Source organism: Watersipora subatra, chromosome 6, assembly GCF_963576615.1.
Source record: "Watersipora subatra chromosome 6, tzWatSuba1.1, whole genome shotgun sequence".
NCBI lineage: Eukaryota > Metazoa > Bryozoa > Gymnolaemata > Cheilostomatida > Watersiporidae > Watersipora > Watersipora subatra.
Window position 1 is genome coordinate 24,201,899 of NC_088713.1, and position 144,179 is coordinate 24,346,077.

Genomic DNA, 144,179 nt, shown 5'->3' on the forward strand with positions numbered 1-144,179 from the left:
ATATGTTGGATGAAATGTGGTGTACTCTTGCATGTGTGACACAATAGTTATGATATAGTTAACCAAAAAATTCACAGACGTCTAAAACCATCACTTTTTGTGAGATTTACAATGTAGCTCTCTGTTTCAAAGTTCAATGTATTACACGAGCTAATTATATTTATCAAAGCATTTTCATAAAAAGATTAAAATGTTGATATCATCGAAAATGTTGCAACTCTTACTCACTATTTATTGAGTAGGACGTACAACTAATATTGATGTCATTATTTGGCAAATACTTCCTATAAACCTTTTAAAACCAATATTTTAAAATTGTCTATTGCATAAAGTTTTAAAAATCGTTGTAATTATAATCGTTATATTTTCCTTCTTTTGACTTTCTGCATGTTGTTTTATGTGATTTGGCTGCAGGGATGTTTCAAAATTAAAATTGAGAATTTTTGATTGCATTGATAAAGTTCAGAAGAAAATGTTTACTCCAAAAAGATGTCAATCGTTGCACTTCCTGTTCTTCATCCAGTGATGTCATCGGCTATTGCAGCCAAGTTGCGGTGTTATGCATATTTATTGACGTACATATTATTTGTGTTTGCTTATGAGTGTTTAGATGCAAATTAGAATGTAAGCCTATCCTTAGATACACCGCTATAGCCAGTTTCAAATATTATAAAGATAGTTTGATTAGAATTAGTCCCACTGGTTTCCTTTAAATACTGTATGAACACGTGAGTATCCATTGATAACCTGACAGTATGTCTATTTTTATAAACAACTAGCATGACTATGGATGTAATTTTTGGAGAGGTCTGAGCACTTTTTTTTGTGTGAGCATTGTAACTGGAATTGAGTTTTGCTAATTTTAATCTTAAAACATCCTGTCTGTCAGAACACCAAAAACAACCAACAAAATTTCAAATGATGGAAAAACTTCAATACTTTTTGACCAACTATTTTTGAATTTGACAGAAAAAGAGGCCGTTAAGACATCGAAGCAAATGAACTATGTATTAAAATTGAGACTAAAATGTCACAAGCATCTTAATTACTGTTTAAACCGTATAATAATTGCTGACATTTCCAGAAGCACAGCAAGCGTTATATTAAAGTGTAACAGACAGCAAGGAGAACCACACGTTTTTAAAAAGCTTGTGAAAAATCATGGCAGCTTTGACTATCCATCATCAGTGGCCTCTAAGCACAAGTTGTCTTATCCTGCATATATGCACAGCTACAAGCAAGGTGCCTGGATGATTGTATTGGTAGTTCATTAGTACAGCCTTTTCATTAGCCTGTTCTCCATCAAATACAAACTCCAAGCAGTTCTACTTGTAAATGTATGAGAGTGTAAACTGATCAGTTCTTTTAAATATTTTTTACAAATGTTTGTTTGCATCTCCTTGCTGATTTTCTACCCATAGTACAAGATTGCTGGGACTGTTCTTGATCAGTGTGAAAACCTAATTTTCTCAGCTTTCGCTATCCTTGTGCTTTTCCTCTAGCTGTCTCTGGCAGTGATGTTTCATGAATGGGCTGAATTCTAAAAACTTTACCTCGGGAAATTATCAAAGCAGCAATTTATTTGTAAAAAATAATTTTTTCGTTGCAACTTTTCAATATTTACCCAGTATGAAACCTTACCTATTACGCAACGCTTTTCCCAAACCTCCAGCCATGGCTTAGAGCAGAAAGAGGCCCAGAATTCTTATTACAGAAAAACTGGTACCCTGTCAGTCTGGCAAGCTGAATTTGTAAAATTATTACACATAGGCTATGGGTCGAGCAGGCAAAACAGTTCTAGAAATGATGTTCCTTTGGCACCCCATTTTGGTGGCATTTTCTGCAGTGATTTAGACTAATTTTGGTATGGAGAGCTCAAAACTGAAGAGTTGCCGCAGCTGCCATTCCCACTTCTATGATAAATTTGATAAAAAGAATATATTAGGATTTATCTCCCTTGTAAATTAAATTATTTCCATAGAAGCGTCAGATTTGCAACTTTTTATCATAATTATTTTGCTGTAATTTAGGATGTCATTGGTGAAGTCGAAATTTATCTTCTATCTATTTTCGAACATTCCATATCGTACTATTGTTACACCCACATGTAAACTATATACATGTATATATGAATATGTACATACATGTATGTAAATAATTGTATGGTTTAATAGCTTTATTTTACAAAAACTATTCAAAACACTATAATTATGTTTTATAACCTGACACAGATTAGTTATGTTTTATTACCTGACACAGATGAATAATAGAAAATAATAAGATACAAGATAAGTGCATTCATTGTTTGAGCTTTGACATGATTTGTGTAGCTCACATACAGGACTCTCAAAAAATTAACTTAATAAACATTGACTAGTCACTTTCTAGAAAGCTGGAAAACACTTTTAAAGAGCCTGAATGGTCTGTTTCAAATAGTGTATGCTTCAAGTTGTCTGCAATCGCTACTAGATTCACAGAACATATGCCATCAGAGACAAATAACAGCAAAATTGAGCTTGTTATGAGAAAACACTGTGAGGTGAGTGAGTATTTCAGAAGTCGACCTTCAGCAGGTAATGAAAGGACTCTGGGAATCATTTAAGTTTCAAAGCGATTTTATTCTCTCTGTGAAACCTACACACGCAGACTCTATGGCCAAGGAGATAGCACCCAGGAAAATGGTACAGACTTCAACTGACTAACAGACCGGCTGTTTGTGTCTAGGTCTAAACCAGTCAGTCCCTCCCTTCAATCGCTGAAAACCATGTGCATTGTGTCAATTATGTAGCAGCTATACATACATGTATATGGAAAGGGTCAACAACACAACTTGCCAAAGCACAATTTCCTTCTTTACATCGGTGGATACTGGGTAAGGAAAATGATGAGTATGCAGTAAAGTGTCATACCAGAATTATCGCCCCACCTGAAACTCTACAAGCTGTTCTATGGGAGTGTCAAAATCCAGGTTCCGAGGGAACTGATGTGCCAGTATCATGGCAGAGCTGCCTTACACAGAGCTTTACACATGCATGCACTGAAACAAAACTGTAGCAGGAGTAGCAGAAGATGCCGATAGTGAGGAAAATGATCAAGAACTAAACATATTGAACAAATAGTTAGGATATGCGATATTTTGAAACATCCCAGCTCATTTTGTAAGACTGCTGATATTAGCTGTCAATAATACCACTAATAATAATGCTAATAATAATCACCAATTATTATATTCTATGATTCATCAGTTTCAGGTTATAAAACATAATTAAAGAGGTTTTGAATTTTTTGTGTAAAATAAAGCTAATAACCCATACAACTATACACACATTTACATTTACATATACGTATATAGATGTATATAGTTTACATGTGGTTGTAACAATCGTAAGATATAGAAAGTTAGAAAGTAGATAGAAGATGAATTTTGACTTCACCAATGACATCCTAAATTGCAGCAAAATAAATATTATAAAAAGTTGCAAATCTGATGGTTCTATGGAAAGAATCTTATTTACAGGGGTGATAAATCCTAAAATAAAATTTTATCAAATTTCTTTCAGAATTGGGAATGACAGCTGTGGCAACTGTTCAGTTTTGAATTATCCATACCAAAATTAGTCTGAATCACTGCAGAAATTGCCACTGAAAGGGGGTGCCAACGGAGATGCAAGAATAAACTGCCTTGGCCCACTGCCCAACATAGCTGCAAGGTGGTTAAGCTGAGCCGTTTTTAGTGTTAGTTGTTCGTGTGCGCAGCTGCTCAGCCAAAGATTTGAGTTCAATTTCCCATGCAATGTTTTTCCTAACCTCTATATCTAGCTTTAGACATATGGACAGACACTGCTATTATTTATATTATTAGTGTCATTCTAAAAACTGTCTTCACAACCGGGTGGCTGGTAGGAGGTGAGCCAAGGCCTTAGCCTGATGATTTTGACTTTAACGAGTCATTTTACTGAATAGTCGTCCTTAAAATCTGACCAGCTCCTAGCAGCACTGTTTTCTGAGTTGTTTGAAAGACTGTTGAGCACTGACCTCAATGAGATATGACACAAGCTGGCTGAATAATGTATCAATCACTCCAATCACTACATACATTATATTACTTTCGGTTGAAAATTCTACAGCCTTCGATGCTCAAATCTTGCACTTTGTACATATCCTTTATATATTTCCTTCTTCTTTTTACTCTGGCATCACATATGATGGTTATACAACTAATCTGACAATCTGTTGTTTCTTTTTTGATCAGTACTAAACCTTTCACTTTGTCATTCTCAGACACTGGCTCTACCCTATGGTTATACTATTATGCTGTGTGTGGTATGTTATGCTTCTTACAGATACTCCAGTAATCTGCTGAGGCCACTTGATCAAGTCAGAGGTTGTATTCAGTTTGTGCAATCTTTGAGCACTTGTTTACAATATGGCTGTTTCACCCTTTGTCTTACACAACCTGCACTTAGTTACCATTCCTGGAATTGGTTTGCAGTGCTTAGTCTTGCGCTGCTGTTATTAGACACCCTGCCTCTTTCTTAAGGCCTCTTTTTGTCATCTACTTTTGTGTCCCCTACTGTCTGATTGCTTGTTTTCATTTGTTATAGTTCATTCATCAGTCTTGGTGTTCATTATCTAGCATAGCACCTTCTAGTTTTTTTTTCTAAAATCTATCTTACATGTCTTATTCATTGTTAGTTATCAGTTTATTTAAAATATGTATATGTATGTAATATGTATTTTTTCAGACTGCGGCTTTCATACTTGACAATTATCATTGTATTGTTATTACTAGTACCCATGGCAGTCCGCTGTACTTTGAGGGATGGTCATGCGTGTTGATAAAGTGCAGAGAATAATTACATCCACAATTATTCTACCCTTAAAGAAGACAGCTCATTATTGCATGTGTTAGGGTAGTCGACTCTTAAGCTGTATGCCACCAGTAGCCAAACCAATAAAAATAGTTTTTTTTAATCTCTGCCCCTAGCTTCAGAGGCACAGACAAAATTGTTGCGTACTATAGAAATTATTGACTACTGTCTGCTCTGTTTGATGTTTGCCTATTAAAACCGGTAAAAAAGGAAAGCCTGAACCTGTTCTTCATTAGATGAAGTAATTCGCTTAACCACTCTCCGCTTGGTGAGGTAGCATTTTATTGACAAACAGCAATGTTTTATTCAATACAAATATATAAATATAAAGTGCTAGTAGAAGCAAAAAAATGTTCTTTGTAACTATTGATGCATTGTTGTAATGATAGCCAATGAACTAAGATAAAATAACTGAATTTTTGCTGCCTTCATCAGAAAACTAGCTGCAAGCGATTCTTACAGTATGTTTGTAATAATGTAGCCAGAACAGTGTAAGCTTTTTAATTAGTGGCTTGCCTAATGGCCTGTTCATGGTTTTCCAAACACTTGTTATGAAGTCAATTAACACTTTGATGCCGTATAGGCCGTGGGCCAAGACAGTTTATCTTGCGTTTCCATTGACACCGTTTTTCAGTGGAAATTTCTGCAGTGATTTAGACTAATTATTGTATGGATAATTCAAAGCTGAAGAAGTGCCGTAGCTGTCATTTCCACTTCTATGAGAGATCTGGCAAAAAATGACATTTTAGGATTTATCTCCCCTGTAAATACGATTTCTTCCATAGAAGCATCAAATTTGCTATTTTTATCTAAATTATCTTGCAGTTATTTAGAATACCAGGGGAGAAGTCAAAATTAACATTCTATCTATTGTTGAACATTCCATATCCTACGATTGTTACATGTGCACTAAAACTATATACATGTACATATGTATATGTACATGGATATATAACTGTATAGCTTAATAGTGTCATTTTACAATACGAAATAAAACATTATAATAATATTATGTTTTATAAACTGACACTGATGAATCATAGAAAATAATAAAAACACATTGTGAATACTTTGTATGTGTTTGAATAATAATGTCTCTACTTTTGTAGAATATATCTTTTAAATTTATTTGGTATTATATCGTTTTTGTAATTAAGTAGCAATATGTTGTTGATTTCTTAACATTAATATCAAGAGATGATTTTTTTAGCGTAGTTCTGCATGATCATACTATGTTTGCATAAATTTGTTGCTGTTTGCTATTTATTTTTAGCACTGTTGTGAAGTAATAAAATACAAACTATTTTAATTGGTTTTAATGCATTTACAACTTTTTGGATAAAAATGTTAGGTAAACCAGCTGTTTTAGTACCTACCATTCAGTCCCTTCTTGCCATGACAATAACCAGTCAGCCAACATCCACATTTGCAAACTATAATTGTTGTACAATAAATAAAATGCTATGAGTTTTTTATATTGAGGAAAAGTAGCCAATTTACACATAAGTTCAAAAGATAGACCACAATCATCGAAATCAAACCATCAGTTTTAAAGGTTTATATTCAAAAAATAACTTCTTGCTAATTCAATTCATAATTGGTTTGTTTATTATTCACATCACATAACACTTTGATTTCATGCCTGATAAAAACCTGCCTATAAAAGCTCAGCTGGCAGCCATCAGTTGTGCATTTTATTGCAAAATTTGGGGTAAGGAGACTTAACTCTTAAGTGTGTACAAATTTTACCTATGAATTCATTAATTTTGGACACATATCCTTGAGGAGACAACTCCAAGTTCAAAACTACCTCTAACGAATTAAAAAATATATCATCGATAGGAGGCAAAAATGTTCCGCCTCCTATTATCAATTTGCTATACACATTTTAGATAATTTTTATATATACGAAGGCCTCTTATTAGGGGGCCTCCCATCCTACATATTTTGAGTATATATACATATATATATATATATATATATATATAGTATATGTGGTTTACACTGTAAAGTAAAGTGCTCAATAATTGAGTCAATTAGAGCATGATGATGATGCAACCACAAATGGAGAGTGAATTTCCACCCGAACACAAATTACACAACAACAAAGCTGTTAACACCATGATCGGTAAACAATTTTTCCAGATCCTGGAGAGAGAATTTCCACCAGAACACAAATTACACAAAATCTTCAACAAAAACTCCGTAAAACTAAGTTATAGCTGTGCTTCTAATATCAACCACATAATTAGCGGGCACAATAAACAAGCACTATCACAACCAACCAACACCGACAGAAAATGCAATTGCAAAAATCGGGAAAATTGCCCTCTAAATGGAGAATGCCTTTCAAAATGCATAGTATATCAGGCAACCGTAGAGTCTGAAGAACGCGATGGGCAAGAGAAACAAACGTATGTAGGCCTAACCGAAACAACTTTTAAAACAAGACTAGCCAACCACAATACATCCTTTAAATATCCTACTAAAAGGCTACAAACAGAATTGAGTAAATACATATGGGACTTAAAAGACAAGAACATTCGCTATAATATAACCTGGAAGATCATCAAAAGAGCGCGATCTTACAACACATCAACAAAATCTTGCCAGTTATGTCTATGGGAAAAGTACTTCATCATATTCGAACCGAAGTTAGCCAGCCTTAACACTAGAAGTGAGCTAATATCCACATGCCGGCATGCCAGAAAACATCTAATTAGCTCAATAACATAATTTGACTACATAATTTGCTGTATACTATAATATATATATATCACACAATAGTATTAAGCCCTCAGCTTTATTAAGTAATTTTATAGCTTGTACATTATACATTTTAGTCATTCTACCTGAAGATTGCAACACGATTGCATGAAACTAATAGTAGTAATGATTTTAACCTGTAGTTTTTAATAAACTTTATATATATATATATATATATATATATATATATATGTATATATGTATGTATATATATATATGTATATATATATACATACATAAATAGATATATAAATAGATACATACATAGATATATAAATATCTCCCTTTCTGGAGAAGAAATTGAAAAATGCTGGAATGTAAGAACAACTGTAATCCCAGTAGTCATTGGGGCACTGGGCGCAATAACACCGGCGCATAAAATGTGGCTTGCCCAAATACCAACAGCAATCAACTCAGGTGAGTTGCAGAAAAGTGCGCTATTGGGAACAGCTAAGATCTTGAGGCGAGTGCTCAAACTCCCAGGTCTCTGGTAGGAGACCCGAGTTAGAGCAGAATTTACCACTCATACGGGTATCCGGGGGTGAGGAAACAATTTTTTATATATATATATATATATTGTGGAGGACTAGACAAATGTATTAACTATGCTCTTATCCTTAGATATCAATGTTCTGTATTACAACCTTATGTGTGCTTTTCTATTATACCCTATTATGTAACACTGCATATCTAGGCCTGCCTCACAGGCTTGCCGCAACGTAATTAGGTGTTATGTAATCATTATGTAAGTGGGCGACGCTGTGCAACATGTATTCATGATTATATATAATAAATAGGCTAAATTCACTCACACCGACTGATCACGTTTATGCCTGCCTGGGTGGCTTAGTCAGGACCATTCTACCAAAACTGATCTAGCTTCAAGTAAGGACTGCTTGGGAGATACCTAAGGAAGGCTAAGGGTTGGCTACGCTACAACAGGACCTGATCAGAAATGCCATAGCATTAGAGATCAGGCCCTACAGTAAGCTAGCCCGGAACCTAGACTAGCCTAGATAGGGTCTCAGAGAGCAGGCTGTGTTAGGGTTCCAAGTGAGCCTGAGATTGGGGAAACCAGCCGTGGCCTGATCAGACCACTAGGTGTGTCAGGCAGGCCGACGAGGGGAAGGCCCAGAGTTCAGGCTGCACCGGCTTGTTAGGATAGTAAGGCTGTAAGTAAGGACAGTAAGGATATAGGACAGATAGCGCAGTTGGTAAGGTATCGGGACCGTGATCATTAGGTCCTCGGTTCAAACCCCAACAACTGCACTTTTCTGGTGGTCCTTAGACAAGACCTTTGCTTGTATAACGTCTACAACCTCTATGATGAGTGCAATAACCAAAGCCATGCCGGCTCGGACGTCGCCCGGTCAAACAAGGTCCGCGCTGCCTGTAGCTGAACCAGGACAAGGCAGTGAAAAATGGGCTACTGGTTCAAAACGGATGAAATGGACTCGGACTGATAACACGGACCTCATGCAGTGCTACTTTATGAGTGAACCTCAAAAGTGGGGCTACATGGGAAGGATGCGTCAACTGTGGATAAACATGCGCCCTGAATTGCCACTAACCGCTAAGCAACTTGTAGCTCAGAGGAGTAACATAATCAAGCGGCACCTCATATCACAACTTGAGGTAGATGAAATTAGGGAAAAGTTCACCCAAGTAACCTCAACCAACGAGGAGTGCAAATCAACACACACTGTCATGGATACACGATCATGTGTTGACTCACGGGCTGAAGAGGACATGCACTTGGACCTTGACCCAAGGGTGAAAGAGCTTGCGGAAAATATCATCAACAAGATGTCAGCTGCTAATGATTATGGAAGCAGGGTACCACTACGAAGAGTTAGCAAGGCCATACCTAAGAAGCTGTTAGAAGACATTAACATGGCACTGGAGTCGATCTCAACTGGATCAATCAGTGAGACTAATGCCTTAATCTACAGTACAGCAACCGTCATCTTGGAGGAGATGGATATTAAGCCAATGCCAACAAGGCTTCAAGCCATTCCATCCTGGCAGCTGAGGCTACAAAATAAGATCAAGGACTTGCGCAAGAAAGTTAGTAGGCTCAGTGAGAGATCTAACCACAGTTTGGAGCGTCCAAAAAGGGAAGCCACAATAGAAGCTCTAGAATCTGCCAAACAGCGGCTAGTAGCACTCTCGGCACGACTGAAGCGGTACACCAAAGAGCGAGATAACAAGAGAATGAACAAACTGTTCATCAATAATCCATCTAGAGTGTATTCCCAGTTCAAAGGTGAACTGCAGAGGCCAATGTCTGAGCCTCCCCGATCTAGCACTTCAAAGTTCTGGAAGGACATCTGGGAGAAAGAGACCACTCATAACACCACTGCAAATTGGCTGAAGAGGCTTAAAGAGAACCAACAACACACTGTGGCTCAGCAAGGACTCACCATCAGCAAAGATGACATTAAGTGCAGAGTGCAGCGTATGAAAAACTGGGCAGCACCTGGCCATGACATGATTCAAGCCTTCTGGTTAAAGAAATTGACATCACTTCACACTAGAATGGCTAAGCAGATGGAATACCTAATAGAACAAGGTGACCATCCAGAATGGCTGACCAAAGGACGAACTGTGCTTCTGATAAAAGATCCAAAGCAGGGGCCGATTCCCAAAAACTATCGACCAATAACGTGCTTGCCCACCACTTGGAAACTGCTCTCAGGAATAGTTGCAGACAAACTGGAAGAGCACATGAGTCACTATATGACCAGTGCTCAGAAAGGAATTGGGCGCAACACCCGAGGAGCTAAACATCAGTTACTGGTGGATCGGACGGTCTGTCAAGACAGCAGGAGAAGGCAAACCAATCTTGCCATGGCTTGGATTGACTACAGAAAGGCCTATGACTCAATTCCCCATAGTTGGATACTTGAGTGCCTCAGTATGTACAATGTTCACCCTGCTCTTGTGGCATTCATCAAGATGTCAATGACCAAATGGAAGACGGAACTGGAGGCTAATGGCAAAAAGCTGGCGAGTGTACAAATTAAGCGAGGCATCTATCAAGGTGACTCCTTATCACCGCTGCTCTTCTGCATATGCCTAAACCCTCTAAGCAATATGCTGGAGGAGACTCAATATGGGTACCAGTTTAAGAGTGGCACCAAGATAAACCACCTCTTCTACATGGATGACATCAAGCTGTATGCTAACAAAGAAAGGGACATTGATTCGCTCATACACCTCACTCAGGTATACAGCAAGGACATCGGAATGACCTTCGGTATTGAGAAATGTGGAAGGCTAATTCTTAAGAAAGGCCATTCTATGCTCACAGATGGCCTAAGAATGCCAAATGGTACCATCAAAGATATAGAAGAAGGATACAAGTACTTGGGGATTATGCAAAGCAACATCAACCACGAAGCCGAGGTACGTCACAAAGCCATTTCCGAATACAAGAAACGCCTTCGGCAGGTCTTACGGAGCCAGCTCAATGCCAAGAACCAAATCATGGCAATAAATACCTACGCACTGCCAGTAATAAGATATCCAGCAGGCATAATAAAGTGGACTGAGGAAGCCATCAAAGAAACAGATATAGCAACTCGTAAACTGCTGACCATGCATGGAGCACTCCACCCAAAATCTGATACTATTAGATTGTATCTTGATAGGAAAGATGGCGGTAGGGGACTCAAAAGTGTACAGCAGACAGTGAAAGAGGAGGAGCGAAGCATCAAAGCATATGCAGCCTCCATGGCCATCTCAGATAATTTGCTAGCTGAATTTCAATCGGCTGCTCTCACAACGAACCTATGCCCTGATGATGAGGAAATTGACTGGCATACGAAACCTCTTCATGGTGCTTACCACCAACAAATATCTAAGGTTGGCGATCTTCACCAGACATATATGTGGCTGAACAAAGGAAACCTAACGGCCAATACAGAGTCGCTAATCATGGCAGCCCAGGAGCAAGTGCTCCCAACAAGGCAACTCCAAACGAAAATCTATCACACTAGAGACGATCCTAGATGCAGACTGTGCAAAGATGCACCTGAGACCATCCAACACATCATCAGTGGATGCAGACAGCTAGCAGGGAACGCATACACTGAGCGGCATAATCATGTCGCAGGTATTGTGTATAGAAGTTTATGTGATGAGTATGGCCTTAATAAACCACAACACTGGTGGGAAGCTCCTGGTAAGGTCAATGAAAATGACCGCGCTAAGATCCTCTGGGACTTCTACATCCAAACTGACAAGCATGTCCTAGCAAACCAACCAGATATAGTGGTGGTAGACAAGGAGAACAAGAGGGCTACTATAATAGATATAGCAGTACCCAATGACTACAATATAGCCAGCAAAGAAAAAGAAAAGGTAGAAAAATATCTCCCTCTTGGAGAAGAAATTGAAAAATGCTGGAATGTAAGAACAACCGTAATCCCAGTAGTGATTGGGGCACTGGGCGCAATAACACCGGCGCATAAAATGTGGCTTGCCCAAATACCAACAACAATCAACTCAGGTGAGTTGCAGAAAAGTGCGCTATTGGGAACAGCTAAGATCTTGAGACGAGTGCTCAAACTCCCAGGTCTCTGGTAGGAGACCCGAGTTAGAGCAGAATTTACCACCCATACGGGGTATCCGGGGTGAGGAAACAATTTTTTTTTTTTTTTTTTTTTTTTTTTTTTATATATATATATATATATATATATAGATATATATATATGTATATATATATATATATATATGTATATGTATATATATATATTTATATATATATATATATATATATATATATTAATCTGTGTCTAAGTGTAGTCCTGTTATAGCAATGATAATAATTACCATCTAGCTTCAGGGCTCATAGCCTCACTAGCTGAATGCCTGGCATTGCAGGGGTAATAAAACAACTTATAAACAGTTGCAGATAATGTACTGTAATTGTAATGTAGTAGGTAATGTAGTGTTTATAAGCAGTTCTATTACCCTTGCAACGCAGGGCATTCACCTAGTAATAAATGAAGCGTTGTGCATGTCTTGACAATGTTCTAATGAACTGGAATGTTTTGCAGAGATAAATTATTCATATTAGCAATGAGCATATTAGTCTTATTAGCAATGAACAAGATGAATGTTTGAAATATGTGACATATTATCTGAAAACCCACCTCAAAGAAGAATAATGGCTAATTTTGTGAATACTTTTTACAGAAGCAGCGGACCATTTTAACCTTAGCTCAAGTGTTGTTTTTGTAGGCCCAAATTTATTTTGGCTTAGTTTAACTTTAACTTAAGTGACCTCATAACACCTTTCAGAGGTACATGTATATGGTTTCATTTGATACCATGCCTTCAAAGTTTGCTCCATAATCGAATTAAGGGCAAGTCAGTTAATGTCAACTCATGCATACCTCAGATGTTTAGATTTGTCACTCTGTAGCTTTTAAATGAAGTAGACGTATTAAAAGTGATTGTTAAGTATCCCTACCATAACTTTGCTAGTAGATGAACTAGGAAGCCTCATACTAAGTCATACACTGAAAAGAAGAAAAGCGATGAGACATGATCAAAGTCAACTAGCATTTGCAATGATTGGTGAAACATGTTTATTCATATAGAAGAGCAATAAAGGTGAAAAATTCAAACAGCAAGCAGTAAGCGCTGTAAAATAGTCAGCTTGTCTGAGGTTGGGTGAACAAAATCCTCCATAACATGACAAAAGCAATCACAAAGATTCTGTTATAAATTCTGCTGATGTTCCAAGCTTTAGCTGCGGGTAACAACATCTGTAAGGGCAAAAGCTTACAAAGATGTTTGATGTCAAAGATAGTCAATGAGTCCGCCCAATGCACTCGTGCAACTGCATCAAGCTTCGAAAATATAAATTCTAACTGTTTACATGTTTCAAAAAACAAATAAGTCTGGTAAATCTAAAATTTTACTGTGCAATCATCGGTGGAGTTGTAGGAAGTTGCAGCTATGTGATTGCAGCCAATTTCATGTGCAACTAAAATTGATAGTAGTTGCTGCAGTGTAAACACACTGTAAGACATTTCCACTGTAAGCCTATTGAGTGATGTCATAGCGAAGAGGCAAACTGGTAAACATGACTAAAATAGTAAACTTTTGATTGATTACTGTTCATGCAGTCATAGAGCTTACTCCATGAATAATACCTACTTTGGGACAGCCATAGCATTGCTCAATGAGCGAATGATGGAGATGCGATGCACATGAGACTGGTGGGTTTAAATATACCATAGTCATCTATTTTGGCAGCACAACTAAATGTCTGGCCAGGTGTTTAGTTGTTAAATGTTGACTTGCAACAAAATTCACATTACCGTTATTTGATATGAAAATATTCACTATGTCTTACTCTGTTGTGTTGTAGGTGCAAAAGATGTGGAAATGTGATTACAAGCTCTTAAAAGCTCAAAAACGAACATAAAATCGCAGCCCCACGAGACCGCCGTAGTTTGGATTCCCTTTCCAAAACGGCTCAAACGTGATGTAGTTGTGAGAGATGGATTTTGTTTACACTTTCATGCAATCTTATTCGTCAAAATGTTTTCACAAATATACTTCACGCATTCAATCAAACTATGTCTATTGTTCTTACGCGTCAGTTTTATCATCATTGTAATGCTGTCACTTTTAGCACTGATATCTTATAACTTATCGCAAAAGTTCATTAAATATTTTAACCTTACCCCGAAGGAGTACATATCATTGTCTGATAATCATGACGAGCCTGTTGGTCACCTTTGATGATCGAAAAGCGCTGCAAAATTTATTTGCGAAGTGTTGGGTCACATTATCAGATTATGACTTGCCAATTAGACCAGGCCGAAGCAAAACTGTAAAGTAGTGAGCATCTATATTTGATATGCGGTCTTTGGTAAAACCCAAAGTGTTTGTCATAAACTAATACTACGATAAGTTTTATATTGAGCTTTGTATTGGCCTTTCAATTCGCGTGAGAACATTCGTGACAAGACATTAACCAAACTTCGTGGTTACGTCATCGAAATAAAGTGATTCTAAGCTATGGCGGCTTTTCGTTTTTGAGCTTTTAAGAGCTTGTAATCCCTTTTCACATATTTTGCACCTACAACATAACAGAGTAAGACAAGGTGAATCTTTTAATACCAAATAACTGTAATGTGAATTTTATTGCAAGCCAACCTTTGACACAGCTGCAACTATAATGGAAGACAGCTTCAAAACAGTGCCATTATATGTTGTAGCCACAATAAGTATCAAAATGATTAATAAAAATTTGTGTGTATTTCTATTTTCAGAATGGCTGTAACATATATGCAACATTCCAAAACATTATGGTTAGGATGATGGCCCATGCGCCGCACGGTGAGATGGCATAGATAGTCAACGCAAAGATAGTCAACGGACTGAGCTCGTGTTAGCAGTCAGACATCCTCAGCCTGTGTAACAGTCTTTGACAGTGAGACCGTCTACTGTAGTGCTATTTGAAGGATGTGATTAATTCACTCTTCTCTAGAGCTCAACTAGAGAAGAGTTCAACATGCTAGAGAATTAACAGACAATAGCTGCGTTTCCATGACGCTCATAATTTGCAAACTGAGCCAATCCACAAGTTATCTGCGTCATAGAAACGGCATAAATCCGCAAGCTAAGCGAGTTTTGCGATCTACAAAACATTATCGAATCCATTGTTCTTGCCAATTATGGAAACAGCACTAGTGTTATTAATGTGCATTAGAATATCGATGACAATCACATTAAAAACATTTTCACGATTCAGTCATTTTTATTTCCATTTCAGCAGTCTCAATGTGCCAACCTTCCGAATCATTGCTGCTAAGTTAGCTGGGACAAGACTGCTTGGCTATTTATTGAGTCATTAATTAGGCTAGTATTTGACCTATGAGGTCAAGCCTGGTGTTAAATCCACATCAGCAAGTGTTTATTGAAACGCTCGATTGCAGAGTACAGTGTGTACATAGCACAATGCCTAATTATTCATATTCTCTGATTGTAACGCGCAGTCACTCGTACTAATTCCTCATTGAAGTTGAGAGCACTTTTGCAGGATTTTATTACATTCAATTTACTCTTTTCTACATTTCAAGTGAACTTAGGTACAATACACCAACATTTTACTCAATCGAGGCCTGCATTTGTTTCACCTATGTTGTCATTTAAGTTCTTTCTATTTTATTGTTTGCATTCAAAACTTTAGCACAGAATAGAAAACCATTTTAATATTTAACAATGCTCTTTAAAACACAAACAAAATTATTATTAATGAAGTATCCTTATTCAGCTTTAGTCTTGCTTCATGCAATGAAAACAACTTCTCTACAAGATATCACTGTTTTCTGCAACAATGCTTTATTCAGTTGCAGAATTAAAAAAAAACTTTAGATAGGTTATTTTAAAATCTAAGCAAAAATCTTTAGCTGTTTTATGGTTATAAAATACCTGCAAATTTTCCAAATGTATAAAAGGAAACCTTATTGCAAATATCGTTCACAATAAACGAGCTGCTCTGTTTAAAGATCGGTCTATTGTTAGGGCAATGTTAAAAGGACTATAACTATGTTTCCATGGTGCGCAGTACTGCGATGCAGCCCCCTCCGAAGTCGAAGGGATTCACACGTTACCATGCTGCGCAGCGGTTTTCAGCAAATTAGCCAGAGAAGAGACATTGTATAAATCGAATCGCCTGATGGAGAAATTGAATCGATCATGGATACCGAACATCAGAAAAGGTCTTTTTATGCTTCTGTCATCATTATACTTTTATTTACAATACACAATCACAATGTTTTACAAAACTTAACACAATTTTTGCAAAGTAATATATTTTTAATAAGAATTTTTTAAGCAATATATTATTTAAACGTTATTTAGGACGTGCCTCCTGTTTCTCGAAAGGTGTTGGCATCGATAACAAAGTCTGGGAAAGTAATCACCTCATCCTTGTGAGCGCAGACCATAATTAAATATAGGTGAAAGAAAATCAGATTAGAAAAAAACAAGATTAGCAGGATAGCTTTTGTACTATTTCATGGCCCTCGAAGAATCCGTTTTCATGGCATGGGAGATATGTGCAGCCACTGCGCAGTTGCTGTTTCCTTGTTGCAAATTTGCACAGACTTCGCACTGATCAGTGCGCAGTGATTTCAGTGCGAAGACGCCGTTTCCATGATTCGGAAAGGGCGCAACTCCGAAGCACTGCCCATCATGGGAAAATAGTGTATGTCAAAAACCCTCCTAAGAAGGTTGAACTGGCTAATTTTGAGCACCTAATATTACTGCTGCAATATTTGGGTAGCCCTTTTGCTAGATTAATTAAACGCTCATGCTCCAATATTGTTCGATTCATTTTGGTTCAGTTAATGTTTGTTCCAGCTGTGTCAAGCCATTTTTAGTCCTAATAGTCAAAATAGTCCTATAAAACCACGGGTTCGCTGTAAGCCTCATAAGGACACAACAGAGAGCATTTAAATCCAAATTGCTGATTACAGCTGATGTCTGATCAGAACTTTGTAGGATAAAAATAAACTAACTTGAATTGCATAAAATTTGCAAAGTTCTCACAATTGTATTCACATAGTTAAACAGCTGCAAAATGGCTGAAGACTGTTTTGCCATAGATATGTTGGAGATTATATTCATGACCAGGGGAGTGTCCTACTACATGACTGACCCTGACACTATATTGAACTCATAAGTGATGTTACCACTTATACCCCATACAGAGTGAAGTAGCAGGGATAGCTCAATATGTATGTGTGCCTGTGTGTGTTGGTCTGCGTACTGCTACTCATGTTTAATTCTCAGCTTGACCTTTGGTGTATTTTAAATGCCAATGCGCTGGCTGAAGCTCACTACCCTTTCTTGAAGGTGACATTTACGAGCCTATTAGCTATAGGAGACTGGGCAATGCAAAGCCGTGATGTCCTACATAAATAACCGCATGCTTTGTGACAGAAGGGCAATGCTTTGTTCACTTGCAGCTGGTCAGGCAAGTGAGTCATCATTGTTTACACTGAAAGAATCAAGAGACATTTTTGTTGCTACATGTGATTCGATATAACTACTAAAGCACACAAAATATTTGTTTCAAATTTTAGATACAACGCTTATACACTATGTATTTCCTACCCTGCAAATTTATAAACATAAAGTTGAATATTTCATATAAAAAGTGCGAGTCAAAGTGTATATTGATGCACATGTATTCCAAAAGATATTGCAAAATTATCAATGTTGCCATATGCTATGGGCTAACATGTCAGATAGCTAGGTGTACAAACTGATTTCAAATGCATACACACTGGTACATCGTACGCTGATTGCAGTCTGCCATGAATATAAATGTTGGGTCTTGGGTGTTATGCAAACAGCATCAGCAAACTCGTAGAAAACAAACGACAAATGGTACACTTTTCTAGACATACTGTGAAAGGCTACACATGACTAAAGACGACCAGTCGGCTGAGCCTTGATCTGAGATTCCCTTGTTAGCTGCTACCTTTGTAGCCTCCTGATGAATTATAATCCTGAAATATCTGGAGGTGATATTTTAACTAACGTTGCGCTGTGCAGTGGAACGAGCATGGAAATCCCTGATGCAAATTGCTTTGTAAAACCGATGAAAGAGTTTTAGTGACCACCAGCTTGTGTATGTCTGCAGTGATTCCTTGTAAGTCGACACCCTGCTGTATGCTCAGTTCTGAGCCTAGACATATCTTTGTGATGACAGGATGAGGTGTAAACAGACCACCTCTATCTTTTACACTGATTAGTATCGCATCATCCCCTGATGCGTAAACCTGGACAGGAGGCTATAAAGCTGGTGCAGTCATTGCAGTTGAGTTTTAAGCTCTGTACCTCATAACCTGCTAAATAAATATCATATGCTAATATTATTATAAAAAGCATATGTATCAACCATAAAATAAATTTAACTACATATCGCTGATCTGCTGCAGTATTATTTCAAAACACTCTGCTTTCTGTATATCTGCTTTATACACTAACAATAAGTGAAAGTAGCTAATACCAAAAGACATTTATATACCCAAATTATGCGCCACAATATGAGCAGCCATGCAGTTTAGCATATGCAGCAAGGCTGCAATGTGTGCCAGATATTTTGTTTTGTAGAAAACCTGGATATATTGGTCATATTTACCTACCGATGCACTCCACTATGTTCGAGCCAGACCTTGACAGTTCGATTTCCAGCTGTTCGCTTGATTCCAAATCATCATGGAAGTCATCGTCACCTTCTACATGACTCTTTCTTGGTTTAGATGAGAGAAGTAGAGGCAGGAGCCATCTGTGTCATTAAAATCAAGTTTTAATTGCATAACACAATTGCAAAGAATGCTATTTTTAATAAATTTCGGTAGGTCTCAGGATCTTTTCATGAGTGACATCGGAATACTGTGCCAAAATTTTCCAAACCAGCCATTGTACCTACCACTTAGATTTAATAGCAATTAATTTTAAAAATATTATTAAATTCACATAAAAGCTTTGCATCCATAAAGCTGGTTGCCGTATGACATTAAATAATACTCAGCATTTAGGTGGCTGAATGGCATGTAGTAGAGTCGCAAGTGGTGATAAGTGAGCATGCTAGTCACAGTAAATGTAATTAACATGGGCTAGTTAAGTTGAATCAAAAAGTACTAGAAACAGTATTGCTGTTTTTCTAGCAAAAAAGCCATTTTAAAGCTGATCCAAAAAATAGGTGCGAGCTTAGCAACAAGGGTAGTTACCATTTTTAGAACACATTCTCCTATTCTGTAAAATATTTGATTGTTAATGTGTTTGCTTGCAGATTTCGATGCCATCTACCAAGTCCAGCATACTAATAAGTTAAGACGAAGAATCATAGTGCTATACTTTTAGAATTATAAAATAAAACACATTTGTCTACCTTTGGGTTGTTATGTATATATTTGAGTTCCATTATAACATGTTTTATAGAGAAAACAAATAAAGCAATTGAGGATTTCAGGCCTATGCCAACAATAATAAGTCTGACAAATATACTAATGCTCAGCAAACCAAGCCAATCAATGATTAACCAGATTTTTGAGAATACAATAGAAACACTCATGAAGAGATCTGCCATCTTACAATATTCAGTTATGAGATACACAGTTTTACAAGCAACTTGTGTGGAGTATAGTATGGAAGTTAGTGATGTACTTGCGGTTATTATACAATGTATATAGTTAAAATCAATACACTCAGATTTTCAACAGTTTTGCTGGAAACAATTTGCTGTTAGAAAGTTGCTGGCAGCAAAATCACAAACTACTATCTACAACCACCACAAACATGCTGCTTCAGTAATGAACTTGTCAATTGAATAGTTGACTGATGACATAGAAATTGTAATGACCCTCTGTTTAAAGGATTATTAACTATAAGTGCTGGATTGGTGGTTCAAGTAGTTGGTTTTTGATTTGTCAATTTATAAAGGACTGTATTTTAGGTGTAGATTTAATGTCAAAAATTAGACTGGTTTGTTTTAGTTAAAAAACTTTAAAACAGAATATATTTATTAAAAATTCAAACTTTCAATTGCAAAAACATAAAATATATGAAGGCTAATCAAGTCAATGGCCGATGCTCATTGCGCAAGTCTAAAAATATAAAGAGTGATACAAGAGCAGAGTGATACGTAGAGCGTGAGTAAAATATGGAGTTCGAATTGTTTCTGATCTACACAGGCTTATATATGTTTGCCTAATCAGTCAGGCAATCGTCACATCCGTAGATCACAGACGATTGGGCGCTGCAAAGCTTCCTAGGCAGTAAGGCTAGCAAGTAGCCTGGGCATGGCTCTCGTGGGGATTGGGAGAGAGAGCCTGGGACACATCGCAACACGCGGAGAAGACAACTCTAAAAGCCGACTTCTGAAGTCGCTAATATCACAATCGTTATTTCCGAAGGAGTATCATGTGACGGTCTTATTTATGATCTACGCGAGTAATATGTATTATTTTTAATCTGAATTGGCAGCAAACAAATGCTGGTTAGTAAGTATGAAATGTTGGTTGCATAATAAATCAATAACGACAGTTATATTATTTCATATGTTCAATTCATTATGTTTTGATTTAATTATAATAAAAAATTGAATCAATTGAATAAAAAAATTCACAATAACAACACAAACATAGCAAACGAATAGCAATAGAACAACAAAAATGAATTGCACGCTGCTAGTAAAGAAAAGTTTATCTAGTAAAAAGTAATCTCAGTTTTATTTTACTCACGAGTATTATTATTCGCGACAGTTATTATGAACAACTCGGATCTACCACTGCAAAACGGTGCCATCTGAAAGCAAATACTCTTTCCGAAGCCAGTAGGAAGAACTACAAATTGGTCAAGACCTGCGATAATATGTTGTAAAGCTTGAGACTGTTTTGGTCTCAGTGTGACTATGCCTAGCTTTGATAGTAACTTTTGAATCGCTTCATTTTTATCAGTATAGGAAATGAAACTGCTAACGTGAAAACGCAAGAAAATAGTGGCCTATGGTTCCTATCGTTTTATTATCAAACGAGGTATTTCGTAACCACCCAGCCTATCAAAAAAATAGCGCTTTTTACTAGATCAAGTCACGTTACCGTGACAATAGGCTTTTAAACGCGCCACATCTAATACATCGTGAGATACGAATCTAACGACACGCTTCCATTAGTATCAGTCTGAGTGTGATATGTAACATATGTCGCTCGTTTTGCAGAAGTTATCTTACCTTTTTTTCGCTATGTGTCCCAGGCTCTCTCTCCATATCCACCACGAGAGCCATGCCCCGGCTAGCTAGCAAGAGTCCAGAAAGCTGTTTCCTAATCACATCAGAAATGGGTAAATAAAAGGGGATGAGTGGTTATGTAAGAGGTGTATAATACTCTTAAGACAGGATGCATAAATACTAATATAGAAGTTGAATAACATGATGAGTTCCTTTGTTTCACAATGACAAGTATTCATGGGGTGTGTAACTAGAGATTACAAATGCTGGTCGCTTCACAAAATGGCACCACAATGCACGATTATATTAGCTCAAAATTCAAAGGCAGACACTACCACTGAAGCTGCAATAAATTGTGATTACAAGCTCTTGAAAGCTCAAAAACGAAAAGCCGCCGTAAATTGGAATCTGTTTATTTCTCTGACGTAGTTCTGACAGTTTGGTTATTGTCTTGTTACGTGATGTTCTCATGTGAATTGAAAGGCCAATAAAAAGCTCCATATAAAACCTATCGTAGCACTAGTTTATGACAAACACTTCGGGTTTTACCGAAGACCCCATATCAAATATAGATGCTCGCTACTTTCAATTTTGTTTTGGCTAGATCTAATCGTCAAGTCGTAATCTGATCATGTGACCCAATACTTCGCAAATAATTTTTGCAGCAATTTTCGAATATCACATGTGACCAACAGGCTCGTCATGATTATCAGACCATGATATGTACGCCTTCGAACTAAGGATAGAAAGTTTAACGACTTTTTACGGTAAGTTATAATATATCAGAGCTAAAAGTGACTGCTTTACAATGACGATAAAATAGACGCGTAAGAACAATAGACCTAGTTTTATTGAATGTATGAAATATATTTGTGAAAATATTTCGACGAATGAGGTTGCATGAAAGTGTAAACAGAAACCATCCTGTAACAACTACGTCCCATTTGAGCCGCTTTGGAAAGAGAATTCAAACTACGGTGGTCTCATGTGGCTGCGATTAACTGTTGGTTTTTTAGCTTTTAAAAGCTTTTAATCACATTCCCATATAATTTGCACCTACAACACAACAGAATAAGACATGGTGAATCTTTTGATATCGAATAACTGTAATGTGGATTTCGTTGCAAGTCAACCTTTAACAATAGGTCATATATAACAATCTTATTTTTTGTTCATGAAATGACGAGAACACCTATTGTAGGTTTTCGTAAACAGTGTTAAATAATACAGTGTGATATTCACTGTTCTTTTGAAACCTTTGGCTCAGTTTTTGTCGTTGCTTGTCACAGTAGATATTACAAATAATTAACAAAACAATGAAGTGTTCAGTTATTGTTATTAGCTTGCTTATATGACATTGTCAATTTACTAAACAAATCTTCCTTTTGCAATTACAAAATAGTTTGCGCCCATCTGGGGCATTGGTCAGTAATGACACAAGAAACAACCATCGTAACCGAGCCTGTCAACTTGCAGAAAATTCTCACATAGATGATTTATACAGCTTGAAGGCAATTACACGGCTATATCAAACAGTTAGTTCACATACCCGTTGAAATGATTGTTGTATTGTCAGATTTGCTCTTTACAAAATAAGAAAAAGGGGGATGCACCTTCAAAAAAATTTCCAAACCTTTATGCAATCTTGTTGTTGAATTTAACTCGAAGAGAGATTATCTTATTTATATCAAATTGTAAAAATCACAATTAGATAAATTACAGAAATTAAAAATTAAAGTTACTACATGGTCATGTCATAATAATTAGTCTACATGTATCTGCTAGAATAGACCATGGATCCGCATAAAGTTACTTCCCCTTGGCAATGCTTAAATAATTTTGGCAAAGGTAAATTTTCTTAGAATTGTGTAACATATTAGCAGACAAATCACTGAAAATTATGTTTTTTTGCAAGGAATGTTAGAAGTGAAAAGGTTGCTTTGCTTGTTGTCTGATGGATTATTTTTGGACTCAACAAAGTTTCATGCTGTAAATAAAAAATGTTTATTGAGTCTTGACTGACAACTTGCAACTTCGTTTTTCTTTTCAGTCAGTACAATAAATAGTTATGTAACATAAACATGATGTACTGCTCACAAAAAAATCACCTCAAAATCTCTTTCTCATAAAAGAGTCTTCAACTTATTTACTATGTAATTCATTTTAGGTTGAACATAATTAATTTGTATCAACAAAAGCCATTCAAACAGCTGCTCACAAAATGGGTCAGACCAAACAAGGCAAGTCTCCGTCAGATGCGATGAAATTCGTATGCTCTCTACGAGCGCGTTTCAGAGCTTTTGTGCTTATAGATGTTGGGAATCATCCGCAATTAACGTTTCACATGAAATGAATACAAATGCTATATATATAATACTTATAAGAATCCTTTACTGTCAGTTTCACATGAGCACACACTACAATAGTCTCCATACTAAGCATTTGAACCAAGAAAATTTGAATCCATTCACTTGTAGCTACAAAAAGAGAACCAAACCACATAATATAAAAAAGCTCCAGTGAGGGGCTTCCGTCTGATTTAAATTGTCTGTAAGCCCCACAGAAGGGCTTATAGTAGTGCATGAGTTAAATCGGTCACCACAAGGCAAATATGGTATTCATTATTCGATATCAAGTTGATTTCAACCCTTCGGGCACCATTTTTGCAGGTCTGCGAGTGTGCAGTGGCTTTGTGTAAGGCAGTTTTGTAACTAATCAACAATTTGAGGTTTCTTACCAAATAGCGTCAAATCACGTCCATTAGTAGTGAATAAATCACTCGGCAATATTTATTCAGAACTCTTTTAGCAGTTTTAACACAAAATCATGAGTATAGGCAGCGGTAACCACATCGGTAGTTTCAGAAAAAATCACCAACTTGTCTGAATCTCCAAGGTAAAAGCTAGTTCCCATCAGAAAAGTCGTGCGCCCTAGGCATGCGGTATATACGGTAGAAATATCCCATCAGAAAAGTTAGAGCGGACCGAAGACTTTTCTGATGGGATATTTCTACCGTATATACCGCATGCCTAGGGCGCACGACTTTTCTGATGGGAACTAGCAGGTATTCGGCGTTAAGTATGACTCGCTTGGTCTTCCATAACCGTGGTTTTACGACGTTTTTTCAGTTTACGTCTATTAAATCTTTACAAAGAGATTAAAAGCGTTTTTGTATTACTGTATAATGAACCAAAATATCAACCGAGATTGTTTGTGGGCATATACGTAGAATTTAGTTAAAACTTTTCGGAATTTATGAAGTTCGATGCGTGGGAAAGCTAAAAATCCGCATCGTACTCCTTCGAAAGATTTCGAAGGTATGCATTTACATAGTATTATGCCTGAAAATATCGGACAAGGCAAAACTAGGAGGAGGAAATATCCGCCATACTGATTTATTTTTCCTGTTGTTGTAGTTTAATTAATGGGTTAACGATGCTTAACTCATCTGCAATACTTGCAATAAAATTCACAATATAGTAATAAATGATATTGACGCTCTTTGCGATCGTTATTGCTGGTGAGTAAAGTTTTTTGCATTGGTACAAATTCAAGTTTTTCTCCGTAAATAAAACCGAGTGTTAAAGACTGTGTTTCTAAATAATTGCACTCCATGGTGGTAAACTGCAGTGGATTATCGTTCTTGGATGTGTTTGACGTTGGAAAACAGCTTGAAAAGCATTTGCGAGTCATAGAATGGATATAATTTGTCTTTAAAATGTCACGCTTCTGTAAACAGAAATTCATTAAAAAGAGTAGGCCTATGGCACTAAAAGGGTTACATATTGCTTTCGTTCTTTAACTGTACCTCTGTGCTTTAAGAGAAGTACAACTTTTAATATGATTTTTTTCACGTATCACAGCGATGTTATCGAATGTCTTAATAACTGATAAAAACACTTTTGCTGGTTGAGCGAGCTTTTGCTAATAGAATTGAAATGGCTTTGAAGCCATATATGCGTAGAAAAATGGGTAAAGCATGTTACTGAGTAGTAGCATATATCTTTTGATTTCATTACCTACTTCAGAGGCATTGTTGATAATAAATCTCATTGCGAGTGACTGTGTGTTGTGTACAAACGGAGTAATGGTGAATCATTAATAGTTTTTGACTGCCATAAAATAGAGAAGACAACTCTGATGTGACAAACTCTGATACAAGTTTGAACGCCATTTCCTTAATTTGAAGAATTCTTTCTTTGCCATTATTTTTGTCACCAAAATTTCATAAAGATGAAGATCTATACGCATATATCAAATGAGTAAAGACATGTTTGTTAGTCACTGAGCTACTAAACTTGTTATTCAGTTGGAAAATGTTGAGCAATATTAGTAGTGACCAACCAGCAGTTTTTAGTGGCCAGATTTAGGGTTTGCAACTACAAGGTTATCGGTTCAATCTCAGTCCAAGTCCATAATCATTAGATTCTTACCATATAGATAGTTTATCGATTTGTTGTTTGCAAGATCTCTAATGTGGTTTGTTTGCGATTTTTTAGAATGAATCTCACAAGATCTGGCCATTATCCTTGCATCTAATCGTCTAATCGCTATCTAGTCAATCACCACTACTATGGTCAATTTGCCAACCATACACCGGTTCGGCTCAACAGTAAATTCTCCATAACCAATTGAATCGGTATCAATAAATGTGGGACAGGTGAGATCTAGACATATTTCTTGCATTTTTCCATCACCATTGCAAATTTTCCATGTCTGTGTTTTTATTATACATGTTGTAGGCTTACTAATATGTTATCAATATGCTTTAAGTCAGCTACATGGAAAGTTTGTTGATTTGTGCGCTAAGCCCTTAACGTCGTGACAACCTAATCAAATTCGATAAACATACCATATAGTATTCAGTACATAAGACCAGTCCTTCTATTGCAATGTCGCCTCGCACACTGACCAGTGTGTATTTATGCTACACCTACAAGCTTCCAGCTCGCTGCGCTGGAAGATGTTACCATAGAGCATTTGTGTTTGAATCCCAACAGTGACTTCGTTTCTTTCATGAATTTAACCCTTTCAGCCCTAATTATTTTCCAGTTGAGTGCCCCCCTGGCCTAATTAATTTTTCACACTCAATATTTAATAAAGTGAGGTGTGTTAGATTGAGCATAAATAAAGCTGCGTTTAAAATAAATGAAAATAGTTTTTTGTAATTTGTTGGTAACATTCTTAGCTACATTTTGATACTAATATATACACATTAGGTTAATTTATATTGGATGTTATTGATAAGATTCAAATCGATACATTTTTTGGAAATCGAAAAGTCTAAGTTTGGCTGCTACTACCAGTCAGCTTTTTGGTTGATAACACTTCAGTAACATATTAGGATGACAAGAAAAGGTGTTATCATCAAGTTGCAAAAAAAATTTGGAGTTCTAACCAATAGAACTGAAACTATGAGCCTATACGCAATATTATGGCATAATGTAGTTTCCGTTCCATTGTTCAATCAATTGGTATATAAGGTCTATATATCATATTTACATTCTATAAGGACAACATTTATTGCAGTTATGATAATAAACACGAGATGCAAACAACTGGAGTACAAAACTAATATAATGTATCGTTTTTATCAACTAAAATTGTGAAAAGATTTGTCAAATGAAATTTTTTTCTTCGAAAAACTTAAAAGTTATAACAATTTAGTAATTTTGACGTTGTACAATTGAAACCCACTTTGTGCTACTAATAAACGGTCATAGTGTTGTTGTAGATCACTGTCACTGCTAAATTCTTCACCTGAACTAATTATTACGTTAGATTGTAGATTTAGCCGTTGTCTTTCGGCAAACGCATTCAATATGGCGACCTCCAGAGTTGAAGTTTGAAATCTATCACAGGATTTGCCTAGTAAAATGCTTTTATCCAACCACATTTCTGGTATCAAAACAATCCTCAGACTGTTATCTTTCGAAATAAAGCTATAAAAAAACGATACACACAAAAGGAGTATCAATAAAGCTACTCAGAAAGTGTCCCGAAAGTGTTGGCTTCAGGCCCAAGTGTGAACAACTTCTCCCGAAATAGTTGGCATCAGGGGTGAGAGGGTTAAATAGTATTGCTGCGGTATCTGCACAAAAATATGACGGTAACGTAATTCATGGCACGATTTCTAGTAAAATTCAACTTCAAAAAACCGTTGCAAATCAAAATTACATGATATCACATATAGGAATTTATTTATAAAATAGTGAAATACCAGTAATCCTACTCAATGTGAGCTGATTGGAACACCAGGTCCCCATTATTCACAATTCGAAATGTCATCACTAGGATTCTCTTCTGGAATTACGTGATATGTTTTGAATTTGATGTTGGTTTTTGTAGTATCTGCCTACAAGGCCACACCTCAGTAATCCATTTGACACATCCACTATTGGGCATTCACATCTTTTTCTTGTACATGAATCACGATTTCTGACAGAAATCTGTCTTGCGGCATTGCTACTCTGTTGAATACCTATTATCCGAGGTAGCGGTTTTGTTCTTGTATTGAGGTGAACCAGTACGTTGGTTAAGTGCTTGTTTTTTGTTCTCTGTGATCTTCACTATAACATGTTACTCTCAGGCTTTTGTTAATTGTAGTATTCCCGACGGCGCCAAAAAAGGCGTCCTTACTGATGGTGTTTTGAATGCCATTTCTTCAGCTACGCATTGCCCGCCTCTGATCCCGATTGAACTATTAGCGAATAAAAGATTTGGGCCATGGAAGAGGTCACGGTATGTACATGTCAAAACCAGGATTTTCGAACCAAACTTCAGATCTCGACTTGTACTCTTGAATTTACGATAGATCTATAGTTACTCTCCCTTTAACTGTGATTTTTGTTATTGAAAGTTGGAAAAATTAGTTTCAAATTTAGAAATGCTGTAGTACAAAACGTAGATTTTTTTGGCAGATTGGAAGCACATTTCAACACTAACTACCTAGCACATCAGAATTTTAAGCAGAGAAAATATGGAAATCTAAGAGTTGTGTGCACGTGTACATAATTAAGAAAGCAACTCTTGAAAGTTTGCATTGTGTTAGATTATGTATAACTTGTGATAAGCATGTTAGGTTGAGAATCGTGCTGCCTTTTACCAAAATGTCAACTTAGAGCGAGTAGTGCGATGTAATTTCTTTTTCTCTTTTTATGACATGATTTTCAGCTATTTGATTGTGATATAAGATAGGTATGATTGAAGAATTTGACAATATGTAAGAGGCAACAATAGCCGATTGACTATGTATTTTTAAAAGAGTGTACGCGCTAATTCAAACAAGCTTATAAAGGAAATTGAAAAGGCAGGCTGCTCGCATACTTCTAGATCAACTAAAACTTACAAAATCTTATCGTTTAATTTTTCATTAAATATCAGCACGGCGTTTCTTAAAGCTTTGGAACAATCTGCAATAGCATTAGCAGTGCTTCTCATTTACCTGCGTATATAGCTGTTTGCACATATAGCGTCTCATCAGAAAGGTTAACCTCCAAGTAAATAACTCGACTAATGCGGAGTTGTTAGCTTACAGTTTGTTATTATTTTTTAATGGATATGTCCAAGTTCGTGTTTTTTGCTACATGAGATTTACTAATTAATTTACCGCATTGCTATTCTACAACAACTCTTTTTTAAATTTCAAATTATTAAAATGATAATTCAGCATAAGAACAATGCGACTAGGACATTCGTTGCTTCTGAAGAAACTTACTATTTGCGCAACCCTAAATATGATATGCTTGTGCATTTTTCATAATATGCCAATATGAAGTTGCAGCCTTATAGGAAGCTCAGTTATGAAGCCATTAAATAAAAAGCTGATTAGGATGATTTTGAAAATATGGTGGTTGTGCACTCTTGTATCCACCTGTGCCTATTATGAGGAATCGCGATTCCAAAAACTTGAATGAGTGGACAATATTACCTTATTATAGAGTGCCCACAAATAGTGAAAAGAAAAGTATTGCTGGTACTATTTCATGTATCTAGCAAGTGACACTGTGATGTGGCAGATCAACCTCGATGTTCATTATTACTTTGTTAACAGGTTGTTGCCATATTTAGTTTATACTCATATTTGCTTTGTTTGTATTCTGTACTTTTTAGCAGTTCTCATCTGCTAATATAAATGCTTCTTCACATTTCAGGGCTTAAAGGATTGTACTGTAATCTGAATTGTTGGATGAAAGAACAGCCTTCGCCACCACAATCCAAGGACGGACGAGCTGGAAAAACTTTAGTCTAATGTGGTAAAGCATTTGATGGACTGTAGCGTTATTCACAAATATGATCATAGCTTTGCTTGTTTGTCTCTGTGTATCATTGATATATAATTTATTCTGGTGTAAAGGTTGTGGTATTTTTCTGCCATGTTTTGATGATGACAATATATATATAGAGTTTAGTCATTTTATAGCTATATTTTTATTGTGTTTCATATTATTTTTTGTTATTATATCATGCAACTGTTTGTACCAAAATATACAGCTTCGGAACCATGCCCTAACTATTGAGATGCTCACAAAGATTATTTTAAGAATAATCTAGTAAAAGTCTTCGTATATATCTAAGGTGCAATATTTGTTGAATGGCCGTCAGCCTTGAGAAGAGATGTTGTGTGAAGGTTAAGCATGGCACATTATAGAAAAATTAGGTTGCTTCGGAGACGTAATGTTGGTGGAATGTTGTATAGCTTAAGTAAAGAATATTGTCGACGGTTATGCTCGGTACATTATAGTAACATTGTACGCAATTCATTAGAGGAACATTCTGTGAAACATCAAAATGTTAGAAATTGTCTACACAGTTACACCCCACTAATGTTCTGCACGGAAACGTTCCTGGAATGTTAGCTAATATCTTTGAGGCAACATCATGAAAGGCATGCTTGTGGAATGTTCTGTAACATTCTCCCCATGTCGCAGGAATTTTGCACCAGATCATCTGCTGAATGTTCCATAATGGTGAAATGCCATACTGTTCCGAATATATTAGAAGACAATATTATGTGAATGCTTATACCCAGACATTTCAAAGTAGCAATCCTGTAACATTGCTGGGACATTCGATAACAATGTTTTGTAACAACGTTATAATAACGTTAGCAAACCTTTTCCTCGTTCTAACGTTCTAGCTAGAATGGTACAATAATGCATGATTCATTTTTTAGAAGTTGTCCCCCTTTCATAACAAAAAATTATTTAAAATGAAACAAATTAAAAATGTTATAGATTTTTCATTACAGATATAAAAACAAACAAAACAATGAAAAGAAAATAATGATAAATTTGAATGATTTATGTAAATGAAATAAAAAGTCACTATAAATTTCTATTTTCGCACTTCATTAGACATATCGCAAAAATGACTAGGGTCCATTAGCTCTGTCCATCCGCTAAACGGGTCAATGTAAAACGCGAGAAAATGAACTCTTCGCAACTGACCAAGTCGCCACATATACATGATGTGTCAGATATTTGGTGATAGTCTATGTACCGATTGATTAACGCTACGTGTCGTCTGACAAGCCGACGCGTATGTGAATCAATTCGTTAGTAGAGCGAAGCCATTGCCCATCAACTTGCATGCCCTTATAATTATATTTCGTTTTAGCTCAACGAGGTTACCGCGGCATTGAAAGCCATGCTCAGTAGCTAGGAATATTGTATAATAAAGATGGAAATCCCTACGCATCAATGTCCCACCAATGTTCTATGCGTAACCTTCCTGGGATGTTAACTAATAGCCTTGAGACAATATTATGTAAGAAATGTTCGTGGAATATTACGCAATGTTCTCCCAATATTGTGGGAATGTTATGCAGGATCATTTGCTAACATTCCAGCAACGTAATTCCCACAACGTTGCTGGGACGTTGTGGGAAATACGTCCCAGCAACGTATTTCCCACAACGTTGTAGGGACATTATGGGAAATATGTTCCAGCAAAGTAATTCCCACAACATTGATGGAACGTTTTGAGAGTTACGTTACAGCAATGTTTTTCCCACAACGTTGCTGGAACGTTGAAAATGTGTCTACAAATAATCTTGTGACAACGTTACGATGTAACGTTTCTGGGACTTTTCGGAACCTCCCTGGAACGTTCTGGGAACGTAAAATTGTTAGTTGGGGAGTAACAATGAGAAGTAGGTCTCACACCTTTCAGGTTTTCATCATTATTGATTTGTGTGTAGTTAACAACTATTATTTCATTGTGTGTTAATTTCATTTTACTAGTACTCTAGCAGTCTGCTGAGCTGTGAGAAATTGTAATAAGTGAGTGTACAATTAATCTAAATGACAGCAAGGGGATCGTTGGCTGCAGGTGGTAGTGTCAGTCTGCCATGATGGAAATTATGAGTTGGAACCCATTTGAAATTATTCCTTTTTCTTTGCCTCAAAGGGTAGTTTCAGACAGAAGGAAAAAACATATCTTATTATGGTAAAGGTTTTAAATTAATTTGTTTAGTATGTATCTAAAATTATTTATAATTATTACAAAAAATTGAGATTAGGAGTCCGCTGCTCTCTTAATATAAGGAATGACGAGCAAACAAGGAGTTGTCTACCCATCATTACATAGTCTTTGGAAGCCGTATCAAAATCCTCAGCTTTTAAACAGTCTATGCTATAATATGAAGAGTCTAGAACTCGGAAGCAATGCTAAGAATTTTAAGAAAAAAATAATGCACCACACGGGATTCGAACACAGATACTCTGAAAAGTACCAACATTGTTGTTGACATCTGAGGTGACCTAACCTAAAATCGACAAAAACTATGGCCACGAAAATACTCAGATCATGCTCAAGTTTGATCTTGATGTTTATAAAGTAGTTGCAAAAAGACCGACAGGATAGTAACGCATAATGCAGTAATTTGAACCCAACAGCTGACATCAACTGTAGCAGTGACAGCAACTAGTGATGTCATTTTGTATACCTTTATATTCCTAACATTATAACTGGGATCATGTTTTGTTGATTCACATCTTGAAACTTTCTCGCAATCAGATCAGAAAAAAACATAAAATAAACAATTACAAATGTTAGAAAATACTGTAAATTTCTGATAAAACTTAATAAAATCCAGTGTAAGTTCCTCCGTAAGAGCAATTGAACCTGATTGGCTAAAAATGCATTAGTTCAGTAGCAAGAAAACATCCAATAATAGAGACATGCCCAGTAAATTTACCATTTCTGATATCAGCAGTGGCTTTCTGACATCACAATTTGTTGTTTGTGTGTCAAATGTGATAGACCAGAAAGCCACGGGCATTCACTATTGGCCATGTTTAATTTGGCAAATTAGCCTGTGGTTTTATGGTTGTATTTGGGTTTGGCAAACTACAGAAATAACGAGCTAACCAAAGTTATAGCTATTGGAACCAGCTTCCTACAAAATAAAAAACTGTGTCTACCAAACTGCCTTTTACCACCATGTACTGGTAGATCTTTTTTACAGCTACGGCGAGATGTGATAGGATGTATTTCCTACCACATTTCTGAGGTCAAAAGGTCCTCCGACTTTGAATTAGTAACACCGAACTACAACCTGTTTTTCACAGGTCAGATACTCTTGACTGTAAAAATTTAGTTTTTGAGTAAACAATCTGTTGTTTGTAGGTCAAGTATGCTAGACCACAGGAGCTCTCTATTTGCCATATATCCTTAATTTAGTTGTTTAGCTTGTGATCTCGAACTGCAAACTGTTGTTCACAGACCAGACACTCTTGACCAATGAGCCAATACGGCTCTCGAATTAATGGACTGCTAATCCATTTCTCTCTGGGAGGGTGGGTTCGAATCCCATCCCTGTCGATAATTTTGAATGCCAACCTTTTATTTTTGTATTAATAATAACTCACATTAGAGTAATATAAAAAAACAATTTTTAATATCAGCAGATAAGGTGGCCGAGTGGTTAAGGCGATGGACTGCTAATCCATTTCCCTCTGGGAGCGTGGGTTCGAATCCCATCCTTGTCGATACTTTTGAAAGCCAACATTAATGTAGTATTAATAATAGCTGACTTTAAAAATGATATAAAACACATGTTTGACTATCATCAGATAAGGTGGTCGAGTGGTTAAGGCGATGGACCTAATCCATATCCTTCTGGGAGGGTGGGTTCGAATCCAATCCCTGTTGATAATTTTGAACGCCAACCTTTTATTTTTGTATTAATAATAACTCACATTAGAATAATATAAAAAAACAATTTTTAATATCATCAGATAAGGTGGTCGAGTGGTTAAGGCGATGGACTGCTAATCCATTTCCCTCTGGGAGCGTGGGTTCGAATCCCATCCTTGTTGATACTTTTGAAAGCCAACCTTTTGTTGTATTAATAATAGCTGACATTAAAAATGGTATAAAAAACATGTGTGACTATCAGAAGATAAGGTGGCCAAGTGGTAAAGGCGGTGGAGTGCTAATCCAGTTCTCTCTGGGAATTATCTAAAACTCTAAAACCTCTGATCCTCAAAGATGTGATCATATCAAACTAGTAGATTACATCAGAAAGTAAAGATATTCTTCAATCCTGTGAGATTTTGTTTGTTCTTCTAGTTGGTCTGAGTGCCAGGATGTTTTGACAAATCGACAAAACCTGATAGCAGTTAAAACACTCAGAAGAGAAAGAACTGCCCTGGACTTCTACCAAAATCAAGTATATAACTGTGCTTCCTATTAAAGTGATAAATATACAATATATTTTTAGCATCATCAGCATTGACTACTCATATGTTTACACAGCCTTAAAAGAAAAATAATGTCACAAATTCTACCCAACTTATCTTTAAATCATTTGAGACTGATATAGTAATGCATCTGAGGCTATACTAGTTTTATTCTAAAAATCATAAGCTAATACAAAATAAAATAGAAGCCAATAGAAACGCATAACACTGCAAACTTGAACACGACAATAGCTGATGTTAATACTAAAAGGAATAAAAGAGTAACAGCCCTCTCAACACAATAGTGACAAGAAACTGGATTACAGACATCAGTGGTACGCACCGAAGACTTAATCACAGAGGCAAAACAAGAGCTGAGTCCATCTGTTTCTAGCCACACTAAGAGCATTATTAAAAAACATTTTCCAGCCTTCAACAAGACAAGTTACGGTATTGGTCAACCAGACAGGATGTCACAAGTTCAAACCCCACATGAAGCTATATTTTATCTAAACTTCCTAATCGTAGTTACTCTCAAATATATAGTCTGTTCTTCCATTCTCAATGCATAAACCAGTCTAAACAAATAACAAGGTAAGTAATATATACAAGACAAATGCATACTGGAAGGGCGAATAAATATAAATCATAATTTTCTTGAGAACTGGCTGCCAAATCAGAAACAGGTATGAAGTGATGATCACAATCTAGTACTCCAGCAGTCATGTGCAATATGAGAGGTTGTCACGTGTAATAAGTATGTGTACAATTATTCTAGAATGCAACCAAGTGGTCGAGTGGCACATACGGTAGTAAGCTTAGTTGAGAAGCTGAATATCTGGTTTTGAATGGCGTGTGAGAAATTTTGTTCTTCTATTGTTCTTAGCGTGGCTTCGAACAGACAGACATAGACAACTCCTATTACAGTAAAGGTTGGATTGTTTACAATACTAAACAGTTCTCATCTCAATCACTTTTTGCACTGGAATCTATTCTCATTCCTTTCACAACCTCAGTATATAAATACTACATATAACGTGTCTATATTGCCCATGATCTCCAGTTATCTCTGCACGACCCTGCCAACGCCGACAGCTGACAAGTGTCAACAGGTACATAGGCTGTAGTAATCACTGAAAGTGCACCGGCCTTCTCACATGCGGCTCTGGTCTACAAACAAAAGAACATGTGAAAATTCTAACAAGGTTTGATTCAGCAGAAGTTGTCAACTCATGACACAGCTCTAGAAGACAACTCCTTTCCATCAGTGTTAAAAATCTGCGATGAACTTGCACAAAATTTTCTCAGATTTTATTAGAAAGTGTTTGCAGAGATTGATCCTGTCGAATGTAATTGAATACTGAGAATGTCGCATCTGATCCCGGATACTCCGGGAAGTAGTTATGCTCCCTTTACCCTGATCCGGGAATATTCGGGATTCCATGTGGGTGTGGTTTGGACATAGTCTATTGGCTGTCCAGTAACTTCATAGGAAACAAAGAAGATTTATTTGATGTGTAGACATTTTAGGAATAGATTGCCTTAGATTCTAAATGTCTGTTGGGCACTATGCCATTTTATTCTCATTTTAAAAAAACAACTACGCCGTGAGCAATTTGCGGCCATTTTGTTTGCTATCGGTAATTATGAAAAGTCGTTTTTTAAATGCTTATAGCATTGCTATTAGCTCTGGTGATGAAACTTACTTAGATGATGATAAATATAAAGATCCCTACACCTTTGATGAGCATTTACAAGAACAAGGTGAGTAAAAGTCCAAGTAGTTAGTAAAAATACGATAATTCAGCCGACCAAAATAAATTTATATCATCGTTTCCATGACGATGCAACAGCTAATCAATCAAGTGAAAGTGATCGTAAAACTTATTGTCAGTTTCAGTTTGGTTAATGATTTATTTTGTGTATATGAATATTCCGCCATCAAATGACTCCGGTATTTGTTTTCATGAGGTAGGAATAACAACCCTGCTCATGGAACTGGGAGTAGTAATTGTAAAGGTATTATTAAACAAGTTGCATACAGGAAACACTAAATACAATGATTCCTTACATTTATCAACGCATTCAGGGAAGATGTAGCTAGTTTGGTACTAACTGACCATGGACCAAAAGACTCAACACCACAAGAAGATCATGATAGTAATCATGACATGGAAGTGGACATAGCGCAGACATAGTACCCAGGCATACTGAGTGTGATTTGTGATGAATGTCTTTGCCTAAATGTATTTCATTGTCAATCTGAGAATAGGTTCAAGTGAAATTTACTATTTTTAATCTTGTAGTGTCAATAAGGTCTGGTAAGATGTGATAACTCTGATAATTGTGCTGTCAATAATGTCTGGTAAGATGTGAAAACTCTGATGATTGTGCTGTCAATACTGTCTGGTAAGATGTGATAACTCTGATAATTGTCCGAATGAAGTTTCTGTACTGATTTTGCTGTATCCCTCGATCTAATAAATATTTTGAAACATATTTATGCAGTGTCTAGCAAAGTTTCATTGTGATATAACCTATTTTAAAGCATATCACTTTTCTCAAACTTGACATACATGAAGTTCTGTACGGAGTTTCATGTCATGTCTTTGATTTTGACAGTGCACTGAAGAGATGATAGCTAAGAAAACATTACAGTCAAATAGGAAAATACGTCAGCTTTTTAATGCAAAAAACTATAACAAAATCTGAACATTCTATTCTAATAAATCACAATTTTAATGCAGACTTGTATTGATATCGAAACTGCATAAAAAATTAACTAGTCATAGCAGGATAGTTGACACATTCATAATTAGATTGGAAAGCGTTATAGTAAAAATTGCCGTCCCATTGAGTTGAAATTCTAAACAAACTGAATACAGTAGACGCTCCAAGACAATCAACAAAGGCAAAGCAACAAAATCTTTTCACTGTAAAAAGCAGTTCTACCTGTTCGTCGTCCATCACTGTTCAGGCGTCATAGGATAAAGAAAACTTTTGACGATACACCAACTCGTGACATTAGGACTGGTAGACTGACGTTGTAACACTTTTACCAATCGTTCGACTTTGTATATATGAACAATAGCGCAGCTATCCTATTAGACTTTTTGTCGACACATTTAACGATCTATTACGACAAACTAAAAACTGCAAAAGTCATATATCATGGAAATAACGCTAAACAATGCGATAAGAAAGCCCGCTTGTTACAAAATCGTGCTTTTTTGAGCCTATTTTTCTCAGCGTTCAGCCAATTAAACATCATGTAACAAGCTACGAGCAATGTTAAATAGCTAATTCCTTTTTCATAAAATACTGAGATTATTTTGAAGGCTTAATTTAGATAATAATGGGTTTTAAGACACCCATCTCTATCATTCTAGATCGGACTAAACATCTCCAACTTCAGTTCCTAAAAAGCCATGATACCATCACATGTTTATGGACGGAGCTTGTTGTGTCGATTAAAAGTTGACTTGCAACAAAATTCACATTACAGTTGTTTGGTATCAACAGATTCACCATGTCTTACTCTGCTGTGTTGTGGGTGCAAATTAGATTGAAATGTGATTAAAAGCTCCTAAATGCTCAAAAACGAACTGTTAATAGCCGCCATCACTAAACTGCCGTAGATTCGAATCCCTCTCCATAACAGCTCAAATGGGACGTAATTGAACGATATGATTTCTGTTTACACTTTCATTCAACCTCATTCGTCAAAATATTTTCACAAATTTACTTCACATGTTTAATAAAACCATGTCTATTGTCCTTTTGGGTCTGTTTTATCACCATTGTAATGCTCTCATTTTAGGCACAGATATCTCAAATCCCACTATAAAATTCATTTAACTTTTTAACCTAGGTTCGAAGGAGTGCATATCATCCTCTGATAAACACGAGCCTGTTGGCCACCTGTGAAGGTCACAAAATGCTACAGTGATTATTCGCGCTGTTTGGCAAGAAGTATGGGTCACATGATCAGATTACGGCTAGACGATTAGACCAAGCAAAAACAAAACTTTAAAGTAGCGAGCATCTATATTTGATACAGGCTTTTCTGTAAAACTCCCAAGTCTTTATCATAAACTAGCGCTACGAGAAGTTTTATATTAAGCCTTTTATTGTCCTTTCAATTCCCATGAGAACATCACGTGTCAAAACAATAACCAAATAGATTGACTATGTCAGAAAAGAAAAACATACTGATTCCTATCTACAGCGGTCTCGTGATGGCTGCGATCAACTGTTCGTTTTTGAGCTTTTAAGAGCTTGTAATCACATTTCCACTTATTGTGCACCTACAGCACAACATAGTAAGACATGGTGAATCTGTTGATACCAAATAACTGTAATGTGAATTTTGTTGCAAGTCAACCTTTAAGTCATTTGCGAGACCGATATTGAACCGCTGTAGAAAAGCCTTCGTTGCTTTCAAAGTTAGTTGAACAATCTTTATTTTAATACAAAGTCAAGTCAGCATGTTTGATTTACCTAGTAAAACAATGAAAGCTGTACGTGAAAGTTATGTTTTAAAAGCGGGCAGACACCCACGCAACCATTCAATCACTCAGACTAACTAGCCATTACGGTACCTCAACATGCTCAAGCCACACTTTGGATCACTGATTAGAGGGGAACACACAGACATCATTCTCAAATTAAACTCACCAGAAAAAAACATATAATAAACAAGACAAAATAAACCCAGATAGTACTGAGATACTGGACAAGACAACTCCATATGAACATAACAAACAGTTTTGATTCACACTCACCAGAAGGTATGACGCCGGAAGATGTAGAATTGCCAGGAAATGCAAAAGTATGCTTTCAACTTCCAGAAATAATAATAAATCTTGATGGAGAGTATCAATACTATGATTTACCTATAATGGAAAATCAACCAATGATGACAGTAATAAATCAGGATTTAGATGAGTGGAAACCTTAAATACAATTCATGAAAGCAACAGCCAATCGCAGCCAGACCCTACCACCCATTTATAGTCAAACACGAAAAGACGAGAGCGCTTATGGACTCCGAAGAAACCCTAAACCAAAACGGATAGCAGACTTTGAATACTACGAGTAATTACAGTTCTCAGCTACACAACCGGAACAAGATTTTGGACTAAAACGGATTGTTCCTCAGGAATTACCACATCTATGACTATGATTAACCGAACAAGACTAGAAAACTTAACAACATTTCATTTTTTGCAACAGCAACAGATAACAGTGACAACGACATCAACAACCGGCCATAACATATCAGCCAAACCGCTAAGACATAATGCCACCACAAGCTTTGGATCTGAAACGAGACTAAGATAGACATCGGCAGCCTCCGTGGGTTCAAATCCATCAGAACGCGAAATATTATCTAAGATAGACATCGGCAGTCTCCGTGGGTTCAAATCCATCAGAACACGGAATATCATTTCCAAGATTTATAGCTGGACATACACACATATTATACACAAAAGTTGAGAAATGAATACATACATATAGAAGTAACTCATATTATTTTATTAGTCTAAGATGACACTTCAAGTTCTAAAGAAAAAGGAAGAAACAATACTGACAGAAAATAAATGCTTGTTGAAAAACTCATAGTAAAAATAATGTAGGATTTGAAAACATTTTAATATCAGAATGTATGACAGAAATTCAACAGCCTACATGTACCATAAATCTTCTATTTGAACGCCATGTGCTGCAGTTTTAACCCTTCCCTATAGTGACGCTTTATAAAAGGTGGCATTCAAACAACACTTTATTATTTTGATTAGCTGGTCAGAGTCTTGGAAAGATAAATAAATTCCAAATGAAAAACATGTGAAGGAATGATAATGTCACTTATATTTTGCACTCCGCTTCAGGCTGTTTTGGTGCTTTATCAAAACTGGAAGTACGTACCAAAGTACGCTAGAGTTCCCCCTTACAGCCATCATAGATGAACTCAAAGCAGCCGCCATTGCTGTCACACTAGGTCAGCTGAGCACTACCAGGTATTTTACCAGTAGAAGTTTATAGTAGTCTTCTGGGTTGGAGCAAGCAGTCTCACAATCACGTTTCTTTCTAAAACACGAAAATAACAAAATTTAAATTAAATTAAGCTTTACCATAAATGAAATAGAAACACTTGAAAAGACTTCACGGACAAAAATACATTTACGTATTTTTGGTATCAGCATTGATCTACCTCGCTAAAGGTTTCTAGTTCAAACCCCTTACAATGTAATCTTTTTTCGCACGCAACAATTGGGAAAGTTGTCAGCTGCTAGTTATACACAGTCATGCCAAGATCACTGAAGCATTGTTTGTACAATAATGCTCTTTAAAACACACACACACAGCATCTGCTTTTAGTGAGCTAAGCAGACATACTTGATTTTGAAGAATTGACTGATACACGTTCAAGTTTGTTTCAGCATTAAAACATTTTACATTTAGCACCACCATCAATATGAGTGGTTTATGTATAAATTGTGTCGGGAGATGAAACAGTCAACAGAAGATTATGCATATAGCTGAGGACACATATTTAACATTTTCACTGCCGTAGACGCATAAATGCGTTTTGGTGGGACGACTGCCGATGACGCGGTATTGCGATTTTCCCAGCAATTGCATGGTCACCTAATTTTATTATCCGTTGACAACATAACTCCCGGTCTTTAAGGCTTTATGAACTTGACCGTGTTGTCCGAAGATTTGTCGATGAAATTAGCCTAAAATAACAAAGCGATTTTAAACTTTTCTGAATTTCTAATTTAAAAACGAACATGTTTTTCATGTGAGTTCATTAATTACAGCGCACGAGTCAGAAAACAGGTAATTAGTTATGTTGATGACAATAAAGCCAATTCAGATTCAGATTTTCGTAATTATACAGATAACTAAAGTAGAAGCACTGTCTCTGATAGTGACAAAAGTAATAATTTCAAAACAACACCATAGAGCTATTCAATAACGGTTTCAGGCTAATGGTAGTTCCTTGTTTAACACGGTCTTTCTACCTTGAATTAGCCAACACATATACGAAATGCTTCAAATTTATGATGGTAGATGAACTTTGAAAGCAACGCCATAGAAATAATTACTAACCGTCTCAGGCTAATAGTAGTTCCTTGTTTAACGCGGTCTTAATACTCCAACGAATATGCATATAAAACGGTTGCACGTTTTAAGCCAAATGTTATGTTTAGCGAGCCAACTTTTACCCGTTGCATTTACGCTAAATGCAACGGGTGAAAGTTTAGCTCTGCTATGACCCTCTGGTGTAGAACTCCTCATCTTTTTTAACATAGCACCTACGTTAACCTGCATGTTCATTGAAACAGCTATCGCGAGGTAGCTTCAAGAGCACACAACTCCAAATCAGCATCATCACAATGATGGAAACGGCTAAATGGCTAATCCATTTCATTACATTCTAGTCAGGACAGCAAGACAGGACTGCTAGAAGTGCTACTAGCCACAATGACAGCAGTGACAGGACTAAAACAGTCTTATTACTGTTACGCCTGTGATTGGAACCAGTCGAAGGCTGCAAAACAAAGGTCAAACTCAACAAAAAATAATGAATGGATGACTGTACAGCACACTATGAGAGTGTGAAGCCATACAAAGAGGGCTTGGCAGTGACTCGCCGGGAGTTTGGTGGTTAAAAATGGTTCAAATTCAATTAACAAGTTGTGAAAATTATCAGTTTTAAACCAAAAGCCTAGTTAAAGACATAAACTTGAAGCACATCAATTACATAACTTTTTTATCATTAATTTTAATACATCAGTCTTGGCTTTCGAATGAGCCATTGCTTGGCATACTGAGACAGACATTGGTTGGTGTTTATAGGATTTTCCCAGAGCTCTACCACAGAAATGTTCAATGGCATGAACTCAAAAATTGTGACATCACAATTTTCATATGCGGTGTTGCGTGCTCTTACCGCTTATTTTATTGCTTACCGCTTATATTTATCAACTACGATAATGACGCTAGTGTCAGGCAAAAATAGGACAACTTCAGAGAACCGATGAAGATGACAAAGGAATCAGTGTCATTAGTTCTCCATGTACAGATTATTTTATAATGAATAACTCAGATTCCAAGCACCATACTATGTTTTCCCGATGATATTATGCACTAGCCCTCTCATTTTATTGCGTTGTTGAGGTTCGCGACTGAGACTAATTAATTTCAAGCATTGCGTGATCTCTCACGAAAGTGTGATTGACCTATAGTCCTAGGGCCTAGCAACCGCAGGTCACAATTTAATCGATTTGATTTGATTACCTTTATCAATGACAATATATTTATTGAAGCATAATTAATTAACCCAAAACTTGTATTTGTATTGGTCGGGAGTTAGCAGGATCCGCTGGCATTGTTGATTATCTAGAATCTTAGTTTATTACCAGCGCTCTTTGGGTTTAACATCACCGATTATCACAGAAAAGTGCAGCATCAATGGCAGCGAAAGGAATCGACTACCTAAGGCTAAATAATAATTGTGACACCACATTGCGGGAATCACAACCAAGTGTTTTTTTATTGCAGGACATACTTTTGGCACCCTGTTTTTGTGTATTGAATATAGGCTCGTTCGAAAACCAAGTCCCTGATTTATTGAACTATATAATAAAAATATATATGTAATTTATCTGCTTTAAAGGTAATTCACACAATGAGTTCAATTGAGTAATTATTAGAGCAAGAGTTTTGGACGTTTCTAATACAGTAATACCTTAAGACAATGTGATCAGGGACCAAGCTCATAATATGTGCTTGGTCCCTGATCACATCATCTTAAGGTATTACTGTATCAGGCGATGAGCATTTCAGTGGGATGTTCGCATGTTGTGGATGAACTCAAGCCCCTTGATAAAAAATATACAGAACTCTACACCAGAGGTCATAGCTGCACACTTCGGTCTCGTCCTTTCGAAACCGGAACGACTGATTTATGCATGACATTTGCTTGAGCACCATTCACCGGCGTCATTTCTATTTTTCGCAGGCACTAAAAAATTTAAGCGTAACAGAAATCGCTTGACTTGTGGACGTTTGCCGGTTTCATCATGTGGATGAAACAACCTTGCAAATTAACCGCTTCATGGAAACAGTGATAGAAGCTAGTTAACAAAATGACAACTTTTGATAGGATTGAGGAGTTGCCTGAAAGAAGAGGACCTGTCGACAGCCATTGGATACACAGGCAAAGAAGAATGCTGGATGATTGATGGATCTTTGCACTGCTACTGTATGGATCATAAATGTAACGGAGGGACCCAGGCAGTGGCTGACTTTACCCTGCTAACTTTGATCAGCTCAGCTGCACTCTTGTATCTCAGAGTCACATAAGGGAGTCTGAACATACGACCCCTTTTATATTCAAATTTACATAAACTGATCATGACAGCTGCATTCTAGTTCATACTGAAAACAACAAAACAAAAATTATATATTTTCACCACATATTAAAAAGGTTTCTATTATTTGTATGACAGAATTTCCACGATCTCGATCAGTTCCATTTTATGCAAGACACTTGTTTCAATGATTCATTTGTTTCACGTCAAATAAAACAGTAATCATGTTAGGGTAAGCAATCCCTCAAAGATCGAGTGTGATACCTGCTTAGCTTACTTCAAACAGAGGTTGTGCGTGCTTATAAAAGTATTATTGTACAAACAATGTCTCTGTGATCTTGACTGTACATATCTGAGTCTAGTGTCAAGGGAACCTCAATGACTAGAGACATGCCCATGGTAGAGAGTAATTTAGGGTTTGATGATATTCCTGTCACTGTCGATGGCCTTTTTAGGAATTGAACCTTGACCTGTGTTTGGTTCCAGGAGTTTTAAACCATCAGGCTGCCTCTGGAACAATACTATAGCAAAAGTAGTTTGAACAGATTTAATTTATTAAATCAGAAATTAAAATGTTTCGTAAGCAGTTCCATTTTATGCTAGTGGTTTCCGTTTATCTGATACAGTGGAAAGCATCTCTCCACAAATAATTAGTTATTTGGTATAACTCTATTGTCATCTTAATTGGAGAGACAATCTTAGGTGAAACCAATTGAATCCCAAACTGTTGTTTGAGGGACACCGATCTGTTTATCTTATGTTTACACTTTGCGTATCCCTCACAACTTTTAGAGCACTCCGGAAGTTTCAGTCTTAAACTAAGTTCACAAAGATATGTAAAAGCCGAGCCAGTTAGGGTCCGTGTATATGCGCATATGTGGTGATGCAATATTACATCTTAGAAATATTTTATTGTTTTTAAGGTACAACAGACAACGCATGCCTTATGACAAAGGCGTAGGGTGTATGCTGCAGCTTTGGATTCACACATAAGCCATTGATAGAGTAATTAAAATGCCTGTCGCATATCACTGAGAGTAGTATAGTGAGAGCAGATCTACACACACTAGGCGGAGCTTAGGGAGCAGGAAGTGACATCACATCAGGATCTGTTTGATTGACAGTTGGGGGGCGGAGCTAGGCGGTGTTGAGTCATGGTGTGAGTCATGGCGATCTGTGTGATTCGTGGTGCGAGTGAGTAATGGTGTGAGTTGGTTGGTGACGTCGCGGTGGTGGTGTCGGTGGCCGAGTGGTGAGTCGGGCCGCGAGACGATTCGCGGTTGTATTTGGGATTATCGGATTTCGTTGGCGTCCGGTAGAGGTCGCTCTTCCGTGCCGTTTCGGGGATTGACGGAGAGCTCGGTGGCGACGGGTTGACGGACGGTGGCGGATGGATTTCGAGATCGTCGGAGCTTGTATGTATTTTCTTTTTTCCGATCCCGAATGAGAATGATGTGTCTGCGAACGAATATTCATTTTGATTGTAAACTTCATCAATTCTGAAATTATCTATCGCCTCTAAGTCTTCATCAGGATTAAAACTTTTCAGAATTGACGGAGCATGCAATCTGAAGGAATTCAGAGAGAAATTAAAACAAAGATTATAAACTCTGTATATCAAGACAGTAATGAGTTAAGGAAATGATATTATGATTAAATTTTATATAGTTTATTTGATGATATATCATAGGGATTTAAACTTACTATCAATGGATATGTTATTGAATAAAAGTTTTGTATATAAAAATGCTAAAACATAATATAAAAAAGACTATTGAATTTCATTCAATCCCAATTTTCTTCTTCTTTCATTGTCGAATGAGAATGAACTGTCTACAATCAAAACATACATTATTTTTAGTGAGATATAGTAAAAGTAAGACATACAATCAGATTAGATCATTCATTCAAACTAAAAATCAAATATAATGTAATACTTACTGAAGAAGAAGAAGATCCATCCTTTTTCTGAATGGAATCTTCCTGTTGAGATACGGGAGCCTGCAATTGCAATGATTACAGTCAGGATGGTTTACTATATCCTTGCTGAGATAGTAGACTCTACATTCACAATGGACTCCAACTTAAATTGTAAATTTCAATTGCTTTAGTCATCGAATCATAGAATGATATGCAAGATGTAATGCAGACAGAATAGGATATGCAATCAGCTAGAGTAGGACATACAGACAATAAGAAAAACAAATATGTTACATCACATAGTCAGACTAGGACACACAGACAGAGGAGGATATTCAGTTAAAATAATCTGTTTTAATCTGAGTAGGGATATAACATACACTTTGCTAAGATATTGGAGTTTGCAATTGCAATGAATACAATCAGCCTAGAACACATAGTTACTACTCAGAAGAGAAGACTCATTGTATCATTCCTACATAACATCTAGATTGAATTTGTAGTACTTACTGTAAACCGTAATCTTTCGTTGAGATCTTGATAGAACTTTTCACGTAAGAGAAATCGACAAGCTTTTCGCGTCCGAACGCTTATTTCCATTCCATGAGAGCAGTAACCCCATCGCTTCACACATTTATCTACACAATGTAATCGTTCTTGAAATTTCCTTTTTCTGTTGTCTCTGGTACTCATTGTGAAGTTATGAACTGAATTGAAAAGGCATATTCGCTCGAAGGATTTATAACAAGTAGAAGTGTTGTCGCGGTTCAATAATTTTGTGATCTAATGATATATATAAACAGTTTTCGCGAAATTCAATTTCGCGAAAGTTGACTATATAATATATATGTGTAATTTCGCGAAATCCAATTTCGCGAAATTCACTTTCGCGAAATTCAATTTCGCGAAAGTTGACTATATAATATATATGTGTAATTTCGCGAAATCCAATTTCGCGAAATCCAATTTCGCGAAATTCACTTTCGCGAAATTCACTTTCGCGAAAGTTGACTATATAATATATATAATGTGTAATTTCGCGAAATTCAATTTCGCGAAATTCAATTTCGCGAAATTCAATTTCGCGAAAATCTGTATACTATTTTCGCTTCATTAATTCCTTTGGACACACCCATCATTCTTCAATTCACTATATAAGCGTTGCATAATCTGATGGAATATTCTGCCTCATTAACCATCTCTTGATACCTACTTATATTTGAGAATTTGGGTCGATCGAGTGTTGATACCATAAGGCTTGTATGCTTCAGCTAGAATTCTGTTAGCCGGCTACTCGCGATTAAGTTCGTTGAGTGTCGCTGTTTTCAGGGGCTGTTGTGTGGACAAGCGCCTTGGCATTCGACTTGATTGTTTTCCTAGGTTTACCTATGGAATTCTCCTGTTTGGTTTGGCTTAACCATTCCATAACAGTTTCTCGACCAGTAAATAGATGAAGATGATGAACTAGTAAAGGGGCATACATGGATTAATATGTGGATTATTTTGAGGATAGCTCCAACTCAGTGTGAGTATATCAATATATAAAACTTATATCAAAAAGTAAATAATATTCGGTTGTATTTGTTACCAACTTTATTTTGATATAAAGTATATATGTATATTCAATTGTAAAATATAGAAAAAAAATTTATGTCAGATCTTCTAGTAATTTAACAATTTGGGAAGTTCCTTGAATATGTACATTGTCAACACCTTCATTTTCTTCGTTATTAAGACTTTTACTAATTTTTTTTTTTCATTCCAATCATATCTATCTGGTATAGTTTTTCGAACTACATGATCTCGTGTATCTGTTTCAGAAATTTTTAGCATAACTGTTAGAAAATCTTCTATTGAACATCCTCTGCTCCAAAATATTGCAAAGAGAAGACAGTAATCTCCACATGTTGTTGAAATAATTGTTTCCAATGAAACAACCTTGTTGCCAATGACGTGCAACTAAATTTTTGGTTCAACAATTCCATTTCTAATTATTTTTTCAAAAACGGTAAAACCAGACCGTTATCGTCATGACAATAAGAAACACACCGAGTTTGTTCAACGCAAAGAAAAGCGTCAGGAAATTTGTGAGAGTAAGAGTTGCTAAACAATTTTACACCTATCTTGTGGAGAATTTTGTTCTGAATAAGATACATTTAAAAGTAAAAGGATATATGTTTTCATTTTTTGAGATATTGCTTAAATACTAACGGTATATCGGATTTTTTAGAAAATCCGTTTGAATTAACTTGGGCAGAATAATCGTTTGGTCAACAATTAACGTGGTAGCGAAAGAGTTAATATACAAGTGAGCAGTGATTATAAATGTATATATAATAATAAAATGTGAGTAAGATAAAAGCTACTGAAGATACAATAAACAAAGCTAGAATTGTGCTAGTCCATGTTGATATACAAGGGAGCAGTGATTATAAATATATATATATAATAAATCGTGAGTAAGATAAAAGCTACTGAAGATACAATAATCAAAGCAGGATTGTACTAGTCTATGTTGATGTACAAGTGGGCAATGATTATAAATGTATATATAATAATAAAATGAGAGTAAAATAAAAGCTACTGAAGATACAATAAACAAAGCTAGGACTGTACTAGTCCATGTTAATATACAAGTGAGCAGTGATTATAAATATATATATAATAATAAAATGAGAGTGAGTAATGTGAGTATATATTATAATACATTTTATTATTATATATAATTATAATCACTGCTCACTTGTATATTAACATGGACTAGCACAGTCCTAGCTTTGTTCATTGTATCTTCAGTAGCTTTTATCTTACTCACATTTTATTATTATATATACATTTATAATCATTGCTCACTTGTACACCAACATAGACTAGTACAATCCTAGTTTTTGTTTATTGTATCTTCAGTAGCTTTTACCTTACTCACATTTTATTATTATATATATTTATAATCACTGCTCCCTTGTATATCATCATGGACTAGTACAATCCTAGCTTTGATTGTATCTTCAGTAGCTTTTATCTTACTCACATTTTATTATTATATATACATTTATAATCATTGCTCACTTGTATATCAGCATGGCCTAGCACAATCCTAGTTTTGCTTATTGTATCTTTAGTAGATTTTATCTTACTCACATTTTATTATTATATATACATTTATAATCACTGCTCACTTGTATATTAACATGGCCTAGCACAATCCTAACTTTGTTTATTGTATCTTCAGTAGCTTTTATCTTACTCACATTTTATTATATATACATTTAAAATCATTGCTCACTTGTACATCAACAGGGTCTAGCACAATCCTAGCTTTGTTTTATTGTATCTTCAGTATCTTTTATCTTACTCACGTTTTATTATTATATATTCATTTATATTCGCTGCTCACTTGTATATTAACATAGACTAGCACAATCCTAGCTCTGTTTATTGTATCTTCAGTAACTTTTATCTTACTCACATTTTATTATTATATATACATTTATAATCACTGCTCACTTGTATATTAACACGGACTAGCACAATCCTAGCTTTGTTTATTCTATCTTGAGTAGCTTTTATCTTACTCACATTTTATTATTATATATACATTTATAATCACTGCTCACTTGTACATTAACATGGACTAGCACAACCCTAGCTTTTATCTTACTCACATTTTATTATTATATATACATTTATAATCATTGCTCACTTGTATATCAACATGGCCTAGCACAATCCTAGTTTTGCTTATTGTATCTTTAGTAGTTTTTATCTTACTCACATTTTAATATTATATATACATTTATAATCACTGCTCACTTGTATATCAACATGGACTAGCACAATCCTAGCTTTGTTTATTGTATCTTCAGTAGCTTTTATCAATTATTCTAAAGTGCTGTAAAAGATCATCAGGAGTGTTAATAAAGTACTGAGAATAAGTATGTGTACAATTATTATAAAGTGCTGTAAGAGAACATCAGGAGTATTAATAAAGTACAGAGAATAAGTATATGTACAATTATTATAAAGTGCTGTAGGAGATCATCAAGAGTGTTAATAAAGTACAGAGAATAAGTATATGTACAATTATTATAAAGTGCTGTCAGAGATCATCAGGATTGTTAATAAAGTACAGAGAATAAGTATATGTACAATTATTATAAAGTGTAGTAAGAGATCATCAGGAGTGTTATTAAAGTACAGATAATAAGTATATGTACAATTATTATAAAGTTCTGTAAGAGTTCATCAAGAGTGTTAATAAAGTACAGAGAATAAGTATATGTACAATTATTATAAAGTGCTGTAAGAGATCATCAAGAGTGTTAATAAAGTACTGAGAATAAGTATATGTACAATTATTATAAAGTGCTGTAAGAGATCATCAGGTGTGGTAAAAAAGTACAGATAATAAGTATGTGTACAATTATTATAAAGTGTAGTAAAAGACCATCAAGAGTGTTAATAAAATACAGAGAATAAGTATATGTACAATTATTATAAAGTGCTGTAAGAGATCATCAAGAGTGTTAATAAAGTACTGAGAATAAGTATATGTACAATTATTATAAAGTGCTGTAAGAGATCATCAGGTGTGGTAAAAAAGTACAGATAATAAGTATGTGTACAATTATTATAAAGTGTAGTAAAAGACCATCAAGAGAGTTAATAAAATACAGAGAATAAGTATGTGTACAATTATTATAAAGTGTAGTAAGAGATCATCAAGAGTGTTAATAAAGTACAGAGAATAAGTATGTGTATAATTATTCTAAAGTGCTGTAAAAGATCATCAGGAGTGTTAATAAAGTACTGAGAATAAGTATGTGTACAATTATTATAAAGTGTTGTAAGAGAACATCAGGAGTATTAATAAAGTACAGAGAATAAGTATATGTACAATTATTATAAAGTGCTGTAAGAGATCATCAAGATTGTTAATAAAGTACAGAGAATAAGTATATGTACAATTATTATAAAGTGCTGTCAGAGATCATCAGGATTGTTAATAAAGTACAGAGAATAAGTATATGTACAATTATTATAAAGTGTAGTAAGAGATCATCAGGAGTGTTATTAAAGTACAGATAATAAGTATATGTACAAATATTATAAAGTTCTGTAAGAGTTCATCAAGAGTGTTAATAAAGTACAGATATTAAGTATATGTACAATTATTATAAAGTGCTGTAAGAGATCATCAAGAGTGTTAATAAAGTACAGAGAATAAGTATATGTACAATTATTATAAAGTGTTGTAAGAGATCATCAGGTGTGTTAACAAAGTACAGATAATAAGTATATGTACAATTATTATAAAGTGCTGTAAGAGTTCATCAAGAGTGTTAATAAAGTACAGATATTAAGTATATGTACAATTATTATAAAGTGCTGTAAGAGATCATCAAGAGTGTTAATTAAGTACTGAGAATAAGTATATGTACAATTATTATAAAGTGCTGTAAGAGATCATCAGGAGTGTTAATAAAGTACTGAGAATAAGTATATGTACAATTATTATAAAGTGTAGTAAGAGATCATCAAGAGTGTTAATAAAGTACAGAGAATAAGTATATGTACAATTATTATAAAGTGTATTAAGAGATCATCAAGAGTGTTAATAAAGTACAGAGAATAAGTATATGTACAATTATTATAAAGTGCTGTAAGAGATCATCAAGAGTGTTAATAAAGTACAGAGAATAAGTATATGTACAATTATTATAAAGTGCTGTCAGAGATCATCAGGATTGTTAATAAAGTACAGAGAATAAGTATATGTACAATTATTATAAAGTGTAGTGAGAGATCATCAGGAGTGTTATTAAAGTACAGATAATAAGTATATGTACAATTATTATAAAGTTCTGTAAGAGTTCATCAAGAGTGTTAATAAAGTACAGAGAATAAGTATATGTACAATTATTATAAAGTGCTGTAAGAGATCATCAAGAGTGTTAATAAAGTACTGAGAATAAGTATATGTACAATTATTATAAAGTGCTGTAAGAGATCATCAAGTGTGGTAAAAAAGTACAGATAATAAGTATGTGTACAATTATTATAAAGTGTAGTAAAAGACCATCAAGAGTGTTAATAAAATACAGAGAATAAGTATATGTACAATTATTATAAAGTGCTGTAAGAGATCATCAAGAGTGTTAATAAAGTACTGAGAATAAGTATATGTACAATTATTATAAAGTGCTGTAAGAGATCATCAGGTGTGGTAAAAAAGTACAGATAATAAGTATGTGTACAATTATTATAAAGTGTAGTAAAAGACCATCAAGAGTGTTAATAAAATACAGAGAATAAGTATGTGTACAATTATTATAAAGTGTAGTAAGAGATCATCAAGAGTGTTAATAAAGTACAGAGAATAAGTATGTGTACAATTATTCTAAAGTGCTGTAAGAGATCATCAGGAGTATTAATAAAGTACAGAGAATAAGTATATGTACAATTATTATAAAGTGCTGTAAAAGATCATCAAGAGTGTTAATAAAGTACAGAGAATAAGTATATGTACAATTATTATAAAGTGCTGTCAGAGATCATCAGGAGTGTTAATAAAGTACAGATAATAAGTATATGTACATCTAATCTGATTGTATGTCTTACTTTTACTATATCTCACTAAAAATAATGTATGTTTTGATTGTAGACAGTTCATTCTCATTCGACAATGAAAGAAGAAGAAGAAAATTGGGATTGAATGAAATTCAATAGTCTTTTTTATATTATGTTTTAGCATTTTTATATACAAAACTTTTATTCAATAACATATCCATTGATAGTAAGTTTAAATCCCTATGATATATCATCAAATAAACTATATAAAATTTAATCATAATATCATTTCCTTAACTCATTACTGTCTTGATATACAGAGTTTATAATCTTTGTTTAATTTTTCTCTGAATTCCTTCAGATTGCATGCTCCGTCAATTCTGAAAAGTTTTAATCCTGATGAAGACTTAGAGTTCATGTAAATCTTACTTCGATCCAATATCATGAGAGCTGGTGTCAACCATTGAAATGATGAGGGAATGTTATACTTTTGAGGTTCGATGATCGAACATAATACCACACGCTCTCCCTTACGTTCAACGAAGAATTGCAACGCAATCTCACAATTGTCATTTTCTTCAGACTTATTTGCTTGTATTACTTCTAACGAAGCTGGAATATCCAAAACTTTTAGATCAATCCATTTCCATGGTTCTTGCATTTCCTCGGTTTTAAAAACTGTTGCAATAGGTGACGTAATTTTCTCATCTCCTTCCATATAATTTTCCTTGGATTCGAATAACCGCTTTACTACCGAACTTTTTCTTGATGATCTTCGTAATGACGTAGTTCTGTTCAATCTAGACTTGGTTGGTCTTCTATACTCTCTTTGTTTCATATTCAATTGGGAAGTTCTTTCAGAAATAATGTCGATATTCATGCTATTGGAAGTTGACTCCTCAGAAGCTCCAGTAACAATCAACACTAACTAATAATACTTCATCAATTTATACATTATCTTTAAAAAAGTAGTGGAACCATAACAGCGATGGATAATTTCAGAATTTATGAAGTTTACAATCAAAATGAATATTCGTTCGCAGACACATCATTCTCATTCGGGATCGGAAAAAAGAAAATACATACAAGCTCCGACGATCTCGAAATCCATCCGCCACCGTCCATCAACCCGTCGCCTCCGAGCTCTCCGTCAATCCCCGAAACGGCACGGAAGAGCGACCTCTACCGGACGCCAACGAAATCCGATAATCCCAAATACAACCGCGAATCGTCTCGCGGCCCGACTCACCACTCGGCCACCGACACCACCACCGCGACGTCACCAACCAACTCACACCATTACTCACTCGCACCACGAATCACACAGATCGCCATGACTCACACCATGACTCAACACCGCCTAGCTCCGCCCCCCAACTGTCAATCAAACAGATCCTGATGTGATGTCACTTCCTGCTCCCTAAGCTCCGCCTAGTGTGTGTAGATCTGCTCTCACTATACTACTACTGAGATATCACTAAGATAGGGTCCCTGTATATGCGCTAGTGTGGTGATGCAGTATATAATCTTAAAAATATTTTATGGTCTTTAAAAGTTGACTTGCAAAAAATTTCACATTACTGTTATTTGGTATCATAAGATTCACCATATCTTACTATGTTGTGTTGTAAGGGCAAAATATATAGGAATGGGATTACAAGCTCTTAAAAGCTCAGAAACGAACAGTTAATCGCAGCAACACGAGACCGCCGCAGTTTGGATTCTCCTTCCAAAACGGCTCAAATGTGACATAGCTGTGTTAGATCTTATGTTTACACTTTCATGCAACCTTATTCATCGAAATATTTCAAAAATATACTTCACGCATTCAATAAAACCATGTCTATTGTTCTTACGTGTCTGTTTTATCATCATTGTAATGCTGTCACTTTTAGCAGTGATATCTTATAACTTGCCACAAAAATTTGTTTAATTTTTTAGCCTTAGCTTGAAGGAGTACATATCATTGTCTAATAATCAAGACAAGCCTGTTGGTCGATTGTGATATTCAAAATGTGCTGCAGAAATTATTTGCGAAGTATTGGGTCACATGATCAGATTACGACTTGACGATTAGACCAAACCGAAACAAAACTGTAGAGTAGCGAGCATCTATACAATGTATATTTGATACGGGGTCTTCGGTTAAACCCGAAGTAATTGTCATAAACTAGTGCTACGATAAGTTTTATACTGAGCTTTTTATTGGCCTTTCAATTCACGAGAGAACATCACGTGACAAGACAATAACCAAATTTCATGGCTACGTCAGATAAATAAAGAGATTCCAATCTACGGCGGCTTTTCGTTTTTGGGCTTTTAAGAGCTTGTAGTCACATTTTTACATATGCGGCACCGACAACACCACAGAGTAAGACATGGTGAACTTTCTTATACCAAATAACTGTAATGTGAATTTTGTTGCAAGCCATCCTTTAAAGTACAACAGTCAACACATGCCTTATGACAAAAGCGTAGGGTGTATGCTGCAACGTTGGATTCACGCATAAACCATTGATAGAGTAATTAAAATGCCTGTCGCACATCACTAAGATATGGCAAGAGGAGGACAACTCCAAATATATGGATATGCTACCCCATTCCACAATAGAGAGTTTTTGAAACAGTCAACCCTGTATGATAAACATAGCGACTTGAATGTAGCCTTATAGAATCGCCAGAACAGATCAGCAGCCCGACTCCGCTGCCAGTGACAGCAAGTCTAGTAAAGTAGTTCCAGTTATAGAAAATTTAACTCTAAAGAGAGCATCTCATGAGGTCTACTGTGGAATGGAACCGAATTCCCTAAGATCTGTTTCATCAGTGGCAGCACTTTCAACCCTCTTCCTAACGAAGATAAAATCCTCTGGCAAACAGAGGAAAGACAACTTACAGCATCCTTTGAAGATTTCCCACTCGCCTTCAATTATCTCAGTCTTTTCTCCTGCTATTCATAATCCTTTATCTGTTCTTTCCGCTTCTGTTTGAACATTTTCTTGAATGACGCTACACAATGAAAAATATCCTAATAATAATGCTCAACAGCCACATATATCCTAATAATAATGCTACACAACCACATATATCCTAATAATAATGCTGAACAACCACATATATCCTAATAATAATGCTACACAACCACATATATCCCAATAATAATGCTAAACAACCAAATATATCCTAGTACCAATGCTAAACAACCACATATATACTAATAATAATGCTAAACAACCACATATATACTAATAAAAATGCTACACAACCAAATACATCATAATGACGCTAAAAACCACATATATCCTAATAATTATGCTACACAACCACAACTATCCTAATAATAATGCTAAACAACCACATACATCCTAATAATAGTGCTAGACAACCAAATATATACTAATAATAATGCTACACAACCAAATATATCCTAATAATAATGCTACACAACCAAATATATCCTAATAATAATGCTAAACAACCAAATATATACTAATAATAATGCTAAACAACCACATATATCCTAATAATAATGCTAAACAACCAAATATATACTAATAATAATGCTACACAACCAAATATATACTAATAATAATGCTACACAACCAAATATATCCTAATAATAATGCTACACAACCAAATATATCCTAATTGTAAAACTACACAATCACATATATCCTAATATTAACACTACGCAACCACATAAATACTAATAGCCAAATATATCCTAATAATATTGCTAGAAAACCAAATACAGTGAAACTCGGATAATTCACCCTCGGATATCTTGAACACATGGTTAACTCGAACAGATTTGTTTGGTCTGTTCCCACGCAATGATATATTGCTTTAGATAACTCGACCTTAATTTTGTTAACTCGAACAGTTTTTTTGCCAAACGGCTACGAAACGGTTGTTATCGCTTTAGAATATCACTTTATTACAAGCCATAGAGATATACAATTACTTTTAGCAGTTCTTAGGCGTCATTATTACCACTACCGGCAATACATTTTCGTTAACGACTTTTCTAAATGTTTGCAAAAAATCAAATTTTACCAAACATCCGCTTGGGATAGCATGGAGAAACCAGGTAACCTTCAGATAAACTTTAAGAAAAATCGGCAAAACTGGTTTTGTTAAAATGCTCAAAAGAAAAATGTATTTTTTTCTGAGTTTCAACCGCGATCAGGTTTTGCCTATTTTAATCTGAAAACGTCCTGGCAGTCGCATCACCTAAAACAAACAAACGAATCCCAAGTAATAAAAGGAAAATATTTATACTTTCTGATAAAAATTGATAAAACATTACATGAGAGGTCCCGTAACTTGCAACAAGCAATCAATGCTTTTGATTAATATATAGTTTGTATATGTACTGATAAATACAATAATACATGCACTTATGACAGTGTTCTCATAACTTGAACGCTCTGATAACTCGAACGATTTCTCTCGGTCCCGTGAAGGTCGAGTTAGACGAGTTTCACTGTATATACTAATAATAACGCTAAGCAACCACATATATACTAATAATAATGCTAAACAACCAAATATATACTAAAAATAATGCTAAACAACCAAATATATCCTAATAATAGTGCTACAAAACCACATATATCCCAATAATAGTGCTAAACAACCAAATATATCCTAAAAATAATGCTACACAACCAAATATATCCTAATAATAACACTAAACAACCAAATATATCCTAATAATAATGCGACACAACCACATATATCCTAATAATAATGCTAAACAACCAATTATATCCTATTGATAATACTAAACAACCAAATATATCCTAATAATAGTGCTAAACAACCACATATATCCTAATAATAATGCTAAACAACCACATATATCCTAATAATAATGCTAAACAACCAAATATATCCTAATAATAATGCTACACAACCACATATCTCCTAATAATAATGCTAAACAACCAAATATACACTAATAATGGTAATGCTAAACAACCAAATATATACTAATACTAGCTGTGCCACCCGGCGTTGCCCGTGTAATAGAAGAGTCTTTGGACAGAAAACTTATTTGTATTTAACATATAACAACATTTGCCATTATAACTTTCAAACTACATATCATGAGAGAAGTGTGTCGTGTAGTTGAAATAAATTAAGAGAAAAATAAAAACAACTGTAAATGTTTTAAAACTTTGTCAAACAACTGTAACTTTCAAGCTAGTGGCCTGGCATATTGCCAATGGAAAAACCAATGAAGCGAACTACACCAATCACACTGCATCAATTAAGCAAATTCTACCAACCATAAGCACTGTTTCACAAAAATTGCCCCTGAGAAACATGAATATAGCCTAAGTTTCTAGTATAATGCAGGTACCCACCATAGATGTCCTTATAGGAAAAGAGCTTTTGCATGTCCAGGTGAATAATGTCAGTGCAGACGTTGTCAAGGAAAGACCGGTCGTGGGAAACGATCAGGAGGGTCTTTTTCCAATTCTGCAGGTAATTGTCTAGCCATATGACAGCATTCAGATCGAGGTGATTGGTCGGTTCATCGAGTAGCAAGAGGGTTGGCTCAAGGAACAAGGCTCTGATAAATGTGTAAATTTTGTTCTATACAACATTGTAATGCGGATTTCAAACTATTTTATCTTGCATCCCTGCATGTAATAATTGTTGGTGATACAATCTATGCCAAGTATTTTGTCTTTTTCTAAAGACAAATCATTTTTAGTTGCTTAATGGCTGTGTATTACATAGCTCTGTGTTTTTGTCCAAACCATCATCAAAGAGGGTATTCTAGTGAGTTCTATATTTTATCATGGTGGCAGTTCCGCAATAACTAATCGCAGCAGTTCGGAAATTACGCTGAAATGTTGTCATGTTTGTTATTCTTCGATCAGCAGCTTTAACAATCTTCTACCTAATATCTGTTCTCTTAGCAGAAAAAGACATTTTAAACACGATTGTCACATAAACACGATTGTCAAACTGTTTATTCGATTTTAGTAGCTGACTGTTGCCCTTTTTTTCTTATATTATTGTATGGGATAATTTGAAAATAACACTTCATTTCTATTTGAAATAAAATTATTACTAATAAATTAACACACACATATATATATGTAAATATTACTCTCATAGCCATAAGTCCAAAGAAAAGTAAAAAAAATATATATAAATAACATGAATATGTAACGTTTGCAAAGTAGTTTTTTAGTAAAAAGGAAATTTTAAAAGCCGTGTCCATCTATTCGTCCAAAGCTACACGTCGAGGTTAGAAAAAAGATCGCTTTAAATAGGATTCAAACTCACAGCTTTTAAGTTCATGAATTGTCACTCCTCCACCTGTGCCAATTGATTGCGTTCCACACTATGGAGTAATTGTGCAATTAGTTATTACACCTTAAAATTTCTCACAGCCTCCCGAATTGCCATGGTATTAGTAATTGTAAAAGTATAAATGAACAAACAGTCATCTTACAATATAATAACGAGATGATAACCTTCCCAAGCATGCACCACAATAGACCAATATTCTGACTTCTATAGTCCTAGGGGACGGACCTGGCAAGAGAAACTCTCATCCTCCAGCCACCAGAGAAATGTTTGGTTGGTCTCTCCTGCATCTCCTTGGTGAAACCGAGACCGGCTAAGGTACGCCTAGCCTTGGGTTCCACTGAATCTACTCCGATAGCTTTCATTTCCTTGTAAACCTAACAAATATAATCAGATGTAGTTGTGGTCTCTATTTTAATTCACAATATTTTAACACAATCATATAACACCTCATAGTACACACAAGGAGAAATACTTTGTTAACGTCAATTTTTTTAATGAACTCGAGATAAAACCAAAAGATAGAACATTTATTTACATATATAGTTATAGATATATATTTATCTATAAATATATTTATATATTTAAATATAAATTTAAATTGATAAATACATATATATTTATACATAAATACATTTATATACAAATAAATATTTAAAGACAAATATATCTTTATATATAAATATAATTATACATTTTAAACAAAATTAAATATATCTTTATATAAATATTTCTACATAAATTATAGCAGTTTTTATCAAATATTATCAGTGTTCTATCATTTGCGATTTTTTTGACATTTGAAGAAATTTGACTACCACGATGTTTAAAGATTAAAATGAAGTAAAGATCATGGTTAAAATGTCAAGGAGGAAAATACATGCTGAAATAACATCACTAGTTGCTCAGCTGACCGTCTCTCTCTTTATTAATATCAGCTATTATGTTAAAGTTGCCTCTATTCTGTCTCTTAGCAACTATAGATGCCATAATCACACTTTCTTGAATCTGAGTGTTTTAATTGTGATCAATTTATGAAGATTTTAATCTTGAAATATCCTGGGAGTCAGATCACCTTCAACATCATAAACTATCACAAATGATAGAAGATACTGATATTCTCTGTTAAGGACTACTAGAATTTAGTGTAAGTTTATCTTTAACCGTAATGAAACAAGCCCAAGTTTTAAAGAGAAAGCAACTCCACATTGAACAGGAGATAAAATACATGCTGTCGGGAGGTAGGAGATTCCCAGATAAGCTCAGATAAGCAACAAAACGCAAAAAGCCAATCAGGTTAACGATGATATTTGGTTACGACAGTCTAATTATCTTCTATGAAAACTAGCGCTGTTGATCTATGCCGTCAGATCTATTAGTAAGCAAAGATGTATCTATACATATTTTATGCCTATGATTTTACACATATATATTAAAACGCTTCCAAAAGTGCTTATAGCATTTATTCTCCCAGCCTCAGGAACAGTTGAGGGATATTCCGCACCTCCTTAAGACGGGTGCCCGCGTCAGCCTGTCCGTTTTCAAAGTCAGCGGACAACTTCTTCTCTAGCTCTAGCAACTCCATACGCTTCTTGTCAGCATTTAGGACAGCGAGTATAGGGGGTGTATTGTCTGCCTTCACCTCTAAGAACAGTATAGGGATGGTGTGAGACAAAATTGTTGCGACGCGCAACCATCAAATAAATTAAGAAACAAAATAAAACAACTAGGAATGTGTTTAAATGTAAATGTGAAATACTTAGTAAGTAATAGTTAAATTAAGTCTGTTTTGCTATGATTACAATAAAAAAAACTTGGTAATGATACAATTAATTAATACAAACTGAAAAAACAAAATAAAAATCCCGAATAATAGAACATAGTTGAATTAATAATAATAATTCGTGCATATAAGTGCGCGTATAAACAATGTTAGTGTTCCAGCAGAATCTATCCATCAAAACTTTGAATATGACGATACTGGTACCTCTCGATGCTGGTAAAATGTAAAAATGAGATATCGGACTGTCTTTGTCTGACTGAACGGAGAGAGAATGTAGAGGCTATTCCTACTCGAGATAATTCCTTTACTGATTTAGAAATTGAACCTTACAAGAAGCGGAAATAGAAGTTCACGAAAACGCATCGTGTTTCATAGAGTTAAAAGAGTTTCAATTAATACAATATTTAGCATGTGAAATTGGAACAAGTATGTATAAAGTATATAGTAAAAGCTGTCAATAGTAAAAGCTGTCAATAGTAAAAGCTGTCAATAGTAAAAGCTGTCAATAGTAAAAGATGTCAATAGTAAAAGCTGTCAATAGTAAAAGCTGTCAATAGTAAAAGCTGTCAATAGTAAAAGCTGTCAATAGTAAAAGCTGTCAATAGTAAACGCTGTTAATAGTAAAAGCCTTCCGTAGACTCATGGTTAGACAACTGGATTACACACCGCGGTTGTAATCTTTGTGAGTTCAAATCCCAAACGATGCGAGATTTAATTCTAAGATTTTAATAGCCATAGTTGGACATACTGAAAGACATAGACTTAAATTTCTCTCTGCAACTGGGCATGTCTCCAGTGATTCCCTTGCCATTTGACTCAGACCAACCAAGATCACAGAGCCGTAGTTTGTGCAACAATCTTTTTAAATCCAAACACATTTAAACTTTATAAAAAGTGACAAAATTATGAGCTTGTGATGAAGCCCAGTTTATTCTTACGATTTGCTGTTCTGAAGAAAAACAATTAACAAAAGCTCACCTTGTTCACAGAGCAAGATATCAATGTTAGGTGAAATATTCAGTTTACGCTGGGCCATGTGGTTGAGTAGAGTTGTCTTCCCCTGCCCATTGGGCCCAACGAGACCATACCTTCGTTGGTTGGCTATGGTGAGAGACGCATTCACAAACAAGTCTTCTCCACGTGAACTTATTGAAAAGTTCTCTACCTGCAACATTCCTGTCTGTCATAGAATCATGTGAGGAGCACGCAGCCACCACTTTCACTTGACACATCTTATAGCTATCGCCAATCCAATACGCCATTGGTGAATCATTTAGCAGACATTAACAACAGTCTGAAAGGCTTTTACTATCACTTGCCAGCTATTGACAACCACCTGGCAGCCAATGCCAATCACTGTCGCCAGGCAATAATCGACAACCACTTAAAATCATGAACAAAAGCGTCACATCTTCATCCAACGTAGTTAAAAGTTTACTGAAAGGGTTGTCACTGCATACCAAGAACTTGTAAACTTTTAACAATAACATAGAAAATTCTGATTAGCTTTTTCTTAATTATAATTGTGATGAAAAAACAGAGTGAACCATTATTCATGTTATAAAAGTGATAAAACTTAATAGTTAGCCAAAATATTATTAATATATATTAATTATATTATTGTTAATTATATTAATCAAAATAATGAAACTTGTTTGGTTTGAGCGCTGATAAATTTATACTAGTTTTGCCACAGTTGTATAATAAAGTACTAGTGATAAATGAATTAGCGAAACTGAACTCTGATTGGCTACTGCCGTGTCACCACCTTTCTACAAACTCGAACTGAGCACATGCTTTGATTGAAGGCTTGCAGCCGGGCATACAGTGGTGATCATAACTACAGGGCTATACCTGTAGTTATGATCACCACTTAGACTTAGACTAGTATTTTTCATTCCTACTATCGTAATAACTTTCTTTATTATCTCGAACCATACATACTACTCCACTGGCAGTCGAGTGTGCCGTGAGAGATCATCATGTGTAATAAATATGCACACAATTATTCTAACTTGGTGCAAGTGTATGGAGCAGTGCAGTTAGTAATGTGCCTCCCTACAGAGTCAAATATTCGAGTTAAATTTCAGTTGTGACACTTTTAACCCTAAAGCCTGGTTCCCATATCGAAAGCGAGACCCCGCAGTAATCTCGTGCAGCCAGACACTTGCAGTGCTAGGCTCAGTGGCTTCTGTTCACATAAAGCTGCATCGCAAACAATTGCATAAATATGTTCAGTCGCCATGCCGATTCAAAAATGCTGACCTTAACATTTGCAGTGCATTTCGTGAAGGTTTTGCCTGCGACTCTTAGCGAAAGTTGAACAGCGCGCAGGTTCACATTTCACAGCCGATAGCCTGGCAGCGATGTCGCCGACGTTTGTAGCGTACACAGGAACCAGGCTTTACCTCTTAGCTATGCTTTAGACAGAAGGATGGACACAGTTTGTACTATAGTAAAGATTTGAAAAGTAAGTTTTGCAGCCACTCTGTATGCCACTGAATATTCTAAAAAAATGTAATATATTTATTGGGCACACATTTTATCCTTTCCATTGATTAACAATAAAGGCTTAACAACTAAGACACTACTCCTACCCAGAGGCCACTAGTTTACTCTTATATAGCTGTGTATTTATGCATGCTCAACAACCATGTTAACATTTGGCCAATTTTTTGGATAAATATTAACTTATTTTTAATGAATTTGTAGTAATGCGCAGATACTGCCAAGTTACACCAAAACCAGGCTAAGGAGGCAAATATCAGTTGATATTTAATAAGAGACTACAACTCTGGTGGTCTCGTGAGCTGTGAGAGATTGGCATGTGTAATATCTATGTGCACAAGTATTCTTAAATGCTGCAAGGGTGTTGATTGGTGCGAGTGGCAGCGTAGTCGGCTGTTAATTTGAATGTCTTACTGTGAATCTTGTGCGATAGAATGTTTTTTCAACATCCAACCATGTCTTCGAACAATCATACACGAGTCTTATTATAGCAAATATTCATGTGTAGAACCTCCTTAAATTTCCATTTATGCACATAATGACATAATTCATCAAATAAATATTTAACAAACTATTAATTAATAAGAAATAACATGTTTACTATAAGAGGTTCCAGAATGACGATCACCACTGTGGTTAAATGTGACTGAGGAGCGATGAGTCTAACCTTAATGTCAAGGGCGTTGTCGAGGAGATTAGATGACTTGCTCGACTTATCAGCCTGTAAGAGGGTGAACTGTTCCTCAGCCTTCAGAGCATCCAACTGCTCCTCAAATAGCTTCTGTTTCTTCATTATCTTTAGCTTTTTTCGGGTGAGCTTAGCTGTTGGCTCCGCCTCCTCCTTCTGTAACAGAAGGAATCAAAACTACCATATAACAGCCTGAACAGTGCCAAGTAAAAACCATCTTTATAGTAAAGTCAAACCTCTACGAACTTTCAAACATACGACAGAGAATTTCAGCAAACATTTGACATGAAACTCAAATTTATAACTTTGAAGGTTTAAGATCTATAGAAAAAAATTGTTGCTGAAAATTAAAAATTAAAGACAAAAACCAATAAAGAGTATGTAAGCTAAGTTAGTTTAAACGTTCCCTAATAAAAGTGAGACTATAGGGGTGCGATTTTAGCTTGCTGCTGTCCAATACATCGACAGCAAGCTTCTGGTCGATTGTAAGACATGATCTAGTCGACCACAGAGCCATTCGCTCCATATCCATTGAACCCATCATCAAATGCTGTAATTACCCATCCCCTTTTAAAATCTCTGAGGCCGTGATAAAACTGACGCATCTGTGATTGGCTGAAATAGGCAAGCATGACAACCTCAGTCAAATTTTATTAATTTTCAACGCAAGTTATTTGCGACTAAGTTTGACTTTTGAGTGACAAAGACTACAAATCTTATACATACATATATACTTATAAATATTGAAAAATATAATCTCACTAGCAACATAAGGATAAAAGGCATGAGGATAAAGAGAAATGGTTCATCAAGCGTTTCAGATGATTTTTTTAATACGTAAGAAGACAAGATAAGGTCAGGTTGGCACACTTTGACCTTTGATACAAAGGTGATACTTTGATGACCTTTGACCATCTACCTACTTGTGCTTTGATGCCTATCGACTTTTTAGCCCTCTCAAATTAGCAATACGAGGTCAAGCTATTTTAGAGAAAAACCTTTATCGTCTTGTACAATAACTGATTGAAAACGAACCATTTCAACAACGCTGTCATTGGTCGCCTCTCTCTCCTCAGGGTCGAGATACGGGTTATAATCATCATTCACTTCTTCCTCATCATACTCCACCTTAGGAGCTTTCTTTAGTGACTCAAGATCTAGAGAAAGTGGGTGTGATACAAAATGAAATAAGCATATGGAATAATACAACAATTGAACACAGTTACTACTATATACGGCATAGAAAAAGAGACAGGAGCAGGTGAGCAGAGATGGTCTGATAGGCAACCTTGTCTTGAAGACTAGTGTCCTGCCACTCACGCTGCTGGACATTAGTGAGAACCATGAATTACTATATTATAATAGAGCTTTCAATACTACTATAACGCAATTTTTACTATTACTATTGCCAAGCGCCTCGACTAGCTGCAGTGCTACTGCGAATGCGGGCTTCATAATGCCTTAAAGATGTGGTTTTGTCAAAAAGGTCGACTTAAAGAAATTAAGACCAATAAAAGACTAAAATATCAGCTACAATTTGATGTCATTTTTGTCTTTGTAGACCGATCCTGTCCAGAAATACAAGCGTTTGAATGAGGACATCTTTTAAAAAGCTCAGATTCCAGCAGGTGCTTCATACATGACGTAACGAGTGATACATGTGAAAAGAGTCCAAGAGCTTTAAATATAAGATCTCTTCTTTAGCCACTCATCAGAACGAAATTTTTATGTAGGTCATAATAAAGTTATCGCTCGTAAAACGGTTCGTCTATGATTTCGAAGATTCTCGTTGTTAGGGAGATTACTCTATTACTAGTTATAACTAGCGTAACTATAGCTACACGCATCGACTACTAGTAGATTCTAGTAGCTACATGCATCAACAAATATATGTTACATTAATCGTCAGACAGGTTATGGGTAGAGCTGACAGACGTCAGCAGCGTTATGCTGCAGAGGAAGATAGGAGAACGAAGGTAAATTTATTTTCAACCTTGTGTATCCTATACGTATATTCTAAGCTAACGGTAATAATTATAGTACTCATGAATACATCTAATAAGTAAAATTATCACTTCTTGCTATCACGAATCTTCGTTGCATAACTTTTTAATCGTTTCCTAATTACTGATCATTTCGCCTAGCTATAGCTTTTTCTTTGGCATTTTTAGCTAGTAAAATAGATTTATGATTAGAATTTATGTTCAGTATGTAATTCGAATTGTTGGCTTTGCATATTTATGCTTTTGTTAAAGGTTGACTTGCAATAGATTGTAAAGTCAAGGTGGCCTCCGGGCTGAAAAATGTGCAAAATTCAATGGATTATTATATACCTACAAATTTCCAGATTTATGACATACCATTACATAACACGATGGTCATTATCTAAACTGAGCTAGCTGTGAATGAAGGATCAAGGTACGACTACACAAGTCAATTTTCTCGTTAGTTCTGACTGAGATCACGAAATGAACGCAAATCATGAAATTATTTGACCGAAATTTATAGAATTGTCACAGCTGTGCATGCACACCGGAATTGTTGACAAACCACTATTAATTGATGGACCAGATTAGCAGCGAGTGCGATTTTAGCAGCTTTCCCGATTGGTATAGTCTAAGACACATATTACGACACAATAAAAGTACCAGCGCAATACAACATAGTAAATAAGATGCAACTGCCTAGATTGTGTTATTGTTGGTTCTTAATCGTTTGGACACCATGGCTATGAATCGTTACTATTCTAATAATAATTGTTTTACCCGCAAAATTTCCGCTGTGAAAATATTTGCCATCTCTAGCGCAATCGAGCCAGTTGCTTCGTAATTACTTTTAATATTGCGTTATTATCTTTCTTGTGTGTTGCGTTATGCGTCTTGATCTATGTAAATAGCGAAAGGTGCTAGAATTGTGCTCGCTAATAAACTGTTTAGCTAATTAAAAACGTTTAGTCGTCGATTTCGGTGTGTTATATACAGCTCTGATAATTCTGAGAATTTCGATTGAATTATTTTGTGTTTTTCATTCATTTTGTGTTTTCTATTGAAACCAGTGAAAAGATCGGCACATATGATCATACCTGTATAGTTCTTCTATTGCACCTAAACAGCCATATTTTGCTACAAATGTCGCAAAATCAAAAATATGTGCAAAGAGCTTTCATACAACATTTTAAATATATTAAATATCCTTTTCTATTTGTTTGATATGAGCCAATAACCGATACAGTTTTTTATGTATATCGTATCTTGTGCTGACCTGGCCCACCTGTCAAATTTTAAAAGTCGATGTGACCCCCGGGGAGAAAAGTGCGCCCATCAGTGCCCTAGACTCTAAACGCTGCCCTAGATGATCCTATTTTTAAGGCAGAAGCGACTCATTCCTGCTGGTAAAATATATCTACATGAATGTTTATTTGATAATATTTAATATAATACGAGTAATTTTACACAAAAAATGCTTTCAACAGGAACTCGCAACTTTCAGATTGGTTGCCCAGCACACTATTACCTGCACCAACTGACTACCTTAGCATAACTAGTTATTAATAGAATTAGCAGTGATGAACCCGTATGACAGCCACTAGTTACATTGCTATCAGGGTGCCAATTTTCTAGTACCAACCGGCCTGGTGGTAAAAGTTTGTTAGTAAAAGGAGTTGCCTTCTGTCGCAGGTTTTAAACTGATTTACATAGATGTGCGCACTGTAGAAGTAATAGTAAACAGCCAACCCTTGGACAGTTTGTTAAAGTAGAAATTGCCTTTTCATTGAGTTGAAAATTTAAATTAAATATAATAATGATAAATAACAAAGAGCTTAAATAACTTAGTACTCGATTAAATTTTTAAATAAACTTTATGGCACATTTGTGATAACAAAACTCCGATTGGAATAAGAATAATTACTATAACTTTACACAATTATTAAAATGAAAAAAATTAAACGCTTGCTCATAGTTTGGAATCTAAAATCAGCACTGGAAACTAATTTGCAATAACAAAATGAACAAAAGTCTCAGCTGCTATGATAACTGCTATGATAGAAATACTCTGTAAGTGACTAATTTTATTAGACTAAATAATGGGAGATTAACATAAAGTGCAGATTGGAACATGATGGTGGTTATTTACAGACATAAGGTAAGTGAGAACTTACATTATCCTCATGCGTCTTCAGTTTGCCAAGTGAAAGGGATGACAACTCTAGACTTTTCATGAGAAATGCCTAAAATTCCTTTGTTCTCTAGAGTTTGTGTTGTCTGGCAGTCATCCAAACTCCATTCTCAAAGTTGGTTAGCAATGGTTGCCATAAGGAGGAAGTAGTGCTGCCTGTAAGAACAGAATTTCTAAACTATTATTACTACAAACAATTATCTATTATTATCTAAACAATATTGTGTAAAATTAACTTTATAAAACAATGAACAAAAATGTTTTTTTATCATTGCTATACAGTAGATGCTCCTATAACATATACCTCCTATAATTTAAAATTCAGATAGCGTAAAAAGTTTCTGTAAAGTTTTTGCTTCTTACTACACAAAATATTCCATATAATGTAAAGTGTCAAGTCGGGTGAGTCTTCAAAATTGATTTGAATGTTAGTTTATTTCGTCACAGTTGCGAAAGTGTGTTCACACAACAGAGAATAGGATAACTGTGCAATTGTTCATAATTACTTAAAAACGATCAATCGGTGCAGGTGTTACAGCAAAATTTGTTATTACTTTTACTTTGCAGAATAGACTTGAAAAAATGCTGCTTTGAAAAAATAAGCAAATGGTTGTGAATCAATGCAGTAAATTGTAAATCAGCCAACAAATTAACAGAATTACGTCAAGCTTCAGCTTTTGGCATAGCCAAAGGGGTGAGTTTGGAGAGATCTTGGAACGAATTAGGCGATTAACATGTACTTTACTCTTCCTATAACATAAACGTTTCTAAAACGAATTATTTACGTTGTAGGAGCACCTGGTGTACTTCAAAAAAATTCGAAAATAACTGAATGTTTGGCAATGAGCTGGTTGAGTGTAAAGTGAGTGATATTCAGAATTTTTATTTTGTTTTCTCAGCTTTTATAAATTGTATCATTACCGAATCATCTCTTATTGTAATCGTAGCAAAACAGACTCAATTTAGCTATTAATTGCTAATTATTTCACATTTACCTCCAAACCCTTTTATAGTCGTTTTATTATTTTTAATTTATTTGACCTGCGGGAAACATTTTTCTCATGATATGAAGTTTAAAAGTTAGAGTTGTTTGACAAAATTTGAAAAACTGTACAGTTGTTTTTATTTTCTCTCAAATTATTCCAAATACACAAAACACTTTTCTCATGATATGTAGTTTGAAATTTATAATGGCAAATGTTGTTATATGTTAAATACTAATCAATTTTCTGTGCAAAGACTTTTTTTATTACCCGGGCAACACCCGGTTACAAGTACAGCTTATGGTGTAAATTGTGGACAAAATACATAACCAAAGTTTTTTTCTCGCCTTGAAACGTATTGAAATTTGCATGATTTTATTTTAATGGGAAAAATTGTTTCGGATCTCAAACAACGCGGTTTCCGAACAACTTTCGAACAGATTATGTTCGAGAACCGAGGTTCTACTGTCCGTTATTAAAAGATATAGGTCGCTGAAAGTTATGAACTTTTACATTTACATTGGTTTGAAAACCTTTACACTTGTTTTATTTTTTCTCCTTATTTATTTCAACTACACAAAACACTTCTCTCATGATATATAGTTTGAAAGTTAGAATGACAAATGCTGTTATATGGTAAATACAAATCAATTTTTTGTTCAAAATACTTTTTCATTAACCGGGCAACGCCGAGTAGCACAGCTAGTCTATCCTAGATTAGGAGTCATGTCCACTTTGGTGTCTGTATGTCCGAAGCAAGGCTTAAATGTTACCGAAAAGAAATGCTTTCAGCAGGATTTGAACTCCCAACTTTCAGCATGGCTGCCCAGCACACTATTACCTGCACCAATTGACTGCCTTAGACAAACTAGTTATTAATAAAATTAGCCTTAATGATCCCATGTGACAGCCACTTGTCACATTGTTATGATGGTTTACTGTTCTAGTACCAACAAACCCGACGGTAAAAGTTGATTAGTAAAAGAGTTGCCTTCTGCGGCTGATTTTAAAATGATTTGCATAGATGTGCATACTGTAGAAGTCACAATGAACAGCCAAACCCTTCAGCAGTCTGTTCAATTACAAATTGCTTTTTCATTGAACTGAAAATTTAAATCAAATAATGAACAAATGACAAAATGAACAAAAGCCTAAAGCTGCTTTAATAATTACTATGATAGAAATGCTATGTAAATTATTAGACTAAATAATGAGAGTTCTACACAAAGTCCAAATTGGAACATGACAGTGGCTATTTACAGACATATGGTATATGAGAACCTACATCATCATGTCTTCAGTTTGTCAAGTGAAAGGGATGACAACTCTAAGCTTAGGGGGAGAAATGTCTAAAATCCCTTTGTTCTCCAGAGTTTGTGTTGCCTGCTAGTCTTCCAAACTCCATTCTCAAAGTTGGTTAGCAATGGTTGCCATAAGGAGGAAGTAGTGCTGCCTGTAAGAACAGAATCTCTAAACTAAATAATGCGTAAAATTAACTTAATGAAAAGAAACAACAAAAATATTATCATTGCTGTACAACAGACACCCCTATACAGCAGACACCCCTACACAGTAGACACTCCTATACAATAGACACTCCTATACAGTAGACACTCATATACAGTAGACACTCCTATACAGTAGACACCCCTATACAGTAGACACTCCTATACAGTAGACGCCCCTATACAATAGACACTCCTACACAATAGACACTCATGTACAGTAGACACTCATATACAGTAGACACTCCTATACAGTAGACACTCCTATACAGTAGACACTCCTATACAGTAGACACCCCTATACAATAGACACTCCTACACAATAGACACTCATGTACAGTAGACACTCATATACAGTAGACACTCCTATACAGTAGACACTCCTATACAGTAGACACTCCTATACAGTAGACACTCCTATACAATAGACACTCATATACAGTAGACACTCCTATACAGTAGAAACTCATATACAGTAGACACTCATATACAGTAGACACTCCTATACAGTAGACACTCATATAATGTATATATCAGATACAGTAGACACTCCTATACAGTAGACACTCCTATACAATAGACACTCCTATACAGTAAACACTCCTATACAGTAGACACTCCTATACAGTAGAAACTCCTATACAGTAGACACCCATATACAGTAGACACTCCTATACAGTAAACACTCATATAATGTATATATCAGATACAGTAGACTCTCCTATAATGTATATCTCCTATAACATAAATTCCGGATAACGTGGAAATTTTATTTAGTTTCCACTTCATACTATTTAAATGTGTTCGTATAACGTAAAGTGTCAAGTCGGTCGAGTTTTCATATTCAATTAGAATGTTAGTTTATCTCACCGCATTTGCGGAGGAAAAACGACATGCATATAGCGTAATATTGTTATATACGTGCGTGTAGCGTGATATTTATTATATACATATCTTTCGCGACATACTATTTTGTTGGGATAGATCGTCAAATGTGTCGACAAAACAGAGAATAGGACAGCTGTGCAAAATGCTCATAAATACTTAAAGGCAGTTGATTGGTGCAGGTGTTAAAGTGATCTACTAATCTGAATGTCAAGAGTTGAAGTATCGTCAAAAGTTATCTTTTATTATAACCTTGACCCCTCTATGCAAGGGTCTAGCTTGTAATAAACATCAAGATTTTGTCGTTTTGCCTTATTGTAGAACCAATAACAAAATGTTTCATTAGTTTTACTTGGCAGAATAGAGCATACTGATTGGAACAAATAAACAAAACGTTGTAAATCAATGCAGAAAATGTGTAGTTCTCATCACCTTGTCGTAAAATTACTACAATCATGGTCCATATAACCAGTGAGATTGATCATAAAAAGGAGAAAATTTGTTGATGCAAACCGCTTATATGGCAGTTACTATACAGCCCACAAAATAAAAAAGTTGAGTTAAGTTTTTCCTTTTCGCATGGCTAAAGAGGAGTTTGGAAAGATCTTGGACCGAATCAGGCAATTAACACGTACTTCACTGTTCTTACAGGAACGTAAGAATTTTCTGTTGTAGGAATGCTTAATGCACTTTAGAAAAAAAGAAAAGTGAAGATTTGGCAATGAGCAGGTTGAGTGTAGAGTGATTGAAACATGGCATAACTTACTCTAACTAGTAAGGAGATAGAATAGACTATAAACTAAGTACTCCTGCAAATTCTAATGTTCTACTACCAACTCGCAACACCAGTGGACTTCATCATGCCAATATTGGTTATTTCGATGCAATATTTAATTTTTGCTATGCAAATGAATAGAACAGCTTAAAAAAACTTTTACACAGTAATTAAAATAGTGCTGTAACTATAAGAGTTAATAATAGAAACTGGCAGGACTAAAGAAATAGAGCATTGAAGAGACCAAGTGGGCGCATAAAAACATGACAGATCAACCATAATAAGCTAATGACCGACAACGAATGAGGATAGCTTGGTCATGATATGGTTAGAGTGAATATAAATTTAGGAGTTATCTAACCATTTTTACGAAGCTTCTAACCAAACAAAATATACACAGATTTACTATTCACACAACGGTTCCATCATGACATCTAAATAACACAAAATAATCCACAACTTACCAATAGCTGGTCAGCTAGTGAGTAGCAGAGACCCAGACCTGACAATCAAAGGCTCTTGAAAGAATAGAACAAGAGTGAAGACATGTACAGTGTAGATGGTACTATAGAGGAATAGAAGACAATATACAGCTCAGAAGAACGAACATCTATGGAGATGGAAGGTGTACAAGTGCTTGAACTGTCAACAGGATCATATAACTATGAGAGGACTGAATGATAACCATGGAGATATACAGCATTGTCTAATCACTATTTAAGCTGTCATGTTTGTAAGTGATGAGATTGTAATCTATATATATATGAATCTCAAAAGTTTGTCATCTGTTCGGATGTCTGTCTGTCCAGCTATAGCTATCAAAACTTAGAATGAAGAATCCGTATCGCAGATGATTTGATATCATAACCTCCTATTTTCCAGCTGAAAGGCTAAACCCTTGAGTTACATAGCCGCATCTAGGAAAACAACAGAAGACCAGGAATATTGGAAAACTAATAATACTAGTATCACAGGTTGAAAGCGGCATTAAGAGGATTTGATAGGAAGGACAACTAAAGATTACCCGTAGGATAAGGTATGCCCAACAGCCATATATCTGTGAGATCTGATGATTCGCTGTATTTAAGCTCTAGAGAGCTGAGAGAATAGACAGCCTGCACTGATGGAAATCCTCCCCTCTCATGGCATCGCAAATATTGGCTGCAATGAAAATTGTGTGCATAATATTAGCAAACAGAAGTTTTGCATAACCTTTTGAATAAGTGAAGTAGAATCATAATGTGAAGGTTAACATGGTGCTTGGAACCAGATTTACGAAAAACCTTATCTTCAAAATAACAAAACAGTAACAAGAAACAAGCATCATAAAAATAAAAAGTGAGCACACTTATATATAAAGGTCTGTAATTATCATGCAAAATGATTATACAGCGGGGCATATTTATTTGTCCAATGACCAACTGCGCATGAAATTCACATTGAATTTTTATAATTCGCCAAACATGCATAAGCATTTGGCAAACAATTCACGAAACACATACCCTTAAAACCTCTAACCAATTGCTAGTTACTTTAAAAAGAACTTTGAATAAAATTAATGGTTTTATAGGTAAACTAGCGTAAGAATAAATTTTGAAAGCGAACGAAAGATACAGGTTTTGCACCAAAATGCAACGCAATGCAAGTTTTGTACGACTCCTAAAAATATTGATGCGGACCCTACAATCGTATCCAATTACGCAGCATATATAATAAATTAGTAAAACCAAACATGTATAAGCACTTGGCTAACAATTCACAAAACATGTACCCAGTAAACCTTTAACCAATTGTAAGTAAACCACAATAAATCCCTAACAGCGTGTACCCAAGAAGAAATGGTTAGCGAGTCTATGAGAATAGACCGACTTATTCTTTTATCCGTTACTCTTTCCAAATAACGATTGACATTCAATGTTAATAACGCAAACTAGCTTATTTATTTCTTTACCAAATTTAACGTGTATTAATTTGTGAGGTTCACAGCGAATTCCAAGAAGGAGAGCAGCGGTTTTTGCAAGCTGATGACCGGCCAGAGAATACCCAAGGGTTTGCGAAAGGAACTACCTAGTAACGGATTGCTAAAACAGTCGTTTTGCGGTCGTTTACGTAAAGCTAGAATACAGCTCGCCCTTTAACGTAGTCCTTGTATCATCAAACACAAATTATGGTTAAACGTCTAATAGGATTGGCTTTTGTTGACGTTTCGTTAGACAAGCCAGTATCTCAACAATCAGGACTTCCTGCGCACGCGCGACAATTTCACTTTATGGATTGTCGTAAACGGTATCGAACGCTGTAGTATTTCCGCCTTGTTGCTCGGAAACGCTTGTCCGTAGCACTATTGTTGTAGAAACGTTTGTGGAACGTCAAAATTCATTCGGATTGAAAGCTCTAGCAGTAAGTATTAGCCTTCACCGGTGTGTTCGGAACATTTCAACTAATTTACGGTTATAGAATGCAGTAAGCTGTTCAGTTGTTAACCTTAAATAAGTGTTAGCACTATGTAGCGATAGAAGATGTAGTCATCTACGTGTAATCACCTGATTCATCTCCAATGTTTTTGGTGGTTCTCTAGTACGGCGATTGACTTATTTTCTATGATTGGTTCTTTGATTTTTCAGAATTTTTAATTTTTTTTTTTACAATTGTAGTTCTTGTATATTGAAATGGAATTCGCCCTGGTTAGGAGCAGACAATTCTCACTTCGGTAATTGGGGTCCTTTTCCCAGTGATTATTTAATCTGGTTGTCTTACGAGCCTACGTTAAAGGTTCAGTAGCAATAACCAAAGAACAACACCACGATCAAGATCAATACAAGTCAAATTATTATTAAGCACCATATAGAGATATCATATAAACGTTAGCTTACCAGGGTTACCGTTACTACAAAATATCGTAAATGAAAGTCAAGCAAAATATCGTAAAGCAATTAAATCTCCGAAACACGGTATGTAATAAAAGAGTGAATAAATATACGTCTTGACACAAACAAAACAGAAACGTTTTCTAGCTCGGCCAATTCAAGAGTGTCTCTCAATCCTAACACAACAAATCCGTCCTAGCTTTTGCGAGACTTCTTAAGAAAGCTAGCCTTAGGGCAAAAGCAGACTACTGCGGCGACAGGGCAGCTAACCAGTAGTTGTGGGTCCACGGCCAGCAAGCCACAGAATCGAATCTCACTGACTCGCTGAATCCGGAAATCCATAACATTCTCCGTCCCTAGATGTTGCATAGCAGAACAAAATGGAACATCGAAAAGGATTCCGGATGCCAGTCTAAATGAGACTCGATTGTGGCCTTAGTCGTGGACACACTACCCTGAGACCACTCCAGGTCGGACAGATGTTGATGCACTTTAAACAATGTCTCTTTAAGCCAGGCATTATTGGCTTCCAGATGAGCTCATTTCAAATGAATAGCAGTGTCCTTGAAGGTAGTAGGCGCCGAGATACCGTCCACGATACTTCACCAATTTTTTTTTTTCTTCAAAGTCTCTGACCTTTTGTGTGCCAATACATAATCATTTTCACAAGAGTCATCATCCTCGATACTTTCATTTTTTTAGGTCATCCTCATATCATTCGCTAGTGCTTTCGGAATCTTCGGTTTTGGCATTTGACAGCTCAGTAAGCCTTGCATCCACTCTTCCATACGACATCTCGAAAATAAATACTAGATTGGCATAATCTTGGATAGATGTAAGTCCGACACCATTTATGAGGCAGTCATCAAGCTATTGTCTCCTCGCACTCAGCTTTGCCTGACTGATAGACTGATGAGGACTGGTTGCCATGCTTAGTTCAACAACAGTTCGATTGTCCAACTCATCTAGATGCTGCTTAATGTTTTCAGTTATGTCCATGTTCATCGTGATAGCCTGACTTAAATAAATTTATCACACAAAAAGAAACAACATACAATATACAAACAGACAAAAATTTCACTTGTACCATAAGCTAATTTGTGATGCATATCATAGTAATAGTTTGCAAAACTATCTATGATATACATCGGGGTACAGGAAGCTACCTGCAGTATGTCTTAAACTGATGATATCCCTCAGATCCCTTTACATTTAATAATGTTAAGGATAAGGTTAATATTCATCTAATAGTTTAAAATAAGACATAGTCGTGAAGCCTCGCAGGCCTCGTGCGAACACGCCCCATCCTACCACTGGGTAATGGAGACGTGCTAGGTGGCCGACTTCGGTCCGACGAGGCACCAGTAGATGAGCTACCATCATCAGACCAAGCATCTGCACCAGGAGAAGCAGGACAGCTTAGATCTCGTGGTCTCGTTCTGTCTACTGCAGCCTCTTGAGAAGGTAGGGTAGGCTGACCTGCTAAGGCGGAGCACGGACTAAACAGTTTCAAGCGAGAGGCATTAACTGTTCCGCGTCGATTCACCCTGCATGTCCCATTCCCAAATACCTCCTGGACTGAGAAAGGCCCTTCAAATTTTGGTTGGAGTTTAGGATTTAACCCCTTCCTCCTACGTTTACTTTGTATCAAAACAAGGTCACCAGGCTTGAACCTAGACTCTTCCTGACGATCCGCAGATCTTATTGGCAGCTGCTGGTGCTGCCGTAAAAGACTGTGGACTGACTCAAGGCGAGTTTTTAGCTCTAAAACATATTCAGTCCTTGTTGATAGTTGTTGAGAATGAGTACCATAAAGCAGTTGGTCGGGTAATCTGCATTCCCGGCCGAGCATCATGAAATTCGCAGTCTCCTCAGTGCTTGTCTGAGGAGTTGCACGGAATGCTCTCATGACCTGAGGGAGCAGGATATCCCAACTACTTTGGTCATACGCATAGCTCAACAACATGGTTCTTAAGGCATCACCCAAGGTGCGATTACCACGCTCAACTACTCCATTGGACTGCGGATGATAAGGGGTTGTACGTGTTTTAGCGACATGCCACAACTCGCACAGTTCTGTCATTAGGTCACCCTCGAATTGAGATCCACGATCACTGTGAATCTCTTCCGGTAACCCAAAATAACAAAACACCCTGCTATCAAGGACTTCCGCTACCATAGGGGCAGTTGCATCTGGTATGGGTAACGCATCTTGCCATCGCGTAAAGTGATCGGTGAGTACCAGAATCCATTTATTTCCTCTAGCAGTTAAAGGTAATGGTCCAACTAGGTCGACGGCCACTTTTTGCCAAGGGCGTCCTACCCAAAGAGGTCCATTGCTTGAGGAAGGATTGAGCCCACCTGTCTTTGCGATTTGGCAAACTTCACAACTCTTCACTACTCGTCTCACATCAGCGGTAATCCCTGGCCAGTACCAGGTCAATCGTAACCGGTGCAAAGTTCTCCAAACTCCTGTATGAGCAAGGGTGTGGGTAGACCACATAACCTGCTGTCTCATATCCTTTGGACAAACTATGGTTTCCCGTGGTCTATTACGATGAATGAGTCGAATTACTAATACACCGTCCTCTCTTATTCTCATTAGGGAGAGCATCGTGCTAAGTTTCTTCAACGCAGGACTACCCAAATTGACAATCGATTGATCAAGCTCTTGTTGATTGAGAACAGCATCATAGACTATTGCTACATCCTCCGACAACTTCTGTTTTTCCACCAGTGTGGACGCATGGTCATCACCTCCAGCAGAGTCCTGATGGCCACAACCATGGTTTCCTGGTTGGTTAGATAGTCCCTGGTCAACAGGAGGCATCAAGTCAACAGGTAAAGCTGATGGTACCTCATCGAGATGATTCTTAACAGAACTGCAGGGAGATATGCAGTCAGAACTGCTAGTCGACTCTATATTAAAAGCGTACAGCCGTTCACCAGTAATTTTAAAAGTTACCGGTTCCCCATAACACTGTTGCTGTTTGATCTCAGTACATAACGTATCCATGCTAGGCCCTCCATTCAAGCGTGTGATTCTGTCGCACTGTTTGCAGTTGTGACAGGTTTGCCTGGACAGTCCATCAGCATTTCCGTGTTTACTTCCAGCCCGATACTCTATGATAAAATTGAATTCACTTAGGATTTCCAGCCATCTGGCAATTTGGGCAGAGGGAGTGGTCCTCCTACAAAGCCAAAGCAATGAAGCATGGTCAGTCCTAATTCTGAATTCTTTACCATATAGGTAAGGCCGAAAGTGTGTCACAGCTTTCACAACGGCCAATAACTCACGCCTTGTTACACAATAGTTCCGTTCAGGTATGGACAAACTTCGACTATAGTAGCTTATGACCCTCTCTTGACCATTTTGCACCTGAGACAGAACCGCGCCTACGCCATCGAGGGACGCGTCAGTGTCGAGAGTGTATGAGAGAGAAGGATCCGGGTATCCTAACACAGGTGAAACCATGAGCGAATGCTTCAGGGATTGGAAAGCATCTTGACACTCCGTAGTCCATTTAAATTGGACATGCTTGGAGGTGAGTACATTCAAAGGTCGGGCTTTGCTGGAAAAACTTGGTATGTACTGGCGATAGTAGCCAACAGTCCCAAGAAAAGCTCGTAGCTCTGACAAATCCCGGGGGATAGGCCAGTTAGCTACTGCCGCAGTTTTATCAGGATCTGTCGCCACACCATCACAGCTTACCACGTGACCCAAATACGCAACTTTGGTTTGAAAAAGATGGCATTTGGCCGGTTTCAGCTTCAGCCCAGCTGCTCGAAGTCGACTTAATACTTTCATCAGGTTTTGATAATGATTATCAAAGCTGTTCCCTATGACGATAATGTCGTCTAGGTAAAGGAGTAGTGACTTCCAGTGCAACCCATGTAGGACTCGCTCCATCAACCGTTGAAAAGTGGCAGGTGCCGCCGTCAACCCGAAAGGCAGGACCTTCCACCTCCACAAGCCATTACGAGTGCAAAATGCAGCCTTATCCCTCGCATCTTCCTCTAATGGGACCTGCCAGTACCCACTCATCAAATCTAATGTAGTAAAGTACTGGCTACCTGCAAGTGCTTCCAGGCTTTCGTCAATCCTTGGGAGCGGATGTGCATCATGTACAGTGACAGCATTCAAGCGGCGGTAGTCGATGCAGAACCTCCAGCTGCCATCTTTCTTCTTGACTAAGACCACAGGTGAGCTCCAAGCTCCTTGTCCTGGTTCTATCAAGCCCTGATGCTGCAGCTTTTGGATCTGCCTATCAACCTCCGCCTCCTTCTCCGCCCCTAAACGACGTGGTGCCTGTTTAATAGGTTTCGTGTCACTTTTTACTGGTATTGAATGAGATACTAATTTCGTCAATCCCATATCATTATCTCCAGTAGAAAAAACATCACTGTAAGAGACTAACAACTTTCGGATATCTTGCTTTTGGTGAGGCTGAGAACATGCAACAGTGGCCTCTTGGTACAAAGATTCTATGTGCTCCGGCAGTAAACTCGCACAACCATCCTGATGAGGTAGCACGCCTGCAACACATTCGCGGACTTGAACAACTTCGCCATCTTCCACTAATTGCGCTCCCGCCACACTATTACAGCGACCAATGAGGGAACCCGATCGCAGTGAGATTGGCCAACCACAAGGATTTACACACCTAGCCAAAACTTTTCCTCCACGATCTATTGAATGAATGCTCGCAGCCAATGCTATTTCCGAAGACGCAGCAGTGCTGCAGCTTTCCACCATCCCAATGTCAGAACTAATAGGGTTCGACAATTTGCATGGAACTAGTTGTTCTGTGTAAGGGGGTATGATAACATTATGAATGACCTGCACCTTGCTAGCCAACTCAATTCCGTGCCGATCTGTACAAGGCAACTGGCGTCCATTGATGGACAGGATAGAGTCTGCAAATCGAACATGGCAGTCTTGGCTTTGCAGAAAAGGCATTCCTAATATTGCGTCTGAATCAATATCTGCTATGACAAAAGATAACTCAACAAACTCAGACCGTAAACGACCAGTCAGGTTAAGTTGGCCGAGAAATTGCAAACTTGATCCATCAGCCAGCTTTCCCACCTGATGTTGGAATGGCTCGAGCCTGTGCTTACAATCAGGCAACAACTTTTCAAACACCCTCCTAGCCAGCAAATTAAGAGTACAACCACTATCTATGAGAAATAAAACAGACAGGCGCTCCACTTTACCTGGCAAGTACAAAGATGACACGGAAGAAGCTACATTGATTTGAATGGGGTCATCAGTAGCATTGCAACGCAGTGGAGCTTCAGACTCTCGGGACTTTAAATCACGTCCATCCCCTATTCCCGTAGACCAGGAAATGGACGTCTCTAGTTTCCCTGTATTTTGTTAGTGGTAGCGGATCCATCAGCCTTTCCTGATACGCCAGATTCTGCCTTCAGGAGTGGACAACTACGCTTAAAATGACCCGGCTCTTGGCAGTAAAAACAGTTTCTCCCACTCCTCTCCTTAGGCATAGCAAGACCTTCTAATGCTTCAAGACGACGGGATATAGAATCTAATTGTGTACTTAAACGACCTAACACCTTCTCTGTGTCATTAGGCCAACTGCAATGCTGAGGCATTCTATCCTGTTCTTTTACAACGGGTGCTACTCTTGGCTGATTCAGTATCATCATAGAAGAAGGCCCAACTCGATCATACTCTTCAGCAGCTTGTATGGCATCTTCTAACTTTCCCGGCTTGACTGCAAGTAGGTGCCACCTGAGAGTTGGGTCAGCTATAGCACGATCAAAATGCTCAAGAGCCAGCTGCTTCTCTACTTTAGGACTAAGACCACCATACGCCAACTGACTTAACTGGTCAACACGATCACCAAAGGCACGATAACTTTCACTGGGTTTGCGCTCGAGACTATGGAGCTTCTCTCGAGCCTGCAAAGGGGTCAAACCAAACATCGCCAATAACCTACTAAACACCTCTTTGAGAGAATCTCCTCTGGCACAATCCATAGCTTTTCTTTCTAGGCTACTCCGCAGCTGCACAAGGGCAACTTGGTCATCCCATCCACACAGCTTAGCGACCTCTACAAACTGCTTTATAAACAGGTGTACATCGCCATGTCCATCGAATCGGGGTGGCAGTAGCTTAACCTTAGAGGTCATAGAGCTAGCATTCCGTGATTCTTGGACAGCTGTAGTGAATTGGTCTACCAGTTCCTTTAACAGCTGCTTAGAGCTTACCTCTTCGGTGTTCCAAAGGGGAGCCTGAGAAGCTGGAGCGTTAGATTTGAGGTGAAGAGATTTTGTGTTTAAAGGGCTGAAATCGATGGATGGAATGGGTGACATATCATTAATCAAAGTTCTAGGAATAGCAGTAGAGTGAGAAGGCCGGATCTTAGGAGGAACTGGAGGAGGCACGGACTTGCTAAAAGACCTACCTTGAACACAGTACTTACGGTAAGCTTTATCAATGAATACCTCTGCATCATTACTACTCTGCCTTAAATGTTCACCATCATTCCGATCATTGCTCTTCACACCACTAGTGTTAACAAATGGCTCAGTCGAATGAGTGATAAAGGGATTAGTAGAAACTTCCTGTGGTATGGGATACTCAACAAAAGGGTTAGTGAATGAATTTGGCTGGTGATTCAAATCAACAAAAGGGTTATTCGCATAAACATTGGATTGGGTTGGACTAACAAAAGTATTAGTTGAATGGGGCGAGAATTGTTCAGCCATTAAATGATTGCTACTGTTATAACCTAACGACTTTGTAAAGACAATGATTATAACACTGAGAAATAAGGAATCCCACTGCTGCCACCAATGAAATGGAATTCGCCCTGGTTAGGAGCAGACAATTCTCACTTCGGTAATTGGGGTCCTTTTCCCAGTGATTATTTAATCTGGTTGTCTTACGAGCCTACGTTAAAGGTTCAGTAGCAATAACCAAAGAACAACACCACGATCAAGATCAATACAAGTCAAATTATTATTAAGCACCATATAGAGATATCATATAAACGTTAGCTTACCAGGGTTACCGTTACTACAAAATATCGTAAATGAAAGTCAAGCAAAATATCGTAAAGCAATTAAATCTCCGAAACACGGTATGTAATAAAAGAGTGAATAAATATACGTCTTGACACAAACAAAACAGAAACGTTTTCTAGCTCGGCCAATTCAAGAGTGTCTCTCAATCCTAACACAACAAATCCGTCCTAGCTTTTGCGAGACTTCTTAAGAAAGCTAGCCTTAGGGCAAAAGCAGACTACTGCGGCGACAGGGCTGCTAACCAGTAGTTGTGGGTCCACGGCCAGCAAGCCACAGAATCGAATCTCACTGACTCGCTGAATCCGGAAATCCATAACAATATTTTGTTGATTCGGGTGTCTTGTTGTTTGTACATATTATATGCTTATCTTGTGGTCTGGCTTCCTTCACGTTTGTATCGCGTTGTGGTGATATTTCCATACCAAAAGATTACCGAAAATTATTAAAATTTAACTACGTACATAAATTTCTTTTGTTTGCTAACTACGCTGACAGTATTGCTTGCTGCCAAGCATGCATTTTATTATGAAAAAAATAAACGCTTTGCAGCAGCCTTGTTATTAAATGTGATAAGATAAACCCACCACAAATTACTTCACACTGGGAAACAATGTTTGGCTTTACTAACAAACTACTGATCCTGTGTTAGGCGTGTGTTAAAGTACTATCTAGAAAAGTGTGAAAAAGAAATTTTGAATTTGTTCATCAACATCATTCTCGAGACATGAGTGCAGCTTTTTATAGAACATTCTAGATGACACAACTTCTTTTTAAGAAGTTAGTACTTTTTGTGCAATCAATGTCATCCTGTCAAGTCAATATTTGCCAATCACCACTTTGGTAAACCAATCACCAACCTTTTCAAATATAAACTGATAAGTTATGACAGGCTCAGTTTGTATTACTAGTAGTTATCCTACTTTTACTGTGAATCTTTATGATTTTGTGCATTTCTGAGGTTTTAATGTACCTTTTTAATGTATAGCAAGTGACGAATATCTCTACGGATTCATCTCACATTCAGATGTTACCTTGTTCACCGGATTTCTATTGGAAATTTATACATCTTTGTTTCACCATAGAAGTTACCTTTTACGGTCACGGACACAAGATTGCCTTGCTAGTCTCCAAAACTGTGTTTTAGTTATAAAATATCCAGGGTTATTACTAAAAATGAAATATTTTTGTTATAAGTATAAATAGTATTCAAACGCTATCAGTTAATCATTAGGAAACCGGTAAGAACTTTTTCAATTTCTGCTCCCTTCTGTGGAAAATAGGATGGTTTTCTATAACGATAAGGAGGAGTTTTCTAATACATTTTTAGGAAATGGCATTGATGTGTGCTAATTTTTCGCTTAGGTTCAATGCTTATTTGTGTTCATATCATTTTTATAATACAACACTTAAAATTTATTTTAAGGAATTAAAATTTGCATTTTTTGAGCTTTTAAATTATCTTGTAATGTTGTTTTTTTTTTAAGCAATGGCTACCACAGCAGAGGACATCGAATGCGAGTTTTGCGGTCGAAAAAATGATAAAATAGTTGATCCGAAGAAGCTGCCATGTGGACACATAAACTGCATGCCTTGCCTTACATCACACTACAAAGAGAATGACATTTTCTGGTGTGGTTTGCAAAGTTGCGGGTAAGTAATATTCAATGATACCATCATGTTAACATTAAAAATATTTAACATGTGAGAGTAAACTGGAAAAAATAAACATTCATCTATTGACCCTGTAAACGCTTTAAATGGTTATTGTTGTTGAAGTTTTTCATCCAATCATTTTCCTCTTCGGGGATAACGACTAGTAGGACAGGTTGTTAGTTACTTTACACGTTTTAATAAGTTAGCATATACTTGATTTGAATAGGTCTGAACAACTGACAATAGAGACAAACGTGAAGAGTTGAAAATTGATAAACGCAAGCTGAAGATAGCTATCATCATGCTCTTCATTTGTACACCTTTTTATTGGACAAATGAGAAGGATTTATGAAAATTTGATGAAATTTGTTGAAATTAGTTTTTTTCATAATTCCTCTGGACAGACTACAATTTCCATTGTAACTTTATTCTGAAATTAATTGTTGAAGATTCATTTTATTTTTGTTTTATGGCTGCTTTAATTGTGCCAACATTTAGTCAATCTCAAAATTATGTAAACGCATGTTATGAGATGACTAAAATGTTGGTCAACATGGATCTTGATTACCTGACATGCTGATTATCAGGCTGACACTCTAACCAACTGAGCTAATCAGCTGCTCAAATAATTGTACTAATCAGGGAATAAATATTGCTTTGTGACAGTAATAGCCAGCAGATGGACAAAAGATGGTTAATAATATTATAGATATTTGAGATTATTTCATTAGCAAATTGATCTAAATTGAAAAGAAATGAGCTGCCCATTATAGTTTTATTATGATAGCATATCTATTGGAGCAAGCGGCTGATAAACTCATAGGATAACATAATGTATTGTTGTAACAATATTAGTAATATTATCTTATTACACTATTTTTGGAAAGTTCTGTTTCATGCCATCTCTGATTTTTAGCAAAGTGTATAAAATGTCCCCTGAAATGCTCCCAGATTTTGATGATGCACAATTCTGTGACACTTGTGTCAAGAAGGGTCAAAACAGGCGTCGGGCTGTGTCATATTGCACAGATTGCTCCAGAAAGTTTTGCATGAAGCACCTTGAGGTATGTAACATATGCACATGCAGTATATTAGGTTATTTGTCATTACCATTCATACCTTCAGATTTCAGCTGGTCACATGAAGGTCATTTTACAGAGCAGCATAATTGCTGTTGTTAGCTTTGTTATTCATTAGATAGAAATGGAATGGTCTAGTTGTTTACTTGTACTAACCAGCTGCAATATCTCTCTCTGTAAATATTTACTCTAGCCACCAGCTCATATGCAGCATAAGATTATTAGGGGGTGACCTGCTATACGCTTATTATTTAGTAGGAGAAAATTTGCACATAGGCTATGCAGTTTCAACTAAGTCATATAGTTGATCACTAGAGGTTTACTACGAAAGAGCCTTTTCTATGTGGTTATTTTATAAATCAAAGTTACTCCTAATGGTTATCCTGATAGTGGAGCGGGAGATTCACTAGTTAGCGCTTGTTCTGCTATTCCATTTAAACATGATTATAATAGGCAGTTGGTATACTAGTATACCAACTGAGTAATATGTTATATGAGTTATATGAGTAATGTTATACTAGAGATGATAACATTATGTTTGTAATTTGTGTAACTTCAGCTGCAACACAAATTATACTCGATAGTCTTTTGTATGTTTGTGTTTTTTGTATTTATATTTTTCTGTATTTTCTTCCCATTATTCATTGATACAAAAGTGGATATTATACATCTAGCTATCAAAGCTATGAATAGTGAATATGCTTTATTATAGTTTACAAATAGATATCTCGTTGTCTTATCTGAGTCGCAACTGTTTCTTTACTTTGCCCAGAGAATCCAAAATTATCCTTAAGTATCTTCAAATGTTAATTTATAATAATAAAAGCCTGTCACCAATATTTTGAATCTTTTTATTTGCCTGACAAATTACAATGATAGGAATTCTATGGCAACCACATATTTTTTTATTCTAGCAACTTGATTGGTTAATTGATGACCATCGCACCAGTGTCTATAGCCTGGTATCTTGTCATAACATGTTTGGCTTTATTTTAGCAACATGATGATGTACTTGAAGACCATCATACAATTCCTATGGCTCAGTATTTATCAAAGGAATGCCCCCATCTGCCAGACATTTGTACAAAGCATGAGAATCAGCCGCTAGTAATGGGATGTAAGGTCTGCCATACCATCAGCTGTATGAAGTGTGTAGCAGATTCAACCAGATGTGATAATGGTAAGCTTATTGAGTTAACACTGTAACCCATCAGTTAACTCATCAACTTAGGGGGATCTTGCTGCTGCTGTTATTAGTGAACACTAGTATTATTCTGGCGTAATGACGTAATGGCGTATTGACTGACAAATTTGAATTTCGAGAGAAATTTTCATTAATAACATATGGCTGAAAATATTTTGTATGTAAAAAGCAAAAAATCATTGTGTTCTACATCGTTGGGCAAAAAAGTCAAAGACCAGTGTCATTGTAAACCCTGGGCGCTCTGCAGTAGGCAAATTGGTCTGAGGCTTTGCTGTAGCTGATGCTAGTAGAGAACACTATTCTATTAGCATATGTAAAGAATGCTTCATATTTACATCTGCTGCCTTGTCATGATTGGCAGGCTGATAATCAGTTAGTGTATTTTATGAAGAAACACAAATTGCTTGAAATAAAAATAAGCTAACTTGTAACTAAACCTCGGCTGTTTTAAAATATAACTGAAATATTCCGACAAACACTTTCGTAACTAATAAAACTATTAGAAACAGTTGTTAAAATATTCACTTTATATTGCAAGTTTTTTGATGAAAATTGACTACAATGAAGGTCAAAGACAGATATCGCACACTCGCTTGACAACTTACATGTAGTAGAATTTTACTGTTACTCCTATTTGTTCTTCAGTCTGTTCCATTTCTTCTCCTCATTTAAGAAGTTTAATGTACCCACTTTTTGCAGTTATAACACTGCCAGGGAAGCACATTTGATTGAGGAGCTTTATCGGTCTTATAACATTTATTACATGGAAAATGGTTAGGTGTGTTGAACTTCCTTGAACTGTTTCAAGTGTCTGGATTAGCACAGGAAAACACCATAGTTATACATTCTTTAGCTGAACTTGTTTCAACATATATAGTCAGCAGGTACAGATCAAAGTTTGGTATAGATGATGCTACACAAACATCTGCATTCCATCTAACATCATGTGGTTTGTATCATATTCATACTTTCTGTTTGATTTGTTTCTTACTAACAGCTAAGATAATATTACACAGGTGGACCACATGACTTCCAGTTGCTGGAAGATCTGGCTGCCTCTCTCCTGAGTACTATGATAACAGTAGAGAGTACAAAGAAGGATGAGGAATATGAAAAACTTTTCAAAGAAGTGTCCAAAGTTCAGTCGGACTGTGATACTAAAACAGAAAGCATGCTTCAGCTTATTCGTAAGACAAGAGAGAGTCAGGTTTGTAAATATTATTCTAGTTACAAGGTTTCATGCTGGTAAAATCAGTACCTAAAATCTATCAGTTACTCTATTAAGGTAACTAATACGGACTCTATTGACAGATCATTTTTAGATACTTATTAATAAATATGTTAGGAAACTGCAAAAGCAGCATATATTAGGAGTAATTTATCTGGTATTCACTGAAACAAACTGGTGTTTTATGAAACCATCATTTTGAATGAGTGGTTGCAGCAAAAGCAGACACGCTGACTTTTGCGGACAGCAAGACATTGGTCGAATCTGATAATTTTTATTATAGAGTAAACATCCCACCTTATAATGTCTCTAATTGGGATTTATGGCACAATTTTCCGCCTAATCTCTTTATATTTCAGTAAAAAGCAGCCTATACTCTATTATGCACTGTATAGCTACTGAAGGATGTTATGTTTTTGTTTTAACTTATCTCCTCTTTTTCAGGTTTAACCAAGTAGTTGTTGTGATACTGAAGCAATTGTGTTAGTATGACAAGGAGGCTACAACTCCTGATTATTAGCTTTTCTATTATTTCCATTTACTATTTTATGTTACAGCTGAATGCGGTTAAAGTCAAATATGACACACTTGAGAAACAGGTGCTAGAAAACCGCCGGAAATCTCAAACTAAAATTGCTGATTTTGTCGAAGATGTGTTGCTCAAGCAGTGGAATAGCCTGAGAACCCATCAAGAGCTGCTTGAAACTGGAACCAAGAGCCATCCCCAGTAAGTTATTAAGCAGTATTGTTATTCAGGAGTTTAGTAATGTGAATGAAATATTGTGCTAACTGTATGTGAGTGTTTGTGAATATGTTGGTGAACATGTATGTATCAGTGCTTGTGTAGTAATGTACTTGAGGTGTTTGAGGTGGTTGTATTTATATACATACATATTATTGAGTATGTGTGGATAGTTGTGTTTGTACATGTATTGACATCAATTTCTGTACTTGTCAGTTTCTTGCAGTGGATCCGTGTCTTTCTGTACTTGTCAGTTTCATGCAGTGGATTCATGTCTATGTGTCAGCATATCTGCTGCATACCATATTTTGATCCACTCAGTCGGAATGATCTACTTCATAGGTCTCCTAGACTTATTGCTCATGACCTACTGACCTCATACTATCAGCTGTCTGCTCCTTTCATTCCTTCAATGTATCTGAGTCTATGAACTTGCTATTGCTAATGTACCATACATCGTGTGCTGTCTACTAGTTCTCCTTACTTGTATGTTTCCATTGCTTAGTCTACACTCTCAGCCTTACCATCCCTGCTTTACCTACCATCAGTCCAGTTTCCAGGCACCACTTGTCAGGGTTTATATTCAGTAATGGCAGTTCTCCTATAAATACACTGATTGTAAGTTTACCAATTTATACATTACATGTCTCTGTCCTGCTATCGATTCTATTAGGATAACTCTATGTTTAGGCAGCGATTGTGAGAGGATTCAAGGAGTTAAAGGCCCAGCTCGACAAAATCTCCCATGAGCATTTGCCAAAACTCCAACTCACAGACCAGCTACAGTTAAAGCAGATAGGTATGAATAACTGAAGATAGATGTATACATTTTCTATCATCATTGAAGGGTGACCACACTGTACTGCATGTACTGTATTACATGTTCGTTTTGTACATTTTTAGTATTTTGAATAAAATTTATGTCTTTTGTATTTCTTGTAAAGCTTATATTTAGAATCTGAAAATTTTGGCTAGAAAAGGGAAAATTTTCTTAGCTCTTACATCAAAATACATATCAGGTTGCTACTGGCATGGAAGCCTTGATTTTGAAGCATGTGCCCTGGTGGGTTGCTGGTGTGAAATATCAAAAATACATCCATAAGTGCATGTGATCATTAAGCCCTAATTGTATCTGTGATCATAGAGTTAACTGCCGCCTGTCACTTTCTACTGTACTAAAATAAAAAGAGGATTACTCTATTGATGACTCATAAATGAATCTAATAAACCATTATTAACAAAGCTATTAACAATTACCAAGTTTTTTGACTCAGTATAAAGATATAAAGACTATAAAACTGCAAATTTTATTGACTTTTTAATGATTTAGACTGTTCCTGAGCAGAACTGTTCGGTTCATAACCTCAGAGCTACTGTATATGATGAGCCATCCCTTCTTTATTTCTGATGTTTGAAGTTTTTTCAGCCTTCTGTCATTTTAATTTTTTGACATATCGATAGTTGAGATATTCTTAATATAAATTGCTGGATAAATTAATGTAGTTGTTAGAACTGCTCATTAGTTTCAGGTCCAGTGTTTAAAGCACATAAATTACATAATTTTTTATTGTGTTCTTCAATACATCAGAGTCTTGGCTTTCGAATGAGTTATTGTTTGTCATGGTGTGACAGACATTGGTTGGTGTTTATAGGTTTTCCCCAGAGCTCTACCGCAGAAATTTTTACTGGCATAGGCTCTGAAATTGTGATGTCACAATTTTCATATGCGGTGTTGTGTGCTCTTACCGCCTATTCTATTGCTTACCACTTATATTTATCAACTACGATAATGACGCTAGTGTTAGGCGAAAATAGGACAACTCCAGAGAACCAATGACGATGACAGAGGAATCAGTGTCCTTAGTTCTCCATGTACAGATTATTTCTACGTATAATAAATAACTCAGATTCCAAGCATCATACTATGTTTTCCCGAAGATATTATGCCGGGCTAGTCTAGCCCTCTCAATTTATTGTGATGTTGAGGGTTGCGACTGAGACTAATTAGTTTCAAGCTTTGCTCAATCTCGCGAAAGTGCGATTTGCATATAGTCCTAGGGCCTCGCAACCACAGGTCACATTTTAATTGATGTGATTTCATTACCTTTATCAACGATAGTACATTTATTGAAGCATAATTAATTAACCCAGAACATGTGTTTGTATTGGTCAGGGTTAGCACGTTGTTGATTATTTAGAATCCTAGTTAATTATTAGCGCTCTCTGAGTTTAACAGCACTGATTGTCAGAGAAAAGCGCAGCCTCAATGGCAGTGAAAAGGATCGACTACCAAAGGCTAAATAATAATTGTGACATCACATTTTGAGAACCTGAACCAAGTGTTTTCTTTTAAAAGGACATACTTTTGACACCCTGTTTTTCATAGTTATATTATTCTTTGTGTATTGAATATAGGCTCATTCGAAAGCCAAGACGCTGATGTATTGAAATATCTAATAAGAAAATTATGTAATTTATGTGCTTTAACTATTTTGGTACCACAAGCCGATGTATCGGCTTTCGCGGTAGTTGAAGTACAGACCGTGAGTCGATGAGTCGAGTTGTCAGTAGGGTTTCACTTTTCTATTCATTACGAAGCCTACAAATTAACTCGACCTATCAAGTTTTGCCTCCAACAAAGCAAACTGGTTGCCAATCACGGGTAGCCAATCAAAATATTTTGGCTGAGCAATTCCATTTCTACTTATTTTTCAACACGGAAAAACCAGATCGCCGTCGTCATGGCAGTAAGAAATTCACCACGTTTGTTTTATTCAAAGGAAGCTTAAAGGCCGGGCCACACAGACCGTGTAATTTCAACTAATCTGAGAAATTCCATTTGTACGAAATTTCTGACCTGCCACACGGAGTTTCCCCACCACGGATTCGTACGAAACTAACTTTCAACTAGTCAATCATATCGCGGTGATAAATTGAAGCCGATTCCGTTTCAATCATTTGCTTCAATACAAACACGTGGGTCAGATCTACGTGTTGATCTATATGTTGATCTAAAAGATAACGATTTGTGAGTTTCTAGTCGCAATTCCTAATTCCTAAAATCGGTTGCGGAATGTACACGTAAATTAATTTCGGGGCCTACAATATAACTGCGCGTTAATAAGGTCGTTTCTACGCAACTACAAAACTGCTAATGCTAGTTGCACTGAGTAGTTGTAGTAGGCTGTTGTTGTAAATGGTTTTTAGTATACTTTCGAATAGAGCTTGTACATTGATAATATTATTACGAACTATTACGTATGTACTACATTGCAAAATGGTTATTTTGTATGACTACAGCAGGTTTTGGCTTGCCCACAAAACCGTTTTACTTTTTCTTCTAATTACAATACAAATTTGAACTTGAATTTTCAGCAATTATTAGCCTAGCTACAAAACAGTTGTATTTCTATTAAAAAAATCCATTACGGCCATGGTACTACTGATTACATATAATCGCCAACACAGTACGCAGTTTTCAAACCAAGTTAGGAACTGTTGGCTAGAAACTCGCAAATCGCTATCTTTTTTAGATCTGACCAAACATGCGCAAAAGAAAACGACCTTCAACATTCAACTAACCTTTTCGACCGACCAATCAAACAACGATTCGTAGGAATTTCTGACGTTTCGTCCAATTCTGGATTTGTTCATCGTGCTCAACCAACGATGGATGAATTCGTCCAAATGTCAATTCGTACGAATCGTTTCGTCCAAATTTCGCCGATTTCGTGAGAATTTTGTCTCGTGTGGCCCTACCTTAAGAGATTTTGCAAGATTCACTAAATGATTTTATATTTATCTCGTAGTGAATCTTGTTTTTTGAATAAAATGCATTTTAAAATAAAACAATATCTGCATTGATTCACAAGATATTGCATGAATACTAACGGTATATCTGTTTTCGGAAAATTTGTTTGAATGAATTTGGTCAGAATAGTGATTTTGGCGTAGTAGTGAAAGATTTGAAATACGTTTTATATCACAAATATCTATAAGTCTCATAGCCTCATTGTCAGTTATGCGCAGCCTCCATATTTTTTAACCTTGCGCTGTCAAACCAACGTTTACAGGATGAGTTTCCATGACTGTACATTCACATAAAAATCATCGTTGTTACTTGTAATACTAAAGCACCTTTAATCTTACTCATAGTTAATAGTCTGGTGTTTAGGTGAGAAATAGCTAGGTAAAAAGAGCCAGGTTGGCATACCTCCAAGTAATTCATATAACAATGGTTAATATAGGATGCTACTGATAGCAGTTGATATTAGTATTATATAACTAATTGTTAGTTTATAGTTGTACAGTCTGGCAGCGCTGTCACATGGGCTGACTGTTGAGTTATTTTTAATTGGATAAAATATCCTTTCCTTACTCTACTTGTCATGCAAGGAAGAGGAAAGTTCATGAACATAATTTTATAGTTGTATAAAGAGCAATGTGGAGATGGTGATAAAACAGGAATCCTGGCTACTATGAGCTAATATCTTTCTCTCAAGTACAATATTTCTGTGTATAATATTTAATAACTGTTGCTATTCACATGTACACTCTGTATACTACAGGTGAGAGGAGAGATATTGAATTAGAAGTTGCTTCCTCTCATGATATCATCATAGAAGAACAAAAAGCTCCACCAGTTCAACTCCCTAAGTCCCTCACCAAACTGTCCACCATACAACTACCATCCCATCCCCTCTCCATCTGCCACTATAAGAGTAATACTTATATTGGACTAGATGATAAGACAGTCAGCAGAGTAGATATTGATAATAAGATCACTAACAAGTTCATCTCTACCTCCAGTCCAGTAGAGTCTGTCACTTGTTACAAGGAAATAATTTACACCTTATCCGGTACCAGACCTTATACAGTTGATGTCTACAGCATGTCAGGGGAGTTCATCACCAGCTGGAAGCATCCTTGTTATGTCTACCTCTCTGAGATGGTGATAACTGAAGACAAAGTTCATATCACAGACCCATCCAACACCAGAATCACTACCTACTCCTTAGATGGTCAAGTTCTACATCATATTCCCTGTCCTCTTCTCACTGATAGCGGTAGTGTCAGAATGTGTGCCCCTGATAACAACTCTCTCATAATATCATCCCGCAGACATTCCAAAGTCTTTAAAATAGATAGGACCACCCAGGGAGTCATGTGGACCCTCAGTGAAGTGAAGTACCCTCAAGGGATGGTTAGCTATGGAGAGTATATTCTACTGGCTGCAGACAGCAACAAGACGATCTACATCATTAATTATACTACAGGTTAGTTTTTAGCCGGCTGCAGGGCTATTATAATATATACTGTTATATTATAGGAATATATTTTAATTATGTTACATATAGGCTAGTCAGATCTATGTATCATATTATATGTTTCATGATAGAATTAGCTCCTGTTAGAGGTGACATATGTAATATTCTATGATAGACTGTGATCCTATGTTTTAAATAAAAATACTTAAAAAGATGTGTTTGGCTACAAAGAGGTGAGCCATATAATATTGTAAAATATTTAATTTAATACATGACAAGTTGAGCTTACACTGAATGTACCATATATAATACCCGTTGGTAGACTGAGCTCATATTGCAGGGTGTTATTAAAACAAAGGGGTTTCGCTATTTGTTAATGTAAGACATGGACTTGCATTTTATTATATTATAGACTGAGCTCCCAGAAGCATTGGTTATTTGGCTAGCGAAAATCTGTCCTTATACAGTATTTGCAGTATTTTAAATATGAAATGTAATCCCGCATGATAGACAGAACTCCTGCTGAAGGTAGACTGAGCTCCTATTGCTGGCTAAATAGAAAGAAATCACTTTAAAAGAATGTTTGTAAGATTTATAACAATAGAGTGATATTCTTAATAACTTTTACAAGGTATAAAAATAAAGACTAATAAATCAGTGTGTTATATTAACAACAAGAAAATGTGTATATTAGTACCTTACCAATATGTAAGATAGCAGTGATAAATATCATTATACTGTAGAAATACTGTTCTTCCTAATCAAGTATTTCTAAGTGTACCTGTGAGTGGACTGTGTTAGATAAAGCATTACCAGCTCTTATCACACCCTCTGACCATGTAGTTCATATCTGAGTAGGTGAACTATAAGTGACCTCTGATATATATTTACTCTTGGTTTAAAGTCAAACTCTATGTCATTATCTTGTAAATTTTTGCTACTGCGGAATTGTAAGAGCAATATTACATTTCCCCCTTCCCTGAACCCCCTTCCTTTAGCATTCAATGTAACAATGGCTATTATTGTGCTATGAGAGAGCTAATCATCTGCAGCTTTGAAATTTATCATGTAATTTCATGTCAAATTGTGTGCTGCCTCCATGTTTCTTCTATTTTAACTGGAATACCTGACTGACAGCAGTGTCCATGTATAGCTAATATTTATCTGTTGAATTCTGACTGTTTGTTTATTATTATATATTGTAGGGAAGATAGTCTCTCAGATGGCACATGATGATATAGCTGGAGATGCTGTGTGCTCCTTGGAGGTATATGACTCCACCCTCCTTGTTCCTAAACTCAACAGCAGGAATCTCTCTTTCCATAAAATTGTATAACTAATAACTAGAGAGAGTTGGTTATAAACATGTTGATTCCTTCTATTATTACTAGTGATTATTATATTACTAGATGTTCTTGATGACTGTCTGTAATCCTTGCTATATGTACATATGTCCGCATGCATCTGAATATGTGGGAGTATAAAATGTGTGTTTCTACTTGTATATGACTCTCTGCATGCCAAGCAATCTGAGTACATACACCATAGTGTTGGAGTGTATGAGTATATACACATGCATGTGTGTACATATCATGGTATTTGTAGCCATGTTGATAACTACATGCATCCTTGTAGTGCCTGAATATGTATGTTTGATTTTATGTGTTGGGCTGTTTGAATGCTGGTATATTTGAGGCTGGGTTCAGGTATTTGTAGACCAGAATGTCTCACTTTTATACTTGTTTGGATATTTTACTCTGCGTTTTTTAAATTTAAAGGTTTGTAATAAATTATATTGTCTTTGGGCAGAAAATGTGAGACTATCATAGCAGGGCAGTGGAATATGTCAATAGGTGAAAGGTCAGAGAGCTCTTCAAACTTTCCTTGATAAACATCCATAGAAATAAAATCCAACGAAACCTGGAAGTTTGCCAAACCTTCTAGAAGAAAGCTGGTAATAAGCAATTAGAAAAGTTATAAAGCATCAAATAGAATTGGACTGCTATACTGAATGTTGTGAATGTTTGCAGGTAGATGAGAAAAACTGCAGGTTACAGAAAACACACATAAGTGCATATGATTATTAGCACACGTAGTATGTTATAACATAGTCTTCATCATGAACAATCAGTATGAGAATAGATACACTCATTTACTGTAATCTGCTGACTGGAGACTATTATCTGTCGGTAGGAAAGGTTAAAAGGTCGGTTCACAGAGCTAGTCAATTATAAATTTTTTCCTAAATAGTAACCAAGAATGATAAAGATAACAAACTATTAATCAAGACGAAACTGTTCTTCGCAGTAAATTGAATATTTGGAAGTTTGCCAACTCTACTAAAAGAAAGCTAGTTGATTGACACACGACTGCGGTGCTTATAACAGGGAAGCTTGTATAGAGCTGAATTTATTATGGCATTGCTGTCTGGAGGCTTGCCAAGTCTACTAAAGAAAGTCAATATGTGGTGTAAAAATCCAGCAACGAGTGTAACAACCATATTTGTGCAGTGCTAAAATGTTATATTAGTAATATTAGGTAATAGAATAGTATAATCGAATAACTACTGTGTTAGCTCAACATAGATATTGACAAAGAAAAGATAACTCCGAATTGTCATCATACATTCTCATGTTAGATAGTATTAGTGGTTGACAGAGAACCCTACTTAACAAACTAGAGAGCTTACCAATAGATTATAGTAGTGGCTACTAGTAACTACATTGACTAATATACAGCCAGAACAGATATTGTTAACTGGTCAACATGTAGCCACTGTATGATTTTCATGATGGCGCTAGCATATTATCAGAGACCTTAAACAGCAACCAGCGTATCTATCCATTTATTATCGGGAGAAATGTGTTGACTAGTTAGTCGCTGGAGACAAGAGGAAAGGTACCATTACCTTTATTATATGTCAGCTGACAAACTTCTTTGATCGTGAAGTCTGCTAATCAGCTTGAAAAAACACAATACTTATATTTTACAGAAGGTAGAGTTTAACACACACATCTACTCCTGTTATATAACATCTTCATCACAAACTAGATTAGAACATAAGTAAGAGAATGGGTGAAACTTGGTTACTACTAGAAAGCAGTAGTGAAGAGATTATTTCCTTGTTAGTTCTTGATACCAGTACTAGAGTCAGTTTAAGAAATGCAGGAAATGGTCAATAGCAGTTGCCTCCCAATCAGTGCTATCAGTAAAGTGCATAACAAGGCTCATGATTATAGAGACATTCCTACATTACATAGTAACCTAAAAACTGAGAGCTAGCAATAAGGGACGAGCTAGGGACCTTCCTTAACCAGGGGTTTGGGCATCTTGCTTTTTATATAACTCGTGTATCTACTTATGAAATGACCAAAACAAACAGAAGCATATTTGATAAATTGGTTTCTACAGTCTTTGTTTGACCCTAAAATACCAAAGCAAAAAAAGTATACAATTATACATGTACATTAATAACACAAGTTAACTTTTATCAAATGTACAGAAGTGTTAATTTGTTAAATAACAACAAGCCATTTGAAGTAGTAAATAAACACATTTGATTAAACGCTAGTCAGTCACTTCTCTTTTGGGAATCAATTGTCTCATTCATCAGTTTTGACAGTTCTTTTCACATGCCTTCAGTGTCCTATAAAAGAAAGGAGTATAAAAATTAGATGTCCTCTAAGTTCTGTAAGTATGTGGGTTCAAGACCCACTCGTGGCAATAATTTTTCCCCTGTTTATTCTCCCGATGGCTAGTTACACCACATTCTGAATGTCAAGTAACTGCAATTATCTTAATCACAATGTTAGATAAATACAAATAATATAGTAACTCATTTACTAGAGTAATTATGGAATAATTATAATTTCATAACAGGTCTGCAATAGCTACAATGATTCACAATGCTTAGTTTAAATACCTCAAAGTAAAATATATATTTAGAACTACATCAACTCTAATAAAAAGTAAACTCATAATTCCCTTGATTCTAATAATTTTGACCCAACACACACAATCTTTCTATGGCCTGGATTGACTACAAAAAAGTCTATGACTCAATTCCCCAGAGTTGGATCATTGAGTGAATAAGGCTGTAGAATTTTTTCCATGCAGTTGTAAAGTTCATAAAGATGTTATTGACCCACCGAAAACAGAACTGACAGCTAAAGGTAAAAAGCTGACAAGTGTCAGAATCTAGACAGACATATATCAAGGTGACACCTTATCACCGCTGCTCTTCTGCATATACTTAAACCCTCTAAGTAATATGCTGGTGGAGACCCAATATGGCTGCCAGTTTAAAGATCAACTTGCACAAAATTTTAGTAGATTTTAACAGAAAATATCAGTGTTTTTTTTGTTATTATTTTTGACATTTGCGCTGACCTGACTTCAACGATATTTTATAATTAAAATCGATAAAACTTGATTGCAGTTAAAAGGTTCCGATCATTTGAAAGTGCCAGTATAAAGTCTATAGTAGTAAAGAGATCAACACCATAGAAACACGTAGCGCCGCAACTTCAATGTAAAAGCAGATATCAACTGTCTCAACAATAGCAATTAGTGATGTCATTTAGAATGTATTTATCTTCTGATTATTTTAACTGCGATCAAGTTTGGTAGATTATAATTTTGAAACAATTTCGAAGTCAGGACGCATCAAGCATGAAAAACAATCACAAATAATAGAAAAATACAAAAGTTTATATTACAACCTAGTAAAATTTAGTGGAAGTTCACCTTTGAGAGCATTGGTGAACAAATCTACTTGGCTGAACTTGCATGAAACCAGCGGTATGAAAGCCTCCAATACTGGAGACATGCCCAGTTGCAGTAATTTAAGGTATAATTACCATTTCTGTTACCAGCAGTGGAACTTTTAGATCACTTTTTGACATTACAATCTGTTATTTGGAGGTCAAGCGTGCTAGACAACAAGACCACAGCTGCTATCTATTGCCCATATATGCTTAATTTGGTGATTTTGCCGTGATTCTATATGGCTGTATTTGAATTTGCCAAACTACAGCAATAAAAAGTGAATCATTGTCATAGCTATTGTAACTACAAAGTTTCCTACAAAATAAATAATTGTGCCTACCAAACTACCTGTTACCACAATGTACTGGTGGATTTCTTTTTACAGTTACAACAATCTGTGATAGGATGTACTTCTTGCTACCTTTTAGTGGTTGAAAAGTCCTCCAACTCCAGATTAGTGACACCGAACTACAACCTGTTGTTCATGGATCAGGGTACTATTGACCACTAATTTTTTAATTTTGGTTTATTCTAACACCTCGAGAACTGCATTAGCTTAAGCTAATGCAGTTCTCGAGGTGTTAGAATAAACCAAAATTAAAAAATCTCTGATCCTTAAATATTTGATCACATCAAACTCTAGTAGACTATATCAGAATGTATAGATATTCTTCTATCCTTGAGATTTCGTTGTCTCTATTAGGTGGTCTGAGTACCAGGATGTTTCAAGATTAACATTGACAGAGCTTGATAGCGGTTGAAACACTCAGAAGAGAAAGACGCGCCCAAACTTCCTTCAAAATGACGTACATAACAATACTTCTTGTTTAAAAGTCTCAACGATAAATATATGATATCATCTTTATCCAATCATCAGCATTGGTTACTCATATGTTTACACAACATTTAGAGAAAAACAATGTCACAAATTCTACCCAACTTATCTTTAAATCATTTGAGACATAAATAGCAGTGTGTCAGAGACTATATTTAAAGGTTGACTTGCAACAAAATTCACATTACAGTTATTTGGTATCAAAAGATTCGCCATGTCTTACTCTGTTGAGTGGTAGGTGCCAAATATGTGGAAATGTGATTAAAAGCTCTTAAAAGCTCAAAAACAAAAAGCCGCCGTAGATTGGAATCTCTTGATTTCGATGACGTATCCGCGGAATTTGGTTATTGTCTTGTCACGTGATGTTCTCGCGTGAATTGAAAGGCCAATATAAAGCTCAATATCAAACTTATCGTAGCAATAGTTTATGACAAACACTTCGGGTTTTACCTAAGACCCCGTATCAAATATAGATGCTCGCTACTTAACAGTTTCGGCTTGGCCATTCCGTTCGACAATTCATGTCTGAGTTGCGATCATAAAAAATGTCAAATTCTGAAGAGTTAGACCCTGGCGTTTCGAGCCTGACGCTCTATCTGAAGAAGATCCTCAACAGAATCAAACCTCCCAGCAAGTAAGCACCGCCACTAGCCAGCTCTTATGTGCCAAGCTAGCTAGTAGTAATAGTTTTAGCTTGAGAGTGATAGAACGAATATTATTTTATATGATTTTAATGATGATAATTATCGCTTCAATATTGCGAAAAAATAATTACAGATTTTTCTCGAATGACAACATTAACAATTTTAATATTTAAATCTAGTGCTGCACTGATATACTGTTGGATAACATCGACCTGCTGTATTAGCTATGGTTGCATAGACATATTTGTTAATTTCTTTAGGAGCTAATACCACCGGCTACAGAGTGGTGTGTCTGCAAGCGCTGTCAAGACATGCCATCTATTCTTGAATGTTTGTGCTGCCATGATGCTGAGTTTGCGCATCGTCTCCATGACCGCGGGGAGCATGAATGCCTGTGTATGCATCCTGGTGTGGACGAACTTGTGGCGTCCACCCCTTGAGTTGGGGTGGAATAATTACCTGCGATATCATAGTGAGTTGGATTTTCATTTAATGCCAATAACACTAAAGCTATGCTAATGTGTCATGCATTATCTACAATTCTTGTGTTACACATTTAATGCATCGGTTGAACACACATATTCTGAACTAGTGGAACACAAGGAGAATTGTTATATTTGGCTTGAACACTTACTACAGTAGAGAGTGTATTAGTTTTATGATTTTATTATATAAAGATCGAGATTATTTTGATGATCAGCAATTATTGTTTTTCAATAATTGTTTTGGTAGATAATCTATTCCCATTTGGAGAGCCATCGCCAAATGCTTGGAAAAGGTTATGTGCATACTGCAATCTTGTGTTTTGGTTTATGCCGCAAATCTTGTTTGCAAGTCTGCAAACTCTTCTTCATCATCCGTTGGTGGGAAAAGAGCCCGAATCTTAGACACCAAGCAGGTGGGTAGAGGCCGTCGCTCACTGCGACGAATTTGCGGCATAAGCCAAAACACAAGCTTGCGGTATGCACACAACCTTTGTAACAACATCCGTTGTAATGGACCTCACTCTCAGGCCGTGGGAAATTAGATCGGACTGGCATCGCTTGAAGCCTTCCAGCTCCATGGCGTTAGAGCTGGTGGTCTCCGTTGACTGCAAAGTAAAAAAGTTACGACCAACAATCACTTTCACATTATTTGAATGAATTATTTAGCTAGATCAGCAACTTCATGTTTATGTATTAATAACTACTAAAAAATTTCGGTTTTTGTCAGGCTGTGAAGTAAAAACTGTCAAAGTTTTACCTTGACAAGATGGCTGCTGACTATTAAACCGCAGCTCTGATCCATCATAGTGTAGGCCCCGTATAGTGCGCATTGCCCCGGACTATCACATCTACTGTCACCTGCCAAATCAAGCTCCCAATCGATTGCTGCCATCAGTCCCTCGTTATGCAGGGTGTACTGCTCAGCAATACACTGTAAAATATTGTAAAACTTCATTATACAAGATTAATTTGTATCATTATCATTAGTCTAAGAATGTAGAATCCTCTTCCCCCTTTTTGTGTTATAATATGATGAAGAATCAGAATTTCAAATTATAATATATTTCGCTTGAAGGATGACATATTTTCATTTCAAGAAAAAAATTGTTTCTAAATGTCGTTATTCAGTTAGTGTGCCTAGCTTTTACTCACATTTTTTCAAGTTTATGGGTAAATATTAACACTCACACCATGTAAGTATTCTTTTTGTTGGTAGAGGCAACCGCTGTGGCTTGGTATCGCGATGTTCAGGAGCGACAGAAAACGGAGGTTCTGCGTAAAGCATCCGCCAGAAAAGAGTGATGCAGCTGCCAGCAGGGGGTTGATGACCTGAGCTCTGTTCACCCTGGCATTTGTTTCCCAAGTGTACGATTGGTGACAGGAGGCACATGTAACATTGAACTCTACCCATCCGCCTTCTGGCACCATCTTGAATGGGGAGGGCGCAGGCGTGACAGTAAAATAGTCGCTGGAGTGCTGTCACACTTACTATTATTTTCTCCTCTTTGAAGGATTCGGGTCTGAAATCACAACACAATAGTTGACTTGCAATGAGATTTGTACAACATCATTTCCTGTTATTATATCATATTTGCTTGATCAGAAAAAGAATAAATATATAGCCATGCAATCATGACATAGATTTTACAAAACCTTATCAGAATCCATGATATTGTAAACATAAAAATGTGAGTAATAACTATATGGATATTCTTTATATTTTGTCAAGTTTGGTTAAGTTCAGCTCTATCTTACATGTAATTGAAGAGTGTTTGACGCTGGCCAACATAGCACTCAAACTCTTCCTAGTCTTTAGTGGTTGGCACAAATTCTTCATCTAATACTAATAATAATCATCTAATAATACTAATATGCTATTAACAATGATACCAGAAAATGACAATAACTATTTTGTATAACATATCTTTAAGTGAGTGGGGTTAAGAAATTTGGCGAAATTAATCGTGAAACTTATAACATTATTTTATCAATTATAGATTAATATATTACGTTTTACAGATAGATATGCAGTATGAATTAGTTTTGTTATTATAATAAGAATAATACACGTAATTAAAAAGATAAAATACTAATAATATCATATTACAATTAAATGACATTAATATTGTAATATTAAATATAGATCAATACAGTAGTATTAGGAGAATACTAGAAAATAACCCGAGTTGCTACTACTAATACAAGTGGTTCATAAAATAAATTACTCACGTGCTTTGGTGGAATGTGGAGTATGCAAACAGGTTAGAAAACATGTCGTCTTTGAAATGGCGAAAACAAAGGTAAGAGTAAGCAGGCGAATAAATAAAGTTTGTCACATCCAGCTTCACCTAGTTGCTCCACGCCCGGTGAAGGTCTGGTCTTTTCTCTGCTCTTGGCTGAGAAAAAAGGTGCTTCTCAGCTTGCCAGCTGCACAAACATGATGTGGCGCGTTAGAGATTATGACGAATTGAAATTAACAAGTTTAATACGAGAAAGCGTATCTGTTATTTGCGATAGATCAAACTTTGAACTGAAACTAACATTATCTGATCATGTGACTTACAATTCCCGCCATATGGCGCGAACAACTTCTACAGCATTTTTCGACCATCGTAGCGGACCAAAAGGCTCATCATTTTTATCAGAGGATGATATGCAATCGTTCAAGCTAAGTTTAAAAAATTAAACATATTTTTATGCTACGTTTTGAGATATCAGTGCTCAAAGTTGCAGCATTACGATGCCGATAAAATAGACGCGTAAGAACAATAGACATGGTTTTTATGGCAAGCGTGAAGTATACTTGTGAAAATATTTCGACGAATAAGGATGCATGAAAGTGTAAACATAAACTATCTCGCACACATTTTAGCCATTTTAGCACACATACGTCACATTTTAGCCGTTTTGGAAAACGAATCCAAACTAGGGCGGTCTCGTGTGGCTGCGATTTTCTGTTCGTTTTTGAGCTTTTACGAGCTTTTAATCACATTCCCACATATTTGGCACCTATAACACAATAGATTAAGACATGGCGAATCTTTTGATACCAAATAACTGCAATGTGAATTTTGTTGCAAGTCAACCTTTAAGGTTTTTCCAACAATCATAAGCCAATAAAAAATAAATTACATGTCAATAGAAACCTGTAACACTGCAAACTTAAACACAGCAATAGCTGATGCAAATACCAAAAGGAAAAGGACAGAAAAAATCCTTTCAACACCATGACAAAAACAAAATTACAAACGTCGTTTGGTACGCAGTGAGGCCTTGTTCACAGAGACAGATCAAGAGGTGAGTCTATCTGTTTCTAGCCATGCTAAGAGCATTATTATAAAAGTTTTACAGTCTTCAACAAGACAAGTTAGAGTATTGGTCAACCAGATGCAATGTCACAAGTTCGAACCCCACATAAAGCAATATTTTATTTAAACTTTATAACCATAGTTACATTAAAATATATAGTTAACTTTTCCGTTTGTATTGCATAAACCAGCCCAAGCAATTAACAAGGTGAGTAATATATACAAGACAAATGCAACTATTGTTCATACTGGAAGGGTGAATAACTATACATCATAATTTTCTTGAGAACAGGCTATAGAATCAGAAACAGACATGGAGTGATGATCCCAAACTGGTACAACGGCAGTCCCGTGTACCATGAGATATTGTCACGTGTAATAAGTATACACACAATTATTCATAAATGCAGCTAAGTGATCGAGTGACACAGATGGTAGTGACCTCAATTGGGAACCTGAATATTTGGTTTCGAATGCCGTGTGAAGAATCTTTTTTCTAACGTTCTTAACATGCCTTCAGACAGACGGAGACAACTCCTATTATAGTAAAGATCGAATTGTTTACAATACTAAACAGTTCTTATCTCAATCAATTTAATCACTAGAATATATTTTCCTTCCCTTCACAACCTCAGTGTATCGGTATAATATTGCTGCGTATTATCTGTCTATATTTCCCCATCTCAAGTTATTCCTGCACGAGCTTGCCACCAGTGACAGCTGACAAGTAATAACTAGTACATATACTGTGGTAATAACCGTAGGTAGGCAGGCCTCTTCAGATGCGGAAAACACACAACGGACAACACGTGAAAATCTATAACGAAGTTTGATTCAACAGAAGTTGTCAGCTCATGTCTTAGCTCTGGAAGACAACTCCTTTTCATCAGTGTTAAAAACTGCACTGCTGAACTTGCACAAAATGTAGGTAGATTTTATCAGAAAGTGTTGAGAGTGTTTGATGCTGTCAAACTATCCTGATAGTGTGCCAGGCACCCACGAGACCATATGGAATGTGTACTCTTTCGGTGATGGTGATTAGACATCACAGATTGCTGGATCTACAATTATATTTAAACCCTCTAAATAACATGTTGTCGGGGACCCAATATGGCTACCAGTTTAAAGTTGAACTTGTGCAAAATTTTAGTAAATTTTATCAAAAAGTATGGGGATTTTTCTATCATTTGCGACTGATTTTGATGTTTCAAGTGATCTGACTGCCAGGATATTTCACAATTAATTTAGACAAAACAAATCATGGTTAAAATGTGCATGGCTCATCTCTCATTGGTTATTAGCAGCTGCTAGCTTGTACTGCCTCGGAATATGCAATCACACTTGATCTGCTCTGATTAGTTGTCTCAATCGTACAAGCACTTGGAATTTAATTGCAAATTGTTAATTTAACAAACTCAAACAGAATTTTACCTGTTTTCTTTAAAAAATCTCAATCAGCTGTAAAAGTTTTTTTTTATATTGATTGACCAATCAAGATTTAGGTAAATTATTGTTGATTACCAGATGGATTCAAGCAAAACAACCAATGTCTACAAGTTATTGTTAGGATGAAATATTTTGGGTCTATGCTATAATTTCAATTTACTAAAACATATCAACTAGTAATGGTTACTGGTAATAATTAGTGAGTATTAGTGAAGAACTGGTAAATTAGAATAAAGAATAAACTATTATAAAAGGAAACTAGCTGAGGTTATCTCAATGGTGAATATTGTGGGCAAAATCTTACAATGTTATCAGACACTACATGTCACTCTTTACCTCCTGTTCTTTAATAAAATAAGTACCTAATATTTTATATTATTTATTGCTAGTCCTTGTGTGTACATTCACTATGTCAACAATTTAATTCAAAGTTTTGTCTGACCTGCAAAAGTCAACCTTTCAGCGTTAGCTGAATCTTTTATAGTAAAATTATTTACCAACAACTCAAAATATAAAGTTTCTCAACAATTACCTGTAAACAACGAGTCAGGGTTCAATTCCCAAAAACGCCACTGGCATCCATCATTAAACTGTTTTCACCAACTGGGCATATCTCAAGTCATCAAGGTTTCCTTGCCACTAGACTCAGATGTGTCCAGCCAAGAACATTGAAGCATTGTTTGTACAATAATTCTCTTTAAAACACACATAGCCTCTGCTTGTAGTAAGTTAAGCAGACATCATATTCTCTGAGGGATTGCTTAAATAGATAACTTCATAATGTTGTCCTTCATGAAAAGATGATCTCTTCATGTTAATAAGTAACTCATACTATTTTATTACTCTAATATGGCCCTTCAAGTTCTAAAGGAAGAGGAGGAAAAACAAACAGAAAACAAAACTCCATTGAAAGTTACCCGCCAAATATAGGTATTCGATAAAAACATTTAATATCAGAAGATATAGCAGAAATTCAACAACTTAATAATAATAAGGCTGTCTGTCGGAAATCGACAATGACTTGCATCTTCCTGATGCATGCTTGGATCGAGCATTATGATAGAGAAGATTTGACCCAGTTCTCAGTATCTGCCACCTTTGGAGCTGTTAGATTAACCTGAAGGGATGCCAGTGCAACACGTCTAGTCTGACAGAGCCAGGTAGCCATTTAACTTGCCCAAAGAGTGAAGGACAGAGGTGGAACTTTAACGTGTCCACATAGTCAGTGTGGTATACGGGTTCTCGGAGTTATGGTCTAGATCCGAAAGACACATCAATTTAGGATTAAAAACTGAAGACTGGTTTAGGACTGAGAGCTTTTTGTCTGACTGGCATTAAGCAAATCTCGAACCACCAACCCCATAATTGACAGTCAAAGGCGCTACTCCTAGGCCACCCTGACACCCTAGCTTGCCTCCAACAACTTACATGCACCGTAAATCATCTATTTGAATGCCATGGCGCTGCATTTTTAACCCCTAAGTATAATGATGTTTTATTAGAGGTGATGAGGTTTATTCAAATGGCGCTGTACTTTTAGACTAGTTTGTCAGAAATTTGGAAAGATAAATTCTGAATGAAAAACAGGTGAAGGAATGCTAATGTTGCACTTCATATTTTGCACTCTCCTTTGGGCAAAGCGACATTAATGCTATCGGTCTTAGCATTTCTACTAAACTGGTTTTTATCGATGGCTAAATTGCGCGTTAAAAATGAACCGCTTTGAATAAACATCATTAGCCAGATACAGCTATTCGCCATCTCAAAAGTGTGGCTTTGAAAGTTTAAAGGAAAAATATAAAGCTTTTGAGTTACAATACTAACATTGATATGCCATAATAAAGAATGCTATTTTGTCATACGGGGTTCCCTTAAAATAATTCTTGGTGCCATCAAAATGCTTTAAAGTCTTCAGGTCAGTTTCCAAATCACACTATAAATTATTCTGAAAACAATAAATCAAATTTAGTAGACCTTGGTGACTTTGAATTAGAATGTAGATCTGATTATTGTAATGATCAATCTTCTGAAGTACACTGTCATTAGAATCATGAAAATCATAATGAAAAAAACAATTGTTATTGACGTAACCGACTCAGTATTAATTCATTAGTACAACTTTGTAACCTTTCCTACTGATCACTTTTTATGATGGCGTCGTAAATATCAAAAAATTTCAAAGCGGTGGGCAAATAAAAGTCTCTTTCAATTAAAGGATGGCGCTGTAATTTTCAACGCTTTTTTCATAGATAAATCCGTAGTAATGAATCTCTGTTTACAAACCCAGTGTGAGCAATAAATAGTCGATGATTTCATGATATGTTATCGGTATCTGGTATCGACCAAGTAAAGATCTCCAACCGTTTTACAATAAAACTGTTTCTACGCTTTGCTAGAAATGGGAGAAAGCCCGAGTAAAGTGTTGGTCAAACCAGGGTTTTCCCCAGCTGAGGCGGAGTTGGCAGACAGCCCCTCCATCTCAGCTGGGAAGAGCCCATAAAACATCAAACATCCATCAATGTTGGTTTTACAACATCCAATTAACTATGTAAGATCACCTACATAGTTTCATGTTGGTGATCTATCCAGGGTTCTATTCCGATGAAATAGATATGACGGAACATCAGGGTTGCCCCAATTTAGGGCAACCCTAGATTCCAGATAAACCAAAAAATAGAACTAGCGTAGGAAAGCAGTAAGAACATGACTAAAAAGTATGTGTAACCAACTTATTTTATATACAAAATAAGAGAAGAAAATACACAGATACAAATTTTAGTAATCTATCTAAGCTTGACCTAGCTCTGCCATGACCTAGCTCTGGGCATATGTTGCACTATTGACAACCTTACATTTAGCGTCAAATTCTTTTAAAGGTTGACTTGCGACAAAATTCACATTACAGTTATTTGGGATCAAAAGATTCTCCATGTCTTACTCTGTTGTGTTGTAAGTGCCAAATATGTGGAAATGTGATTACAAGCTCTTAAAAGCTCAAAAACGAACAGTTAATCGCAGCCATCGAAAAAACGTTGTGATCGGAATTCCTTTCCAAAGCGGCTTAAATGGGACGTAGCTCAACGCCATGCCTTCTGTTTAAACTTTCATGCGACCTTATTCATTGAAATTTTTGCACAAATATACTTCACGCTTTCATCAAAATAATGTCTATTGTCCTTACGCGTCTATTCCATCATCAATGTAATGCTGTAACTTTGAGCTCTGATATCTCAAAACCTAAAGTAAAAATTTGTTTAAATTTTTAGCCTTTGCTCGAAGGAGTGCATATCATCCTTCCATAAACATAAGGAGCCTGTTGCACCCCTGTAATAGTCAAAAAATGCTTTAGAAATTGTTCGCACTGTTTGGCAGGAGTTATGGGTCACTCAATCAGATTACGACTAGATGATTAGACCAAGCTGAAACGAAACTGTAAAGTAGCGAGATTCTATATTTGATATGAGCTTTCTGGTAAAACCTGAAGTGTTTGTCATGAACTAGTGCTACGAGACCTTTTATATTGAGCCTTTCATTTGCCTTTTATTTTACGTGATAACATCACGTGCCAAAACAATAACCACAATGGTTGTACATTGTACGTCATCGAAATAAAGAGATTCTAACCTACAGCACTTTTGTGATGGCTGCAATTAGCTGTTTGTTTTTGAGCTTTTAAGAGCTTGTAATCACATTTTCATATATTTTTCTCCTACACGTGTACAACACAGCAGAGTGAGATTTGGCGAATCTTTTGATACCAAATAACTGTAATGTGAATTTTGTTGCAATTCAATCTTTAACATTCATAGCATTGTTTCGGAGGCTCGGACAATCCTCATATTATGGAAAAGGCAGTAAAGATTGTCTGGAAGCTGATAATTTGGAAACAACTGCCAAAAAGTAAGTGGCGATAGGAAAACAACTTTTTGTTTGCTCATCATTCCTCATGTTTTGGTGCAGAGAAATCCTAATCTCAATATTTTTGTAATAAATATAAATTACTCTAGCCCTCTGAGGCCCATATATACACAGAAGCTTTGCTCTAAAAATTTTCAAACTTATTGGATAGTCTCCAGATGTATATATGAGTGTTTTTCTAATTCTTTTATTTTCCACAACGACCCTGACCTGAGATATTAAATGTTGCACTCACGCAACATTAATGCTTTAATGCTACCTATATACATTACGCATTAGACAATAGTGTTCTGAAGTATTTGAGCCAGTAAAATAACTTTATTTGAATGAACAAATGGTAAATGTACTTATATACATATAATACATACATATATATACATGTATATCCATATATACATGTATAAATATATATATCCATATATACATGTATATCTGTATATATATTGTATATATATATATTTATATACATGTATATATTGTATATATATATACATGTATATATATTTATACTGATTTGAAAGTAGCCAAAGTTTGTCGATTTTTACTCAGTCAATGCCAGATACTGACATCAATTCAACAATACATCGACTGTTTGTCGCTCAGACTGGTTTTGTAAACAGACATTCATTACTGTTAAGTTATCTCCCTACAGTGTACTCCCTGCCTATGTATTGATAATACTTTTATTGCTATCGTTCAGCTATGTTGGAATTTCCTGCTAAGTTTTGCAAAATTCTTAATTCAATCCTGATCTGATGCAGTCAAAACTTGCATTTTACTAACTACTGTAAAACCTCCATTTGGTTGCCATTATAGAAAAAGGGTTGAAAGAAACAGAGCCACCATTTAATTGAAAGTCACTTTTATTCGATCACCACTTCTAACTTCTTTGATCTTTATGAACCCATAATGAAAGGTGGTCGGTAGAAAAGTGTCCACAAACTGGTACTAATAGAATAATACTGACTCATTAACATCAATTATAATTAATTCTTTCATTGTTTCCATGGTTTTAGTGACAGTGTACTTGAGTAGATCGTTCATTACAATGATCAGAATCGCACTCTGATTCAACCATAATAAATTTCAACGTAACTAAGAACTAAATCTGATCCCTTGTTTTCAGAAACATATGTATTGTAGTTCGGAAACTGACCTGAAAACTTTAAAGAGTTTTTATGAACGATGGGAATTCTTTTGCGGAACCCCATATTATGTAATAGCAGCCATTGCTATGACGTATCAAAGTCTGTATTGTAGCTCAAAAGCATTTACTGCTTTTCTTATACTTTTAAAGCGACGCTCTTGAAATAATTAATAATTGTATCCCGCTAATATATTTTTATTTAAAGTGTTTGGTTTTTCAGCTCAATCTGTTATTTAGAGAGCCTGGGAAAGACGATGTGGCAGAAGGCCTGAGAACTAGTGTCCATTAATTAGTATCTCTTCACTTTTTTTTCATTCTGAACTCATCTTTCCAAAATTCCGACCAGCTGATCTAAAAATACAGCGTCATTTGAACATCACCTTTAATAAAGCATCACTTTAAAAGAAGGGTTATAAAGTGCGTAGCTATATGGTGTTCAAATACAGAATTTACGGTTAATGTGTGTCATTTAATTTCTACTATATATTCTGATATTAATATGATGTTCTCCAATCCTTATGTTTGATGTGTATCTTTCAACAAGCTTTAGTTTTCTGTCTGTCTTTTTTCTCTAGAACTTGAAGGGCCATCTTACAGTAATAAAATAGTATGAGTGATGCTCGATGCTTTGATATTTTTTTGGGAATTTAACCCTCATCTGTTCTTTCTTTCAGATCAGGCTTTCTAACCACAAAACCAGGACTGCTTTCTTGAAATCACTAGTAACTACATAAAGGTGTTTACAGAACGCAGTCTACCTGAACAAGAAATTATGATGGTGTGAGTAGCTGATGTTATCTCATTGATAGTGCATGGCTTATAGAGTTGTTTTGCACATATCTTTTAAAAACCTTTCTTCTCTCCGTCTTTATTTCTTTGCTGGCTGAGAACTCTTGTAGAGCTTAAGTTGTCACCTTAGTGTATTTAGACACAAGGAGTAACTTGGAGTAAGGAGTAACAAGGAGTAAATCTTTGGCTTACTAAAAACTTGTTGAAGAAAATAGGTAAAACACAGTTTGAATTTGTTCAATTTGCAAATGGTTGTACGATTGAGGCAACCAAACAGGACAAATTGAGTGCAGTTGCACTTTTAAGGCATTACGCCTACAAGCTAGCAGCTGCAATACAACCAATGAGAGATGAGCACTGCGCATTTTAAGTTTTTAACTTTGATGAAGTGCTGTAAATTTTAATTATGAAATATCTTAGCTGTCAGATTACCTAAAACATCAAAAGCAATCGCAAATAATAGAAGATTATCAATACTTTTTGATAAATTATATTAAAATGTTGTGCAAGTTTTTTTCTGATTTTTAATACAAATGGAAATATCTCTGTTTGCTAGACACAAATCATGAGCTGACAACTTCTGTTGAATCAAGCTTCGTTAGAACTTTTCCAGTGTTCTTTTATTTATAGAGTACAACCACTTGTGAGGAGGCCGGCTCACGTACAGTGATTACTATAGCATATGTACATGTTGATACTTGTCAGCTGTCACTGGAGACAGGACTGTGCAAGGATAACCAAAGATTATGGCGAAAAATAGACAGAGAATATGTAGTATTTATATACCGAGGTTGTAAAAGGAATGAGAATAGATTCCAGTGCGTAAAGTGATTGAGATGAAACCTGTTTAGTATTGCAAACAACAGGGACTTTACTATAATAGGAGTTGTCGTCGTCTAAAACTGTTCTACAAATGTTAGGAAAAAGACTGCTCACAGGGCATTCGAAACAAAATATTCGGCTTTCCAATTAAGCTTGCTACCATCTGTTGAATTCAAACACTTGGTTGTATTCTGGAATAACTGTACACATAGTTATTACATGTGCACAGGACTGCCGGTGTACCAGTTTGCAATCATCACTTCATATCTGTTTCTGATTTTGCAGTCAATTCTCAAAAAATCATGCTTTATAAAAAACACTTTTCTAGTATGAACAATAGTTGCATTTGTCTCCCTCGTTTACATTACTTGTCTTGTTGATTACTGTAAACTGTTTGGGCTGGTTTATGCATTGCTAACAGAAGATGGTCATGAGGATGTTAAATCTACTTACTGTGAGATTTAGTGATGCATGGGAGGTTATTAGGCAAAGTGGATCTGGCTTCGATTTCTTCCTCTTGTCTAATCAAGGAGAACTGAAATATGTTGGTTCTGAGTCTATAGACAATAACGAGGTATGGAGTGAGTTTTGTGCATAGCTTCTAAGTGTTCTAAGCTTCTAGCGTCTTGTGCATAGATCTAAGGCTTTATTTTCTGTTTAAAGTCATGATTAAATGTTGGAAGATTAACGTAAACAATTTAATATTAATAAAATTATATCTATGAGTACCTGGCAATCTGGTATGCCTACAGAGATTGTCAGGTGCACTAACAATATTATTTTACATTACTCTGGTAAACCAATAGGCAGTGAATTGGAGCAGTTATTGTAGTGTCAGTCCACCAAGATGAAAGGTGCAGGTTTAAATCTTGTCAGTGCAGTCTTTTTCCAATCTGTAACCGTGTCTTCGGACAGACAGAAAACTGACACGACTCTTGCTATTGTAAACATCTGTCTCCCAGCAGTTTTGTACGCTGTGAGAGATATTCATGTGTAATAATTATGTACATAATTATTCTTGAATAGAAAAAGAATGAAGTGAGTTGCAGATGGTAGTGTGGTTGGCTTGAAGTCTGAATATGTAAGTTCAATTCCTACCCGGAGCAATCTTTTTAATAATAACGCTCCAACCGTGGCTACAGAGAGACACGACTCTCATTACAGTAAGCATAATGATAAACAGTCCCAATGTTTTCTATTCTTGAATTTAAGCTATATGTGATGAATGTATTTAAAAGGCAGTTCCAAAGACATTCAATGCTGCCTCTGATCTTGTCTTGATTAAGTACTAGTACTGTGAACGAGTATTTCTTGGCTAACGAGTTTTTTGGGTATCGAGTTTGTCGAAAGGGGTTTTATGTATAAAACTTCCAAACATCAGACATATATTAAAATTTGCAATGCAAATATAATGCTATTCGATTGATAAGGAAAATATGTGCTAAATGTCATCACTAATCGCTATCATTGCTATAGTTGATATTAGCTGTTGGGTTTAAGTCGCAGGGTTATGAGTCTCTATTCTGTTACCTCTGCAACTACAGATATCAAAATTGATCTTTTGCCTGATCTGACAGTTTTAACTGTGAGAAAATCTTTTCAATTTCACTCTAAAAATATCCTGGTGGTCAGGTCACCTCAAACATAAAAAAACAATCGCAATTGAAAAAAATACTGATACTTTCATAAAAAATTTCATCAAGTTTATCATTAAACAGCAAACACACAAGCTATGATTGCTAAGAAGATGTCATACTCAATCTTTGATGTTGTTTACACAAAACTAGCCAATCAGTATGCTTTTTCAAACGGTCCACTCATAAAAATGGCTCAACATTAACCATTGCCAAACACTTTTATGTAAGTGTGATCATTTTATTCATTTCAAGTAGCTTTATTTACGCCAAGTATCAGTACGTAGAGCAGTTATACCAAGGTCATGTGACGTCTGCTGATTATATCCAGTACATATTTCAACAAGCTTAGTGTCTAAGTGAGTGATAGATATACTGAGCACTGTTCGCTATAACATATGGTTAATACTTTTATAGTTTTTATGTTTTTTTAATTTATATTAAGTTTTTTACTTTTATCAGGAAAAGCTGTGAAACTGAAAGAAATTTAACTCATCTTATGTTAAAAATATTGCTTATGCTTAGGTGATTGTTGAGAAACTTTATATTTTGAGTTGTTGGTAAATAATTTTCCTATAAAAGATTCAACTAATGCTGAAAGGTTGACTTTTGCAGGTCAGAAAAGAACTGTGAATTAAATTGTCGACATAGTGAATGTACACACAAGGACTAGCAAAAGAGGATATAAGATATTACCTATTTATTTTACTAAAGAACAGGAAGTAAAGCATGACAAGCAGTGCCTGATAACATTGTAAGATTTGCCCACAATATTCACTATTGAGATAACCTCAGCTGGTTTCCTTTTATAATGGTTTATTATTTATTCTAATTTACCAGCTCTTCACTAATACTTACTAATTATTAACAGTAACATTTACTAGTTGGTATATTTTAGTAAATTGAAATCATAGCATAGACCCAGAATATTTAATTCTAACAATAACTTGTAGACATTGGTTGTTTTGCTTGAATCCAACAGGTAATCAAAACTAATTTACCTAAATCTTGGTTGTCAACAAATATACAAAAAACCTTTTACGGCTGACTGAGATTTTTTAAGAAAACAGGTTAAATTCAGTTTGAGTTTGTTAAATTAACAAATTGCTATGAAAATTGCAAGTTATTGTATGATTGAGACAACCAATCAGAGCAGATCAAGTGTGATTGCAAATTCCAAGGCAGTACAAGCTAGTAGCTGCTAATAACCAATGAGAGATGAGCCATGCACATTTTAACCACGATAGATGTTGTCTTTTTTAATTGTAAAATATCCTGGCTGTCAGATCACCTGAAACATCAAAATCAGTCGTAAATCATGGAAAAATACCAATAATTACTGATAACTTTACTAAAATTTTCACAAGTTCAACTTTAAGCTGGTAGCCATATTGCGTCTCCGACACCATATTACTTAGAGGGTTTACAAATAATTGTAGATCCAGCAATCTGTGATGTATAATCACCATCACCGAAGTGGTTCACATTGCATATGTTCTCATGAGTGCCTGGCACACTACCAGGATAGTTTGACAGTAGTAAACACTCCCCACACTTTATGATAAAATCTACCAACATTTTGTGCGAGTTTATCTCGTTTTTAACACTGATGAAAAGGAGTTGTCTTTCAGAGCTATATCCTGAGCTGACAACTTCTGTTGAATCAAACTGTTAGATTTTCAAGCTTTCTTTTGTTTGCAGAGTAAAGCCGCATTTGAGGAGGCCCGCCTACCTACAGTGATTACCACAGCATATGTACCTGTTGTTACTTGTCAGCTGCCACTGGTGGCAAGGTCGTGCAGAAATAACTTGAGATCATGGGGAAATAAAGACAGATAATATGCAGTAATACCTAATATACCTATATACTGAGGTTGTGAAGTAATGCAAATAGATTCTAGGCATTAAAGTGATTGAAATGAGAACTGTTGAGTATTGTAAACAATTCAATCCTTGTTATAATAGGAGTTGTGTTCATTTGTTTGAAGCCATGTTAAGAACGTTAGGAAAAAAACCTCTCATGATACACGGGACTGACAGTGTACCAGTTTGTGATCATCCTTCATATCTGTTTCTGATTTTATAGCCAATTCTCAACAAAATTATGATTTATAGCTATTCACCATTTCAGTATGAACAATAGTTGCATTTGTCTTGTATGTATTAATTTTCTTGTTCATTTCATTGCTTGGGCTGGTTTATGCAATACGAATGGAAGAGTGGACTGTATATTTAAATGTAACTACGGTTAAGAAGGTTAGATAAAAGATTGCTTCATGAGGGGTTTGAACTTGTGACATTGCATCTGGTGGACTAATGCTCTAGCTTATCTTGTTGAAGGCTGTAAAATTATTGTAATAATGCTCTTAGCATGGCAAAAACAGATAGACTCAGCTCTTGATCTGTCTCTGTGATCAAGGTCTCACTGCTCACCAAACGCGATGTTTGTAATCTAGTTTTTTGTCCCTATGTTGAAAGGATTTTTACTGTTCTTTTCCTATTGGTATTGGCATCAGCTGATGTTGTGTTTATGTTTGCAATGTTACCCGTCTCTGTTTACATGCACATCTATTTTATTTTGTATTTGCCTATGATTGTTGGAACAAAAACTTTAAATATAGCCTGAGATACATTGCTATATTATACGTTTCAAATACTCTAAAGAGTTTGTAGAAAGAGTAGAATTTGCGCCATTGTTTTTCTCTTACTGTTGTGTAAACATATGTTAGTAACCAATGCTGATGATTGAATAAATAAGATGTCGTATATTTATCACTTTTAAACATAAACAACTGTTAGGTACGTCATTTTAAGGGAAGTCTGAATGTTTTAACTGCTACCAAGTTTTGTCAATTTTAATCTTGAAACATCCTGGCACTCAGACCATCTAAAAGAACCAACAAAATCTTACAGGATGGAAGAATATCTATAATTTCTGATAAAATCTACTAGAGTTTGATGTGATCTTTAAGGATCAGAGGTTTTAGAGTTTTGGTTTATTCTAACACCTCGACAGCTGTATTGGCTGAGTGGTCAAGAGTGCCTGACATGCGATTAACAAATTGTAGTTTGGTGTCACTAGTTTTAAGTTGTAGGACCTTTAGACCACCATAAAGGTGGCAAGAAGTACATCCTATCACATATTGCTGTAGCTGTAATAAGAGATCCACTAAAACATGGTAGTAACAGGTAGTCTTATTGACACAAATATTGACTTTGTAGGAAACTTCTTGTTTCCAATAGCTATAACAATGATTCACTTTTTATTGCTGTGGTTTGGCAAAATCAAATACAGCCATGAAATCACTGAAATATCACCAAATTGAGGATATATGGCCAATAAATAGCAGCTGTTGCCTTGTGGTCTGGCACGCTTGACCTACAAACAACATATTGTGATGTCAAAAAGTGATCTAAAAATGTCACTGCTGGTAACAACAATGGTAATTTTACCTTAAATTACTGCAACTGGGCATGTCTCAAGTATTGGAAGCTTTCTTGCCACTGGGTTCATGCTTGTTCAGATAAGCAGGTTTGTTCACCAATGCTCTCAAAGGTGAACTTCCATTAAATTTCACTTGATTTCAATAGAAACTTTTGTATTTTTCTATTATTTGCGATTGTTTTTCACGCTTGATGCGTCCTGACTTTGAAAATGTTTCAAAATTAAAATATACCAAACTTGATCGTAGTTAAAATAATCAGAAGATAAATACATTTTAAATGACATCACTAATTGCTATTGTTGAGACAGTTGATATCGGCTTTTGCATTGAAGTTGCGGCGCTACATGTTTCTATGTTGTCGATCTCTTTATTACTATAGACATTATACTGACACTTTCAAATGATCAGAACGTTTTAACCGCAATCAAGTTTTGTAGATTTTAATTATGAAATATCATTGAAGTCATTGAAGTCATTTCAAACATCAAAAATGATTTCAAATGGTAGGAAAACACTGATGTTTTAAATAATAACAAAACAAAATACTGATGTTTTCTGTTAAAATCTACTAAAATTTTGTGTAAGTTGATCTTTAAACTGGCAGCCATATTGGGTCTCCACCAGCATATTACTTAGAGGGTTTAAGTATATGCAGAAGAGCAGCGGTGATAAGGTGTCACCTTGATAGATGCCACACTTGATTCCGACATCAGTCAGCTTTTTACCTTTAGCTGTCAGTTCTGTTTTCGGTGGGTCAATAACATATTTATGAACTCTACAACTGCAGGGTAAAAATTCTACAGGCTTATTCACTCAATGATCTAACTCTGGAGAATTGAGTAATAGACTTTTTTGTAGTTAACCCAAGCCATAGAAAGATTGTGTGTTGAGTCAAAATTATTAGAATCAAGGAAAGTATGAGTTTACTTTTTATTAGAGCTGATATAGTTCTAAATATATATTTTACTTTGAGGCATTTAAACTAAGCATTGTGAATCATTGTAGATATTGCAGAGTTGTTATGAAATTTTAATTCTTCCATAAATACTCTAGTAAATGAGTTACTATATTATTTGTATTTATCTAACATTGTGATTAAGATAATTGCAGTTACTTGACATTCAGAATGTGGTTCAGCTAGCCAGAGGGAGAATAAACAGGAGGAAAAATATTGCCACTAGTATGTCTTGAACCCACATACTTAGAGAGCACTGAGGACATCTAATTTTTATACTCCTTTCTTTTAAAGGACACTGAAGGTGTGTGAAAAGAACTGTCAAAACTGATGAATAGGACATTTGATTCCCAAAAGAGAAATGACTGACTTGTGCTAAATCAAATGTGTTCAATTACTACTTCAAATAGCTTGTTGTTATTTAACAAATTAACACTTTTGTACATTTGATAAAAGTTAACTTGTGTTATTAATGTACATGTATAATTGTATACTTTTTTTGCTTTAGTAATTTAGGGTCAAACAAAGACTGTAGAAAGCAATTTATCAAATATGCTTCTGTTTGTTTTGATCATTTCATAAGTAGATACCCGAGATATATAAAAAGCAAAATGCCCAAACCCCTGGTTAAGGAAGGTCCCTAGCTCGTCCCTTATTGCTAGCTCTCAGTTTTTAGGCTACTATGTAATGTAGGAATGCCTCTATAACCATGAGCCTTGTTATGCACTTTACTGATAGCACTGATTGGGGAGGCAACTGCTATTAACCATTTCCTGCATCTCCGAAACTGACTCTAGTACTGGTGTCAAGAACTAACAAGGAAATAATCTCTTCACTACTGCTTTCTAGTAGTAACCAAGTTTCACCCATTCTCTTACTTATGTTCTAATCTAGTTTGTGATGAAGATGTTATATAACAGGAGTAGCTGTGTGTGTTAAACTCTACCTTCTGTAAAATATAATTGTTGCGTTTTTCCAGCTGATTAGCAGACTTCACTATCAAACAAGTTTGTCAGATATATAATAAAGGTAACGGTACCATTCCTCTTGTCTCCAGCAACTAACTAGTTAACACAGTTCTCCAAATGATAAATGAATAGATACGCTGGTTGCTGTTTAAGGTCTCTGATAACATGCTAGCGCTTTCATGAAAATTATACAGTGGCTACATTCTGACCAGTTAACAATATCTGTTCTGGCTGTATATTATTCAATGTAGTTACAAGTAGCCACTACTTTAATCTATTGGTAAGTTCTCTAGTTTGTTAAGTAGGGTTCTCTGTCGACCACTAATACTATCTAACATGAGAATGTATGATGATAATTCGGAGTTATCTTTCCTTTGTCAATATCTATGTTGAGCTAACACAGTAATTATTCGATTATACTATTCTATTACCTAATATAACTAATATTAACTAATATAACATTTTAGCACTGCACAAATATGGTTGTTACACTTGTTGCTGGATTTTTACACCACATATTGATTTTCTTTAGTAGACTTGGCAAGCCTCCAGACGGCAATGCCATAATAAATTCAGCTCTATACAAGCTTCCATGTTATCAGCGCCACAGTCGTGTGTCAATCAACAAGCTTTCTTCTAGTAGAGTTGGCAAACTTCCAAAAATTCAATTTGCTGCGAAGAACAATTTCGTCTTGATTAATAGTTTATCTTTATCATTCTTGGTTACTATTTAGGAATTTAGGAAAAATTTATAATAGACTAGCTCTGTGAACCTACCTTTTAACCTTTCCTACAGACAGATAATAATCTCCAATTAACAGATTACAGTAAATGAGTGTATCTATTCTCATGCTGATTGTTCATGATGAAGACAATGTTATAACATACTACATGTGCTAATAATCATATGCACTTATGTCTGTTTTCTGTAACCTGCAGTTTTTCTTATCTACCTGCAAACATTCACAACATTCAGTATAGCAGGGCAATTCTATTAGATGCTTTATAACTTTTCTAATTGCTTATTACCAGCTTTCTTCTAGAAGGTTTGGCAAGCTTCCAGGTTTCGTTGGATTTTATTTCTATGGATGTTTATCAAGGAAAGTTTGAAGAGCTCTCTGACCTTTCACCTATTGACATATTCCACTGCCCTGCTATGATAGTCTCACATTTTCTGCCCAAAGACAATATAATTTATTACAAACATTTAAATTTCAAAAAACGCAGAGTAAAATGTCAAAACAAGTATAAAAATGAGACATTCTGGTCTACAAATGCCTGAACCCAGCCTCAAATATACCAGCATTCAAACAGCCCAACACATAAAATCAAACATACATATTCAGGCACTACAAGGATGTATGGAGTTGTCAACATAGATACAAATACCATTATATGTACACCCATGCATGTATATATACTTATACACTCCAACACTATGGTGTATGTACTCTGATTGCTTAGCATACAGAGAGTCATATACAAGTAGAAACACACATTTTATACTCACACATATTCAGGTGCATGCAGACATATGTATACATACAGTAGTAAGGATTACAGACAGTCATCAAGAACATCTAGTAATATAATAATCACTAGTAATAATAGAAGGAATCAACATGTTTATAATCAACTCTCTCAAGTTATTAGTTATGTCATCTTGTAGAAAGAGAGACTCTTGCTCTCCAATTGAGGAAAGAGAAGATTCCTGTTGTATTTAGGAAGAAGTAGGGTTGAGTCATACACCTCTAAGGAGCACACACTACCTCCCGCTATATCATCATGTGCCATCTGAGAGACTATCTTCCCTATAATATATAATAATAAATACACAGTCAGACGTCCACAAATGAATATTAGTTACACATGGACACTGCTGTCAGTCAGGTCGTCCAGTTAAAATAGAAGAAACATGGAGGCAGCACACAATTTGACATGAAATTACATGATAAATTTCAAAGCTGCAGATGATTAGCTCTCTCATAGCACAATAATAGCCATTGTTACATTGAATGCTAAAAGAAGGGGGTTCGGGGAAGGGGGAAATGTAATATTGCTCTTACAATTCCGCAGTAGCAAAAATTTACAAGATAATGACATAGAGTTTGACTTTAAACCAAGAGTAAATATATATCAGAGGTCACTTATAGTTCACCTACTCAGATATGAACTACATGGTCAGAGGGTGTGATAAGAGCTGGTAATGCTTTATCTAACACAGTCCACTCACAGGTACACTTAGAAGTACTTGATTAGGAAGAACAGTATTTCTACAGTATAATGATATTTATCACTGCTATCTTACATATTGGTAAGGTACTAATATACACATTTTCTTGTTGTTAATATAACACACTGATTTATTAGTCTTTATTTTTATACCTTGTAAAAGTTATTAAGAATATCACTCTATTGTTATAAATCTTACAAACATTCTTTTAAAGTGATTTATTTCTATTTAGCCAGCAATAGGAGCTCAGTCTACCTTCAGCAGGAGTTCTGTCTATCATGTGGGATTACATTTCATATTTAAAATACTGCAAATACTGTATAAGGACAGCTTTTCGCTAGCCAAATAACAAATGCTTCTTGGAACTCAGTCTATAATAGAATAAAATGCAAGTCTATGTCTTCCATTAACAAATAGCAAAACACCTTTGTTTTAATAACACCCTGCAATATGAGCTCAGTCTACCAACGGGTATTATATATGGTACATGCAGTGTAAGCTCAGCTTACCATGCAGTATTAAATTACATATTACACTATTATATGGCTCGCCTCTTTGTTACCAAACACATCTTTTTAAGTCTTTTTATTTAAAACATTGGATCACAGTCTATCATAGAATATTACATATGTCACCCCTAACAGGAGCTAATTCTATCATGAAACATCTAATATGATACATAGATCTGACTAGCCTATATGCAACATAATTAAAATATATTCCTATATTATAACAATATATATTATAATAACCCTGCATCATACTCATAACTAACCTGTAGTAGAATTAATGATGTAGATAGTCTTGTTGTTGGATGCAGCCAGTAGAATATACTCCCCATAGCTAACCATCCCTAGAGGCTTCTCCACTTTAGTGATAGTCCACAGGACTCCCTGGGTGGCCCGGTCTATTTTAAAGACTTTGGAATGGCTGAATGATGATATTGACTTTGGAATGTCTGCGGGATGATATTATGAGAGAGTTGTTGTCAGGGGCGCACATTCTGACACTACGGCTATCAGCGAGAAGAGGACAGGGAGTATGATGTAGAACTTGACCATCTAAGGAGTAGGTAGTGATTCTGGTGTTAGATGGGTCTGGGATAAGAACCTTATCTTCAATTATCACCAGCATGTCAGAGTAGTAGTCATGATAAGGATGCTTCCAGCTGGTGATCAACTCCCCTGACATGCTGTAGACACCAACTGTATGAGGACTGGTAAGGGATAATGTGTAAATTCTTTCCTTGTAACAAGTGACAGACTCTACTGGACTGGAGGTAGAGATGAACTTGTTAGTGATCTCATTATCAATATCTACTCTGCTGACTGTGTTATCATATAGTCCAATATAAGTATTACTCTTATAGTGGCAGATGGAGAGGGGATGGGATGGTAGTTGTATGGTGGACAGTTTGGTGAGGGACTTAGGGAGTTGAACTGGTGGAGCTTTTTGTTCTTCAATGAGGATATCAGGAGAGGAAGCAACTTCTAATTCGATATCTCTCCTCTCACCTGTAGTATATAGAGTGTACATGTGAGTAGCAACAGTTATTAAATATTATACACAGAAATATTGTACTTGAGAGAAAGATATTAGCTCATAGTAGCCAGGATTCCTGTTTTATCACCATCTTCACATTGCTCTTTATGCAACTATAAAATTATGTTCATGAATTTTCCTCTTCCTTGCATGACAAGTAGAGTAAGGAAAGGATATTTTATCCAATTAAAAATAACTCAACAGTCAGCCCATGTGACAGCGCTGCCATACTGTACAACTATAAACTAATAATTAGTTATATAATACTAATATCAACTGCTATCAGCAGCATCCTATATTAACCATTGTTACATGGATTACTTGGAGGTATGCCAACCTGGCTCTTTTTACCTAGCTATTTCTCACCTAAACACCAGACTATTAACTATTAGTATGGTTAAAGGTGCTCTAGTATTCCAAAAAACAACGATAATTTTTATGTGAATATACAGTCATGGAAACTCATCCTGTAAACGTTGGTTTGACAGCGCAAGGTTAACAAATATGGAGGCTGTGCATAACTGACAACGAGGCTATGAGACTTATAGATATTTGTAATATAAAACGTATTTCAAATCTTTCACTACTACGCCAAAATCACTATTTTGACCAAATTCATTCAAGCATATTTTCTGAAAATAGATATACCGTTAGTATTCATGCAATATCTTGTGAATCAATGCAGATATTGTTTTATTTTAAAATGCATTTTATTCCAAAAACAAGATTCACTACGAGATAAATATAAAATCATTTAGTGAATCTTGCAAAATCTCTTAAGGTAGGGCCACACGAGACAAAATTCTCACGAAATGGGCAAAATTTGGACGAAACGATTCATACGAATTGACATTTGGACGAATTCATCCATCGTTGGTTGCGCACGATGAACGAATCCAGAATTGGACGAAACGTCATAAATTCCTACGAATCGTTGTTTGATTGGTCGGTCGAAAAGGTTAGTTGAATGTTGAAGGTCGTTTTCCTTTGCGCATGTTTGGTCAGATCCAAAAAAGATAACGATTTGCGAGTTTCTAGCCAACAGTTCCTAACTCGGTTTGAAAACTGCGTACTGTGTGGCGATTATATGTAATCAGTAGTACGATGGCCGTAATGTATTTTTTTAATAGAAATATAACTGTTTTGTAGCTAGACTAATATTTGCTGAAAAGTCAGGTTCCAATATGTATTTAATAGAAATATAACTGTTTTGTAGCTAGGCTAATAATTGCTGAAAATTCAAGTTCAAATTTGTATTGTAATTAGAAGAAAAAGTAAAACGGTTTTGTGGGCAAGCCAAAACCTGCTGTAGTCATACAAAATAACAGTTTCGCAATGTAGTACATACGTAATAGTTCGTAATAATATTATCAATGTACAAGCTCTATTCAAAAGTATACTAAAAACCATTTACAACAACAGCCTACTACAACTACTCAGTGCAACTAGCATTAGCAGTTTTGTAGTTGCGTAGAAACGACCTTATTAACGCGCAGTTATATTGTAGGCCCCGAAATTAATTTACGTGTACATCCCGCAACCGACTTTAGGAATTAGGAATTGCGACTAGAAACTCACAAATCGTTATCTTTTAGATCAACACATAGATCAACACGTAGACCCATGTGTTTGTACTGAAGCAAATGATTGAAACGGAATCGGCTTCAATTTATCACCGCGTTATGATTGGCTAGTTGAAAGTTAGTTTCGTACGAATCCGTGGTGGGGAAACTCCGTGTGGCAGGTCAGAAATTTCGTACGAATGGAATTTCCCAGATTAGTTGAAATTACACGGTCTGTGTGGCCCGGCCTTCAAGCTTCCTTTGAATAAAACAAACGTGGTGAATTTCTTACTGCCATGACGACGGCGATCTGGTTTTTCCGTGTTGAAAAATAAGTAGAAATGGAATTGCTCAGCCAAAACATTTTGATTGGCTACCCGTGATTGGCAACCAGTTTGCTTTGTTGGAGGCAAAACTTGATAGGTCGAGTTAATTTGTAGGCTTCGTAATGAATAGAAAAGTGAAACCCTACTGACAACTCGACTCATCGACTCACGGTCTGTACTTCTACTACCGCGAAAGCCGATACATCGGCTTGTGGTACCGAAATAGTTAAAGCACATAAATTACATAATTTTCTTATTAGATATTTCAATACATCAGAGTCTTGGCTTTCGAATGAGCCTATATTCAACACACAAAGAATAATATAACTATGAAAAACAGGGTGTCAAAAGTATGTCCTGCAAAAGGAAAACACTTGGTTCAGGTTCTCAAAATGTGATGTCACAATTATTATTTAGCCTTAGGTAGTCGATCCCTTTCGCTGCCATTGAGGCTGCGCTTTTCTGTAACAATCAGTGCTGTTAAACTCAGAGAGCGCTAATAATTAACTAGGATTCTAAATAATCAACAACGTGCTAACCCTGACCAATACAAACACATGTCCTGGGTTAATTAATTATGCTTCAATAAATGTACTATTGTTGATAAAGGTAATGAAATCACATCAATTAAAATGTGACCTGTGGTTGCGAGGCCCTAGGACTATATGCAAATCGCACTTTCGCGAGATTGAGCAAAGCTTGAAACTAATTAGTCTCAGTCGCAACCCTCAACATCACAATAAATTGAGAGGGCTAGACTAGCCCTGCATAATATCATCGGGAAAACATAGTATGATGCTTGGAATCTGAGGTATTTATTATACATAGAAATAATCTGTACATGGAGAACTAATGACACTGATTCCTTTGTCATCGTCATTGGTTCTCTGGATTTGTCCTATTTTCGCCTGACACTAGCATCATTATCATAGTTGATAAATATAAGTGGTAAGCAATAGAATAGGCGGTAAGAGCACGCAACGCCGCATATGAAAATTGTGACATCACAATTTCAGAGCCTATGCCAGTAAAAATTTCTGCGGTAGAGCTCTGGGGAAATCCTATAAACACCAAACAACGTATGTCACACTATGGCCAACAATACCTAATTCGAAAGCCAAGACTCTGATGTATAGATGAATACAATAGAAAATTATGTAATTTATGTGCTTTAAACACTGGACCTGAAACTAATGAGCAGTTCTAACAACTAAATTAGTTTTTCCAGCTATTTATATTAAGAATATCTCAACTATCGATATGTCAAAAAATTAAAATGACAGAAGGCTGAAAAAACTTCAAACATCAGAAATAAAGAAGGGGTGGCTCATCATATACAATAGCTCTGAGGCTATGTACCTAATAGTTCTGCTCAGGAACAGTCTAAATCATAAAAAGTCAATAAAAGTTGCAGTTTTATAGTCTTTACATATTTGTACTTAGTCAAAAAACTTGGTAACTGTTAATAGCTTTGTTAATAATGGTTTATTAGATTCATTCATGAGTCATCAATAGAGTAATCCTCTTTTTATTTTAGTACAGTAGGAAGTGACAGGCGGCAGTTAACTCTATGATCACAGATACAATTTGGACTTAATGATCGCATGCACTTATGGATGTATTTTTGATATTTCACACCAGCAACCCACCAGGGCACATGCTTCGAACTCAAGGCTTCCGTGCCAGTAGCAACCTGATATGTATTTTGATGTAGGAGCTAAGAAAATTTTCCCTTTTCTAGCCAAAATTTTCAGATTTTAAATACAGCTCTACAAGAAATAACCAAACATACATTTTATTTGAAATACTAAAAATGTACAAAACAAACATGTAGTACAGTGTGGTCACCCCTCAATGATGATAGGAAATGTCTACATGCATTTTCAGTTATTCATACCTATCTGCTTTAACTGTAGCTGGTCTGTGAGTTGGAGCTTTGGCAAATGCTCTTGGGTGATTTTGTCAAGTTGGGCCTTTAACTCCTTGAATCCTCTCACAATCGCTGCCTAAACATAGAGTTATCCTAATAGAATCGATAGAAGAAGGACAGAGACATGTAATGTATAAATTGGTAAACTTTCAATCAGTGTATTTATAGGAGAACTGCCATTACTGAATATAAACCCTGACAAGTGGTACCTGGTGAACATGACTGATGGTAGGTAAAGCAAGGATGGTAAGGCTGAGAGTGTAGACTAAGCAATGGAAACATACAAGTAAGGAGAGCTAGTAGACAGCTTACAATGTATGGTACATCAGTAATAGCAAGTTCATAGACTCAAATACATTGAAGGAATGAAAGGAGCAGACAGCTGATAGTATGAGGTCAGTAGGTTATGAGCAATAAGTCTAGGAGACTTATGAAGTAGATCATTCCGACTGAGTGGATCAAAATATGGTATGCAGCAGATATGCTGACACATAGACATGAATCCACTGCATGAAACTGACAAGTACAGAAATTGATGTGAATACATGTACAAACACAACTATCCACACATGGTCAATAATATATATGTATATCAATACAACCACCTCAAACACCTCAAGTACATTACCACACAAGTACTGGTACATACATGTTCACCAACATATTCACAAACACTTACATACAGTTAGTACAATATTTCATTCACATTACTGAACTCCTGAATAACAATACTGCTTAATGACTTACTGGGGGATGGCTCTTGGTCCCAGTTTCAAGCAGCTCTTGATGGGTTCTCAGGCTATTCCACTGCTTGAGCAACACATCTTCGACAAAATCAGCAATTTTAGTTTGTGATTTCTGGCGGTTTTCTAGCACCTGTTTCTCAAGTGTGTCATATTTGACTTTAACCGCATTTAGCTGTAACAGAAAATAGTAAATGGAAATAATAGAAAAGCTAATAATCAGGAGTTGTAGCCTCCTTGTCATACTAACACAATTGCTTGAGTATCACAGCAACTACTTGGGTAAAGCTGAAGAAGAAGGGGAGATAAGTTAAAACAAAAACATAACATCCTTCAGTAGCTAAACAGTGCATAACAGAGTATAGGCTGCTTTTTACTGAAATAAAAAGATATTAGACAGAAAGTTGTGTCATAAATCCCAATTAGAGACATTATAAGGTGGGATGTTTACTCTATAATAAAAAATTATCAGATTCAACCAATATCTTGGTGTCCGCAAAAGTCAGCGTGTCTGCTTTTGCTGCAACCACTCATTCAAAATGATGGTTTCATAAAACACCAGTTGGTTTCAGTGAATACCAGATGAATTACTCCTAATATATGCTGCTTTTGCAGTTTCCTAACATATTTATTAATAAGTATCTAAAAATATTCTGTCAATAGAGTCCATATTAGTTACCTTAATAGAGTAACTGATAGATTTTAGGTACTGGGTTTACCAGCATGAAACCTTGTAACTAGAATAATATTTACAAACCTGACTCTCTCTTGTCTTACGAATAAGCTGAAGCATGCTTTCTGTTTCAGCATCATAGTCCGACTGAACTTTGGATACTTCTTTGAAAAGTTTTTCATATTCCTCGTCCTTCTTTGTACTCTCTACTGTTATCATAGTACTCAGGAGGGAGGCAGCCAGATTTTCCAGCAACTGGAAGTCATGTGGTACACCTGTGTAATATTATCTTAGCTGTTAGTAAGAAACAAATCAAACAGAAAGTATGAATATGATACAAACCACAAGATGTTAGACAGAAGGCAGGTGTTTGTGTAGCATCATCTATACCAAACTTTGATCTCTACCTGCTGACTATATGTGTTGAAATAAGTTCAGCTAAAGGATGTATAAACATTGTGTTTTCCTGTGCTAATCCAGACACTTGAAACAGTTCAAGGAGGTCAACACACCTAACCACTTTTCCATGTAATAAATGTTATAAGACCGATAAAGCTCCTCAATCAAATGATCTTCCCCGGCAGTGTTATAACTGCAAAAAGTGGGTACATTAAACTTCTTAAATGAGGAGAAGAAATGGAACAGACTGAAAAAAACATAGGAGTAACGGTAAAATTCTACTAAGTTGTCAGGCGAGTGTGCGATATCTGTCTTTGACCTTTATTGTAGTCAATTTTCATCAAAAAACTTGCAATATACATTGAATATTTTAGCAACTGTTTCTAATAGTTTTATTAGTTACGAAAGTATTTGCCGGAATATTTAGGTTATATTTTAAAACAGCCGAGGTTTAGTTACAAGTTAACTTATTTTTATTCCAAGCAATTTGTGTTTCTTCATAAAATACACTAACTGATGATCAGCCAGCCAATCATGACAAAACATCAAATGTAAATATGAAGCATTCTTTACATATGCTAATAGAATGGTGTTCACTAGCATCAGCTACAGCAAAACCTCAGACAAATTTGCACACTATAGAGTGCCCTGGGGTTACGATGCCACTGGTTTTTGATTTTTTTGCTTAACGATGTGGAACACAATGATTTTTTGCTCTTTACATACAAAATACCTTCTGCCATTTGTTATTAACAAAGTTTGTCTCGAAATTCAAATTTGGCAGTCAATGTGCTGATTACGACTGAATAATACTAGTGTTCACCCATAACATCAGCAGCAGCAACACTCCCTATGCTGATGAGTTCACTGATGGGTTACAGTGTTAACACAATAAGCTTACCATTATCACATCTGGTTGAATCCGCTACACATTTCATACAGCTGATGGTATGGCAGACCTTACATCCCACCACTAGTGGCTGATTCTCATGCTTTGTACAGATATCTGGCAGATGGGGGCTTTCCTTTGATAAATACTGAGCCATAGGAATTGTATGATGGTCTTCAAGTACACCATCATGTTGCTGTAATAAAGCCAAGCGTGTTATGACCGGATACCGGGCCATGGACACTGGTGTGATGGTCATCAATTTTAACCAATCACGTTGCTAAAATAAAGGAACTTGTGATTGCCATAGAATTCCTAATTTTGTAATTGGTCAGGCAAATGAAAGATTTGAGAGGTCGGTGACAGACCTTTCCTAATATAAATTAAAATCTGGAAACATTTAAGGATACTTTTGGATTATCTAGGTAATGGAGAGAAATCGTTGAGACTCAGATAAGACATTGTGATATCTATGCTATTGCTAACAATTGTGACAGAATAACGTTCATATGTTCATACGCAGCATATAGAAGAGAGAGACATTGCAGCCGGCAAACACATGTAAACGACTGACATAGCATAAAACAAAGCATAGAGTTATCACCTCTAGTATAATGACAGCATATTATTCTTGTGTGCGAATGGACAGGCAGAACAAGAGCTAACTAGTGAATCCTCTGCTCTACTATCAGGACAATAATTAGGAGTAACTGTGCTTTACAGAGTAACAAAGATTAGAAAAAGCTATTTCATAGTAAACCTTTAGTAATCAACTCATTTGAAACTGCATAGCCTTGGTGCAAATTCTTTCCCACTAAATGATAAGCGTCTAGCAGGTCACCTCCTAATAATCTAATGCTGTATATGAACTGGTGGCTAGAGTAAATATTTACAGATAGAGATATTGCAGCAGAATAATACAAGTTAACAAATAGACCATTCTATTTATATCTAATGAATAACAGAACTAACAACAGTAAGTATGCTGCTCTGTAAAATGACCTTCATGTGACCAGCTGAAATCTGAAGGTATGAATGGTAATGGCAAATAACCTAATATACTACATGTGCATATGTTACATACCTCAATGTGCTTCGTGCAAAACTTTCTTGAGCAATCTGTGCAATATGACACAGCCTGACGCTTGTTTTGACCCTTCTTGAAACAAGTGTCACAGAATTGCGCATCATCAAAATCTGGGAGCATTTCAGGGGACATTTTATACACTTTGCTAAAAATCATAGGTGGCCTATAACATAACATTCCTGAAATAATGTAGTAAAATAAAATTATAAATACTGTTACAACAATAGATTGTTATGCGATATACTATATGTTTATTAAGGTGCTTGCTCCAATAAATATGCTAATATAAGCAAACTATTATGGGCAGCTAATTTCTTTCCAATTTGGATCAATTTGCCAAATGAATACTCCCGATTATCTATAATATACTTAATAACCAGATTTCATCCATCTGTTGGTTAATTCTGTTACAAAGCCATATTTATTCCCTATTTGGTACAATTATTGAAGGATTTAGTAGGCTAAGACTCTATCCAGTTACTTAGAGTGTCAGCCTAATAATCTGAATGTCAGGTACTCAAGCTCCGTGTTGACCAACATTTTAGTCATCTCATATCATGTGTGTGACTAATTCTGAGATGGACTGAAAGTTGGCATATTTAAAACTGCTGCAAAACAAAATAAAAAACGAATTTCTAAAAAGTCCGATTTCAGATTAAAGTTGCAATGGAAATTGTAGTCTGTCCAGAAAAATAGTGGAAAAAAACTCATTTCAACAAATCAAATTTGCATAAATCCTTCTCATTTGTCCAATAAAAAGGTGTACAAATGAAGAGCATGATAGCTATCTTCAGCTTGCGTTTATCAATTTTCAACACATCACGTTTGTCTCTATTGTCAGTTGTTCAGACCTATTCAAACCAAGTAAATGCTAACTTACTAAAACATGTAAAGTAACTAACAACCTGTCCTACTAGTCGCTATCCCTGAAAAGTAAAATGATTGGATGAAAAACTTCAACAACAATAACCATTTAAAGCATTTACAGGGTCAATAGTTGAATGTTTATTTTTTCCAGTTTAGTCTCACATGTTAAATATTTTAAGGTTAACATCACGGTATTGTTGAAAATTACTTACCCGCAACTTTGCAAACCACACCAGAAAATGTCATTCTCTTTGTAGTGTGACGTAAGGCAAGGCATGCAGTTTATGTGCCCACATGGCAGCTTCTTCGGATCAACTATTTTATCATTTTTTAGACCGCAAAACTCGCATTCGATGTCCTCTGCTGTGGTAGCCATTGCTTCAAAGAAATAACAACATTACAAAATAATTTAAAAGCTCATAAGATGCAAATTTTTATTCCTTAAAATTAAATTTTAAGTGTTGTATTATAAAAATGATATGAACACAAATAAGCATTGGACCTAAGCAAAAAATTAGCCCGCATCAATGCTATTTCTTAAAAATGTATTAGAAAACTCTTCCTTATCGTTATAGAAAACCATCCTATTTTCCAGAGAAGGGAGCAAAAATTGAAAAAGTTCCTACCAGTTTCCTAATGATTAACTGATAGCGTTTGAATACTATTTATATATACTTATAACAAAAATATTTCATTTTTAGTAAAAACCCTGGATATTTTATAACTAAAAACACAGTTTTGGAGACTAGTGAGGCAATCTCGTGTCCGTGACCATAAAAGGTAACTTCTATGGTGAAACAAAGATGTATAAATTTCCAATAGAAATCCTGTGAACAAAGTAACATCTGAATGTGAGATGAATCTTTGGTGGTATTCGTGACTTGCAATACATTAAAAAGGTACATTATAACCTCAGAAATGCACAAAATCAGAAACATTCACAGTAAAAATAGGATAACTACTAGTAATACAAACTGAGCCTGTCATGACTAATCAGTCTACAGTTAAAAGGTTGGTGATTAGTTTACCAAAGTGGTGATTGGCATATATTGACTTTACAAGATGACATTAATTGCACAAAAAGTACTAACTTCTTAAAAAAAACTTGTACCATCTAGAATGTTCTATAAAAAGCTGCACTCATGTCTCTAGAATGATGTTGATGAACAAACTCAAAAATTCTTTTTCACATTTTTTTAGATAGTACTTTAACACACGCCTAACACAGGATCAGTAGTTTGTCAGTAAAGCCAAATTTTGTTCCCCAGTGTGAAGTAATTTGTGGTGGGTTTATCTTATCACATTTAATAACAAGGCTGCTGCAAAGCGTTTATTTTTTTATAATAAAATGCATGCTTGGCAGTAAGCAATACTGACAGCATAGTTAGCAAACAAAATGAATTTATGTACGTGGTTAAATTTTAATAATTTTCGGTAATCTTTTGGTATGGAAATATCACCACAACGCGATACAAACGTGAAGAAAGCCAGACCACAAGATAAGCATATAATATGTACAAACAACAAGACACCCAAATCAACAAAATCAACAATAACTAAAGTTGTAAAAAAAAACAATTAAAAATTCTGCAAAATGAAAGAATCAATCATAGAAAATAAGTCAATCGTCGTACTAGAGAACCACCAAAAACATTGGAGATGAATCAGGTGATTACACGTAGATGACTACATCTTCTATCACTACATAGTGCTAACACTTTTTTAAGGTTTCAACTGAACAGCTTATTGCATTATATAACCGTAAATTACTTGAAATGTTCTGAACACATTGGTGAAGGCTAATACTTACTGTTAGGGCTTTCAATCCGAATGAATTCTAACGTTCCGCAAACGTTTCTACAACAATAATGCTACGGACAAGCGTTACCAAGCAACAAGGCGGAAATACTACTGCGTTTGATACCGTTTACGACAATTCAAAAAGTGAAATTGTCGCGCGTGCGCAGGAAGTCCTGATTGTTGAGATACCGGCTTGTCTAACGAAACGTCAACAAAAACCAATTTTATTAGACGTTTAACCATAATTTGTGTTTGAGGATACAAGGACTGGGCGAGCTGTATTCTTGCTTTACGTAAACGACCGCAAGACGACTGTTTTAGCAATCTGTTACTAGGATGTACCTTTCTCATACCCGTAGGTAGCCGCAGGCCGGTCATCTGCTTACTAAAACCGCTGCTCTCCTTCTCGGAATGCCCTGCGAACCTCACAAATTAATACACGTTAAATTTTGTAAAGAAACAAGCTAGTTTGCGTTATTAACATTGAATGTCAATCGTGATTTGGAAAGAGTAACGGATAAAAGAGTAAGTCGGTCTATTCTCATAGACTTGTTAACCATTTCTTCTTGGGTATACGCTGTTTGGGATTTATTGTGGTTTACTTACAATTGGTTAGAGTTTTACTGGGTACATGTTTTGTGAATTGTTAGCCAAGTGCTTATGCATGTTTTGTTTTACTAATTTATTATATATGCTGCGTAATTGGATACGATTGTAGGGTCTGCATCAATATTTTTTTAGGAGTCGTACTAAATTTGCATTGGGTTGAATTTTTGTGCAAAACCTGTATCTTTTGTTCGCTTTCAAAGTTTATTCTTACGCTAGTTTACCTATAAAACCATTAATTTTATTCAAAGTTCTTTTTAAAGTAACTAGCAATTGGTTAGAGGTTTTGTTGTAGCTTATTTTGTTGTAAATGAGCTATCTACCTTCAGTATTAGTATGAGTCCAAATCTCCTTATATATGGATAGTCTTCACTTCAGTTGTGTTTGTCGTTAGGGCAGAGGGCTCTGGTTAGCTGGTGCTATAGTGTTATTCACCGTCTATGTGAGTGTCAATGCCGATAGGTGGGAGGTAGTCTAGTGATGGTCAGGTTACGGTTCTACAACAAGGCTAATCCAATGCTATAGTTCATGTAACGATGCCTCATATATACGCCAATGTACGTACACCTCCAACCAACCCTCTAAAGACTGGGTTGGGGTTAGATTAGCAGTTTAGACGTAAGATATTATGATATAATATACATGTTGATCGATCAACTATTAGTATACAATTAAATGATGTTGCTTCCTTAGTTGCTAGACATGGAATCAATATAACTATAAAGCTACTTCTATATAAATGGATAGACTGAATAGGAGTTGTGTTCCTACTATAGTGTTGCTATGGACTGAGTAAGTAATTCCCAACTCCACAATCAAATGGTAAGAATATTGTACACGTATGCAGCATGTAAACAATGGTTGCTGATGCATACTTGTTTCCGTTAGTGGGAGATAATATATGCTGTAGGAATGTATTGTAACTGCTAAGTTTCCTACCTATTAACTAATCTCTTGACATTTACGTTTGTGGGAACATTGCTAATATACAGCTATTTCAAAAACATGATTTTCAGCTATAACAGTTTTAAGGGTATGTGTTTCGTGAATTGTTTGCCAAATGCTTATGCATGCTTGGCGAATTATAAAATTCAATGTGAATTTCATGCGCAGTTGGTCATTGCACAAATAAATATGCCACGCTGTATAATCATTTTGCAGGATAATTACATACCTTTATATATAAGTGTGCTCACTTTTTATTTTTTTGATGCTTGTTTCTGGTTACTGTTTTGTTATTTTGAAGATAAGATTTTTGTATATCTGGTTCTAAGCACCATGTTAATCTTTAACTTATGATTCTACTTTTCTTATTCAAAAGGTTACGCAAAACTTCTGTTTGCTAATATCAATGATATACAGCCCCCCAAGGATAGCCGACGGCTATCATATGGGCGGGGTTTAATGATGGAGCTCTGTTATTGTGCTAGCTCTGGATTGTGCTAGCCTGGGTTTCGGAGCAAACACAACTCTCGCGGGGCTGTCGCGTTGCCTTGTTAGGTTTTGGAAAACACGACTCACTTTTATCGTTTCATCAGCTCATTAAGTCAGTAGGCTCCGCGGTTCACAATAGCAAACCTTGAATTTCTACAATGTAGGGGTGATACCTAACCAAAATAATATATCCATGCAAAATAAAACATTTTCAATTACCTACTCTTAGTAATTTTAAAATTTGTAAAGGTCGTAGTATATGCTTAAAGTTGAATATAATTACCCGAACAACGGCATTTTTTTTCTAGTTTTTGATTAATATTTTGCCACCCCTAATATAAAATGACAAAGTCTTTCATCGTTTTCACATTGTTTTATCTAGCCATTAAGATGGGACAGAAGGCAAAGCTGTGCAGTGTAGTTTTCATACTCAAAATCTAAATACAAAACCGAATTTGAATTATTTTACGATTGTGACTATTAATATCACGAATGCTTGTGAATGGCAACTGACTGATCATGACGGTGACAATATTGGGATACTATATTTTTTTGACAACAAAATGAATTCAACAGATAAGTAAAATAACCACTATAGTTCATAATATTTGTTAATTTACAAGGTGCTTGTCAGCATATTTGTTTGTTCGGGTGCCGTGTTCGGGTTAATCCCAACAGAGCTCCATCATTAAACCCCGCCCATATGATCGCCGTCGGCTATCCTTGGGGGCTGTATATCATTGCTAATATCATACACACAATTTTTATTGCAGCCAATATTTGCGATGCCATGAAAGGGGAGGATTTCCATCAGTGCAGGCTGTATCTTCTCTCAGCTCTCTAGAGCTTAAATACAGCGAATCATCAGATCTCACAGATATATGGCTGTTGGGCATACCTTATCCTACGGGTAATCTTTAGTTGTCCTTCCTATCAAATCCTCTTAATGCCGCTTTCAACCTGTGATACTAGTATTATTAGTTTTCCAATATTCCTCGTCTTCTGTTGTTTTCCTAGTTGCTGCTGTGTAACTCAATTATTTAGCATATCAGCAGGGAAATGGGAGGTCATGATATCAAATCATCTGTGATACGGATTCTTCATTCTAAGTTTTAATAGCTATAGCTGGACAGACAGACATCCGAACAGATGACAAACTTTTGAGATTCATATATATATAGATTACAATCTCATCACATACAATCATGACAGTCTAAATAGTGATTAGAGAGTGCTGTATATCTCCATAGCTATCATTCAGTCATCTCATAGTTATTTGATCCTGTTGTCAGTTCAAGCACTTGTACATCTTCCATCTCCAGATATGTTTTTCCTGTTGAGCTGTATATTGTCTTCTATTCCTCTCTAGTATCATCTACTCTGTACGTGTCTCCACTCCTGTTCTATTCTTCTAAGAGCCTTTGATTGTCAGGTCTGGGTCTCTTCTACTCACTAGCTGACCAGCTATTAGTAAGTTGTGGATTATTTTGTGTTATTTAGATGTCATGATGGAACCATTGTGTGACTAGTAAATCTGTGTATATTTTGTTTTGTTAGAAGCTTCATAAAAAGGTTAGATAACTCCTAAATTTATCTTCACTTTAACCATTTATGGACCAAGCTATCCTGATTCGTTGTCTGTCATTAGCTTATTATGGTTGATCTGTCATGTTATATATGTGCGTACTTGATCTTTTCAATTCTCTATTTCATCAAGTGCTGTCAGTTTTATTATTAACTCTTATAATTACAGCACTATTTTGAAGACGTTGAAAAAGTTTTTAAGCTGATCTATTCATTTGCATAGCAAAAATTAAATATTGCATCGAAATAACCAATATTAACAAGATGGAGTCCACTGGTGTTATGAATTGGCGGTATAACTTTAGAATTTGCAGGAGTACTTAGTTTATAGTATATTCCATCTCCTTACTAGTTATAGTTATACCATGTTTCAATCACTCACTCTACACTCAACCTGCTCATTGCCAAATCTTCACTTTTCTTTTTTTTAAGTACTTTAAGCGTTCCTACAACAGAAAGTTCTTACGTTCCTATAAGAACAGTGAAGTACATGTTAATTGTCTGATTCGGTCCAAGATCTTTCCAAACTCACCTCTTTAGCCATGCGAAAAGGAAAAACTTAACTCAACTTTTTTAATTTGTGGGCTGTATAGTAACTGCCATATAAGCGGTTTGCATCAGCAAATTTTCTCCCTTTTATGATCAATATCACTGGTTATATAGACCATGATTGTAGTAATTTTACAACGAGGAGATGAGAACTACACATTTTCTGCATTGATTTACAACGTTTTGCTTGTTTGTTCCAATCAGTATGGTCTATTCTGCAAAGTAAAACTAGTGACACATTTTGTTATTGGTTCTACAATAAAGCAAAACGACAAAATCTTGATGTTTATTATAAGCTAGACCCTTGCATAGAGAGGTCAAGGTTATAATAAAAGATAACTTTCGACGATACTTCAACTCTTGACATTCAGATTAGTAGATCGCTTTAACACATGCGCTAGTCAACTGCCTTTAAGTATTTATGAGCAATTTGCACAGCTGTCCTATTCTCTGTTTTATCTACACATTTGACGATCTATCCCAACAAATTAGTATGTCGCGAAAGATATGTATATAATAAATATCACGCTACACGCACGTATATAACAATATTACGCTATATGCATGTTGTTTTTCCTCCGCAAGTGCGGTGAGATAAACTAACATTCTAATTGAATATGAAAACTCGACCGACTTGACACTTTACGTTATACAAACATTTTTAAATAGTATGAAGTGGAAACTAAATAAAATTTCTACGTTATCCGGAATTTATGTTATAGGATATATACATTATAGGAGTGTCTAATGTATCTGATATACACATTATATGAGTGTCTACTGTATAGGAGTGTCTACTGTATAGGAGTGTCTACTGTATAAGAGTGTCTATTGTATAGGAGTGTCTACTGTATAGGGGTGTCTGCTGTATAGGAGTGTCTACTGTATAGGAGTGTCTACTGTATATGAGTGTCTACTGTATAGGAGTGTCTGATGTATCTGATATATACATTATTTGAGTGTCTACTGTATAAGAGTGTCTACTGTATAGGAGTGTCTACTGTATAGGAGTGTCTTTTGTATAGGAGTGTCTACTGTATAGGAGTGTCTACTGTATAGGAGTGTCTACTGTATTGGAGTGTCTACTGTATAAGAGTGTCTATTGTATAAGAGTGTCTACTGTATAGGAGTGTCTACTGTATAGGAGTGTCTACTGTATAGGAGTGTCTACTGTATAGGAGTGTCTACTGTATAAGAGTGTCTACTGTATAGGAGTGTCTACTGTATAGGAGTGTCTTTGGTATAGGAGTGTCTACTGTATAGGAGTGTCTACTGTATAGGAGTGTCTACTGTATTGGAGTGTCTACTGTATAATAGTGTCTATTGTATAAGAGTGTCTACTGTATAGGAGTGTCTACTGTATAGGAGTGTCTACTGTATAGGAGTGTCTACTGTATAAGAGTGTCTACTGTATAGGAGTGTCTACTGTATAGGGGTGTCTGCTGTATAGGAGTGTCTACTGTATATGAGTGTCTACTGTATATGAGTGTCTACTGTATAGGGGTGTCTGCTGTATAGGAGTGTCTACTGTATAGGAGTGTCTACTGTATAGGAGTGTCTACTGTATAGGAGTGTCTACTGTATAAGAGTGTCTATTGTATAAGAGTGTCTACTGTATAGGAGTGTCTACTGTATAGGAGTGTCTACTGTATATGAGTGTCTACTGTATAGGAGTGTCTACTGTATAGGAGTGTCTACTGTATATGAGTGTCTACTGTATATGAGTGTCTGATGTATCTGATATATACATTATATGAGTATCTACTAGTAGTATAGTGAGAGCAGATCTACACATAATAGGCGGAGCTTAGGGAGCAGGAAGTGACATCACATCAGGATCTGTTTGATTGACAGTTGGGGGGCGGAGCTAGGCGGTGTTGAGTCATGGTGTGAGTCATGGCGATCTGTGTGATTCGTGGTGCGAGTGAGTAATGGTGTGAGTTGGTTGGTGACGTCACGGTGGTGGTGGTGTCGGTGGCCGAGTGGTGAGTCGGGCCGCGAGACGATTCGCGGTTGTATTTGGGATTATCGGATTTCGTTGGCGTCCGGTAGAGGTCGCTCTTCCGTGCCGTTTCGGGGATTGACGGAGAGCTCGGTGGCGACGGGTTGACGGACGGTAGCGGATGGATTTCGAGATCGTCGGAGCTTGTATGTATTTTCTTTTTTCCGATCCCGAATGAGAATGATGTGTCTGCGAACGAATATTCATTTTGATTGTAAACTTCATAAATTCTGAAATTATCTATCGCCTCTAAGTCTTCATCAGGATTAAAACTTTTCAGAATTGACGGAGCATGCAATCTGAAGGAATTCAGAGAGAAATTAAAACAAAGATTATAAACTCTGTATATCAAGACAGTAATGAGTTAAGGAAATGATATTATGATTAAATTTTATATAGTTTATTTGATGATATATCATAGGGATTTAAACTTACTATCAATGGATATGTTATTGAATAAAAGTTTTGTATATAAAAATGCTAAAACATAATATAAAAAAGACTATTGAATTTCATTCAATCCCAATTTTCTTCTTCTTCTTTCATTGTCGAATGAGAATGAACTGTCTACAATCAAAACATACATTATTTTTAGTGAGATATAGTAAAAGTAAGACATACAATCAGATTAGATCATTCATTCAAACTAAAAATCAAATATAATGTAATACTTACTGAAGAAGAAGAAGATCCATCCTTTTTCTGAATGGAATCTTCCTGTTGAGATACGGGAGCCTGCAATTGCAATGATTACAGTCAGGATGGTTTACTATATCCTTGCTGAGATAGTAGACTCTACATTCACAATGGACTCCAACTTAAATTGTAAATTTCAATTGCATTAGTCATCGAATCATAGAATGATATGCAAGATGTAATGCAGACAGAATAGGATATGCAATCAGCTAGAGTAGGACATACAGACAATAAGAAAAACAAATATGTTACATCACATAGTCAGACTAGGACACACAGACAGAGGAGGATATTCAGTTAAAATAATCTGTTTTAATCTGAGTAGGGATATAACATACACTTTGCTAAGATATTGGAGTTTGCAATTGCAATGAATACAATCAGCCTAGAACACATAGTTACTACTCAGAAGAAAAGATTCATTGTATCATTCCTACATAACATCTAGATTGAATTTGTAGTACTTACTGTAAACCGTAATCTTTCGTTGAGATCTTGATAGAACTTTTCACGTAAGAGAAATCGACAAGCTTTTCGCTTCCGAACGCTTATTTCCATTCCATGAGAGCAGTAACCCCATCGCTTCACACATTTATCTACACAATGTAATCGTTCTTGAAATTTCCTTTTTCTGTTGTCTCTGGTACTCATTGTGAAATTATGAACTGAATTGAAAAGGCATATTTGCTCGAAGGTTTTATAACAAGTAGAAGTGTTATCGCGGTTCAATAATTTTGTGATCTAATGATATATATAAACAGTTTTCGCGAAATTCACTTTCGCGAAATTCAATTTCGCGAAAGTTGACTATATAATATATATGTGAAATTTCGCGAAATCCAATTTCGCGAAATTCACTTTCGCGAAAGTTGACTATATATTATATATGTGTAATTTCGCGAAATCCAATTTCGCGAAATCCATATTCGCGAAATTCACTTTCGCGAAATTGAATTTCGCGAAATTCAATTTCGCGAAATTCAATTTCGCGAAATTCAATTTCGCGAAAATCTGTATACTATTTTCGCTTCATTAATTCCTTTGGACACACCCATCATTCTTCAATTCACTATATAAGCGTTGCATAATCTGATGGAATATTCTGCCTCATTAACCATCTCTTGATACCTACTTATATTTGAGAATTTGGGTCGATCGAGTGTTGATACCATAAGGCTTGTATGCTTCAGCTAGAATTCTGTTAGCCGGCTACTCGCGATTAAGTTCGTTGAGTGTCGCTGTTTTCAGGGGCTGTTGTGTGGACAAGCGCCTTGGCATTCGACTTGATTGTTTTCCTAGGTTTACCTATGGAATTCTCCTGTTTGGTTTGGCTTAACCATTCCATAACAGCCTCTCGACCAGTAAATAGATGAAGATGATGAACTAGTAAAGAGGCAGACATGGATTAATATGTGGATTATTTTGAGGATAGCTCCAACTCAGCGTGAGTATATCAATATATAAAACTTATATCAAAAATGTTACGTTATTGAATCGTTGGCTTTGCCGTTTCCGGTTAGTGCATGCGCACGCAGTTCTGTTTTTATCCTCGAGGATGCGTTACACGTTTTTCTAATGCTCTTGTATTGTATTCCTTATTCACATGTACTATTGTTCGTTATTCATAATATACGTTCTACAGCATTAACTACACACATATTCAACAAAAAAGGTAAATAACATTCGGTTGTATTTTTTACCAAGTTTATTTCGATATAAAGTATATATGTATATTCAATTGTAAAATATAGAAAAAAATTTTATGTCAGTTCTTCTAGTAATTTAACAATTTGGGAAGTTCCTTGAATATGTACATTGTCAATACCTTCATTTTCTTCGTTATTAAGACTTTTACTAATTTTTCCATTCCAATCATATCTATCTAGTATAGTTTTTCGAACTACATGATCTCGTGTATCTTTTTCAGAAATTTTTAGCATAACTGTTAGAAAATCTTCTATTGAACATCCTCTGCTCCAAAATATTGCAAAGAGAAGACAGTAATCTCCACATGTTGTTGAAAGAAAACCTTGGAGTAGAACATCATTCCATTTAATTAACTTTATTCCAGAAAGTTTTAAGATTTGAGCGACATCTGGATATGTTGAAGGATCTCGTCCTGTTGAATCGAAATAATTAATTTCGGATTTTGTTCGAATAACTCCTATCCAGTGTTCTCCTGGTTGATAAGAATAGTGTGTGTTAAAAATATATATTCCTTCATTCGATAAAAATTGTTCTATAGACTAGTACAATCCTAGCTTTGATTGTATCTTCGGTAGCTTTTATCTTACTCACATTTTATTATTATATATACATTTATAATCATTGCTCACTTGTATATCAGCATGGCCTAGCACAATCCTAGTTTTGCTTATTGTATCTTTAGTAGATTTTATCTTACTCACATTTTATTATTATATATACATTTATAATCACTGCTCACTTGTATATTAACATGGCCTAGCACAATCCTAACTTTGTTTATTGTATCTTCAGTAGCTTTTATCTTACTCACATTTTATTATATATACATTTATAATCATTGCTCACTTGTACATCAACAGGGTCTAGCACAATCCTAGCTTTGTTTATTGTATCTTCAGTATCTTTTATCTTACTCACGTTTTATTATTATATATTCATTTATATTCGCTGCTCACTTGTATATTAACATAGACTAGCACAATCCTAGCTCTGTTTATTGTATCTTCAGTAACTTTTATCTTACTCACATTTTATTATTATATATACATTTATAATCACTGCTCACTTGTATATTAACACGGACTAGCACAATCCTAGCTTTGTTTATTCTATCTTGAGTAGCTTTTATCTTACTCACATTTTATTATTATATATACATTTATAATCACTGCTCACTTGTACATTAACATGGACTAGCACAACCCTAGCTTTTATCTTACTCACATTTTATTATTATATATACATTTATAATCATTGCTCACTTGTATATCAACATGGCCTAGCACAATCCTAGTTTTGCTTATTGTATCTTTAGTAGTTTTTATCTTACTCACATTTTAATATTATATATACATTTATAATCACTGCTCACTTGTATATCAACATGGACTAGCACAATCCTAGCTTTGTTTATTGTATCTTCAGTAGCTTTTATCTCACTCACATTTTATTATTATATATACATTTATAATCATTGCTCACTTGTACATCAACATGGTCTAGCACAATCCTAGCTTTGTTTATTGTATCTTCAGTAACTTTTATCTTACTCACGTTTTATTATTATATATTCATTTATATTCGCTGCTCACTTGTATATTAACATAGACTAGCTCAATCCTAGCTCTGTTTATTGTGTCTTCAGTAACTTTTATCTTACTCACATTTTATTATTATATATACATTTATAATCATTGCTCACTTGTATATCAGCATGGCCTAGCACAATCCTAGTTTTGCTTATTGTATCTTTAGTAGATTTTATCTTACTCACATTTTATTATTATATATACATTTATAATCACTGCTCACTTGTATATTAACATGGCCTAGCACAATCCTAACTTTGTTTATTGTATCTTCAGTAGCTTTTATCTTACTCACATTTTATTATATATACATTTATAATCATTGCTCACTTGTACATCAACAGGGTCTAGCACAATCCTAGCTTTGTTTATTGTATCTTCAGTATCTTTTATCTTGCTCACGTTTTATTATTATATATTCATTTATATTCGCTGCTCACTTGTATATTAACATAGACTAGCACAATCCTAGCTCTGTTTATTGTATCTTCAGTAACTTTTATCTTACTCACATTTTATTATTATATATACATTTATAATCACTGCTCACTTGTATATTAACACGGACTAGCACAATCCTAGCTTTGTTTATTCTATCTTGAGTAGCTTTTATCTTACTCACATTTTATTATTATATATACATTTATAATCACTGTTCACTTGTACATTAACATGGACTAGCACAACCCTAGCTTTTATCTTACTCACATTTTATTAATATATATACATTTATAATCATTGCTCACTTGTATATCAACATGGCCTAGCACAATCCTAGTTTTGCAATTATTATAAAGTGCTGTAAGAGATCATCAAGAGTGTTAATAAAGTACTGAGAATAAGTATATGTACAATTATTATAAAGTGCTGTAAGAGATCATCAGGTGTGGTAAAAAAGTACAGAGAATAAGTATGTGTACAATTATTATAAAGTGTAGTAAAAGACCATCAAGAGTGTTAATAAAATACAGAGAATAAGTATGTGTACAATTATTATAAAGTGTAGTAAGAGATCATCAAGAGTGTTAATAAAGTACAGAGAATAAGTATATGTACAATTATTATAAAGTGCTGTAAGAGATCATCAGGAGTGTTAATAAAGTACAGAGAATAAGTATATGTACAATTATTATAAAGTGCTGTAAGAGATCATCAGGAGTGTTAATAAAGTACTGAGAATAAGTATATGTACAATTATTATAAAGTGTAGTAAGAGATCATCAAGAGTGTTAATAAAGTACAGAGAATAAGTATATGTACAATTATTATAAAGTGTATTAAGAGATCATCAGGAGTGTTAATAAAGTACTGAGAATAAGTATGTGTACAATTATTATAAAGTGCTGTAAGAGATCATCAAGAGTGTTAATAAAGTACAGAGAATAAGTATATGTACAATTATTATAAAGTGTAGTAAGAGATCATCAAGAGTGTTAATAAAGTACAGAGAATAAGTATACGTACAATTATTATAAAGTGTATTAAGAGATCATCAGGAGTGTTAATAAAGTACTGAGAATAAGTATGTGTACAATTATTATAAAGTGCTGTAAGAGATCATCAAGAGTGTTAATAAAGTACAGAGAATAAGTATATGTACAATTATTATAAAGTACTGTAAGAGATCATTAGGAGTGTTAATAAAGTACTGAGAATAAGTATGTGTACAATTATTATAAAGTGCTGTAAGAGATCATCAAGAGTGTTAATAAAGTACTGAGAATAAGTATATGTACAATTATTATAAAGTGCTGTAAGAGATCATCAAGAGTGTTAATAAAGTACTGAGAATAAGTATATGTACAATTATTATAAAGTGCTGTAAGAGATCATCAGGTGTGGTAAAAAAGTACAGAGAATAAGTATGTGTACAATTATTATAAAGTGTAGTAAAAGTCCATCAAGAGTGTTAATAAAATACAGAGAATAAGTATGTGTACAATTATTATAAAGTGTAGTAAGAGATCATCAAGAGTGTTAATAAAGTACAGAGAATAAGTATGTGTACAATTATTCTAAAGTGCTGTAAGAGATCATCAGGTGTGGTAAAAAAGTACAGAGAATAAGTATGTGTACAATTATTATAAAGTGTAGTAAAAGACCATCA

General features: G+C 35.6%; 1 protein-coding gene, 3 long non-coding RNA genes, 2 other non-coding genes and 1 pseudogene across 6 annotated transcripts in view; 4 read left to right on the plus strand and 3 right to left on the minus strand.

Annotated features, from left to right (window-relative positions):
* Positions 1-17,833: 17,833 nt before the first annotated feature.
* Positions 17,834-24,295, minus strand: LOC137398727 (uncharacterized). Its single transcript, XR_010979008.1, has 4 exons — positions 24,143-24,295; positions 21,409-21,499; positions 18,821-18,963; positions 17,834-18,523 (listed from the first exon to the last, which is right to left on the minus strand). It is a non-coding gene; the product is annotated as an uncharacterized lncRNA (long non-coding RNA).
* Positions 24,296-25,940: 1,645 nt separating this feature from the next.
* Positions 25,941-29,911, plus strand: LOC137398738 (uncharacterized). Its single transcript, XR_010979013.1, has 3 exons — positions 25,941-26,065; positions 28,012-28,146; positions 29,559-29,911. It is a non-coding gene; the product is annotated as an uncharacterized lncRNA (long non-coding RNA).
* A 3,405-nt stretch (positions 29,912-33,316) lies between these two features.
* Trnas-gcu (transfer RNA serine (anticodon GCU)) lies at positions 33,317-33,398 on the plus strand. Its single transcript has one exon. It is a non-coding gene; the product is annotated as a tRNA-Ser (tRNA).
* A 248-nt stretch (positions 33,399-33,646) lies between these two features.
* Trnas-gcu (transfer RNA serine (anticodon GCU)) lies at positions 33,647-33,728 on the plus strand. The gene has a single exon. It is a non-coding gene; the product is annotated as a tRNA-Ser (tRNA).
* Positions 33,729-35,132: 1,404 nt separating this feature from the next.
* LOC137398769 (ATP-binding cassette sub-family F member 1-like) lies at positions 35,133-75,469 on the minus strand (annotated as a pseudogene).
* A 52,013-nt stretch (positions 75,470-127,482) lies between these two features.
* On the minus strand, positions 127,483-130,481 carry LOC137398139 (uncharacterized). The gene is made up of 4 exons (XM_068084246.1): positions 130,318-130,481; positions 129,236-129,383; positions 128,222-128,347; positions 127,483-127,509 (listed from the first exon to the last, which is right to left on the minus strand). Exons 1-4 carry the CDS (start codon positions 130,479-130,481, stop codon positions 127,483-127,485), a joined length of 465 nt encoding a protein of 154 aa, XP_067940347.1.
* Positions 130,482-140,392: 9,911 nt separating this feature from the next.
* Positions 140,393-144,179, plus strand: part of LOC137398969 (uncharacterized) — a 5,236-nt gene continuing 1,449 nt past the window's right edge. The window contains exon 1 of the long non-coding RNA XR_010979084.1: positions 140,393-140,448. This is a non-coding gene — a long non-coding RNA (uncharacterized lncRNA). The remainder of the gene's footprint in view (positions 140,449-144,179) is intronic.

Excerpts from the sequence above, each read along its gene's own strand:
- LOC137398139 (XM_068084246.1), bottom strand. The coding sequence starts at position 130,481 with ATGGCTACCACAGCAGAGGACATCGAATGCGAGTTTTGCGGTCTAAAA. Across the intron at positions 129,384-130,317 it reads TGTGGTTTGCAAAGTTGCGG|CAAAGTGTATAAAATGTCCC; the intron begins GTAAGTAATTTT and ends TATGATTTTTAG. Across the intron at positions 127,510-128,221 it reads CACTAGTGGTGGGATGTAAG|TCTGTTCCATTTCTTCTCCT; the intron begins GTCTGCCATACC and ends TGTTTTTTTCAG.